This window comes from Phocoena sinus, chromosome 9 (assembly GCF_008692025.1).
Source record: "Phocoena sinus isolate mPhoSin1 chromosome 9, mPhoSin1.pri, whole genome shotgun sequence".
Classification (NCBI taxonomy): domain Eukaryota; kingdom Metazoa; phylum Chordata; class Mammalia; order Artiodactyla; family Phocoenidae; genus Phocoena; species Phocoena sinus.
Window position 1 is genome coordinate 49,972,915 of NC_045771.1, and position 144,179 is coordinate 50,117,093.

Sequence of the window (144,179 nt, forward strand, 5' to 3'; positions counted from 1 at the left end):
CTGATTTCCTCACTTCATTGCATTTATCACAGCCCCCAGTGCTGGGCTCTCACCATAAAGCTGTACAGAGAACACCATGGGAAAATTCAGTCACACACATTAGAAGTGTCTCCCATGAAAAAACTATGCGTTGACCTGGAGTGGGGAAATAGGCACACATACTGCTAGTTGCAGTATAAAGCAGTACAATCATTCTGGTTATTGACTTGGCGATATTTATCACCATTTTAAATGTACATCTCTTAGTCCCAGCATTTCCGCTGCTAAAAATTTATCCCGTGAACACGTTTGCACAAATCTGCAAATGTATGAGGATATTCACTGCAGTGATGGTTGAAGTAGCATAAATTTTTTGTTACATCCATATACTGGAATTCCATGCAATCATTACAAAGGATGCAACAGATCTAAATACACTGAGAAGGAGAGATGTTCAATATATTAGTTCAAAACAAGGCACTGGAGAGTTAAGGTTTGGTAATACCCCACTTGTGTAAACAAAGAATAGATACACTTATTCGTATATGTATAAAAATTACTAAAAATATACAAAAAATATTAACAGAGATTGTAACAGTGGATGGTATAGAAGAAAGAAAGGGACGGGAGGACGATATTTTTATTTGATACACTTCTGCAGTGTTTGAATTATTTTTCTATTGAATATATTTTATGATTTCTTCCATCGTCTTATCACCTCCTTGTTTTATCTATTTCAGTTTAAGCAACTAGGTTTTCTCAAGACTAGGTTATTTATTCCATATTAACCCTCTCAAACTCATACACATCTCCCAAACTTATTCTCTCTAAACCACTTTTTCTGCTTTAAATATGACCTTTCCAAGATCTTTAGCTTATGATTAACCAGATGAAACCATCAGTACATGGACCCCCAATCCAGGTACCGAATCAGTTAAAACATCCGCAAACATTAGCAATGTCACAGTGTCATGACGCAGGAGGTCAAAGGTCCATGCACCCCACACAGGGAGTCACAGCAGGGCTTAACTGGGGCAGTTCTGGTTCTGCCATTAGGACCACGCACACTCCAATCTCAGTGAAAGTACATAACACACCGCAATTATCCCCGGATCATCGGCATGGTAGCCCCAAACAACTCCAGTCTACCACGTCAATGTATATTCCGGGAGTCTTTAATGCACGGATCATTTGCAAGCTGCGCCATAAAAGCCCTGGAGGAGCCGTGGCCGTGTGTGGAGTCGATGCACACTGAAGGACTCCCCCAGGCCCACATCACTGGCAGCGAGTGCATCGTGTCAATACATACTTCCGGAGCCCTGTGCGTGCTGAGGAACAATGTACACCAAAAATACCTATGAAATAGTTGTTACAATGCATACACAGTATTCACTCTTCTAAATGGAATGTCAGCAAGTTCAGTGTGCGACAAATAACTCCTAAAAGGCACAAAGCACTCCTAGAGGCCCAACTTTGCACACGGATGGTTAGTCCAGGGAATCACGGTTAGTCCAGGGAATCACGGTTAGTCCAGGGAATCGTGGCAAGACTGTGGCGAGAGCGTGGGTCTTTCTTTACAGTGAACAAAGGGAAAGGAACGGCCAGTTCATGCAACCTAAGTCACTGCTTCTACTCTTGTGTTGTCAAGGTTTTCAATAATCTGATTACTTCCTAATTATCTGCCTGGGCATTTGATGCTTAAGATCTAAGAACCTTCTCTTTCTCCATGCTCTGTTCCAAAGAACGTGCAGAGTAAGGTGAGAGGGAAGGGTCTTGGGTCTTAATTAAGCCTCTAGGCCAGCACTGTCCAATAGAAATATAATGTGAGCCACGTATGTCATTTTAAATGTTCTTTGTGGCCACATTTTTTAAACGGTATAAAGAAACAGACAATAGATTTTTAATAATATATCTTATTTCACCCATTATATCCAAAACATTATCATTTCAATAACCCATCAATACTTTAAAATGATTAATGAGACGGTTCACATTCTTTTTTTCAGTCTTCGCAATCCAGCCTGTATTTCACACTTACAGCACATCTCCATTTGGATCAGCCAAATTTCAAGTGCTCAAGAGCCACACGCGTCCAGTGGCTGCCCCAGGGGACCGCACAGCTGCAGAGGCCTAGGGAAACGAATCCCAGCAGCTTAAACATTCACTGTGCCCCGTCAACTACCTGTCTCAAAGCAGGTGTGTGTCTAGCTTGCCGTCTCATCTCCTGACAGCGCTGCACCTGCCGAACCGCCTTTTCTCAGCCGCCTCAGCGGGTAGGTCTGTTTGGGGCTTTGTAATCCTAAAAAGGACCACAAAGAAGCCTTCAGAAAGGGAAGAGAACTTTAGGCCAAAGTGATACTGTCAGTGTCAAGTCCTCTTTCTTGGAGATGGAGCTGAAGAGGAGAGCGAGGGGCTGCTGGGGGGAGGGAAAAGGAGCGGGGACGGCGCCCAGTGTGAGGGTGACGGCCTCCCTGCCACTAACCCCCCCAAACGTGCCGTCAGCCGGGCTTGCGGGGTCACGGGGGTCAGCCCAGGTGGGGTGGCTGGGGTCTGAGGCTGAGTCTTCCCAGGGGCACAAAGGGGGCGGGGGTGCAAGGAGAGGGAGAAGACAGGGAGAGCGGGAGCGGGCGCGGGTGCGTGCCGAGCCACAGACAAAGCCTGCGGCTAGCAGCGGAGACGCGGCGCCGCGCTCATTCGGGTACTCGCGGGACGCAGGGGGCGGGGGAAGGGCGAAGGCCGGGGCCCGGCAGGCCTATTTGAATATAAGGCTCTGCCACGCTCGGGGCGCTGCTGACAACTTCATTACCTCCGCGGGTAAAAATGACTGCGGGCGAATGCAAACGGCGCGTCCGTCTCGCCGCCTGCCTCATCTGCAGCCGGCTTCAGGCGGGGCCCCGCACAGCACCGCCTCCTCCGCACACCCCGTGCAGCGCCCCCCTTCCCCCAGGGCACCGCGCAGTGCCGCCCCCTCTCCGCGCCGCCGGCGGCGCCCCACCGGCGAGCCCGGCTAGGGACGCCACGGGGTGTGGGTGACTGGGAATTGCTAATCTACTAAGATTTGCTCGTGAATGTTAAGAAAATGCCCTGCCTCTTAACTGTCATCGAATTAACGTATGGAAATGCCAGAAAAAGAGAGTACTCTGTGCGTAGGATTCCTAATCTTGAACCCTGATAGAAGAGGTTGGACCCCACTGGTTCCCGACCACCACTTCCATGGTGATTAAGTTGGACGAAAGCATCCCCAGCACCCCATCTTCACCCACTGAGCAAGCAGGTGAGGGGGTGTGCTACTCCCTGTTCTTCAGACCTTAGGGTCCTGCCGCCACCAGGACGTTGCTGCGTCACCGCGCAGAACCCCTTCCCAAACCCCCAGCCTAGTTGAGCAGTCCATATGGGAATGGGGGCAAGTCGTGTGCAGAAGGAAAGGCTGTTTCCAGAGCCTCTCTCCTTCCTTTGGCATAGAGAAAAAGGGGAGGACCGACTCCTGGCAAGAAGTCACCTCCTGCCTTGCGACAGACAGCTGCGGTTATTCCGTGTGGACTCCTTGTGAACTTCTGGGAAGCAGGAGCGAGGTCATTTTTATTAATAATAAAAATAGCAGCAATAATAATAAACATCTACTGAAGGTTTATTATGCACAAAACATTATGCCCACTGCTTTACCGAGATTATTTTATTTTTGCCACAATGACCCTAGTGCTGTCCTGGAAACTGGGGTTTAGCCAAGCCTTGCAAGGAGCCCAGGGTAACCCAGCTAGGAAGGCGTGGAGCACAGGTGAGAAAGCAGGCCTCCCTCCCTCCAGAGCCTGTGCTCTCAACCACTCCGCAATTTTCAGGGCTTTTCTTGCAGCTCAGGCTGCTGTCCCATGCCCTCTTCCTTCTCCCCTATGTCCCCCAGCCCCCCAAGCCATTCATCCCTTGCGACTGAAGGGTGAATCCTAAATAGTATAAATCAATCAGATCAACCCCTTCTTTTGTCCAGGCCTTGGTACAGAAAAGAGCACGTGACCAGTCCTGGCCAACGCCAGGTATGGGGGACATCTGCGGGGGGGGTTCTGGGAAATGCTTCCTTGCCATATGGTATCTTAGCCCTGTGCCTATTTGGGCGGTGTCCACTACCTGGTAACCAGCAGCAAAGGTACTCTACGGAGACAGATTTGCAAGATTTAGTACGATTCATGCGAGGGCTGAAGTTTAGGAAAGTGGCTTTCTAGTCCCATCTCTACCAGCAGTGAAATCATGCTGCTTCATGATTATTCAGGACTATATTTAAGGTTGATTCCTTTTTGGAACAAGAGAAAATGTAAAGAAGTTAACAAATGAAAACTTGAGAAATTTCGTCATGTCTGTTCCCCACTCTGTTTCCGTTTCTTCATCAGTAAAATGACTGAAGAGCTTCTGCTCCTGGGCAAAGGGAACCTCACAATTCCAACTTCTTTTACTGGGCACCAACCTCATTCAGTCTCAAGGCTCTAAGCAGCTTTTCCTCGACTCCCTTTTCCGTCAAGACATCTCTTTGCCTACACAGGCAAGGCATCCCTTCCCTCCCAGGGCATCAGACCCTCTAACTGTCCTGCATGCGCACATCCAGTTGTCTGAACTTAACTGCCTTTGAAATGTTGTTTACTGGCCTCCAAGTAGTCTCTCTGGAGAACTTGCGTCTGGTTTTGAACGTTTGGAAAACAATGGCTACTTAACCAGTCACTTACTTGTTTCCCTTGGCAATTGCTTTAAAACATAGAATCCAAATTAGAATATGGAAAATTGATTTTTATTGTTTCATTAAAGTCACACACACTTATTAAAATATGCCAAAAAACCTATGTAAAATATTAATATGTGCTTTAACAATTCATCCAGAATCAATAAGTGATGACCAGCTCAAACATCGCTAATGTTTCCCACCACCGAGGAAAGGAAACCCAAACTCCTTAGCAAGACATTCAGGACAACCCACAATCTGTACCTAACCAGCTCCAGCCGTATCTGTCTACCGTTATATACCCCCAAATCATACTGTCGCACTTCCTCTCCCATGACATACAGTTCAGCAGGTTGGGGGCCCACATTGTCTAGAATGCCCTTGAACCTCACCTCCAAATTTTCCAAGTCCAGATTAAATACCACCTTTTGCAAGAAGCCTTTCCCATTCCTCACATTTAGCGACACAAAATATTGAGTTGTCTAGTATTTGTTCTCAGTAATACTTGGCATATGTTTTGTGTTTATTGACACCCAGTATTCTAGAAATAATGCACATGTCCAAATAGCAGAGGACTTAAATATTATTATGCAAACAAGTAAAATGGGTTATAAATATTATCAGCAGAATGTATATACAGCTCCCAGCTTAAGGATGAGCTGTTCTCTTAAAGACGATAAAATAAAGCTTCTTTCACCTCTCATTTTTGACGAAATAACTTTGATATAAATAAAATAGGAAACCTGTCTCTACTAGCTTAAACAACAAGGAAAATGTAATATCTCCTGTAGGAAGTCTCAGGTAGCAGGTGCTGAGGTTGATTAATTCATGTTTAGTGTTGTCAAGGACCCAGGTTCTTCTCATCTTTCCACTCCTCCATCCTCAGATTATTGACCTTGTCCTTAGCTAGTTCTCCTCAGGGTCTTAAAATGGCTGCCATAGTTCCAGGCATCACTTGAAGAAATGGTAAAGTCCAGCCAAAATAGTGGGCCTAGTCTTACTTTAAATTTCTTCTTAAGAGTGGGGAAGTTGGGGGCAGGGCGGTGGCAGGAGTAGGAGCAGCCAGGAGCCTAGGTCGGGCAGAGGATGAGGGCAAGTGCAGGGCTCAGTGCTGCCCCAGCCCCTGCACCACACTCCTGCCCACCCTGCGGCCCGCAGCAGGCAGAGTCCACGAGAGTTTGCCCCTGAGCTCGGGGAAGTTTCCCACAGAAACTCCAGTCCCACGAAAGCAGTACCTGCCGGTGCCCTCCACTCCCCTGGCCACTGGCGAGAAGGTATTGTGGAGAGGGACCTTCAAGATGGTGAAAGAGTAAGACGTGGAGATCACCTTCCTTCCCACAAATACATCAAAAATACATCTACGTGTGGAACAACTCCTACAGAACACCTACTGAAGGCTGGCAGAAGACCTCAGACTTCCCTAAAGACACTCTCAGGCGACCTACACACAGTGTGTGTGTGGGGGGGGGGTAGCAAATCCAAAGCTAAATCCCAGGAGCTGTGCGAACAAAGAAGAGAAAGGGAAATCTCTCCCAGCAGCCTCAGGAGCAGCGGATTAAATCTCCACAATCAACTTGATGTACCCTGCATCTGTGGAATACCTGAATAGACAATGAATCATCCCAAAATTGAGGTGGTGGACTATGGGAGCAACTGTAGACTTGGGGTTTGCTTTCTGCATCTAATTTGTTTCTGGTTTTATGTTTATCTTAGTTTAGTATTTAGAGGTTATTATCATTGGTAGATTTGTTTATTGATTTGGTTGCTCTCTTCCTCTCTCTCTCTCTCTCTCTCTATATATATATATATATATATGTGTGTGTGTGTGTGTGTGTGTGTGTGTTTTCCTTTTTCTCTTTTTGTGAGTGTGTATGAATATGCTTCATTGTGTGATTTTGTCTGTATAGCTTTCCTTTTACCATTTGTCCTAGGATTTTCTCTGTCTGGTTTTTTTGGGTTTTTTTTTTTGATAGTTTTTAGTGCTTGTTTTCATTGGTGGATTTGTATTTTGGTTTGGTTGTTCTTTCTTTCCTTTTTTATTACTTTTTTATTTTTAATAATATTTTTATTTTAATAGCTTTTTATTTTATTTATTATTTTCTTTCTTTCTTTCTTTTTCTCCCTTTTCTTCTGAGCCGAGTGGCTGACAGGGTCTTGGTGCTCTGCCAGTGTCTGGCCCGGCCTCTGAGGTGGGAGAGCCGAGTTCAGGACACTAGTCTACCACAGACCTCCCGGCCCCACATAATATCAAACTGTGAAAGCTCTCCCAGAGATCTCCATCTCAACGCTAAGACCCAGCTCCACTCAACGAACAGCAAGCTACAGGGCTGGACACCCTATACCAAACAAGTAGCAAGACAGGAACACAAACCCACCCATTAGCAGAGAGGCTGCCTAAAATCATAATAAGGTCACAGACACCCCAAAACACACCACCGGACGCAGTCCTGCCCACCAGAAAGACAAGATCCAGTCTCATCCACCAGAACACAGGAACCAGTCCCCTCCACCAGGAAGGCTACACAACCCACTGAACCAACTTTCCCCACTGGGGCAGACACCAAAAACAATGGGAACCTGCAGCCTGCGAAAAGGAGACCCCAAACAAAGTTAAACAAACTGAGAAGACAGAGAAATACACAGCAAATGAGGAGCAAGGTAAAAACCCACCAGACCAAACAAATAAAGAGGAAATAGGAAGGCTACCTGAAAAAGAATTCAGAGTAATGATAGTAAAGATGATCCAAAATCTTGGAAATAGAACGCAGAAAATACAAGAAAGTTTTAACAAGGACCTAGAACTAAAGAGCAAACAAATAATGATGAACAACCCAATAAATGAAATTAAAAATTCTCCAGAAGGAATCAATGGCAGAATAACTGAGGCAGAAGAACGGATAAGTGACCTGGAAGATAAAATAGTGGAAATAACTACCACAGAGCAGAATAAAGAAAAAAGAATGAAAAGAATTGAGGACAGTCTCAGAGACCTCTGGGACAACATTAAGCACACCAACATTCAAATTATAGGGGTCCCAGAAGAAGAAGAGAAAAAAAAGGGACTGAGAAAATATTTGAAGAGATTATAGTTGAACACATCCCTAATATGGGAAAGGAAATAGTCAATCAAGTCCAGAAAGCACAGAGAGTCCCATACAGGGTAAATCCAAGGAGAACCACACCAAGACACATATTAATCAAACTATCAAAAATTAAATACAAAGGGAAAATATTGAAAACAAGGGAAGAGCAACAAATAACATACAAGGGAATCCCCATAAGGTTAACAGCTGATCTTTCAATAGAAACTCTGAAAGCCAGAAGGGAGTGGCAGGACATATTTAAAGTGATGAAAGGGAAAAACCTACAACCAAGATTACTCTACCCAGGAAGGATCTCATTCAGATTCAATGGAGAAATTAAAACATTTACAGGCAAGCAAAAGCTAAGAGAATTCAGCACCACCAAACTAACTTTACAACAAATGCTAAAGGAACTTCTTCAGGCAGGAAACACAAGAGAAGGAGAAGACCTACAATAACAAACCCAAAACAATTAAGAAAATGGTATTAGGAACATGCATATCTATAACGACCTTAAACGTAAATGCATTAAATGCTCCAACCAAAAGACATCAACTGGCTGAATGGATACAAAAACAAGACCCGTATATATGCTGTCTAAAAGAGACCCAAGTCAGACCTAGGGACACATCAGACTGAAAGTGAGGTTATGAAAAAAGATACTCCATGCAAATGGAAATCAAAAGAAAGCTGGTATAGCAATTCTCATATCAGACAAAATGGACTTTAAAATAAAGACCATTACAAGAGACAAAGAAGGACACTACATAATGATCAAGGGATCAATCCAAGAAGAAGACATAACAATTGTAAATATTTATGCACCCAACATAGGAGCATCTAAACATATAAGGCAAATGCTAACAATCATAAAAGGGGAAATCGACAGTAACACAATAATAGTAGGGGTCTTTAACACCCCACCTTCACCAATGGACAGATCATCCAAAATGAAAGTAAATAAGTAAACACAAACTTAAATGATACATTAAGTAAGATGGACTTAAATGATATTTATAGGACACTCCAGCCAAACACAACAGAATACACTTTCTTCTCAAGTGCTCATGGAATGTTCTCCAGTATAGATCATATCTTGGGCCACAAATCAAGCCTTGGTAAATTTAAGAAAATTGAAATCGTATCAAGTATCTTTTCTGACCACAATGCGATGGGACTAGATATCAATTACAGGAAAAAATCTGTAAAAAATATGGAGGCTAAACAATACACTACTAAATAACCAAGAGATCACTGAAGAAATCAAAGAGGAAATCAAAACATACCTAGAAACAAATGACAATGAAAACACGATGACCCAAACCTATGGGATGCAGCAAAAGCAGTTCTAAGAGGGAACTTTATAGCAATACAATCCTACCGCAAGAACAAGAAACATCTCAGACAAACAACCTAACCTTACACCTAAAGCAATTAGAGAAAGAATAACAAAAAATCCCCAAAGTTAGCCGAAGGAAAGAAATCATAAAGATCAGATCAGAAATAAATGAAAAACAAATGAAGGAAACAATAGCAAAGATCAATAAAACTAAAAGCTGGTTCTTTGAAAAGGTAAACAAAATTGATAAACCATTAGCCAGACTCATCAAGAAAAAAAGGGAGAAGACTCAAATCAATAGAATTAGAAATGAAAAAGGAGAAGGAAAAACCGACACTTCAGAAATACAAAGGATCATGAGAGATTACTACAAGCAACTATATGCCAATAAAATGGACAACCTGGAAGAAATGGACAAATTCTTAGAAAAGCACAACCTTCCAAGACTGAGCCAGGAAGAAATAGAAAATATAAACAGACCAATCACAAACACTGAATTTGAGACTGTGATTAAAAATCTTCCAACAAACAAAAGCCCAGGACCAGATGACTTCACAGGCGAATTCTATCAAACATTTAGAGAAGAGCTAACACCTATCCTTCTCAAACTCTTCCAAAATATAGCAGAGGGAGGAACACTCCCCAACTCATTCTATGAGGCCACCATCACCCTGATAACAAAACCAGACAAGGATGTCACGAAAAAAGAAAACTACAGGCCAATATCACTGATGAACATAGATGCAAAAATCCTTAACAAAATACAAGCAAACAGAATCCAAAAGCACATTAAAGGGATCATACACCATGATCAAGTGGGGTTTATCCCAGGAATGCAAGGATTCTTCAATGTATGCAAATCAAGCAATGTGATACAGCATATTAACAAAGTGGAGGATAAAAACCATATGATCATCTCAATAGATGCAGAAAACGCTTTCAACAAAATTCAACACTGATTTATGATAAAAATTCTCCAGAAAGTAGGCATGGAGGGAACTTACCTCAACATAATAAAGGCCATATATGACAAATCCACAGCCAACATCATTCTCAATGGTGAAAAACTGAAAGCATTTCCACAACGATCAGGAACAAGACAAGGTTGCCCACTCTCACCACTATTATTCAACATAGTTTTAGAAGTTTTAGCCACAGCAATCAGAGAAGAAAAAGTAATAAGAGGAATCCAAATTGGAAAAGAAAAAGTAAAACTGTCACTCTTTGCAGATGATATGATACTATACACAGAGAATCCTAAAGATGCTACCAGAAAACTACTAGAGCTAATCAATGAATTTGGTAAAGTAACAGGATACAAAATTAATGCACAGAAATCACTTGCATTCCTATACACTAATGATGAAAAATCTGAAAGAGAAATTAAGGAAACACTCCCATTTACCACTGCAACAAAAGAATAAAATACCTAGGAATAAACCTATCTAAGGAGACAAAAGACCTGTATGCAGAAAACTATAAGACACTGATGAAAGAAATTAAAGATGATACAAACAGATGGAGAGACATACCATGTTCTTGGATTGGAAGAATCAATATTGTGAAAATGACTCTACTACCCAAAGCAATCTACAGATTCAGTGCAATCCCTATCAAACTAGCAATGGCATTTTTCACACAACTAGAACAAAAAATTTCACAGTTTGTATAGAAACACAAAAGACCGCAAATAGCCAAAGCAATCTTGAGAAAGAAAAATGGAGCTGGAGGAATCAGGCTCCCTGACTTCAGACTATACTACAAAGCTACAGTATTCAAGACAGAATGGTACTGGCACAAAAACAGAAATATAGATCAATGGAACAGGATAGAAAGCCCAGAGGTAAACCCACGCATATATGGTCACTTTATCTTTGATAAAGTAGGCAAGAATATACACTGGAGAAAAGACAGCCTCTTCAATAAGTGGTGCTGGGAAAACTGGACAGCTACCTGTAAAAGAATGAAATTAGAACACTCCCTAACACCATACACAAAAATAAACTCAAAATGGATTAAAGACCTAAATGTAAGGCCAGACACTATCAAACTCTTAGAGGACAACATAGGCAGAACACTGTGACATAAATCACAGCAAGATCCTTTTGGACCCACCGCCTAGAGAAATGGAAATAAAAACAAAAATAAACAAACGGAACCTAATGAAACTTAAAAGCTTTTGCACAGCAAAGGAAAATATAAACAAGACGAAAAGACAACCCTCAGAATGGGAGAAAATATTTGCAAATGAAGCTACTGACAAAGGATTAATCTCCAAAATATACAAGTAGCTCATGCAGCTCAATATCAAAAAAACAAACAACCCAATCCAAAAATGGGCAGAAGACCTAAATAGACATTTCTCCAGAGAAGACATAGAGATGGCCAAAAAACACATGAAAGGATTCTCAACATCACTAATCATTAGAGAAATGCAAATCAAAACTACAGTGAGGTATCACCTCACAACAGTCAGAATGGCCATCATCAAAAAATCTACAAACAATAAATGCTGGAGAGGGTATGGAGAAAAGGGAACCCTCTTGCACTGTTGGTGGGCATGTAAGTTGATACAGCCACTACGGAGAACCATATGAGGTTCCTTTAAAAACTAAAAATAGAACTACCATATGACTCAGCAATCCCACTACTGGGCATATACCCTGAGAAAACCATAATTCAAAAAGAGTCATGTACCACAATGTTCATTGCAGCACTATTTACAGTAGCCAGGACATGGGAGCAACCTAAGTGTCCATCAACAGATGAATGGATAAAGAAGATGTGGCACATATATACAATGGAATATATTACGCAGCCATAAAAAGAAACGAAACTGAGTTATTTGCAGTGAGGTGGATGGACCTAGAGACTGTCATACAGAGTGAAGTCAGTCAGAAAGAGAAAAGCAAGTACCATATGCTAACACATATATATGGAATCAAAAAATAAATGGTTCTGAAGAACCTAGGGGTAGGACAGGAATAAAGACGCAGACATAGAAAATGGACTTGGGGACACGGGGAGGGGGAAGAGTATGCTGGGATGAAGTGAGAGAGTAGCATTGACATATATACACTACCAAATATAAAATAGCTAGTGGGAATCAGCCGCATAGCACAGGGAGATCAGCTCGGTGCTTTTTGACCACCTAGTGGGGTGAGATAGGGAGGGTGGGAGGGAGATGCAAGAGGGAGGGGATATGGGAATATATGTATACATATAGCTGATTCACTTTATTATACAGCAGAAACTAACACACCATTGTAAAGCAATTATACTCCAATAAAGATGTTATAAAAAAAAAAAAAAAGCATGGGGAAGTTATACCAAAAGCCCCCTCGGAAGATCTTTGCTCATATTTCTTTGGCCAGAACTGGGTCACATGCCTATCTCTAAACTTTCACTAGCAAGGGAGATGAGATTATCATCAATGATAATTAATCAAATAAGACAGGCAATATTAAAACGAAAGCTGAATTTTAGTGTGTCTCCCAGCCACCTATTCCTGCATACAAACTATTGCAAAGCTTGTTGGCTTAAAAAAATTATCTATCTTTCTCAAGAATCTGTGCTGGGGAGACGGAAGTGATTACCAAGGAAGAAAGGAAGATTATTGGGTTGGTAACTAAAAGTGTCTCTCTGCAACTTATGATGGTTTATCATCTGAAAGTCAAAGATAGTCATATTTAGATTATTCTTGTATTGGTCTTTTCCACAAAATGTGTTCTAAAAATGGTGTATATTGATTTAGCCAGTAGTAAATTGGCTGAATTCCACTGGTAATTTTCTTAGAGGGTGGTAAAATCAGTTTTACTCTTTTGCTTTGCTTTTTTTCCAAAATAACTAGCCATATAATGGACTCCACATAGGAGTTTTCCTTTTCAATAATAATGCTTGACTGAACTAAATCATTTTTGCCCTAAATTCTTTAGTTTGCAGACATCTTAGAATTTAGATCAGGAGGATAGCAAATAATTCATTTGACTTAGCAAATAATTTGATAACTGAATTGCTCACCATCAGAATATTACCCTTTTGAAAATCAGTAAATCACAGAAGCTTTTGAAGATTAAATTATTAAATAACCATCTCCCTCTTTCATCAGGGCAGGTAGGAAAATTGCAACATACATTCTTTGTTTTGTAGTGTCACTTCCTTATCCTAAATAGGCCTTCTAGTTCTCTTTTTTTATAAACTTATTTATTTATTTATTTTTGGCTGCATTGGGTCTTCGTTGCCGTGCACCGGCTTTCAGTAGTTGCTGCGAGTGGGGGCTACTCTTCGTTGCATTGCGTGGGCTTCTTATTGCAGTGGCTTCTCTTGTTGCAGAGCACGGGCTCTAGGCACGCGGGCTTCAGTAGTTGTGGCAGGCAGGCTTCAGTAGTTGTGGCTCATGGGCTCTAGAGTGCAGGCTCAGTAGTTGTGGCGCACGGGCTTAGCTGCTTCGCGGCATGTGAGATCTTCCTGGACCAGGGCTCAAACCCGTGTCCCCTGCATTGGCAGACGGATTCTTAACCACTGCACCACCAGGGAAGCCCCTAGTTCTCTTTTAACTTTTACATACCTGAGGTTAAAAAAAAGTTTAAGTGGTGGCTATAGTTAGATTTGTATCATTTACTAAAACAATACATGGACTTCCTTTTGTGATTATATCTTCCATCTTCTTATAAATGTATAGCTGCCTCTATAACAATACGTAGTCAGATGATGAATGTTCATATATTAATGCTACCTCTCACCCCTTTTTTCCCAAGAAGCTCATGGCACTGCTTGCACAAAATTGGATGTATTTCAACATCACCTCTGTGAATCGTAGACCATTAAAGCCAGAATTACAGCCCTCTCATTTGATGAGTGAAGAAAGAGCCTAAAGAATTTTCTGGAAGTCTCCAGGCTAGTTAGTGGTAGTGTGAGATCTCATTATCTTCTTTCCTGGTTGACTGCCCTTTACACCACATAATACTATTCATGATTAACCTTTAGTACAGAACTAAGTTTAACCAGGTTATCAAGTCAAATTCCTTATTATGGAGTTGGTGGCAGCCACTCAGCCTAGTCCCTGCAGGGTCAGGGTTCCCATTATATCCTCAGGGGCAGAGAGCTTGTCGTCTACCTCCAGCCCATCATATCCAGAGATCCCACCTAGCACTACGTACCATCAAGCCCCACTCACAGGTAAGATCTCCTCAAGGTCTCCTCAAATCCCTGTTTTATTACATGTCCCAGCAGCCCAGGCAAAACCAGGGTACAAGAAGCGTACTTGATAAGGTGCTTCTCTCTTCCACGCCTGTTTAGCTAGTGAGGAAAGGGGAAAATGGAAGAATGCAGTTGATGATGCATTGCTCTCCATCTTCTCACCATCGCAGTGAATTTTAAGATTAGAATCTGACAGCTCAATCATATAAGTAGGTTTTTCGTTCTCAAATGTTAGCTGAATTTTCCCCCTTAAATAATTATCTGGATTTAGAAACCCTGGGGCCCGTATTTTTCCAATATGGAATTATTCCATTTGCATCATTTATTTAAGCCCACAACTCATTTGTTCAAATCGTATACTTCTAAACAGGAGAAAGGAAAACGCGCTCTAACCCTCTAATATCTTTAACAATTAAAGCACAACTAGAAAATGAAGCCTCTTCCTCCGCCTCTTCTTCTTTGAGCAGCAATTGCTAAAATCCACAGTAATGAGGTAGACTGTGCTAAGAATTTTCTTCACTTAACATTTCTCATTATTAATAAATTTTACACTGACAACTATAAAGTGAACACTTAGGATTTATGCACCTAACCTAATTACATATGCTACATGTACGCATTTCATTATTTACTTGACAGATTCATTCCTTGATATCATAAATAATTGAACAAGAATCAAATATTAACAATCAGATACATGTTAATTCTCCTCAAATCTGTAGAAATAAACTATATTTTTATTTTCAGTTCAACAAGCACTGATTAAAATGTCTTCATTAGGCAAATTTCACAAGCAAAGTTCTTGATCTACTTTTCGTACTTTCACTGAAAATTAAACCTGGACCAAATTATTCCAGGATTACTTCATGAAAAACAATGAATACAATAGTATTTCTAACAAGCCACTGGATCCATAATCTTTCTCAAGCCCTGCTGTATCTTATATACGAAACATTAATCTGTGTGTTTTAAAAGAATTTGAAAAGGAATTTTCAAATATAGCTTTTATTATAAACTAGGAACCAGCACCATACTGGTTCTTAGTAGTATATTACCAGAGCTTCTTGTCTTATGGGATGATGGGTTTAATCACACAATAATTATATAACTTGTTTAAAGAAAAATTTCTAGGCATTCTGGATAATAGTAGAACTAAATTTATTGCGGCTGAAAATTTACCCTGAGATCAAAGTATAGCTGTTACTTTTTCTGCTTTAATGAGCTAGGTTTAAATTTTTTAATTCATGTATATCAACATCTTCACTGATCAAACTATTCTCACATTTTATCAGATTTGCTTTGGTAGAGCATACCATACAATTTCATCATTTAAAAAATATTAAAGATTCATAGATAGCCACATTATTCATAATACAAGATTAATGTCAGGCTGACAGGTTTTTGTAAAGATCTGACTCTTTTTTTCTAAGTGCATATACCATATCTGTGTGCAATGTACCTCTGATGTTGCATATTGATTACTCCCTTCTCTTCTCTTCTAATGCTAAAGAGAGAATATTATAGAATGATTGTCAGGGTTAGTGTGTCTCTGACCTACACATGTACTATTAATAATTTATGAGCTGACTTGAAATACAGCACCAAGAAACCAACTGAGGACCACTGCCGCTGCCTGGAATGATATATACTCGGTTTTGACAGCACGTGCACCCGGATTTTGAGGTTCTGTTGTTAAAATACGTAGAGAGACACAAGTGCTCTAAGTGCCAGAGCTAAGTGAATGGAAGGAAGCCATGCTTCTTTGTTAGAAATCTCAAGTAGCTACATTTATCTCTTTTCATTCTATCCTTTACATGTCATGAAATTTCCTTTTTAAATTATCTAATCAGATTTCCAAGTGAACTCATGGTGTCTATAAACATTAGAGAATCTACATTCAAGCAATATGGAGGTGTAGAAAGCAAAAGGTCAGGTCTTCTTACTTCCCACATTCCTTCACACCCAAGAGTTTGTCTGGTGTGGATCCTTTCAGACTGTGTTCTATGCTCACACAAAGATCGTGGAGGTAGGGATAGAGTTTCCCCTACCCTCAAAAATGGTATCACACTCTACATACTGCGCTGCAATTTGCTTTTTTCACTCAACAATATATCAAAGACATTCCCCATATCAGCACATACATTTGTAGTTCAGTTTTTAAACAACAATATAGTGTTCTATTTTATAGAGGTACCATGGCTCATTTATCCATCACTTTATTAATAGATTGTTAAGCTGTCTCAGGTTTTTCACAATTAAAGAACAATGCCACATACACTGAACATACTATGCACTTGCTTAACTGTTTCACTAAGACAGCGTCCTGGAAGTGGAATTGCTAGGTCAGTAACTGATTGTTTAAATCCCCTTAACCGGTCAGTTAGGTGAGAATCAATAAATATTACCATTTAGGATTTAAATATTATAACATTTCATTAATAGATGTGCTCATAATATTTAAGTGTATTTTTTAAAAACATACTTTTAAAACTTTAAGAATAGGGAGAAATTTAGGAAAAAGATTATGTAAGGTTTTAGTTACATTAATTTCATATGTGAGTAGCTTTCTGCAAAAGCAGACTAACGCCGAAGTTGTTTCTAACGGTTTAGCAATATGTCATCAAGCCACCTGTCTGTATATACTATTTTTAACATCCATGTCCAAAGCAGCCAGTCTTCATTCTAGCAGTGCTACCCATAACTAAGGATGTTGATAGAGATTGACAACTGTTAAACCACTGAATGTTTTTCAAAATATATTCAAAGCATTTTATGTTTGAAAACATTTCATCTAGGAAATCTAATTAAAAACAAGGTTATATTTATTTGAAACCACCACAAGTAAGTATAATTTATACAATTTTCTGCTTTTCACCTAAATTGTTTGAAGCCTTCTACAAACTTCAGTGTAATGGTTACCTAGTGTGTCTGTCAAGTTCTATTATGTGAACTAGAATATGCTTTCAGAAAGATGCCTTGCATCCAATGACAGGCACTTCCTATCTGCTAGGATTCAGAAAAATTGGAACATTGATCATTTCATGTAGAGATTTTCCTTAGCAAGAAGATAAAGGGAAACCTTATTATGCTAAATGACTTACTAGTCAAAAGTAGCCAGGACACTGAAACCTAGAAACTAGTTAATGGTTTGTAACAAGTCAGAAATATAAAGATGTTCAACCAAGAAAATGACATCAAGCAGCACCGGCTACAAGAGAAAAGAGCAGCCTGTCAGAATCACGCGAGAAGACTGTGGTGACAGGTAGACAATAAGATGGGATGACACCGGTTCCTCTCACCGGGGGTGTTTTCAACAGCTTTCTCTTGGGAGTTTCCATGCACTTCCTTTGTAGGAAAGCTTCCCTCTAAAAATGGCAGCAGACCCCTTGGAGGTCTTGTTAAAATTCTTGTTCTGTGTTACGAAGTGTGTTGTTTAAGGCAGATGGCAGTATGCGAACAGTTCATTCTTTGTTGTATAAAGGAAAGTGGGAACAACAGTCACACCAGTAAGGTAGCTCATGGCTGACATATCCCTGTAATATTGCACAGTAGGCATCGTGAAACAGGAAATGAGTCAAAGGGGAAAATCGGCCCACAATCCCACCCAAGATGGCAGACAGCATGAATCCTAACAGAAATAATATGGTACATAATGAATATTTCATATGCAGATTGGTATCCATTATATCTGCAAACAAATTTCATACACCAGCTGAAACCTCCACATCACCATTAGAATGAACACTGTTTTTAGTTTTAAGAGAAATTTTCTTTCATTCACTCTCCGCTACAAAACTGCAGCTATAACAGTGTACCTCTACCTACCTCACTATGGACTATAAAGGCTATGCCATGAAAGAATTGAAAGAAAGCAAGGAGCCCAACTATTGCCCAATGACTTCTTTAATACCAGTAATTTTAAGGAATCCATCTACTTTATCTAAAATAATGCATCTCTGTTTTTTACTTAACCCTGTTCTAATGTAAAGTTATATCATTTCCTATATGTCTACTTAAAGTGTTATAATACCATTAAACTATTTCCAATAGGGTAATAGCTGTTAAAACAGTCTTCTAAACTATTTCTCTCTTTTTTTATCTTATTCCCAACATATTTTAAGGTGTATGACAAAATAAACATTTCATAACCTTTTTCAGCTAAATTTTTTCCTATTAATGTCATTTCAACCAGTGGGAGATCTATATTTTCCACACTGCAGTTCTACATCTAAAATTATTTCTGATATAGATTAGCTGTCCCTTAGTGAGCCATGAAAGACAAAATCTTAGCCTCTTTAAGCCCGTCTTGTTTGACAGCATGCAAGCATTTACATGAAATATAAAGCAAATATTTGTTCTTTTCATACAAGCTGTCAGCACAAACTTGGGTTGTTTAGAAACCTGTTCAGACAAACAGAATTGGCATTTACTACATGACATACGGTAAAAGGTCAACAATAGGTAAAATCAAAGATTACTGAAAAAGAAATAAAGAGTTGACATGCATTTATGGAACCAAAGTTGATCACATTATGCCATAACTTATATAGTAAACTGACAATTAAAACTTCATTGTTTATTCATTTGGTTGTTTAAGAAAATGTGGGGCTTGATTTTAGTTGCTTACTTACCAGATATTAACTTTTCGTTCACTGCAGGGATAGGTATAAGAAAATTCTTATTACCCTGAAAAGTTCCCAATTAAAGTTGCTTTTCAGCTTCTTTCTCCACGGAACTTTCTAATAGCTAATAGGAATGTATTCCGGAGAGTTCTTGATATTACTGCCACCTAATCAGGGCCACTGAGCCACTACCTACAATTGCCCAGCAAAGTCAGGCTTCTGCTTTAAGGAACTTGTGATTCCTGAGTGTGCAGGAGCAGTGGTTTACCAAATGATGCAAATTTGCTTTCCTCCGTGCCTCTAGGATTTGCACTATAATGGCTTCCCTGGGGAGTACCTCCATCATGGAGGCACATTTCATCTGCTCCTAGACCCGCTCTGTTCTGGAGCCACAAGCATGGAACTTGTCCTGCTTCCTGTGGACAGCGTCCCATCTGCTGAACACACATTTTAATAAGGAAACTCTATTTCCAGGGAAATACCTATTGGTATTAACAAGAAAATAGCCTCTCTACAAGATTCTCTGAAAAGAAACCGTGTCAGTGCCACTCATTCTGCTTTCAAAGACAAGTCCCTGTAATTACTTTCTCCCCTTCGTTTCCTTGTCTGGATAAAGCAAAAAGATCAAGAGAATCTATCCATTTTCCCCAGATACCTTCCAAAATGTGCATCCATTTTGCAAGCTGGGATCAGAAATTTCATCATCTGTATTTGTATTAGTAATTCACTGCACGAAGAGAACAGGGGGCAGAGGAGGAGAGCAAGCATGCAAGCAAACATCAGACAGACAATTGTATATATGCAAATGATTGCAAATTTCTGCCAGCATCTCCCTATCTATAACCAAGCAACATGGAAGCCTATTCATCCCTCAGCTTCTTCACTGCCAAATATGGTTGTGGATCTGGAGGAAGATACTAGGAGACATTGAACTTTCAGCCACTGGGACTAAATCTAACTCAAAACCTACTATATAAAAAGCCAATGCATAAATAGAATCAATGATTTTCTAGAAAGACACAAGATATGCAACCTCCTGGCTACAGAGGACAGAAGAACAAGATGCCCTGCGAGCAGGCAAGGGAAGGGAACGGTTGCAAGCGGATCTCCAGCCCAACTGACAGAGGACTGAAGGGTTGCCTCCTGGCTTCAGGGCGGTGCATGTGCATAAACGGCCTGGGCAAGAAGGGGCATGGGAAACCAGAAAGAGGCAGGATGCAGAAAATGCCCCAAATTCAAATTCGTAAATACGAAGTGTTCACTTTCAAATGAATGTATACATGGTGTTTGAAAATCATCCTGTATTTTGGTTTGTCTTGAAATCAATTATTCCCAAACAATATTGGTAGTAGAAAATGTCATGACTTTCTTTATTCTTATATATTTATTTTACTCACTGCAAATCAGAAATAATGGTAATAACTCATATATACATGCTTTTCACAGACAGTAATTCCATTCATCCTCAAAATTATGCTTCGAGGTAGGGTCAGTATACCCATTTTACAGGGTAAAGAAACCTGGACGTGGAGGTTGAATCAGCTCCACTGTGAACTTAGAGTGAAAGGGGCAGCCCAAAGAAAACCAAGCGACTTGTGAGAAGAGAAGGGACAGTGGGCAGGTGAAACGATGGATGTTTACTATGTCTACTAGTTGTCCCTCAGCTACCGCCTCTGATTCATTCTGTCTGGCATTATGGTTAGATGTTTTCATGTGTATCTGCCCTCGGATTGAGAGCCCCTGAGAACTATGTATCTGGACTATGTATTTGTTATCACTGTATCTCCTGGAGGACCCAGGACAATCCTCCGAATATAGTATATGCTCAGTAAATATTTCTAGACATTATTGTTTCATTAAACTAGTTTAAACCAGCTCATCTTTTGCTCATTTTAAGTTCTGTGGTGCCTTGTTCTTTTTACTACATGGATATACATAAAATCTCACACACACATAAACCTTTCAACACCATCAGAGACAGGATTTCAACAGCAGAAGCAAATATCCTATGTTCATAATTTACACATATATTGACTGTCCTGTAAAATCATTCCCTCAGCTAACTTTACACAGGTGAGAAAAAGCAAGCTTCTGCGGTGCCTTTCTAAATCATTTCATTTTGCTGTTCTGTTTTTGTTCAGCAAATGCTGTATTTGCTGAAAATTCAAGTGTCTACAACTCTGTGTCCTTTCACAAGGTGTTAGTATGCAGTTGTCATCATTTGGATTTTACTGTGGTGTAGAAATGTCCTTACTCTTTCCTTGAGTCATTTAATTTCCATTTCTGGCCTTTCTCAAGGACTCCCCTCAAAACCTATAATCTCAAGTACGGCCTTCATTCCTTCTTCCTGGGTTTACAGCTGCCCAGCTAGAGACTCTGCCCAGCCTTGCTTGTAGCTAGACGTGGCCATGTGACTGAGTTCCTACCAAGTGATGTAGCGATGTGTACAACTTCCAGATCATCTGCTTAAAGATGTCTGGGATTTGATTTCAAATAATCTAGCAAAGGAGGACATATCTGGGGGATATAACAGTACAAGTCCGACCATGTGAAGATAACTTGAAGCTGAGTGATGGGCACATGGGGATGTATTATACTACATTATCCCTACCTTTATATGGATATGTTTGGAATTTTCTATTGAAAAATAAATTAAAAGGTGCTTGCGCCAGATGTGTTGTCCCCTTTCCTTCTTACTGGCTGGAAATAGAAATGACTGGAGTGACCTTGGAAAGCACCTGTGGAGGATGGCAGAGCCACCCCACCAGACTGGGTCCCTGACTGACTTCCTGGAGCAGGGCTTACCCACCTGCCTTGGAGACTTACTGAAAGAGAAATTGATTTCTCGCTCATTTGAGCCATTGCATTGTGGGGTCTCTTTGTTACAGCTACAGAGTTCTCTACATAACCCAGCTCCCTATTTACTTACATTCTGTTTCCAAAGTCTCCTTTACTCTAACAGAAAGTAGAGTCTCACCTGCTTTCCCCATTCCTTTACTTTTCTCTGGCTCTCTTATAGGTTGGCAGAGTGTTAGAACTCAATCAACCTTTATTATGGTTACAGTTTTTGTTCCTCTGGAGATCAGGCAGAACCACAAGCCACACAAACACCTAGATTGCACTAAGACCAACTTAAATTGCTCACAATCCAACTCACTGTCAAAACCCTTACAAAAGTGTCACTTTTGAGTTTGAAAGTCTACTATTTAATATAGCTATTGACGAACTTTATTCAAAAAAAGAACCCTACATTATTACAGCAAAACTTAGTACGAAATAGTAATGTTGAAAACATTTCAACTAGACAATAAAAGGTTAAGAAAAAATTTAAGTTTCTCCACACAAAATATGGTTGTATTCTAAACCACCATTTAGGCTGCATCTGGCCCATCAGTGTTTGTCTCTCCCTCTCCAGGGCTGGCACAGCCCAGCACAGTGCTTTTAGGACTTTTAAATTTCAGTGTGTGTACAGGGAAGATGCTCTCCAGTCCAGAAGAGTTTCTGCCCTTCCCTGTGGCCTCACAGCAGCCTCTTCCACACTGACCCTGACCATAGATTGGGCTTAACATGTAGCATGAGGCGTGTGAGTTAAAATAATTTTCCAAAAGGAGTCGTTAATCCTTGTAATAAATTGCCTAAGAAGGTCACAGACTCTTTCTCCAATAGTCCTTAGAAATAAGGTAGATTTTCACACAATGGCTTTTAGGGGAGGTCCTGTGAAGGTCAGAGGGTGAACTTGGTAGGTAAACCAACAAAGAGGAAAGCAAAAATGAGATGCAAACTAATGTTTGTTATTCACTGAAACCAAACAAAATGAGGAGTTTCGGGAAGTTCTCTTTGCAGGGTTAGACTGCAGGTTTCACTTTGCCCACTTTCGCTCACAGGGAAAAAAAATAATCGGCTGTGAGTATAGCCGACCTGTTCCCACCCTCTGCCCCCCAGCACACTCCACACTCCACTCCCAGCCCTCCTGCCCCCACCCTTCAGGAGAATTCTGTCTTTGCCAGACTAGTTCCTGAGCTATGGCTGCACAGGTTGGAATTAGTGTGGGCAGGAATCGAGAGGATTGGGTTTACACCAAGAGCTACTGGGAGAAGTGCAAAGGAGTTTAGAGAAAAAGAGGAGAAAGACAAGAGCCAGTGTGGGCTGGGATCTGGAAGTTTGAAAAGAGGCTACAGTTGTCAGGAGTTTGAAAAAAGCTGACAAGGAATGTGAGGTGTACACAGATAGATAGACCTATATCTATCTAGAGATAGAGAGGGAAGCGGGACTGGGGCTTTTAAGAAAGTTTTGGATGTTAATATTAGAATCCTTCAGTGTTTTTTAAGGAGAACTTAGTAAACTTTAAATTATTTTTCAATTGCTTTTTGAAAGCCAGACTGGGTTTCAGCTTTATGGGGTTATATGACATAGCAGCATACATTTGGAGAACATGCTAGTCTGTCCATATAGTCAAGTATTTCAACTTAATCATCAACCATTTATTGAACGTCAATCTAGTATGTACACACTGCGCTAGGCACAATGCCTTAGAAATGAGGCGACCAAATGAAATATTTCACCAAAGTATTTCATCAAATGGTCTCTTTGATCAAAGAAAAGAGGAATCTTGAGCAGAGCATTGATTGACTGCCACGTAGACCTCACGAATGGACAACTACATCACCATTTCAAGGTCTACTGCTGGAGAGAAATGGGAAATGAGGCACTGTAACAGAGGGTTCTCCTACACCCTCAGGACGACCAACATTTTCAAGTTCAAGGAGGCAGACATCTCTGAATTACCTACTACCATTCCTGAAGTTCTTCTTCTACTACTTTTGCTGGTTCTGCCACAGGAAAGGGGCTTTAAGAAGGGTCCTACGTAGAGGAGACCTTCAAGATGGCGGAGGAGTAAGACGTGGAGATCACCTTCCTCCTGACAAATACATCAGAAATACATCATTAATAAATGTGGAACAACTCCTACAGAACACCTACTGAATGCTGGCAGAAGACCTCAGACTTCCCAAAAGGCAAGAAACTCCCCACGTACCTGCACAGGGCAAAAGAAAAAAGAAAAAACAGAGACAAAAGAATAGGGACGGGACCTGCACCAGTGGGAGGGAGCTGTGAAGGAGGAAAGGTTTCCACACACTAGGAAGCCCCTTCGAGGGCGGAGACTGGGGGTGGCGGAGGGGGGAAGCTTCGGAGCCGCGTAGGAGAGCGCAGCAACAGGGGTGCGGAGGGCAAAGCGGAGAAATTCCCGCACAGAGGATAGGTGTCGACCGGCACTCACAAACACGAGAGGCTTGTCTGCTCACCCGCCGGGGTGGGCGGGGCTGCGAGCTGAGGCTCGCGCTTCGGAGGTCAGATCCCAGGGAGAGGACTGGGGTTGGCTTCATGAACACAGCCTGAAGGGGCTAGTGCGCCACAGCTAGCCGGGAGGGAGTCCGGGAAAAAGTCTGGAACTGCCTAAGAGGCAAGAGACCATTGTTTTGGGGTGCACGAGGAGAGGGGATTCAGAGCACTGCCTAAACAAGCTCCAGAGACGGGCGTGAGCCGTGGCTATCAGCAGGGACCCCAAAGACGGGCATGAGATGCTAAGGCTGCTGCTGCCACCACCAAGAAGCCTGTGTGCAAGCACAGGTCACCATCCACACCTACCCTCCTGGGAGCCTGTGCAGCCAGCCACTGCCAGGGTCCCGTGGTCCAGGGACAACTTCCCTGGAAGAACATACGGCGCGCCTCAGGCTGGTGCAACGTCACGCCGGCCTCTGCCGCCGCAGGCTCGCCCTGCATTCCGTACCCTGCCCTCCACCCAGCCTGAGTGAGCCAGAGGCCCCTAATAAGCCGCTCCTTTAACCCCGTGCTGTCTGAGCGAAGAACAGACGCCCTCCTGCGACCTACACGCAGAGGTGGGGCCAAATGCAAAGATGAACCCCGGGAGCTGTGCGAACAAAGAAGAGAAAGGGAAATCTCTCCCAGCAGCCTCAGGAGCAGCGGATTAAATCTCCACAATCAACTTGATGTACCCTGCATCTGTGGAATACCTGAACAGACAACAAATCATCCCAAATTGAGGTGGTGGACTTTGGGAGCAATTGTAGACTTGGGGTTTGCTTTCTGCATCTAATTTGTTTCTGGTCTTATGTTTATCTTAGTTTAGTATGTAGAGTTTATCATTAGATTTGTTTATTGATTTGGTTGCTCTCTTCCTTTTTTATTTTTATATATATAGATGTATATATATTTTTCCTTTTTCTCTTTTTGTGAGTGTGTATGTGTATGCTTCTTTGTGTGATTTTGTCTGTATGGCTTTGCTTTTACCATTTGTTCTAGGGTTCTGTCTGCCCTTTTTTTTTTTTTTTTTTAGTATAGTTTTTAGCGCTTGTTATCATTGGTGCATTTGTTTTTCAGTTTGGTTGATATTTCTTTCTTTTTTCTTTTAGTATAGGTTTTAGCACTTGTTATCATTGGTGGATTTGTTTTTTGGTTTGGTTGCTCTCTAGTTTTTTTATTACTTTTTTATTTTAATAACTTTATTTCCTTCCTTCCTTTCTTTATTGCTTTTTTTCTCGCTTTTCTTCGGAAATGGGTGGCTGACAGTGTCTTTGTGCTCCGACCAGGTGTCAGGCCTGTACCTCTGAGGTGGGAGACCCAAGTTCAGGATATTGGGCCACCAGAGACCTCCTGGCTCCATGTAATATCAAATGGTAAAAATCTCCCAGAGATCTCCATCTCAATGCTAAGACCCAGCTCCACTCAGCGACCAGCAAACTATAGTGCTGGACACCCTATGCCAAACAACTAGCAAAACAGGAACACAAACCCACCCATTAGCAGAGAGGCTGCCTAAAATCATAAGGTCACAGACACCCCAAAACACACCACCGGACGCAGTCCTGCCCACCAGAAAGACAAGATCCAGTGTCATCCACCAGAACACAGGCACCAGTCCCCTCTACCAGGAAGCCTACACAGTCCACTGAAACAACCTTAGCCACTGGGGGCAGACACCAAAAACAATGGGAACTACCAACCTGCAGGCTGTGAAAAGGAGACCCCAAACACAGTAAGATAAGCAAAATGAGAAGACAGAAAAACACACAGCAGATGAAGGAGCAAGGTAAAAACCCACCAGGCCTAACAAATGAAGAGGAAATAGGCAGTCTACCTGAAAAAGAATTCAGAGTAATGATAGTAAAGGTGATCCAAAATCTTGGAAACAGAATGGAGAAAATACAAGAAACGTTTAACAAGGACCTAGGAGAACTAAAGAGCAAACAAATGATGAACAACCCAATAAATGAAATTAAAAATTCTTTAGAAAGAATCAATAGCAGAATAACTAAGGCAGAAAAATAAGTGACCTGGAAGATAAAATAGTGGAAATAACTACCACAGAGCAGAATAAAGAAAAAAGAATGAAAAGAATTGAGGACAGTCTCAGAGAGCTCTGGGACAACATTAAGCACACCAACATTCGAATTATAGGGGTCCCAGAAGAAGAAGAGAAAAAAGAAAAAAGGACTGAGAAACTACTTGAAGAGATTATAGTTGAACACTTCCCTAATATGGGAAAGGAAATAGTCAATCAAGTCCACGAAGCACAGAGAGCCCCATACAGGATAAATCCAAGGAGAAACATGCCAAGACACATATTAATCAAACTATCAAAAATTAAAAACAAAGAAAAAATATTAAAAGCAGCAAGGGAAAAACGACAAATAACATGCAAGGGAATCCCCATAAGGTTAACAGCTGATCTTTCAGTAGAAACTCTGAAAGCCAGAAGGGAGTGGCAGGACATATTTAAAGTGATGAAAGGGAAAAACCTACAACCAAGATTACTCTACCCAGCAAGGATCTCATTCAGATTCCACAGAGAAATTAAAACGTTTACAGACAAGCAAAAGCTAAGAGAGTTCAGCAGCACCAAACCAGCTTTACAACAAATGCTAAAGGAACTTCTTTAGGCAGGAAACACAAGAGAAGGAAAAGACCTACAATAACAAACCCAAAACAATTAAGAAAATGGTAATAGGAACATACATATCAATTATGACCTTAAATGTAAATGGATTAAATACTCCAACCAAAAGACATTGACTGGCTGAATGGATGCAAAAACAAGATCTGTATATATGTTGTCTACAAGAGACCCACTTCAGACATAGGGACACATACAGACTGAAAGTGAGGGGATGGAAAAAGATATTCCATGCAAATGGAAATCAAAAGAAAGCTGGAATAGCAATTCTCATATCAGACAAAGTAGACTTTAAAATAAAGACTATTACAAGAGACAAAGAAGGACACTACATAATGATCAAGGGATCAATCCAAGAAGAAGACATAACAATTGTAAATATTTATGCACCCAACATAGGAGCATCTAAACATATAAGGCAAATGCTAACAATCATAAAAGGGGAAGTCGACAGTAACACATTCATAGTAGGGGACTTTAACACCCCACTTTCACCAATGGACAGATCATCCAAAATGAAAATAAATAAGGAAACACAAGCTTTAAATGATACATTAAGCAGGATGGACTTAAATGATATTTATAGCACATTCCAGCCAAACACAACAGAATACACTTTCTTCTCAAGTGCTCATGGAAAATTCTCCAGGATAGACCATATCTTGGGTCACAAATCAAGCCTTGGTAAATTTAAGAAAATTGAAATCGTATCAAGTATCTTTTCCGACCACAATGCTATGAGACTAAATATCAATTACAGGAAAAGATCTGTAAAAACTACATATACATGGAGGCTAAACAATACACTACTAAATAACCATGAGATCACTGAAGAAATCAAAAGAGGAAATCAAACAATGCGTAGAAACAAATGACAATGAAGACACGATGACCAAAAACCTATGGGATGCAGCAAGAGCAGTTCTAAGAGGGAAGTTTATAGCAATACAGTCCTACCTCAAGAAACAAGAAACATCTCAAATAAACAACCTAAACTTACACCTAAGGCAGAGAAAGAAGAATTTAATAAAACCCCAAAGTTAGCACAAGGAAAGGAATCATAAAGATTACATTAGCTATAAATGAAAGAGAAATGAAGGAAACAATAGCAAAGATCAATAAACCTAAAAGTTAGTTCTTTGAGAAGATAAACAAAATTGATAAACCATTAGCCAGACTCATCAAGAAAAAAAGGGAGACGACTCAAATCAATAGAATTAGAAATGAAAAAGAAGTAACAACTGACACGGCAGAAATACAAAGGATCGTGAGAGATTACCACAAGCAACTATATGCCAATAAAATGGACAACCTGGAAGAAATGGACAAATTCTTACAAAAGCACCACCTTCCAAGACTGAACCAGGAAGAAATAGAAAATATAAACAGACCAATCACAAGCACTGAAATTGAAACTGTGATTAAAAATATTCCAACAAACAAAAAACCAGGACCAGATGGCTTCACAGGCAAATTCTATCAAACATTTAGAGAAGAGCTAACACCCATCCTTCTCAAACTCTTCCAAAATATAGCAGAGGGAGGAACATTGCCCAACTCATTCTATGAGGCCACCATCACCCTGATACCAAACCAGACAAAGATGTCACAAAGAAAGAAAACTACAGGCCAATATCACTGATGAACATAGATGCAAAAATCCTCAACAAAATACTAACAAACAGAATCCAACAACACATTAAACGGATCATACACCATGATCAAGGGGGGTTTATTCCAGGAATGCAAGGATTCTTCAATATACGCAAATCAATCAACGTGACACACCATATTAACAAATTGAAGGCGAAAAACCATACGATCATCTCAGTAGATGCAGAGAAAGCTTTCGACAAAATTCAACACCCATTTATGATGAAAACCTTCCAGAAAGTAGGCATGGAGGGAACTTACCTCAACATAATAAAGGCCATATATGACAAACCCACAGCCAACTTTGTTCTCAATGGTGAAAAACTGAAACCATTTCCTCTAAGGTCAGGAACAAGACAAGGCTGTCCACTCTCACCTCTATTATTCAACATAGTTTTGGAAGTTTTAGCCACAGCAATCAGAGAAGAAAAAGGAATCCGAATCAGAAAAGAGAAAGTAAAACTGTCACTGTTTGCAGATGACATGATACCATATATAGAGAATCCTAAAGATGCTACCAGAAAACTACTAGAGCTAATCAATGAATTTGATAGAGTAGCAGGATACAAAATTTATGCACAGAAATCTCTTGCATTCCTATACACTAATGATGAAAACTCTGCAAGAGAAATTAAGGAAACACTCCCATTTACCACTGCAACAAAAAGAATAACATACCTAGGAATAAACCTACCTTAGGAGACAAAAGACCTGTATGCAGAAAACTATAAAACACTGATGAAAGAAATTAAAGATGATACTAACAGATGGAGAGATATACCATGTTCTTGGATTGGAAGAATCAACATTGTGAAAATGACTATACTACGCAAAGCAATCTACAGATTCAGTGCAATCCCTATCAAACTACCAATGGCATTTTTCACAGATCTAGAAAAAAATTTCAATTTGTATGGAAGCACAAAAGACCTCGAATAGCCAAAGCAGTATTGAGAAAGAAAAACGGAGCTGGAGGAATCAGGCTCCGGACTTCAGACTATACTACAAAGCTACAGTAATCAAGATACTATGGTACTGGCACAAAAACAGAAATACAGATCAATGGAACAGGACAGAAAGCCCAGAGATAAACCCACGCACATATAGTCATCTTATTTTTGATAAAGGAAGCAAGAATATACGGTGGAGAAAAGACAGCCTCTTCAACAAGTGGTGCTAGGAAAACTGGACAGCTACATGTAAAAGAATGAAATTAGAACACTCCCTAACGCCATACACAAAAGTAAGCTCAAAATGGATTAAACACCTAAATGTAAGGCCAGACACTATAAAACTCTTAGAGGAAAACACAGGCAGAACACTCTATGACATAAATCACAGCCAGATCCTTTTTACCCACCTGCTAAAGAAATGGAAATAAAAACAAAAACAAACAAATGGGACCTAATGAAACTTCAAAGCTTTTGCACAGCAAAGGAAAACATAAACAAGACGGAAAGACAACCCTCAGAATGGGAGAAAATATTTGCAAATGAAGCAACTGACAAAGGATTAATCTCTAAAATTTACAAGCAGCTCATGAAGCTCAATATCAAAAAAAACCAAACAACCCAATCCAAAAATGGGCAGAAGACCTAAATACACATTTCTCCAATGAAGATATACAGATTGCCAACAAACACATGAAAGGATGCTCAACATCACTAATCATTAGAGAAATGCAAATCAAAACTACAATGAGGTATCACCTCACACCAGTCAGAATGGCCATCATCAAAAAATCTAGAAACAATAAATGCTGGAGACGGTGTGGAGAAAAGGGAACCCTCTTGCACTGTTGGTGGGAATGTAAATCGATACAGCCACTATGGAGAACAGTATGGAGGTTCCTTAAAAAACTAAAAACAGAACTACCATATGACCCAGCAATCCCACTACTGGGCATATACCCTGAGACAACCATAATTCAAAAAGAGTCATGTACCACAATGTTCATTTCAGCTCTATTTACAATAGCCAGGACATGGAAGCAACCTAAGTGTCCATCAACAGATGAATGGATAAAGAAGATGTGGCACATATATACAATGGAATATTGCTCAACCAGAAAAAGAAACAGAATTGAATTACTGTAGTGAGGTGGATGGTGGACCTAGAAACTGTCATACAGAGTGAAGTAAGTCATAAAGAGAAAAACAAATACTGTATGCAAAAAAAAAATGATTCTGAAGAACCTAGGGGCAGGACAGGTATAAAGACGCAGAAGCAGAGAATGGACTTGAGGACATGGGGAGGGGGAAGGGTAAGCTGGGACGAAGTAAGACAGTGGCATGGACATATATACACTACCTAAAGTAAAATAGACAGCTAGTGGGAAGCAGCTGCATGGCACAGGGAGATCAGCTCGGTCCTTTGTAACCACCTAGAGGGGTGGGATAGGGAGGATGGGAGGGAGACACAAGAGGGAGGAGATATGGGGATATATGTATATGTATAGCTGATTCACTTTGTTATAAAGCAGAAACTAACACACCATTGTAAAGGCATTATACTCCAATAAAGATGTAACAAACAAATAAATAAATAAAATTAATTAAAAAAAAAAAAGAAGGGGCCTACGTAGGACAGTAATTCATCCCTGACTCTGGAACGTGCTCCTTATTAAACTGTGGCTGGTGCTGGGAGGGCGGGGTGGGTCAGAGATAAAATGCAGTCCTCGCCCTCCGGGGACTACTGCCTGAAGAGAAGATGGGTGGACAACGATGCAGCACAGGGGGATGGGTGCTTCCAGAAAGGCATGTGCGAATATGAGGCAGGTCCTGCCCAGAAAACACTGCAAGTGTCCCTGCCCTGTAGAGGGTGTTGTCAGAGTGGACATCTGCACCGGGAGGCATTTCATCAGAGTCCTGAAAAGGAGAAATTAGCCAAGCAAGAAGGCATAGGAGGGGAAATGAAAAGACCCTTCCAAGTACCGGGAACACACAGTGATTTCATCAGCACCTCACACCTGCCCTCAGGTTGTATTATTATCTTCATGTGGTAAATGAAGAAACAAACTCCAAAAGTTAAGGGACCTGCCCCAAGTCACTCATCTTTAAGCAGTGAGCCTAAGATTTAAACTTAGCACCATACTCCCTGACTCTTTACAGAACCTAGTCTCAGAAGGGGATTCCTTCTCATTTGGTGATGTCCACACATCCCTCACACCTTGGCCTCAGGAACACTTAGGATGAACACAAGTGTCCCTTAACCATTCTGGGAAGGAATCCAAAGTATTATAGATTCAAAAGATCATAAAATTTTTATTGTCTTCTTGGATATGGTTTTGAAAAACAGTATCTCACACACACACACACACTCTCTCTCTCTCTCTCTCTCTCTCTCTCTCTCTCTCTCTCTCTCTCTCACTCACTGTATATCAACATATGAAAGGCACTGAGAAGTCCTGCAGAAATAATGTAATAGACCATGAAAACCTCCGCCCTCTCTTTCTTCCTTCCTTCCTTCTTCCTTCCTTTCTTTCTTTCTTTCTTTTTCTTTCTTTTTCTTTCTTTCTTACTTTCCTTTCTTTCTTTCTTTCTATAACCCTTATTAACACAGAATATTAAAGACATTCTGTATTGTCTTCTTATTGTAGTGATGAGGAAACTGCAGTCTACAGAGGGTGGGAGCTGCCTTTGGGTATATGTTAGTGGCAGAGCCAGAACCCCGTTCACTAGACTTCCTTCCTGTCAACACCCTCTAGGCTAAATCACACTTCAAAGTGTCCATTCCATACCTCCAATATATAAACAGTACATACAGCACATAAGCTGATAACCTTGTAATTGTCAACTTACAAATTACCCTTTTTAAAAAATACAAAGAAATCCCTAGGTGAGAGCTGAGATAGTGTATACAAATTTGAAGTGTGTTTATACACACTATTAATCGCCCTTGTCAAGGTTTATACTAGTTATCCAAGTCTTGCTGATATCAATTGTTTATCTTCACAGACTTCCCACTGAAATAATAATACCAATAACAACTACTAGCTCTTTTTTTGCTCTCAACGTGAAGGATAACATTAATATACTGATGCAAATTTCCAGTGTTTATGCATGCACTTAAATGAAACCAAAGCTGAAGAAATCACACCTTAACAAGATAATCACAAAACAAATCTTTGTACCAAGCACTTCATTGCTAGATCATATTCCATTATCACAAAAAAAAATCTTTACTTTGGAATTTGGTTGGAATCAAGACAGCAAAAAAAGTGGGAGAGGAAATTGGAAATCCTTTCGTTTTTGCAAAGATTCACATTGTAACAATATTTCTTATATTAAAATTAAAGTTGTTTGGAAAATTTTTAAAGTAATATACAAATTTAAAAACACATTTCAAGAGCAGTCAGTATCCAACTTTGAATAGTATTTATGAATATTCTAGTATGAATAACATACTAGAAAAGGTCAACTGGGCTTTATGTCTAAAAAGTTAAATATGCAGTGCTTGTATTCTGCATTAGCAGAAGGAGGAAAATGATACCCTGAAAATATTTTAAACGTGCAACTTTGCTTATCTTCCTGTATTAATGATCCTTATGGCAGTTGTTATATTAACCTTATCACGTTGCACAGTAATTGGGGAAAGCTATTATGAAAGAAAGGAAAAGAAAAAGCATTTAGCTTAATCTTGGAACTTTTTTCCAACCTAGCATTTTTTTGATTATCAAAGAGGGTGAAAACGAAAGTTAGATTTTTACTGGATTTTCTTAAAATCTCAAAGAAGAAACTAGAGAGTTCCAAACGGGTGATTCATTAAACATTGTATTCTGTGAAAAGGACACAAATCAGATTATCGACGAACTGCTCATTATGTGAATTCTGGGTTTCATGAGGTCCACGAAGGAGCTCTGACTAGGAGACAGTCAGTGGCTCCTGAGAAAGCCAGTTTCTCCTTCGGGGCTCTGAATCGCTCATTTGTGGATATGATATTCAGAAAATGCCATTTGCCCCTCATAAGACTTCTATGTCCTTCATACATTTCTGTGTGCACATAGAGGAAATTCAAAGGCTCCATCTTTTAATCCCTTCTAACTTGGACAACTATACTAAACCTGACCCTGAGACCTTTCTACCTTCACGTGCTCTCAAGGTGCTTGAGAAACCAGCTAACTTTATGATTGAAATTAATGTTTTCATTCAACCGCCGATGCTTGCGCTCAATACACATACCAGCAGTGTGAGCACCAGCCCCTTCCGCTCCTTCAGCCAGGTAATATGCTTTTTCCTTTTTTTTTTTTTTTCTTACTTTTTTTTTTTTTTCCCATTATCCTTTTAATACAGAGCAGGGCTACTGATTACAAAGAGGCAGTTTGACTCCAGCAATAGGTCTTCTTCACTAATCCTCACTGTCATGGAAATTCCAGCTGCTACAAGAATAAGAGGCTCAATCCATATTTGCCAGCTCTAATATGAAATCTGTCAGAACGCAAATTAATGAGTTCCAAATTCCTTACATCACGATAACAGGTTAAGACTGGTCAATTAATTACATAAATCCTTCCCGATTCATTGTGCATTTGCAGCCCAGATTGTGTCTTACATTACTCCATGACACAAGGCCTTTTGGCTCCTGTTGTTCTGCAGAAAGGCCCCATTTAAGTGGAGGCTGCCTGCCACAGCAAAATGTTAAATGTCACACGTTAAATTTGCACTTTTCTGTAATTGCTTTTGTTAAAAAAAAAAAAAAAATTAAACTACAGCACAGGGCTCCCAGTACACCACTATGCAGAGGGCTGGGATTGCTGAATGGATCCCAGGGCAGGCAAGCTATCTTTTACAATTTATACAGGTCTGAGAGTTTACAGTCTCCTTTGTACCTGGTGCCCAGTAGGCAGCGGAGCCCAGAACGTGCACGTTTGTGCAAATAAACCAAAGCTTCCCTAAGATCTGCGGCAACAAAAGCATATATTCAGAAGATTCTTTTCCTTATGAAAGGATTACAATAGGATTCTTTGGCCAGTTTCCCTTTTGTTTACCAGTAAAAGTATTAGATATATAAAACACTGTTGATCTACTCACCTTTTCAGGACCATATTTTGTACAAATATATGTTATACTTGTGCAGGTCTTTGTGTAGGCTTTGCTATTTGTATTTGTAACTGGCACACACCTACAGAGGGAGAATAATTGAGGATTAAGATCTCAAAGGACTTCAAAAATTATCCGGGCCTTATCCTTCTTAAAACATCAAAATGCACCTGGAATCACAACTAGCTAGATTTAGACCTAGAACTATAGGCGTCCAGTGCCATCTCTCTTCACCACACTACATTTCCTGATGGAGTGGACTTTTTAAGTACCTAGGTACTCTGTATCCAATGGAACCTGTTCCGGTTGTGTTTCCTGCATCATCCTTTTGAGGGCTGGGTGTTCGGCGAATACACAAGCGAGCAGATGATGCTCCCAAGCACCGACGGAAAGCTGTGTGAGGCGTGGGTTCTTTCCACTTAGGAGCCCTAACACCACGCCACCACACAGACAGCTAGCCAGACCCCAGGCGGCGCGTTCTGCCGCGGACCGCCGGGCCACCGCGCTGGCCCAGCAGCGCCCCCCTCTGTCCTCCCGCAGCCTTGCATCGGGTCGCCACTGGCCGCGCGCTTTTTTCCAGGGTAAAGGAAGCTCGGCCTCTGGGCTCCAGGCCTGATGGGGTGAGGGACTTGCCCCTCCCTATACGTCCCCCACCCTCCCACATACATACATTAAACCCTGACCTAGGGCCGGTTCTGAACCCAGAGGCAAGCGCTTCTTCCCCGGCGAGCAAGTCCCGACACCAAGCGTCGTCGGTCCCCTCCCTTCCCAGACAGATTAACGGGTTAACGCGACGGCGCGCCCACCCGCAGGTTTTATTTAGGGTTCTGGGGAGACTAGAGGAGAAAGAGGTCGACTAATGTGTGCGGTGCGTGCTCAGATAAAACTTTCGCAACGCGTGGGCTTGGCCCCAGCCCCGCCGCGACCCCGGGACGCTCCGGGGCCGCTCTAGGCCTGAACCACACCCGCGCCGGCGGCGCGTCGTCGCCCCTTCTCGGGCCGGGCGGCGGGGCGGAGGCCGGAGTGCCGCGCGAGCATCTGCAGAACAAAGACTCGGGTCCAGCCCTAGACTGAGAACGGCCGCCGCCGTCTCCCCGGCCCGGCCGCCCTGACCCAGCCAGGCCCGAAACCCACCCGAGCGGCGGGGGCCGGCTCCACGCGCGCTGCCAAACCAGCGGGGACCCGGAGACGACTGAACCCGGAGGCCCCAGGGGGTCATCGGTATTCAAAGCTCCCTCCTGCATCAAACCCACCACCCCAGGCCCCTCTGCATTATTTTATTTATTTTTTTCAAGCCGCCAAGCTGTCACTCTAACCCTGGGAAGGGGGCCTTGCGGTGCCCACGTTCGAGGCAGGTGGGCAGGGGAGGGAGCGCTGCAGGTCGGTGCTGTAAATCCTGTCTCTTCGCGGTTGTTGTTCCCACTCACCACCCGCTGCCCCCCTCCACCCGGGTTCCCCCCCACCTTTCTTTCCGCCGCGCAGTTGCTATGGGTTACCAGGGCGGTTGCCATGGGTTACCGGACCGAGGCCGACCGGCTCGCTACCTGCCACGCAGTCGCCGCCGCCGCCGGAGGCTGAGCGGCCAGGGCGGGAGGCAGCGGGAGCGCGCGTGTGCTGGCCGCATCGCGGGGAGTGTGCGCGAGCCGGCCGGGCGCTGCAGCCAACAGGCGGCCCGGGTGCAGCCGCGGGAGCGCCGCCGCCGGTGGGGTGGGGGGCAGAGCTATAAAGAAGGCCCAGAGGTAAGAAACAAGCAAAAACAACCGCAAGTTATGCCCGTGCTGTGCCTCTAGCGGCAAAAACAAGCGGTGTGGGGCTTTGGATGCGTCTGCACTTCTCGTCGGGGGAGAAAGGGTATTTTCCTCTTTGGCATAAACCATTTGCATAGTCTCTTTAGACCAGAGTTTAAATTCCTTAGAAAACTGTAGCTTAATTTTTTTTCTCGTTTCCTATCTTTTGAAAACAAGTCTTTGAAATTTTGGAGAAAGAGAAAAGGGTCACTACCAGAGTTTGCGCAGCTAAAATAGTGTCCGATGCACTGTTCATAACAATGATCTAGAAGAGTTTCCAGCAAGAGTGAAGAGCAATTGTGCCTGACTTAAAGGAACAACGGTGACTCGTTTGTGAGCTGCATATGTCAAAGAATAGAGCCAAAATCCTTTGTAAATACTTCAAACTTAAAGAAATTGTTGCTTATTTACGTCCTAAACTTTTTGAACTCCATTCTACTAAAATGTATTCATTTCTTATGACCTTTATGTGCAAAGGAAATTGTATCTATGCTTTGACTGTCAAACTGCAATAACTAATTTCAGACAGCTTTGTGTATTTGAAAATATGTGTATATAAAGGTCTGTATTCCAAACAAAAGCAGAAAATTGTATTGAAATAAATTGTTCCTACATTGAAAAGATGCTGCATTGTATTCATAGGATACCAACTAAGTGATTTAAATATTAAGAGGAAAACTATTTAGAAATAGAATAAACTTTTGTTTTTTTTTTTTTAACTTTTGTTATTTTTATCTTAAAATTTTAGAGGCCTTTCATGGAAAAGGGTCTTCCTTTATAGCTGAAATACTGAAAACCTTATTTGTACCACAGTAGCTCAATAATGATGACTCCTTAAGGCACCAAAAAACATAAACTGAGTTCAAAAAAACATTCAGTTTACTGTTGGGATATAATGGTAATTGTGGCTAGGATAAATGAATTTGTTTAAATTCTTAATAGCCATGAAAGAAATTTTATTTTTTTTACCAGACTATAGTAAAGTTATTGCGTATCACTTGTTTGTATTTAATTACTTAGTAAAATGTGAACTAGGCTTAAAAAGCTCCTGCAAGATATTTAATATCTTAAGGGACATAACTAAAGATTAACATTTCTGTTTTTCCTTAGTAATTTTTAAAACTTGAAATTTTAACTAGAATTTAAATCACTTTCTTCCAAGTGAGACTTTAAAAGAAGCCCTAAGTAACAGGTATTGACTTTCATTGTTGACACCTTTGGGTTATATATAAAACCAGTTCTCAAACAGAACACATAAACTATCTTTATAGGTGAATAAGTGTGCCCTTTAAGAATTAGCCAGGGAAATACAGTTTTTTGTATGTAAATCATAAAGCAACCAGGATTAGAATTCTTTAAATTTGTTACATTTAAAATAGTTTTAAATAAACATCTATGCTATTTAGTTATTTAAGTAATTGTTTTCTTTTTCTAAAGAAAGCTTTATAAAAATATGGCGGTGAAAAATAAGAGACTTGAACAAAACAAGAAAGCCATTGGGGGCTGAAGTTCATTTAAATATTTCAGCTGCAGGAAATCAGTTTAAAGAAGCCAGTGCTTAGATATCAAAACAACCAAACCAAGGCTAAACCTTAAATGTACACAACTACAGTGAATATGAAACCAAATTTGACCAAAATTATTCATTAAAAATTACTAATCATTCAAGACACACTGAATTTAGATCTAAGACAGAAGAAATATATTCTCTTGTATAAAATAAGCGATCCAACAAACTGAAGTTGATTTTTTCATGTTTAATGTGAAAATGAAGATCTCATGAAGTTTACTTATCACAGTATTAGGCATTACTTAATATCAATTTTGATAGCTATAGTTACATCATCTGAAAATCACATGACGATTGGTGGCACGTTATATGCTTTTCAAAACTGCAGTAAAACAGAAATAACGTGAATGCAAATACGTATTGCCAAGGACCTAGGGATCACACTCAAATGACTGGATGGCAAACTTTACATGTTAGCAAGATAAAAAGAAATTGCTAAATCTTTTTTTCCCCCGTATTAAAATAATGAGTCTTAGATGACAAAGTAACAAGATCCAAGATACCTTAAATCAAAATATTTACGAAAAGTTCAATAATGTTTTAGAGCAAACAAAAAGGCGAAATTAAGGAGATCATTCGTATTCTAAATTTAATTTTTTCTGTTGGTTCTTAGTTACAAGCATTTCAAAGACTCTTTAAATAATACTTTTAAACCCCTAGTTAAAATAAAATGAGGTGAGGTAATATTTAATTAAAGCAACAAGTTATACCAGCTATGTAAAAATATCTTCCTGTTAATTTCAGAGATATTTTGTACCATTCAACCAGGAAGAAACTTGAACAATTATCTCAAGAAAATGCTGCTTTATCTGAAATTTGAAGTTCAATGTACTTTATCTAAGACATTTAACCTTTGGGCCACTAAAAAAAGAAAAAAAAGACATTTAATTACTGCTTCATAAAATAAGCATTTATAGATGCTCAGGCAAATGCCTTAAAAGAAAGGACTTCTTAAAAATGAATAATTAATTCTGAAATTAGCAAGTTCATATCCTTTTCTAAATTATGGGAATATTTATTGGCAAAATTTATTAATTTTTATAAGATCCTACTTTTAACTTAAAAAAGTAACAAGCAACTGTCACTGACACTGAAAGGTATCTAGTGATAAGAAGTTGCACATTAAGTCAGAAAATAAATCATGAACCTATAATTCTAATTACACACAGATAATGAAAACAAATGGTTTGTTTCCAGAAACCATGTGTTAAAGCTGATTTTTGGACAATGAAAATGTATTTCTGAATCTATATATTGCAAATATAAGCAAAATGACTAGTGCTATTTCTGGGCTTTTTCTCTAAGATGTAAACATAATTTTAACGTCTCTCTATTCATAAGATACATTTTCCATTTACGTGTGAAATAGAATACTGGAAAGGTTAAACACTCTTAAAACATTTCAATCAACCACCCCAAAAGTAAGTGTTTTCCCAGTGCAGGGGAGGTACCCACAGAATTCCAGCCGCCTGTCTGAGAGAGGCATTCTGGTCTGTGCTGAAAGTCTTCCTAGCGGCTAAGACCATACCTGCTGTGTTTATGCTAACACTGCCCCAGTGATACAAGAAGGAATGCTCTATCTGGATTTCAAATGCTACCTATTTACCTATCTTTTAAAATACAATAAAGCCAACTAGGTTTTTTTAAACATATAAATCATTTCATTTGAGGGCAGGATCTTGTTTTACCAATAGCGTGCGCCTATCAAGGAGAATACTGCATTCACTGGCTTTTAGCTTTTTACAGAAGCTTAGCCAAAATAGGACAACATAAAAATACCACTAATAAACAACACAACATCTTTACGAATTTAAATACTTAATATGACAGTGAGCTTTAGTTAAGAATATATCATTAGCAAGCTTTCTGCTCTACGACCGGACACAGTTTGCTATTCCTAAAATGGTAACATTAGAATTATTTTTCAGGATTCCTGCAGAGCTGTGCTCATTTTACATCCGTGTGAACTGCTGTCATCACTACTATGTCCAACCCCGGAGGATGAACTGGAAAAGAAGAGAGGGGGAAAATAATAAAAAGAGGAAATTGGTTTTCACAACACACTCAAAGCCTGAGTAACAGAGGAGAACTTTAATTATCTCCAGTCACAGAGAGAGACAGGAAATTTGGACTTTTAATTAGCCATTTGGAGTGCAGTTGGATATTTTTTTAGCTAGATAATTTAAACGCGAATAATTCAAGTCTGACTAAATGAAAGTCACATAATCAGAATGCAGATAATTGAATTTCTACTGCATTCATTAATTCAGTGTGGAGGTGTGTGTGAAGACTACTATGATGAGCTGTCACAGCTCAATAAAATCTCAGTCAATTAATTTTTTCATTATCTTAGTATTACATCAACAAAAAAGTGGAGTGTCCGTATATATCTATACACACGCATATGTGCTATATAAATACGTAGACATTAAATCAAAATGCAAGGAAATACCTTTCTGAATCATAATCTATATCATTTTCTTTTTTTCCTTCTTCTTCTTCTTCAGGGAAACGTCTGTTCATCAAGGCAAACTTGTGAATTGCTTCTTCTACGGAGTACTTAGTCTGCCCGGAAACACATGCCTCGATGTCTTCTGAATTCAGATGGCTTTGCAGGAAGAGGTGAAGGCTGCTATCTGAAAGCAGAAGTGCATTCTGTAGGACCCTATGTAAAAGAAAAAAGGAGACATGACCAGTGGACGGGGATGGACAATTATAGGGTGGGAAAGAGAAAAACATTAGAAATGTGCCACTGAAGTAATTTCTCTACTATGGCAAACGTGGCATCAATTACGACTCTGCCTATTAAAGGGATGAAAGCATATGTTAACTTTTATTCGATGATTTGGAAATTTAGGTGAGTAAAAACATGAAGCTAATAGTTAAGAACATCTGTTAAAAGAATAACTTCAAGGACATTTCTTCAATTTAACCATCTGTTATGACCATGTGGATTAATTATGGAAATATTTTGCTTAGATAGTCACAGAAATTTATTCTGCTTTTAAAAAATTTACTGCCAACCAGCATGTCAATTCTGTGATCTTTATTGGCTAGGCTGTCATAAAACATCAAAACTTTCAGCAACTATTAAAAACTATATTGAAAAGTCAATAGGTTTCTCAGCATGTCTTACATTTTCAAACTTTACAAGGATGCTTAAATACACGTTCACAAGGGCTCAGTTGAGAGGTGGCTTTTTTGAATACTTAAGATTGACTAGAAATTTCTACAAAATCTTCAGCAGCACTACGTATCTATTTTAAAATGAGTCCCTAAATAAAATCGCTCCCAGCCAATTTTACTATATATGTAATTAAAGTATGATAATTTTGTAATAAGTACATACTAGCCTTCTCACACGCAAGATCGAAGTTTACAAAGAGAATACAAATTTCAGCAGGTGCATCAGAACTGCATGGAGGATGAAAAACTGCCCTGTAGCAGAATCTGCACACGCTCCAATTCATATTAGCAGTGAATGTGTCTTTTTCTGAAATGCATGTCAAAGAATACCCTTATATTTAAATAAAAACTGGTTTTCTCTTTTTAGCAAAGATTTTGATATAGGATAATTTAGTCTCTATTAATAGCTCGATAATGATATAACACAGACACTAAGACCAGACATAGGAGACAAAACTGAAACACTGAAACCCAAGTATAATTCTGTCCAACATGGGATTTTTTTCATATAGAGATCTATGAAAAACAGAGTATGTATTTCATACCAAACGAAACTTACTTTATATTCTGCATTTTTTAAACAAGTAATTAGATAAGTAAATCTCTTTTGGCCATTCATATTAATTGACTTAAAATCCAAGGTCACTGGAATATTTCCTTCTCTTCCATATAAAACAGAATTATTTCTTCAAGAAGGCAAGCATCTAAAAATGCACAGGATCAAAACCGAAATCTAGCTGTCCTCTTTGCTTCAAATAGGCTTACAAATGTAGTTTGAGAAATACTCTTTACTGACCTACTAAAAGGAAAAGGAAAACCTTCGTACCTTTTTGAAAGGCAAAGTCTCAAGCAAAGCAGTTAAATATTTACACTCCCTCCATGTCCTCTGCCCTGGGTGCCCTCAGAAGATGACCATATCACATGATAAAGATTAATTTACCAAGTATAAGGAGTAAAGTAATAAATCCCTTTTACTACTCTTTGAGATTTATTTTCTACCTTTATAAATGTTTACCACTCTTGTTTTGAATGCTTCAAATCAAGAGAAGATTTATATAGCAACGAGCCATTAATATTACCTTGCATTTGCTGTGAAGTTTGAACGGAGTGTTTCCTGTGTCCTTTGTCAGTGGTTTCCTGCCAGCAGTGTTACAAGTAACTGTTCATAGGATTATACTTACTGCTTTGTTTCTGCTGGAAATGTATTTCCTTTATAAAATAATGGGTAATCTTTAAAACTGATTTTAGATGGTTTGAGGCATTACACCACAAAAGTAATGAGCACTAATGCCAATGATATTGGACACAAATTCATTTTAGCTTTATTTCATGTCTAAAGCAATTCTACTGAGCCTTGAACTGGTCACACACTGTTATTAACTTGCTAGTAACCTAACACATGGGTACAGCAAACAAAAGTGATCGGAGTCCAGGTTGATCTGCACCTCAAGGCTACTGTCCTTTTTCTTGAGCTATAATTCAATTTCCAATTTTACTGTGCATTAGACTCATTTCCCAGTGTTTTCTTTTCTGCTTAATACTGCCATCTGGAGGACACACAGGTGAACAGCCAGAGGGAGCCCGGCACACCCAGCTCACAATCCTGAACTGGGAGAAGGATGTTCAGGGAACATCTGAACACCCACACAGGCCCTGAGTTCAAAAACATGTGCCAGGCACAGTCTAGGTTTTTTGAATTGCTTCTGTCTGATTGGCTAAATTTATGTCACCGTACTCCATGGGTATGAGTTTTAAATAAGCAAAAATACTTTTTTATTGTATTTAGGATTTTTATTTTCAGTCCAGTATTTCATTCCAAAATTAAAAATACAAAATTTTTAGAGTGTTTTCCCATCTGGTTCAGTGAGCATAATTAGTTCATTTTAAGTAATATCTGGTTTAGTATATATCAGAGAGTGCTGTGACTGCCATCATAATATTAAACCTTATTTTACCTTAGTCATACTTGTGCCACATTTTCCACCAACAAATCTAACAGCAGAAAATCAACTTCAAACTTAATATAAAGAGTATTTAGTAAAACAGTCAATAAAATGTCATCTTTATAAGCCTCCATAAAAATAAATGTATACAATTTTCAAGCCTTTATAAAAGGAACAATAAATAGCCTCTAGAATTTTAAAGGAATTTCTGAAAGGATATTTACAACACAAGTCAAAAGTTATTCCTTTCTCCATACCAACTTTTAAATTAAACGAAGCAAAACCTGTTTTTCCTTGAATTAAACACAGCTGAAAATCTGGTTTTCCTCAACGTGATTTTATTAGGTGTATTATATATTGGTTCAGCTGAGAATATATATAGCTATGCAAAACCTAACTAAGGATGCCCTGAGTCTACTGAACCCAATATAATGATATGTATACACATCTGTATAGCGTGTGGAAGGTTATCCGTTTGATGTAGGAAAAAAAAATTCAGCCTGTTTACCTCTTACCATGAGAAAAAAATAAAACCTACAAATCTTCACTGAAGACACTCATGATCTGTGCTGTGGTGCCCTCTATTGAACACAAAGACTTATAAAAATTGTGTGTGTGTGTGTGTGTGTGTGTGTGTGTGTGTGTGTAAAACTAGCTGTAATGTTTCCATGGTATCCTTTTGCAAAAAAAATTTTTTTATTCAATTCCTTAATTTTTTAAGAAATACAAAACTGTAATACAAAAGTCTACATTGTAAGGTACATGTAGTTATATTAATGGGGTGGATTCAGTAAAGAAGGAAAGCTGGCTCCCATTTGTGGTAGCAATCAAATGTAAAAAGTTAGTAGGAATGCCAATTTCATAGTTAGAAACTTACCAACAGAATTTATCATTTAGTCTATAACTTCTTTTTTCATAACTATTAGTAAAAGTGACTTACAATTTAAAAGTAACCGGGGGGCGGGGGGAGACCCAAAAGGGAGAGCATAGCCAAGATTGAGGAAAAATGAATATATCTGAAAAATCTCACAATCATACTGACCAAATTTAGCTAGCATTTAAGAGTTCTAATTATAAACCTGCCAGTTCCTGGGGTTAATATAGTGCCTCTACCTTTCTTATAGTTTCCTTGTCTATAAAACTGAGATGAAGCCTGACTCCTAACGTGGTAAGTATTGAGAGAAAATATGTAAAAAGCTAAACACAGCCAGTGTTCAATAAAATAGTATAAATTACTCTTATTTGATATCCTGGCAAAGAAACAACTTTCTAATTCCTCTATGAAGAGTGGCCTGGATATGTACTTTGCTATTAATGATGCATTACTTCACAAATGACCTTAAAATGGAAAAAATATACATTTGTATTACAGACATACACCTACGCACAGAGACAGCAGCATTTTGGTTTCAAAGGGTTTGAACATATATAGCGCTCTTAGTTCATAACTTCAAAACTTACCTAAAAACCAAGTTTTAAAAGTACCTGCTAAAAATCTACAACACAGGCATGTTTCACATTTTAATGCTGTGGTGTTTCCCTCTCAAGTTCCGAAAGTGCTCTACAAACAAGGTACAGGCTACTAACGGTGGCCCTACTTAATGGGTAACCATCAGGGCCTCAGAGGACAGCAAGGTGGGGTCAGGACACAGATGGCTGGCTGAGGTGCACGTCACATCCCGTTTGCCAAAGTGGGCTTAGGCTGGGGTGACAGAGGGGGTGTACCCGGGGCAAAGACATGCGAGGTTGCTATTTCTACACAAACTAGACAAAGAACATGAATCAGAATCCGAGGGGCACAGAAAAGAAGGTGGCGAGGACTGGAAGGGTCACAGTATTCAGGGCATTTAGGTCAGGACTGAATCCAACCGTGTGGTATTAGACTCCTTACTTCCTTCAGGTTCAAACCACGTGGAAGCACCAGCTTTCATTTTTAACGTGAAACTCATCACTTGGAGACTAATGTTCACAGACCATAATGGAACAAATAACATCACAAGAGAACTTGGTGTCCGTTTCATGATTTGACTTCCGCATGGTAATCCAGATCCAATTTTAATGAATCTAGCCATCCCTGCTATGTATATAGTCGCTTCCCACTAGAATGGAAGCTTCAAGAGGTCAAGGATATGTGTCCCTCTTGTGCAGTCCTATATCCCCAGTACCCAGCCTGGTCCAAAGTAGTCACTTAATAAATAGGTTTGCAGAGTCCTTTCCAAGCCATTCTCTGAATGAATTAACTACCCACGAGGTCGGCAATACATGTGTTACATTATTGCATTCTTTCTAGCAAACCAAGGCTCACAGGAATGAGGTGACTTTTCCAAGGTCGAAGAGTCAGAAAACACTCAGGAGCCAAGATTCACAGGAGACCTGGAACCCAGTTCCTCAAGCCCCTGACCCACGACACTTTCCATTATGACCTCTGCATCAGATTCCACCAGCAAACTGCCAAATGACACGGCACGCCCAAACAACCTAGAGTAACTAAGCGCAGCCCCTCTGCAGCCCAGTGAGTCTCACTCTGGCATGAATCTGGTTGACCAATTGTGCAAGGAAAGGTCATGTTTAAAACAATGAAGTGATTCCTGGTCGAAAAACGCATGCCCTGCACTTAACCAGCAACATAAATATAGAGACACGGACTGGCCTTTGATCTCAAATAAGGAGATTTCTCTACCAAAAACATGTAGCTCCCCAACACTTCTGGGGACTGCAGGATTTGACTAGCTCTGTCCAGGTCTCACTGGCGATGGCCAGTCTGCAGCTTCCCTGAGCAGCATCTGGAGCGACAAGCCACTCTGCAAACCTGGCTGCGGGGACCACGTCTTAAGGGAGAGGCCATTAGCCACCTGGGTCCCATACAGACAATTAAAATTGGAGCTATCCCCAAAGGGAAAGGGCAGAAGACATTTGACTTGGTTTTTGCCATGCCTATGATACCCCAAAGAACACCAGTGTGAGGTTTTCTGAGAACTTGGCTCGGTTAATCAATTCTTCTGGTCTCTTGTCATTTTTATTCCTCTGCCTTCTTTTTCTCTTCCGACCCTCCCTCAATTTATAATCTTGGATGTTTCTGTATGTCTCCATGACCCCCTCAAAGGAAAAGCATGATATCAATCTAATAGAAATAAATGTTAATATTCATGTGGATACTTAATACCCAAACCCTTGATGAGTGAGCCATATGGGGAGAGGGCAGTATATTATTTCAGGCTAGCTCAAAGTTACTGTGTAGGAAACTCAAAAGGAGACGGCTTCAGATCCTGAAGCTAGTAGAAAAAGACAGTTCAGGAGACTGGGCCCCGCCACTAACTAGTGGTCATAGGACTCATCCTATTTCCTTATCTACAAAATAGCAAAATAGAAAAATTAGCTCAAAGCTATTTCATTTAAGTACATTAAAATAATGGCCAATACTTGGATACCACACATTATATGTCAGTGTGTTGTGAGTGCTTTACATTCATTCACTGATTGAATCCTCTCGACAACCTTATGAAGTAGATACTATTATTACCCCATTTTATAGATGGGCAAACACAGGCACAGAGGAGGTAAAAGACTTGCCCAAGTCCCCAGCTAATAAGTAGGAGAAGCAGGATTTGAACTCAGGCAGTCTGGCCATAGGGTCTGTGTGCAAACCACTGTGTTGTCCCGTGGGATAGGTAGGTATTCCAGCATTCCAGAGTGGAAAAAAAGGGGAATTATAGCAGTGTGAATTCAAGTCACTTTCACTGCAGTACCAACCATCACCAAGTACCCCAGAGTTAATAACCCACTGAGACTATTCAAACACCAATTAATACTCCCTTATAAACATTCTCTCCAAAGAGTATCATTAAGCTATTCATTTAGAGGCGCTCAGAAGGGTATTAGCAGCCCATCGTACAGCTGATTTCAGTCTGTTGATCCTAAATGTTGTAAATAAAGAGAATTTCTAAGAAGTGCCTTTTTAATAAGGCACATTTGTTTCCTGGCAAATTTTACTCTTGTCAGCTAAACTCCCAAGCAATTTGGCTCTGCTTTATAGCTTAAGGGAGTATATATTTATTATCTGATTCAATTATTGTTTTCTTTCTGGAAAGTTTGGCCCCGGATATGCACTGTGTGATGTGAGCCACAAGATGGTGCTCTAATATAGGAAATGAACTACTGAGAGTCCCACCAGAGCAGATCACCAGCATTTTAGAAACAGAAACATCGTCCCCGACTTGATCGCAGGACACTCAACTCTTGCAAAGCACTGTGCTCATATCTCCCGTCTGGCTGCAAACGTTTCTGCACACTTACTTTCGGAGGAAATCTTCCAAACCCTGACGGCGTTGATCTACATGCTGGCGATTGTTCATGTTGAAAAATAGGTTTTTAGATGGAAGTTCTGGCAGTTGTCTTAGGAGAAAGGAAAAAAAAATGCTTTTAATCATCCAATTAAGGTGGTTTCGTTACAGAAATCCCTCAAGATGAAAGCAAATTGTGCATGATAATTATCACACAACTATTATATACATGTTATATGGTTACATGATATAATAAGGGTGTGAGAAAATCAATTAACCTAAACAAAAAAAAACATTTTTGAGGCCTTCCGTGGGCAATACGCATACAAGTCGGTATAATTCAAGTGATAAATTTTGAATTCAGATGCAGTAGTCAAAAAAAAACTAACTAAAGCTATATATTGCGATCAAGAAGAAAGCCTAAGAAATCCTTCATATTTTATATATCTTAATACATGTCAATTTTTTAATTGAAGTATAGTTGATTTACAATACTGTGTTAGTTTCAGGTGTTTTCCATTGTTTTTCAGATTCTTTTCCATTATAGGTTATTACAAGATATTGAATATAGTTCCCTGTGCTATACAGTAAAGCACTGTTGTTTATTTTATATATAGTGGCATGTCAAATTTTAAAACACTGAATATAATAATAAGGTCTCCTCAATATACTCTTTAAATCACTTACACCAGTAATGCATTACTTTGGAGTCTCTGCCTCAGCCACACAAATTCTCTATATCTTCTTCGTACACAGGATGTTTTCATTGTAAAACACATGCTATTGGTCTGTTTAAAGAAAACAAAAAATATAAGCCTCACTTGAGGAAAAAATGCTTTTCTTATATCTATAACTCCCTATATGCCCCCCAATATTCATCTAAAGTAGGATTTTAAAAATCAAAAATACATTTGCATTTATGCAAGACTCAAATAGTGCACATAACCCACCAATATAGCATCCATGAAGACAGCTGGGGTGACATAAATGAGCAGTGTTGTCCTGGGGCAAGGCATGACCCTGCCCTTCCCTGAGTCCTGAAGTAGCTTCCTGCTCACCTATTAGCACTCCCTTCAGAGACAAATCATAAACATTAAACAAATCCTGAAGAATAAATGACCAATGAGAGCTCAGGGTCATCCACTGCATTCAGCCCCATCCATCCATCCGTGGAGAAGCCTTTGGGGATTAGAAACACCTTCTCTTGGTCCTTCACATGACATCGCAGAAGCTGTTGTGTCCTTGATATGGTCATCGCCACAGATCACACAAATTACCCAGAATCCTGAAATCACTTTTAAACAAGAGATCAGCATTTCTCTTCTCTACTTAGATGTTCAAGGAAGCGTGATCAAGTAAAAAGAGACATGTGGTGCACAGGACGAGTATGTGCATGGAGGACCCAAATTCCAGTCCTGGCTCTGCTATAAGGCAAGTCACTTCAACTCCAGTTCCCTGAATGGTAAAATGGGGATGAAATAGTACATCCCAATTTCACAGGGTTGTTGTAATATGCACATGGCAAATGTTATCTCTTAATAGTATTATTAGTTACTGGACATTGGTTTCCTTCCAGCTACCTTAAGGCAAACTTAGAAAAAGCCACCCTCAGAGTCCCTACCCAAAGCAAAACAGCAATGCTTCTCCTTTGGGTAAACACAAGGCTGGTAAATATGTGTGTTTCTCCTTTCTGTAAAACCAGAGACTGGCTTATTTGTCTGTTGGTTTTGTAAGAAGATCTCTATTCTACCTATTAATTTCAAAATTCTATTTTATAATCTTTACACTGCCAAATGGGAATTTTTTTTGCCCCCAAGATTTATATCATCTCAAAAACTGTTATCAACCTACCACTTAATGAGCACCCAGCCGCTGTTTTTCCTTGGAAAGTGTCAGGGATGGTGTACATTAGTTCCTAACCGTTCCCATGAAATGTATGGCACAGTTCCTGGTATTCCCGAACTTCCTAAAATTCAAAGAACCTCAGGATGCAGAGAGGTCAAGAGACTTGCCCCCAAAATACTTATTGGCCTAAATCCTGCCATGGATGATATGGCAGCAAACGCACTGGATGGAGTCTGTGGCACAACACTAACATTGTGGGACTTCCCTGGTGGCGCAGTGGTTGAGAATCCGCCTGCCAGTGCAGGGGACACGGGTTCGAGCCCTGGTCCGGGAAGATCCCACATGCCGCAGAGCAACTAAGCCCGTGTGCCACAACTACTGAGCCTGTGCTCTAGAGCCCACGAGCCACAACTACTGGGCCCACGTGCCACAACTACCAAAGCCCGTGTGCCTAGAGCCTGTGCTCCGCAACAAGAGAAGCCACCGCAATGAGAAGCCTGCACACTACAACGAAGAGTAGGCCCTGCTCCCCACAACCAGAGAAAGCCTGCACACAGCAACGAACCCAACGCAGCCATAAATAAATAAGTAAAATAAATTTATAAAAAAAAAATAATAATGTTGTGTGTGTGGATTTCAAAGCACACCAGGGCCTCCCTCTAACGTGACCCTTAGGGACTCAGGCAGCAGGCCGTTTACGCCAGAATTCGTGCCCTAACAAGGCCTGGGTGAGTATCCTCTCAGTGCTCTCTCCCCAGAGAGGACCAGGCCACTGCAGGGCCTCTTGAACCTCAGGCAGAGGTGGAGTTCAGTTCAACTGCCTTTCATTTCTCTGCTCAGAATCACTGTGCATGCAATAACTGGAGATCCGTCTGGTGCTCACACCAGACAGAGGTCTATCTATAAGTTCTTCATTTGCAGGACAAGCTCAGGAGAGGATATATGAAGGACTACCCACCTCGACAGTCCACTAGTGTAAAATTCCAAGTAAATGCTACAACTTCGGAGTTGCCTGGTACCATTTCCCTTGAGGTTAATTTAAGTGCGTTAAACACCAGCTTCTCTACCTGCAAAGCTCTATGGGTACAGCATCTAAATGAGGGTAACAAGAACTCTCCAGTCTCCCCACCCATTCCTAATCGTACAACAATAGGTAGAAGCCTCTTCAGGATCAGGCTACACTGAGATCACTGATTTATCAAGTTCCTCTAAATCTAGTTGCTTGCTTCTGCTATCTATCAAGCCAAGAACATTTATTCATCGTCAGTTTATAAGCATCTCAGAGAAACACCAGAGCCGCCACCAAATAACATGCGTGGAACCCACTATTTCTGGTTTTAGATGGACATTTCTGAATTCACATCATGTTATTTATGTAGAAGAGAAGGATCTATACTTTCATTAACTCCCTGAAGATAATTAAATTTCATGCCTACTTATAAAGTGTGTCATAAGGACCCACAAATCTTTTAGAGGGAGTCAAAAGGCAACTAAAGAATTTCATTTCGTTTTCAAATGCTTAGTCTTACATACTTGTGTTATAATTTTCCACACAGAATGCATATCTGGTGTGACCTCATGAGTAAAACGAAAACAAAATCAAAATACAAGGCATGGGCTTCCCTGGTGGTGCAGTGGTTGGGAGTCCGCCTGCCGATGCAGGGGACACGGGTTCGTGCCCCGGTCCGGGAGGGTCCCACATGCCGCGGCATGGCTGGGCCCGTGAGCCATGGCCGCTGGGCCTGCGCGTCCGGAGCCTGTGCTTCGCAGCGGGAGAGGCCACAGCGGTGAGAGGCCCGCGTACCGCAAAAAAAAAAAAAAAAAAAAAAAATACAAGGCATACCCTGGCAATGGGCTTCAACACAATCATCAAAGAAAGCAGTTCTGAATTTTTACTTTATTTTCCAAGTTGGGGAACTTTGAAAGAAAAAAGGGAAGAAAGGAGAAAAAAGAGAAGTTTTGTGGGTGGTATCTGGTTACCCAATATACCAATGTAGCTATTAACAATGTGAAGATCAAAGGATGGTTAAATTTTATCTCACCTGTTCTATACAGTCACAGATAAAATCTGAGCCCGTTTCTATGCTCTCAAGAAAAGTCTGGACTAAATTAGGCAAAAGAAGTGACTATCTTCATGATCAAGGGCCAATAAACTATACGCACCTGCGGGCCAAATCCAGCCGCCACCTGTCTTCACTAATAAATTTTTATTGGAACACAATTACACTCTCATTTATGTATTGTTGATGGCTACTTTCACCCTACAACAACAGAGCTGAGTAATTTTGAGAGTCTGTATGGCCCACAAAGCCAAAGATATTTACTACCTGGCCTTTTCCAGAAAAAGATTGCGGACCCTCATTCAAGATAATCAGAGGAGGCGACACACCACTGTTCAAGAGATTGTGATACAGTACTATTTCCAAGTAAAGTAAACCATTTCTAGTCATTTACTGAATTACTCAGAATTGAGACTAAGGCAAAATAATTCCATATATTCATTTCCTACTTTCCTGTTCTACATATAAAACACTGCACATCTCTTTTCCAGAGAACTTTACATCCTCTCAAAACCTAAGATTTATCAGGCAATATAGTCTCCAGAAATATGCTATAACAGATCATAAAGAAATACCATTAATGAGCTATAAAAACTTTCTGCATTTTAGATGTATTCACATCTTCATACATGAAGGCAATAAACATTAAAATATTAACAAAGGTACACTAAGGAATTCAAATAAAGAACTTTAGGAACCATCGTACTACTTCATTTAAGAGACAAGCACTAATTGTAATCATTCAAATTCAGTTCTTTGAATTAGAAAAATGTTTATAGATTTCAATTATAAGTATATCATAGTATCCCATCAAATGTATGCTACCTAAAAATTACTATGATTTCTATGGACTACTGACGGCATACTTACATGAATACATATCTCATAGTCAATATAAGAATGCCAGAAGTCTTCCTTCTGAATCCTAGGATCTCGAACCCAAACACTTACAAATTCCTGTAAGGGCATCACAAGCAAAGAAACAGGTTTCAGAATTGCAAGTAGGGCTAAGAAGGGCTGAGAGAAATGACTGTACAAGAACAAAACTGAAATAAACTTTAACCGATGTGGTTGTAATCCTTTAAAAAACAAGAAGTTAATGAATCAAGCAACACAGGAAGTCTAAAAAACGCTGTTGCCACAAATGGAATTTTTACAATAACGCAAAACCAAGCTGGGTGCACTTTTGGATAGTTTTACAGGTTATGTGAAGACAATGAGAACAGATACTCTAAAACTGATTTTTAATTTTGCATCATGAAAAATAGGTTCACGTTTTTATCAAGTTGTATAAGTGGTCATTTCTTACTTTCTTCATTTCTCTGAATTAAAACTATAGGCCCTGCCTGATAAATCACTTGCTAGAACACAAGAAAGAGTGACAAAGGTCGAGCTGAAAATGACGTTGTGTGTGCACCCCAACTTCCTGAGAATAAGCACTACTTAGTAACAGAAAGATGAGCACCTTTGACACCCTCTTCTATTTTTAAAATATACCTTCCCATGTAGTAAATCATTTCATCTTCATAACAACCTCATGTTACAGATAAGAGTTAGAAAAGTTAAAAAAAATACAAAGTAGATCATTTTGTTCCTTTTTAAAGATAGTGAGAACAGGAAATAGGGGGTAAAATTTTAAATACAATCTTTTTTTTAAAAAGTGCTCTTCATTAAATCAGCTTAATTTTAAAATATGAAAACGTACAACAAAAAGAGTGTTATGTTTGGCACAACAATTCATTGCTAACTGAATTTCATTTTAACTATTTTAACTTTTTGTTTTGAAAAAAGACTTCAGGGCTGAAATTTTAGGCATTCCTTACTGCTTTGCTTTGGCACATCTGAAAAGCAGGCCGTCAGTGCTCTAGAGCAGCAGAAGAAAAAAGATTATGAGGTTTTCTGGACAGAGCACCTCCATTCTGTTATGCAGATAATAAAATGAGAATTTTTCAGGACAGAGGATTAAGAGAGGAGAAAAATAGTCCACATTCCCTTAAATCGCTTTTGCCACCTATCAAGTTCACCTTCTAAAGTAATGCTTTGCTCTTGCATTGGACACTTCTGCCCCACTGCTTGCCCTCAGTATATATACAGGGATGATGAGTTAATGTTCCAAAAAGTCTTATTTTAAAATCTTTTCATTATGTTTTCTTAAAGTCATTTAGAAGACAGACAATAAAAACAAGACAACACTATAACAATACTCTAAACGTTTTGGCCATTTTTTCTTAAAAGCGTATTCTAAATTATAAGAGGGACTATAAAGACAATTGTTAGTAAGAAGCCCTCTTACATATAGTGTGATTGGGTCAGGGTAAAATAGATCCTGCCCAGAGGTGGACATGAAACAGAACCCAGGCACCCTGCCCTTAGTGCGTGTGTGTGTGTGTCTGTGTGTAACTCATTTTCCCAGAGTGCTTTTCACACATCCATAGTTCTTAGAAGGAGTGAATCAATCACCAATGAATCAATGAACAGAAGGACAAATAGGTCAGGAATAGGAGAGAAGACCAGAATCCAGGGTAGACGACATCTAACCCTCCAAATGCCCCCAACACACTCAGGGCAAGGGAGAATGTTGACAAGGGCTGACAAGGTTATCCTACCCCCGTTAAGTCAGCCTAAGGGAGAAGGCTGCTAGTCATCAGGTCACATGTAAGCCACACTCCCTCACAGGGTGCTGGCAGCTCCACTTTTCCACTGGAGAGGCAGAAGTTCTTGAATATCCCACAGGGGAAATTAAATATTTCCAACAGCTCAATGTTCCATATTAACAGTAGAAGATATGCACCTGTTACTGAAATAGTGGGCCTCCACTCAGGTTAAACAAAAATGAAAAGACAAAGAAATGCATTTGTCAATTTTCTACAAACCTGTCATTTAAAAAAAGGTTTCTGAACTAAAATTATAAAGTCCACAATTACCACAGCATCACAGACCCCTTGAACACTCAACATATTATTAATTGAAGATGGTAGTAATGACAAATAGTTCTCAAAAAAATCAGGACTCTTTCCCCTGTATTTGTTCGCTACTGTCTAACTACTGACATCTGCACTTTGAGTAACATGTCCCTTTTCATGGAAAGAGCACTGAAATTGTGGTCACAAGACCAGGGGTAAATTCTGATGCACTTACTTCCTAAATTATGAACTTATTCACTGAACCTCCACTTCTACATCAGGAAAATAGGAATGATGCCTGTCCGGCCCATCTCAACTGTTGGTTAGGAGGATCAAATTAAAAAATACCTGTGAGAGCACTGGGAAAACTTTCATTAAGTGCTACATGAAAGTCAACTATTATTACGTAGAAAGGAAGATGCTTATAAACCCAGAGCACAGAGGTCTTCCCATAGACCTTGGCAATAAGCGATTCAGAAAAGCTAATCCAGATGAATACCTTTTTTTAAGTAAAAATTTATTAATTTAAGAACCTAGTTGCAAACACTTTAATACTGTAATTTTTCAGTGAAAGGCAGAGTGACCTAAAGATTTCACAGAAATTGCTTGGAGCAGGCCCCTCGTGATATTTGTAAAAGGAATGAACATCATAATGAACACTGTAGATTCTACAGTAAAGAATCTACTGTCCTCATCTTAGTGGATTGTAATTCTTGGATTGTACCATTATTATTACTCATTATGACTAATCTTTATGCAGGAAAGATATGTTGAAAACATATTCTAAAGCCATGCTGGAAAAAGAATCTCCTAAGAACACAGCAATGCACTTTAAATGAACACTCAAAATTAACTGTGGTGCTAAGGCTCCAAATGCTTTTTCAATCCTGAAAATCTTTAACTTGGTTGAAGTGCTAAATGGCGAACTTTCTTCCTTCTCGTTCCCTTCAACGTTGCTGTTGCCCTGAGAGCCATCCCAGGCTGCTGTTCTTCACACCCTGTTAGGATTCTAGGATGACCTCATCCAAACATATGGTTTCAAGCGCTCAGAGTGAGCTGATGATTCTCTCTCCATCCCAGTCCAGGCATCTCCCCACGTATCCAACCTCCTGCCTAGACAGCTCACTGGGACATCCCACGAGCACAAAGAGTCCACACCCTTCCCACATCCTCCTCTTCATCTCATCCCCAGCAACCCCAGCCAGAAACCCAGAGTCCCCAGACTTCTCTATCTGACTCACTGACCACGTCCTCCAGATTCACCCTTCTTTGACCCACCCACAACTCTATTCCCTCTGTGCGTGCTTTGAGCCAAGGACTGCTTGCCCAACATTAATGCAGGGGCTGCTAATTGATCCCTGGGCCCGTAATTCATCCCCCACACCAAAACAAGAATGGCTCCAAAGCACACATCTGATGGTGTCATTTTCCTGCTGAAAATCCTACAAAACCTGCCCCATAACCTTCGAGATCAAGTTCAAACTCTGTAGTTAGCACAATATAGCCTTTCATGATTTTCACTCTCCTCATCTCCAAAGGCGAAGCTTACATCCCCATACACAGCATGCAATTTCACACCTGCATGCCTTTGAACATGCTGTTCTCTCTGCCTGCACTGCTGTCCTCACCCCAGTTTCTGCTTTTTCCTTCATCGCCATCATCTGGTTCTTTCTTTTATTTTCTGCTAACTCCAATCCATTTTCAAAAGGCAACTCAGTCTCTAGAAATCCTTCTGGAATTCCTCTGGAAATCCTCAGATTCACCCAGTCTGATTAATTTGACTCTACTCCAAGCCCCTACTGTCTCTGGGCAGACCTTGGGCCTCTTCCCTCTTCACCACGCCTTACTGCACTGTAATGACCTGCAGGCCTCCTCCACTAGATGCTAAGCTCCTTTAGGGTAGCTCAGGCTGCCCAGCATGACTTGAGCGCCTGGCACACCCAATGCAGTCCATTAATATCACTTAATGAATAAATGCATGTCTGCAGGAATAAATGAACTGGCTTCAGGAAAAAAAAAAAAAGATGAGATCAAACTTCAACTGAAATAAAAACCTCATCCACTTGGGTTCTTGGACTCCATGAATTAATGATGTTATTTAGCAGCTGGTCTAAAGTTTATCTTCATTTAACAAACCCCTTCCTCTAAGCGTGTGCCAGTTAACAGCGCGTGGCTACAAGAGCAGTGTTTAAGGTCTATGAGAATGAACTGTTTTCAAGCCCCTAACGAACTCCAGAAGCACCTATTTACATAGAAATAATTGAAAATCATTCTGAGAGCACCAATAACTTGAGTCCCCTAAGACTTGTACCACACAACGATTTGTTTGCATCGTTGGAGTTAAAATATGTACTTGAAAGTAATAAACGTACATTTATTTTAAAATATTCTATAATTCAGATGGGTCCCCCTCCCCCAATCTGCAATTAGTAGGAATTAGTGAAGTTTCACGATACTTCCAGCTACGGATAGCACACCCAGGAAGCCAAGGTTCACCTGTAATCTCTTAATTAGACGCATCCCTCATGATGCTGCCCACCATCCTTCAAAGGAATGTTGACAGCCTGTCAGCCACAAAGGACAGCTCCAGGTTCCATAACTAGGATCATATGGATTTCCTATGAAAATTGCTTCAGTAGCAGCAGTTAGTCAATTTAATAACCTTATTAAACACTTTAATGACTTCTTGGGCCTAATGATTATATCTAGTATGAAGGAAGAAATCAGGCAGGGTAGAATTAAAAACTTAAGCTAACTGATCCCTACGGTTCTCCATGTGAAAACAAACTTCTGAAGAAAGAGAACTGCACTCTTTGAAAGTCTAATTCCTGTGTTGTCTTGTAATAATCACTCTTCAATTTCAGTGTACCCCCTTCCCTCCCCAACTCCCACCCCAGGTTCAACCTTTATCCATTTATCCATCTACCTCGTCTTTTTTTCCTTAGCCCTGATATATGAGAATAAATCAACAATAAAAATAACCATACTGAACAAGGCACGTGCATGTGCCAGGCACTGTGGTAAGTGCTTTATACATGTTTTGCTTTAATCTTTATGACAATCCTAAGAGGTCAGTAATATTATCACCTCCCTTTTTACAGATAAGAAAAATAAGGCTTCTTAAGCTTAAGCAACTGGCCCAAAGTCAAATGGCCAACAGGCTGAGCTGGGTTTCAAACTCTGGTCTGCCTTGCTCCAAAGCCTGTGCCCTCAAATGTGTTCTACTGGGTGCTTCTTTAACAATAAATAATAAATCTCCGATTTCACTATATTTCCAATTTCACCAAAGTGCATTATTTTGGAGGGGAAAAAATTATTTTCTTTGCTATTAGCTAAAACATCAATTCAAACAACATGTTCTTCTGAAACTCTGTCCCACTAGCTTCTCAAAGGCCTTGTATTTCATCTTTATATCTCTAGCACCAAGCACAGTATTGGCACTCATTAGTAAGTGCTCATGAAATGTCTGAGAATTAACCAACTGATTATAAAGAAGATTCAAAACCAAAGGATGTACAGGTTCTGTATGCTGAAAACTATAAGATGCTATTGAAAGAAATCGAAGAAGTATAGACTTCTTTGTATATATCTGTGTAAGTATATTCTATACTGTGTTCATGTATTGGAAGAGTCAACATAGTAAAGAGATAAATTCTCCCCAAATTGATCTATAAGTTTAATGCAATTCCTGTAAAAATCCCAGCCAGATTTTTGAAGACACAGCTGACCTTATTCTAAAATTTACATGGAAAGGAAAAGACCCTAGAATAGTCAAAATAATTCTGAAAGAGAATAAAGTGGGAGGAATCCTTCTTCCTGATGTTAAGGCTTACTATACAGTTATAGTAATCAGGATAGTGTGGTACGGGTAGAGGGGCACAGGTCAATGGAACAGAATAGAAAACCCAGAAATGGACTTATGCAAGTATGCCCAACTGATTTTAGACAAGGGTGTAAAAATAATTCAATGGAGGAGAGATAGCCTTTTCAACAAGTGGCTCTGGACCAACTGGACATCCCCAGGCCAAAAGATGAACCTTGACCTGAACTTTGCCCCTTACATAAAAATTAACTCAAAATGGACCGTAGATTTAAATGGAAACATAAAACCATAAAACTTTTAGAAAAAAACATAGGAGAAAATCTTTGCGACCTATGATTAGAGAGAGTTCTTAGACTTGACACCGAAATGATAATCCACGTAAGGAAAGAGAGCTAAATTAGACCTCGCCAAACCTAAAAACCTTTGCTCTGCACCTCCTGTGAAGAGGTTGAAAAGAAAAATTACAGGCTGGAAAATATCTGCAAATCACTCATCCCTCAAAGGACTTGTAGCTAGAATACATAAAGAACTCTTAAAACTCAACATGTAAAAAAAACAAAGAATTCAATTAGAAAATAGGCAAAACATATGAAAAGGCATTTCACCAAGGAAGACATACAGATAGCAAACAAGCGCATGAAAAGATGTTCAAAATCATTAGCCACTAGGGGAAATGCAAATTAACACCACAATGATATGTCACTACATACCTATCACAGTTTCTACTATTTTTATAGTACAGTAAACATAACTGTGTGCTAACTGTAAAAATATTTATTCTTATTACAAAAAGATGAGTACAGACAAAAGCTAACAAACAAAGAATCTCTAGGTGTTAGTATTAGTTTTTCATAGCCTTGATGAGAATCTTCTACCATAAAAATGAAAACTTGTTTCATTTTATGCTCACTTTCTCAGGCCGTTTTTATCCTACTCCAAAGTATATACCCATTTTATATGTTTATGTATTTGAACTGGAGACTCATTCATTCAATTAAAATGCATTGAGTCCTGGTTCTGAGCGAGGCACTGACATTTAACCAATGTCTTATTCACCAGGGTTCTATCCAGGGCTCCCCCATAACAATCTCAAAACTAAAATTTAGCCCCTTTCACACACACTACATTCTCTACAAATAACATGCTTGAAAGGCAGAAGGAATGTATCAAGCAACCTTCCTTTATTTCCTAATAATATTTATGACAAATAACCTAAAAGACATCCTCCAAGGAATGTTACTTGTCACTTTATAGCTTGGAGTGTGTTTAAATGCCGTTCCCTGGCAGTTTTGAACGATGACTTTTAAGAAAGCTTTTATTACGTCGGGATAAATAGCTGTGAGTGAAATTCAACTAGACCTGCCTTTTACATGACTTATAATAATTCATGATGTTATGAGTTTCTTTACACAAGCAGTGTCCAGAATTAAGGAGAGTTACCCCTTTGTATTTCATGATACATTAGTGGAAAAAACTCATCTTTTACAACAAGAAATAATTACCAACCTGTGTTAAACTACACCACAAGGACACGATCAGCAAAATCCAGAATGTGAAATCATCTGTAGGTCAAAAGACGCAGTTTCTTCAACAAATAAATTGCACAAGGGGGAAAATGGGCAGAATGAGAGGTTTTAAGCAATATATTAACCAAATGCAATGTGTAGTTCCTATTTGGATCATGATTAGAACAACCAAATATACAATTTTTTTTTCAACGTAATCAGGGAGACTTGAACACTGACTATTTGATGATACGAAGGAATTAATGTTAATTATTTAAGGTATGATAATGTGGTTTGTTTCTAAGAAGGGTCATTTGTTATAAAAGCATACTAAAATATTGACAGATGAAATTACACTATGCCTAAAATTCGTTTCAGATAATTCACTGTGCGGTAGCAGGAGGGAATGGGTGGCGGTGGGGCGATAGCTTGGTCATGAATTAATAACGTGTTAACTCTTGAACCCCCAGGTACATAAGGGCTCATTATATTAGTCTCTCTACTTTGTGTATGTTTAAAATTTATGATGAAAAGTTAAAACCAGTAAAGGAAGAGAAGGAAGGGAGGAAGGGAAGAAGGGAAGAGGTCATCTCAAGGGGACTGCTCTATGAAAAGAGACACGTGGCACTTGAAAGCGAAAGTAAGTCAGAAACATGAATCTGAAAGCATTAACCATGAGTTCAACAGGTACTGACACCGTTAACATAATGACATCCCAATACTTATCTACCTTTGAAAAATAAGATTTTTTCATTATTATAAAAATAAAATACGTATGTGGTTAAAGAAAGAGTGAGAGATCATTTCAAGTACAGATGAGAACACCATGAAAATGAAGTCCCCCTCCTACTGGACTTCCAGTTTCTTGCCAGCCTATCTAGGACTTTTATATACTTCTTCTGTTATACACATAATCGGCACATATATGTATATATATGTGTGTGTATATACATGTATATATAATTTTTAATGCAAATGGGAGCACACTGTAAATACTGTTTTGTACCTTGATTTATTCATTGCAGTCTTTTAGAAATCTTTATGTGTGAGCACATATAATTCAATGTTATCTGTTTTAAAATTAACTGTTTTAGAGCAGTTTTAAATATACAGAAAAATTGTTCAAAAACAGTAGAGAATTCCCATATATCCCATACCCAGTTTTCCCCATTATTACATCACGTCACATAGGCAGGGAGGAAAGGAGGAAGGAAGAACAAATTGAGTTTTGGGGATTAGGAAAGGGTCTTGTCTTGTCACTTCCCTTCAAAGTCCCCAGCATCGCAGGACACCAGGTGGAGGCGTTGCTTATGGGATACCCTTTGATGTTACTCACGGGTCCCAGCTCAGTCAGTTTCCAATCAGAAATCAATATTAAAACCATGCTTTCCTAGAGCAAGCCCAAAATGTTACCATCAATCAGTGTAAGTGTATCTTGAACACTTAAATGTTAAGCTTAGAGCCAACATGTCCAAAACAGCAACACATCCTTCCCATCTCTCCCTGTAGGGCCCTGTGTGGCAGGGTCCTCACGGTGCCTGGAACTGTCCTGGGCCCACTTGGTTCTGCTCCACTCAAGGTATCTCCTGCCACGGAGCTGTAGATTTACTGTCACTCAAGTGTCAATAAATGCTAATTGCCATTATATCCAATATAAAGTATGTACATTTTGAAGGAGAAAAAACTCTTATACAAAAGGTATGAATCTCTAAAGGTAGAATTCAGCCATCATGATCCAGGAGAGCTGGGGAGATACACACACACACACACACACACACACACACACACACACACACACACACAGAGAGAGAGAAGAGAGGTTTCAGCCCACCCTTCCAGTCACATCACATATGTAGGACTATCCCACTTACACCATGCCAGCCCTGGGCAGAGACACAAACACAGTTCCTTGGAGGGGCCAGAATGTCAGACTCCATGAAAGAGCATAAACTGCTTATTTACATATCACATAAGATGAGCTCAATGTGGCTGAAGCCAAAGGTCCTTAGTGATGCAGGAAGATCAACCTGTTCATTCTGGGTGTTAGAATATAAAGAGAATGAAAACGCCTGGCTCCACACAAGATGCCGTCTGAAACGCGTTTCCTGTCACAGCCACCTGCCTTTTCATTAGGGTTCCGGGTTCTGTCTCATTAAACAGAAGAGTTGATTCAGTTGGGCCCACCTAATTATTCTTATTAAAATATGTAACCATAATATTTTAATTGTAAATTAAAGCTGCATGCACGAATGAATCTGAATTCATTTTAATTTTACAATGGCCTGATGCCAAGGCCTTTTTACAGGGAAGATCCATCAGCACAGATACTGCTCTCGTGGGAATTCAAACCAATGTGCAAATGGAACATGTTTAGCTAACAAGGGAGCCTCTCCCTCCCTGTTCTCCTCTCTCTAGATTTATTGCGGTAATAAAGCTATTTTAACAAGAGAGACTGCAATCGACTCCCCACTCTACCCCCCCATCTTAAAAAAATTTTTTTTACCAAACTTCTAAACTGGCTCTACCAGCTTAGGTAGAACCAAGATGTCAGTCCTGGGCCATTTGCATCTTGAACAAGGATGGTAACTGGGTGTCAATTCACATGTCAACCTTACGATTAATTAGTAATGTCTCCTGTGGGCACCAAGTGCAAAGGGCTTACACACACACACTGCCCCCCTGGTCTAGATTCTAGAACAATCAGTGATATTGCATTCAGCCCTTATATATGCAGTTAGGTGGGACTTGAATTCTTTTCCACTAAACCACCACCAGCCACTAGGATATTTAAAGGCTTAACCAAAACCTCCTCCACTTCTAACTGGCATTAACTACAGGGTGCTGATGGGGTAGCTGCTGAGATAAAAATATCTTGATAATTGAGGCTTTAGGAAAGCCTCTCCTTGACTTCTAAGCTGAGGCCTGAAAGATAAGGAGTCGTCAGCCTGTCAAGGTGGTGTGAAGGCTGGGGAGAGAGATTATTCCAGGCAGTAGGAAAAACATCTGTGAAAGCCCAGGGGCCCAGGGCACACAGAGCAATCAAGTTTCCAGAATAAGGCGTGAGAAGGGCACTGGGTGGAGGGAGAAGCAGGAGACGAGCCTGGAGAAAGAAGCAGGGTCGGATCACACAGGGCCTTGGAAACCACACTGAGGAGTGTGGACTTTGTTCTAAGAGCAACGTGAGAGAAACCAAGAAATTCTGGCCACACATAGAAAATGAATTGATATGTGGTGGACAGTAGTATGTTACAGCACATCCAGAATCTGGTCTTGCTGTGCTTATTTCTTGCTGACAGAGACTCAAGTATATTTCTGGGCATTATACCCCTTTCTCAACTTAACGGTATTTTCCTTTTCAATTGAAGGACTTTCCAGTTTAAAACTGCTTAATGTTATAATATTATTATATAATTAGTTATAATAAAGGACTTTGTAAGGTCAATATAATGCTTTCTTTATGCAGTTGGTTAAAGTCTGTGTCTCGTTTTTATTAACTGAAATGAACTTTAAAAATCGTGATTAAACCAGCCAAGCAAAAAAAAAAAAAAAAAAGGCTTCTCATTGGAAAAACGTCTTTGTTGCTTTCATGGGGAGCTTTCTCCCCCCAAGAACAATTTTTAAAATGTGCCTCTGGACTAGTGCCGGCTGTCAGCACAGCTCCGCTCTCAGGCCAATACAGGTGTGTAGTGAAGCATTCAGCTTACCTGAAAGGAGGTCTGTCCTCTGCCCTTGGCTTCTGGGAGGTGACCTCTACGCCCCTGGAATGTCTTGCCTGACAAGAGTATCTTTGTTTGCCTGGGTTTGGCCACTGGACAGTCTAACAATGTGAATATGATGGAGGCTTAGGGCCACGCTGTATCAGCTGTGACCTCTGGAGGAACTAGAGACTAAAGGTATTAGCCTGATCCCAGGAGGAGCAGACAAAAAGGTCGGCCATGCAGGCAGGATGAGCCCCAATAAAAACTCTGGACACCAAAGGCACAGGGGAGCTTCCCTGTGGAAATTATCACACACTGACTTCTTGTGGAGAGAATAAGCAGTAACTCTGCATTTGGGCCCCTTCCCAACCTGGCCCTCTGCATCTCTCCCTTCAGCTGGTTCTAACTGGTATCCTTTCCCTGTAATAAACCATAACAGTGAGTATAACTGCTCTCAGTGAGTTCTGTGAGTCTTTCTTGTGAATTTTCAAAACTGAAGATGGTCTGGGGAACCTCCAAATTTGAAATTGGTATCAGAAGTGAGGGCAGTGTGGAGGCTTGCAGTTTGGCCACCTTCACAGAGAAGGCATTTCCTGAAGCAAGCACCTTGGTCCCAGTACTGTTTAACACAGGGACAAGGAGGAAGCATGCCTGGTCTTCGTACTGGGTAGGGCCAAGAAGACTGCACGGATGCTGGGGAGTGGGGGTCAGGAGGTTCAGGAGGGCAGCTGTTTTGTTCTTTCATTAGCCCCCTTCTATGACGTCCTGTGGTATCTTGACTCTCCTCTGCAGATTTATGGTCAGAGAATGAAGAACTAACCTGTAGTGAGTTAAAGCATGTGGATTATCTATTGGGGGATTTCTGATGACATACCTCTTTCTGCTGTTCTGGAAACATCTTCAACACAGGACACGATCGATCTGAAAAATAAGATACCAACACTCAGTGATTTGGAACCTACATACAGGAGCAGATATGCCTCTCAGGGCCTCCCACCCAGATCCCCCCTGAGAGCCTGCCCTCCCACAGTTCTGAAAAGTATACCTGTGCTTCTCCCCTAACCCTGTCTCCTGCTGACCCAACCAAGGGGAACATCGGTCCACCTGGGAATTGGGAGTTTAGGATACAGCAAGGCCAAGACAGCCAGATGATGACCGGCCCTCAAACTGAAGGCCAGGCAGGGTCAGGCTGGAGTTGGAGCTTGGGGAAATCAGAGGAGGCTGGAGATGTTGGGGAGCAGAGGGCCATGAGGGGCAGCAGGGGATGCTGGTTGGCAGTGAGGTGAGGAGAATGGAAAAGGTGCCCAGAGATCCACCACTGAGAACAGCCCTGACGGTTTCACCAGCAACCCAAGCTTTCAAGGGACAAGTCACTCCTGTGACATTTAAACTACTCCAGAGTTCAGATAAGAGATGGTGTGGCCCCAAGAGGGATGAAGGTGGGAAACTTGATTCTGAGCCTCCAGTCAGTGCAGTCAGCCACTCGGCTGATTCCAGGCCCTGCATGTTCCTAAGACTGTCTATTGTTCCTTAAAACCCCACTTAGTTAGTTGGACTTAACACCTACTCCATGCCAAAAAAAAAAAAAAAAAAAAAAAATTAATCCCCTCACTATATGCATGCACATGTATTTTACAACAGAAAGGTGGCTATGGCTGCATGGTCACGATTTGCCTTTATTTTGATAATGTAAGTCTGACCCCACTTTCCAGATGATTATTATCATCCACAAGTATTTCCTGAGTCTCCACGAACATCCCTGGCACTGTAGGGAATACGAGGAAGTACGTGGGTGCTCCCCACATGGTGGGTGTCGGGGAGAACCCAGAGCAGGCAGAGGAAAGAGCTCCCGAAGGAGGTGAGCGAGCCGCACCGTGAGCAGTGGCTGTGCTTCCAAGGGGAAGGAAGGTCCTTTCAGCCAGAGTGAGTGAGCGAGCAAGAGGACCCACAGGGGAATTTCAACGTTCACGGAAAGAGGAGGAAGAGGTGTGACAGTGGCATACACAGAGGATGGGGGAAAAGCATGATGGACAATCCAGAGATGGGGACCAGGCCAGTTCAGCTGAGGGAAAGGCTTCATGGGAGGTGGGAAGCTGCCAAAAAGGTAGGTCTGGAACCTGTGAAGGTGATCTTATTTGGAAAAGGTGTCTTTGCAGGTGGGTGGGCCCCAAACCCAATGACAAGTGTCCTTCTTATAAGAGACAGAAGAGAAGAAATCATCCACACACAGAGGAGAAGGCCATGTGAAGATGGAGGCAGAGACTGGAGTGATGCAGCCACAAGCCAAGGACACCTGGAGTCACCAGAAGCTGGAAGAACAAGAAAACCTTCTCTCCTAGAGCCTACGGAGGCAGCACAGTCCTGCCAACACCTTGATTTCAAATTTCTGGCCTCAGGAATGGCGAAGAGAATAAATTTCTGTTGTTTTAAGCCACAAAGTTTGTGGTAAGTTCTTATGGCAGCCACAGGAAACTAATACGGAGAGGCTCTCTGGGGATTAGACTAGAAAGGTAGGCTGGGAACGTAGCTGGGGAAGGGGGAATTCATTCATTCACTCACTCACTCGCTCGGTATTTATGTGCCACGTGCTGGAGTAGGAGTGGGACACACAGTGGAGGGCAGAGCAGACTCAGAGCTTATGAGATGACTTCATAAATATAGTATAGGAATGATAGGAAAGGAAAGGAAAGGACAGCCTCTTGAAAGAACGGAAAGAATAAATGGGGAGGTGGGGGAGTGTCGCCTGGGAAGGCTGTACTGAGAAAGTGGCACTTAGGCTGAGGCCTAAAGGGTGGTGTCATTTAGCCAGGAAGGCTACAGGAGAAAGGCATTTTAAGCAGAGGGACTGGCGTGTGCAAAGGGGCGGATGCTGGAAGGAGGAGCAGCTCGAGAGTTCAGGTTATTGAAGGAATCCCTGCATCGGCTGAAGGCTAGGCCATGGGTGACATCCATCTTGGGATTCTGCCGAAACACTGATCGGGTGGGTCCTTGACCCCAAGCCTCCACCCCTTCCAGATCGTCCTGCCAACTCCCACCCCCTTCCCCGCTCCTGCCCCGGCTCTTCACCCCCATTACACAGCGTGTTGTGCACGTCCCTGCTGGCATGAACCTCACTTGCATCATAGTATTTGTATATTCTCTTTCTCCCAGATGACTGAATGTCTCCAACAAAGCACATCTGCGTTTTCTTGTGTAAACTTCACAACTATTCTGTGAGGGAGATTTCAGTGTCCTCACTTTACAGGTAAGAAAACAGAAGGCTGGAGGGAGCAGGTTGCCCCAGGTCACACAGGGAGGGAGAGAGCTCAATTAGTCCAGTGTGAACTCAAGTCAGTCTGCTTCCCAGCCCAGGTCTTCCCATTGCCTGAGGCTGCCTCCATGACTGTGTGTCTGGACAAATGGTTCACATTTGGGGTCTTTAATTCTCCCCAAAGGACTTGAGATTTTCACCCACCCCCACCCAAGGCAGGAGGATTCAACAGTTCTCACAGGGCATTGGCCACCTGAGATGCTAGAGACCAAGTCAAATTGTACAAATAGGAAGCTGAAAGTTTAAACTGGCTCCAAAACATCACAGAGAACACAGTCAAGCTTTAATATTTTAAAGCGGGATAGAGGGATGGGGGTGGGGTTAGAGGGGAGAAGACTTTCATTTTCCACTCCATCCACTTCCACATTGTTTGAATTTTTCCAGTGAACACAAATTAATTTTACACTTTTTCAGGTAACTATCATTTAAAAATAAACACAATAATTCTATCAGAATTATTAAAAAAGAAATGACAGGCCCAAAATGGAGACACCTATGCCAAAACCAAGACTTAATACCTAACCAAACTGCCATTACAACCTTCCCCAGGAATGTAATCCCAACTAGAAAATGTGAAATTTTCAAGTCAGCACCAATTAGGTCACTCTTTTGATCCCCCCAAAGGAAGATGAGGTAACTCCTTCTGTCCCCCATAGGGAGGTTACTTAAGCCAGAAATAATCTTTTTGTTTGTTTACGGCTTGTCTTGCCTTTGAAAACCTCCCCCTCTCTGCAGCCCTCTGGAGCTCCCCTCTACTTGCTAGATGGGATGCTGCCCAATTCATGAATCGTTCAATAATGTTAATTAGATCTTTAAATCTACTTGGTTGAATTTTTGTTATTCAACAGAAGAAATAATGACTCAAACATAAATTATGGAAGATTTTTACTTCATGTAAAATAAACAGCAGATTCAAACATATGAAAAGATGCTACCTTTATAACCCAATAGAAAATGTCATCAGGTACTGGACCTTGCCATGGCATTTACTGATGGGGGGAAGGAAATTAAATGATAGCACCATAGAATGGTTTGAGAGAAAAGGTTAGATGTCTATAATTTAGCAAACAGAAGCCGCTAGTCAGAAACTGCCCCCTGATAAACTATGCCCTCCTGGTGGGTTGTAAAATTTTTCATTTGTTTAGATTTCCAAATTCCCCAGGCTAGCCCCTATGCCTGTCAAAATAATGGATATGGAGAATTCTTGCCTCACTGAAAGACTTACAGGAACCAGTGTGGAGAGCTGACCCCAGCTAACCTTGAAACAGAAAGTAGAACGGTGGTTGCCAGGGCTGGGAGAAAGGGGAAATGGCGAGTTCTTGTTTAATGAGTATAGGGTTTCAGTTTTGCCAGATGAGAAAGATCTGGAGACTTGTTACACAACAATGTGAATATACTCAACACTGTTGAATTGTATGCTTAAAACAGGCAAAATGGTAAACTTTATGTTTCTTACCACAATTAAAAGTAACATTTTTTTTATAAAAAGGTCAATAATCTATTTCGAATGTTTAACCTTGCTGTAAGTGCAAATAAAAATGAGATGCCATATTTCTGTCTATCAAATTAGAATGTTTCTTCAATGATATCCATTGCTGGCAAGCATCATGGGAAATGAGACTGAATGCTGCTGGTAGGAATGTGAGCTATTTCAATATTTCTCAAAGACAATTTGGCCATATGTTTCAAAAGCATTATTTATTTATTTATTTATTTTTGCAGTACGCGGGCCTCTCACTGTTGTGGCCTCTCCCGTTGCGGAGCACAGGCTCCGGACGCGCAGGCTCAGCGGCCATGGCTCACGGGCCCAGCCGCTCCGTGCGTGGCATGTGGGGTCTTCCCGGACCGGGGCACGAACCCGTGTGCCCTGCATCGGCAGGCGGACTCTCAGCCACTGCGCCACCAGGGAAGCCCCGAAAGCATTTTTAAATTACTTATGTTCTTTGACTCAAATATTCCACATCTGGAATCTCAACGTAAAAAAACTGGTCAGACATGTGCAAATAATTTTTATATGAATGTTCACAATGCAGTATTTTTCATTTAAAAAATCAAATAAAATAGAAACCTAAATGTCCATAAGTAGTACACTAGGAAAAGTGAATTATGGTAGGGCTGCATAAGAGACCACCTCGTAGCCATTCCAAATTATGTTACAGAAGAATACTAAATGATAGGGACTGTTCAAGAAGTATTAAGTGATCTTTTTACATATGTTTTTATTTCTTTACTTATTTATTTAAGAACCGAAGCCTACATGTGACAAGTCAACAGTGGTCATTTCTGTTTTATTTCCTTCTTTTCTGTATTTTTCCAAAAGTTTACAATGCATTTGTTAAAGTAATAAAACCATGATGATATCACTTATATTCAGAATCTTAAAAGATGATACAAACGAACTTATTTACAAAACAGAAATAGACTCACAGACATAGAAAGCAAACTTACAGTTACCAAAGCTGGGGGAGGGATAAATTGGGAATTTGGTATTAACAGATACACACTACTATATATGAAATAGGTAGACAACAAGGATATTGTATAGCACAGGAAACTATATCAATATCTTGTAATAACCCATAATGGAAAAGAATCTGAAAATGTCTCTGTGTGTGTGTGTGTGTGTGTGTGTGTGTGTGTGTGTGTGTGTGTGTGTGTATATATATATATATATGACTGAATCACTTTGTACACCTGAAATATTATAAATCAACTACATCCCAATAAGAAAGTGGGAAAAGAAAAAGGAAACTATATATATATGGGTTTTTTGCCATATGGCTCGGCATGCAGGATCTTAGTTCCCCAACCAGGCCTACGGCAGTGGAAGCACCAAGTCCTAACCACTGGACCACCAGGGAACTCCCAGAAAACCATATATTTTTAAAAAGATAGTAAACAATGTATTCAATTACTTTTATTATTCCCCCCCCAACAAAAACAATAGTTAATTTCACTTTCAGTGTTTGTTTCACTTCCTCCTAAATGTTCAGCAATTTTTCTACCTAAATTTAAAAAATCACTGGCTTCTTACTTTCATCTGTACAAGGATATGACATCAGTGGGGTTATTTAAAATTCAAAGTTTAATTTACTGCCAGTTTTTCCCAGACCTGCTCTCGGTGCTACCTATGTCCTTTGCAGGTCTGTAGTGGGGATAGGGGCGGGGCAGGGGGGGCCAGTATAGCCCTCCCAAATCTCCCCTAGGGGGAAGTTCTTGGCCAGGGTCTTGCTGGAGGGGTAGTTCTACAGGTAGCCCTGTTTTCTAGCACCTGGGGGGCCCTCCTCGGACACAGGAAACAGCATCAGTGATGGGCATCAGACTCCAGGGAGGCCCATGCACAGGTTAGCCAGGTGCCTGAGGCATGGCCTGGCATGGAAAGCAGGGAGGGCTGGGCACCAGCTCCCTCCCAGCATTTAGGCTAGGAAGCACCAAGACTAGACAGTTCTCTGGGTCCTGAAGCTAGGAAATGATGATGAGAAAAGGGAGAGATAACGATGTCTTAACTGGAGTTCTAAGGGACCAGAGCGTATACTTAAACAGAAGCCATGACGTAAATAAAAGATCTCTTGAGATACTAAAGAAACTGGCCACCAGAAAAGTTGAATTACAGAAGCCCGCTTCAGCTGCTGATGTCCGCAGGGCTGCCTGGTACCAGCGCCGTAACCCAGAGTTCTTACTTCCCCAGTGGCTTAAGTGCCCAGAGTCTCCTGGGTTCCCATGCACAGTGTCCTTACAATAAGCAACCCCGTACTCGAGGTAGCTTGAGGGAGATCCCAATTTGTGCAATCAAAAGAGCTCAACCAAAAAGAAAAAGAAAAAAAGAGCTACACCAAAACATGAGAATGGATTGAAGTGGGGCAGCCATGCACTTTTGAGGAGGGCCGGCAAGGTGTGCAGAACCATGAGTAAATCAGGCCCAAGCTGTTCTTCCTCAGTCTGATCTTAGAACTTTAAAAAGGTAAAACCAAAATGGAAAAAAAAAGCAGAAATCTGAAAATCAGTTAATGTTGGAAAGACAAATAAAATTACCATTAAATTTTTCCAGCATTTATCACACATACACAAAAATATATTAAAGAGGGTTAGCAGTCTAAAACAATACTGGTTCATAACACATAAAATAATGAAACCACTAACTTGCTAATCTCTATGATATAATCTCTACAATGGGTTCCATTTATGGTCATGAATATGATGCTAGGACAAATTTAGGGTTTGAAATCCAGAGACAAGAAAAAGAAAAAAAAAGTGTACATGTATATATATATATATATATATATATATATATATATATATAATTTTAGCATCACAACCATTTTGGTGGCATTTAGGAAAAATGCTACCTTAGATTTACAGATGCTCCAGACACAGGCATGTGCATGTTGGGCCTGACTTCCACCTCCCTTCATACACATGCTAAGGAGAGCCACTGAGGGGAGAGCAAAACACAACTAGGATAAACAGAGCAAGGAAAAAGCCATAAAAAGCAGATGTAGGAGAGAGGAGCAGACAGCTAGAGCAGACAGGCAGGTAACAATGGACTTCCCAACTTGTGCTGTGACATCCTCTTTCCTCACAAGAACCTTAACCTCCCAGATCAAATCCAAAAATATTTTTCACACTTCCCAAACGTTCTCCTTCCTTTTTTTATGCTACTAAGTTTCTCCTATTACTGATGCGTCTGGGTTACTCATTTTCCCCTTTTAGAAAAGCAGACAAATCTCAGAAGTTGGGGGATGGGTATTAGTAACTTAAATATTAATGTGAATTAGTCCAAACGGATTGCATTCCTATTGACCAAGAGTGATCAATCTTCAGCTACTCACTCTCCTCGCCCACCACACAAAACCATCGGCTTTTGGGTTTATGGAGTTCTTTGCAGGCTGATGTATCCCTCAGTGCCCTGCCACAGGACCGTGAAAGACCTAAACACACAGCCTCCTAAAGAATGACAGAAAATGCCCTGCTCCTCTCTCCAGCCAACAGTTGGAGAGACATTTTTTTTTAACTCTCCACTCACCCTACCCCTTCACCTGATAAGAAGACTTTGCAAAAGTATTACCACAAAAGTTCCCATCAAAACACTACCTGAAGAATAGCATCAAAAGAATAAAATACCTAGGATTAAATTTACCAAAAGTGCAAAACGTATACTCTGAAAACTACAAAACACTGTTGAAAGAAATTAAAGAAGATCTAAATAAATGGAAAAACATCCCCTGTTCATGGATTGGAAAACTTAACATTATTAAGATGGCAATTCTCCCCAAAATAATCTATAGATTCAGTGCAATCGATCAGAATCCCAGCTGAATTGTTTGTACAAATTGATAAACAGATTCTAAAATTCACATCTAATTGCAAGGGACCCAAAATAGCCAAAACAACCCTGAAAAAGAAGAACAAAGTAGGAGGACTCTCACTTCCTGATTTTAAAACTCACTACAAAGCAACAGTACTCAAGACAGTGTGGGACCGGCACAAGGATAAACAAATAGACCAACAGAATAGAAATGACAGACCAGAAATAAACCCATATTTCTATGATCAACTGTTTTCATCAAGGGTACCAAAACCATTCAATGGGGAAAGAACAGTCTTTTTAATAAATGGTGCTGGATTTGATAAAGGAGGCTGGAATGTACAGTGGAGAAAGGACAGCCTCGTCAATAAGTGGTGCTGGGAAAACTGGACAGCTACATGTAGAAGAATGAAATTAGAACACTCCCTAACGCCATACACAAAAATAAGCTCAAAATGGATTAAAGATCTAAATGTAAGGCCAGAAACTATCAAACTCTTAGAGGAAAACAGAGGCAGAACACTCATGACATAAATCACAGCAAGATCCTTTTTGACCCCGCTCCTAGAGAAATGGAAATAAAAACAAAAATAAACAAATGGGACCTAATGAAACTTCAAAGCCTTTGCACAGCAAAGGAAACCATAAACAAGAGCAAAAGACAACCCTCAGAATGGGAGAAAATATTTGCAAATGAAGCAACTGACAAAGGGTTCATCTCCAAAATTTATAAGCAGCTCATGCAGCTCAATATCAAAAAAACAAACAACCCAATCCAAAAATGGGCAGAAGACCTAAATAGACATTTCTCCAAAGAAGATATACAGACTGCCAACAAATACATGAAAGAATGCTCAACATCATTAATCATTAGAGAAATGCAAATCTAAACTACAATGAGATATCATCTCACACCAGTCAGAATGGCCATCATCAAAAAATCTAGAAACAATAAATGCTGGAGAGGGTGTGGAGAAAAGGGAACACTCTTGCACTGCTGGTGGGAATGTGAATTGGTACAGCCACTATGGAGAACAGTGTGGAGGTTCCTTAAAAAACTAAAAATAGAACTACCATACGACCCAGCAATCCCACTACTGGGCATATACCCTGAGAAAACCATAACTCAAAAAGAGTCATGTACCAAAATGTTCATTGCAGCTCTATTTACAATAGCCCGGAGATGGAAACAACCTAAGTGTCCATCATCAGATGAATGGATAAAGAAGATGTGGCACATATATACAATGGAATATTACTCAGCCATAAAAAGAAACGAAATTGAGCTATTTGTAATGAGGTGGATGGACCTAGAGTCTGTCATACAGAGTGAAGTAAGTCAGAAAGAGAAAGACAAATACTGTATGCTAACACATATATATATGGAATTTAAGGGAAAAAAATGTCATGAAGAACCTCGGGGTAAGACGGGAATAAAGACAGACCTACTAGAGAATGGACTTGAGATTATGGGGAGGGGGAAGGGTAAGCTGTGACAAAGCAAGAGAGTAGCATGGACATATATACACTACCAAACATAAAATAGATAGCTAGTGGGAAGCAGTTGCATAGCACAGGGAGATCAGCTCGGTGCTTTGTGACCGAGGGAGCACCTCGGAGGGAGACGCAAGAGGGAAGAGATATGGGAACATATGCATATGTATAACTGATACACTTTGTTATAAAGCAGAAACTAACACACCATTGTAAAGCAATTATACTCCAATAAAGATGTAAAAAAAATAAAAAATAAATGGTGCTGGGACAAGAGGATAGCCAAGAATTAAGTTGGACCCCTACTTTATGCCATATATAAAAATCAACTCAAAATGGATCAAAGACCTAAATGTTAAGAGCAAAAACTATTAAGACTTAGGAGAAAACAGGTAAATCTTCATGGCCTTGGATTTAGCAAAGGATTCTTAGAGATAATAAAAGCATGAGCAATAAAAGAAAAAATAGATAAATTTGACTACACAAAAATTAAAAACTTTTGAGCTTCAAAGGATACCATCAAGAAAGTGAAAAGTCAACGCACAGAATGGGAGAAAATATCTGCAAATCATTTATCTAATAAGGAACTTGTACTATCCAAAATATATAAAGAAATCTTACAACTCAGTAATAAAAAGAGTTAAGGATCTAATGTATAACATGGTGACTATGGTTGATAACACTGTATTGTATAACTGAAATTTTCTAAGAGAGTAGAATTTAAATGTTCTTACCAAAAAAAAAAAAAAAAAAGGTAAATAAGTGAGGTGGTGGATGTGTTAATCAACTCAGTGGGGGAATCCTTTCACAACGTATACACATATTATCATGTTGTACACTTTAAATATCTCACAGATTTGTCAACTGTACCTCAATAAAGCTGGAAAAAATAATAAAAAGACTAACAATTCAAAAATGGGCAAAGGATCCTGAATAGACATTCTTCCAAGGAAGATATACAAATGGACAATAGGCACATAAAAAGATGCTTGATATCATTAGCTATTGGGGAAAGCAAATCAAAACCACAATGAGATACCACTTCACTTCCACTAGGCTGGCTAGAATCAAAAAGTCAGATAATAACAAATGTTGGCAAGAATGTAGAGAAATTGGAACTGTCACATATTGCTGGTGGATATATAAAATGGTGCGGCCACTTTGGAAAACACTCACATTTTCTCAAACAATTCAACATAGTTTACCATTTGACCCGGCAATTCTATCTTAGGTATATACACATATGTCCACAGAGGAACTGGTATATAAATAGCAGCATTATTCATAATAGTCAAAAAGTGGAAACAACCCAAATGTCCAGTAATGGGCGAATGGATAGACAAAGTGTGGTATATCTATACAATGGAGTATTATCCGACAATAAAGAAGAATGAAATACTGACACATCCTACAACAAGAATGAAATACTGACACATCCTACAACAAACCTTGAAAACACCATGGTAAGTGAGAGAAGCCAGTCACAAAAGTCCACGTATTATATGACTTCCATTCACATGAAAAGTCCAGAATAGGGAACTCTATAGAGACAGAAAAGAGATTCGGGTTGTTTGGGGCTTGGGTGGGGTGGGTGGAAAGGTGGAGATTGGGGGTACAGAGGGTGATAGCTAAAGGACAGTGAAATGAGGTAATGAAATATTCTAAAATTGGCTGTGATGACGGTTGCACGTATCTGTGAATATGCTAAAAACCACTGAATTGTACACTGCAATTGGGAAATTGTATAGTATGCAGATATCACAACAAAGCCACTTTAAAAAAAAAAAGTAAAGTACTATCTGAAACCTTTCATTCGTGGCCCTAGTGTCACTCATCCTGCAAACGACAACATCTGCCAAGCTGAAGGCCCTCCAGGCATCATCCCTCCCCTGGGGTTCTCTCATCCCTACCTGGTTCCTGTCCCTCTGCCATCTCTACTAACCCTGCCTTCCAATATGCCCCTGGAACCCTCAGTCTAGAGCCAGCAAATGTTCCACATTTGCACTTATCTCAGCAGCTTTATCTTAGCTGGGTCCTGGTTCTTCCACCCTCCCCTTCCATGATAACCCTCCCAAGTCAAAGCTGCTCATTTCCTCAACACTCCTGTTTTTCAGGACCAGGAGAAACCAAATTTCCCTGGTCACTGTTATCTCCAGACAATAACCTACCAAGAAGTACCCAGAACCTAGGCATGGGACCAATTAACTCCCTTCTCCTCACTTCCTAGCATCAATTCCTTCTCTCCAGGCTCCTGCTCTTCATTTCTACATTTTTAGGGACATCCTCTGTGTGTTCCTCCCCACTTTCTCCTGATCCCTCCAAGGAGGACCTCATTCACAGAATGACCTAACATTCCCTGGTCTCACCTTAGCCTGTTCTCCTTCATTCCTGTGACCTAACACTTTGTTTACCAACAATGTATTTACCACGTGGCTACATCCCAACCAGGAACTGTTCTTTGAAATGGAAAACTAAAAGGTCCCCTCTGACCACCACCTGCCCACCCTTCCTTTTCTCACTTCCTCATTCTCACCCAATTTGCTCTCCCACTTGAATGAAAAGCCACCAGAACTTTTGATCCTACCCTTCTTATTCTCCCTCTGGACTTCACTTCCTTCTTCCATTCAAATATCCTTCCACCTCCAGCATCCTTTTTTTCCTGCTTCATTGACACATAGCTCCTTCTACCTGCCAGTCCCCCAAACATGGATCAACATAGCCTCTGCCTCCTCCACTTTCTCTCTTGTCCTGTCCAATACTGAAGAAAAATCCAGTCGTTCTGTGACAGGCTACATCACCAGGTTCTGAGTTCCAGCCTAAGGGCGGCCCTCCAGGGTTCAGGGGTCTTTCCACTCATCCAGCAGCTTCAGACCATTATCTCTCATACCCAGCCTCCTTCCTCCTCCCAGCCTACTCCTCTATCTGATAACTGTATCTCCCACTTCATCGGATAGTAAGACCATCAGGTTTACAATCTTCATCTTGATCCTCTGCCTCCTTGAAATCTACCCATATATTCACCCACTTCCCTTAGTCTCAAAGAAAAGCATCAAGCTCTCTCCTGTCTTCATGATCCTATCTCCCTGACTCCCTCCAAGACCTCAGCCCATCAATTATTCCACCCCCTTAATAACCACAGCTTCTTTCTTTTCATTAGTCCCTTCTCCTTCCCCAACAAGCAAGCTCAGGTTCTTCTCATGCCAGTGTAGATGGGCAGCCCTGCCTAATTCATCAACCTATGAAAGACCAGGCGCTGCCGCAGACATTGGAGATGGGGCAACAAACAAGACAACCCCAGGTCCCGGGTTTCACTTACATCAGAGTGGGAGGAGAAGGAAAGTTCTCCAATAAATGTACAACTCAGCCATAAAAAAAGAATGAAATTTTGCCATTTGTAATAACATGGATGGATTCAGAAGGTATTATCCTTAGTGAAATAAGTCAGACAGAGAGACAAATACTATATGATATCACTTATATGTGGAATCGAAAAATACAACAAAACTAGTGAATATAACAAAAAAGAAACAGAATCACAGATATAAAGAACAAATTAGTGGTTACCATTAGGGAGAGGGAAGGGAGAGGGGCAATATAGGGGTAGGGGATTAAGAGGTACAAAGTATTAGGTATAAAATAAATAAGGTACAAGGATATATTGTATAACACGGGCAATGTAATCAATGTTTTATAATAACTAAAAATGGAGCATGACCTTTAAAAATTGTGAATCACTATATTGTACACCTGTAACATACAATATTGTACATCAACAGTACTTCAATTTTTAAAAAGATAATAAACAAGCTTAATGACGAAAATGGAATAGGATGATGTGATCGAGAGTCATTATGGGGACTTGGTGGGGACGACTTCACATTCAGGTCATCAGGGAAGGCTTCTCTGAGGAGGTGACATTTGAGCCGAAACCTGAAAGGCAGGAGGGAGCCAGTGCAAGGCAGTCTGGGGAAAGAGCACTCCAGGAGGAGCGATCACCTCGCGCCAAAGCCCCAAGGCGGAACAAGCTTGGCCTACCTGGGGAGCCAAGGAAGCCATGTGGTCAGATGGAGTGTGGTTGATGAGACAGAGGAGCTCAGAGAGGGAAGCAGGTGCCCTGTGGACCACAGTGAAGAATCTGGAAGCCATGGGAGCATCTCTAGCAGATGAGTGACATAGTCTGACTTATGCGTTAGCAGGATCCCTCTGGCTGCTGGGTGGGGAATAGATTATCAGGGGCCAGAGCCGAAGCAGGGAGGCCCGTTGGGAGGCTACTGACATGGTGCAGACCAGAGGTGATGGTGGCTCAGACACAGGAATAGCAGCAGAGGTGTTAGTAGTAGCTATGAGGGGAAGTAGCTATTGGTGTGCTTCCTCATCTGTGCATATCCAATTGGACAAGAGAGAAAGTGATGTGCCACAGTTGCTAAGAGATAGGGACCACAGCATCTATTCAAGAAGGGCTCTGTGAGACATGCTGCAGGGGAAGGAGACAGACACTCACTGCAGCTTAGGGCCTGCAGGTGATACAGTGAGGCCCCGTGGGGAAGAGAGCATTCTCCCCACCTCCGCACTGACACCCCAAAGGCTGGTCTTGACCGGCAGACAGTGAGCGGTGTGTGGTTGGAGGAGGACATGAGCAGTTTCTGTGGTGAGGAACCACACATGGCTTCCCAGGAGAAGCCACAGACTCACTGTCACCTTCCACTTTAATCAGGGCAATGCCCCAAAGGGCCACTGGCAGCCCTCTTCTCTTCCACTCTACACTTGTCCTCCGTCTAGGCCACCACCCCCATCTCACATGCAAAGGAGTCCACAATCAGAACCTCCTAGTGGACATCCTTCAGGCACCTCAAACTGACTGTGTCCAATCCAGGCTGGTTGTCACATGACACCTCTTCCTGGCCCTTCCCAAACCAGCCAATTTACCACCTCCTATGCCATCCATTTTAGTTAGTGGTGTCAGTATCCACACGTTGACTCAAGTGAGATCCCAGAGGCTGTCCTCGATTGCTTCCTTTCCCTTACTTTCCAAATCCAGCTGGTCAGCAAGCCCTGACCATCCTCTCTCTAACTGCCTGCTCAGTCCATTCCCTTCTCACAGCCCCCAATGTCACTGGCCTAATTCAGGCTCTTGTCATTTTTCTCTTGGACCCGAGCTGGAACCATGGTAGATTCCTGGGCCCAACACACTTAGCAACTGCTCATAAATGATTTTTGAACAAATGAGAGAGAATGCATGGATAAAGAAAATGACTGAGTGGACAGATGAATGAGGAAATCAAACAAAAGAATCAATGAATGCTGTGCAGAATATATAGTCTAATGGAGGAGATGCAACCAAGCAGGTACAAGGCATCAGGTGATAAACAGAGTGCTATGGGGGGCGGGGAACGGAAAATAACACATACAGATTGTCTTCCAGTTGTCAAGTACTAAGCCAGGCACTTCACACATGGTTCACACATGACTCACCCAGAAACCATGTGATATATTGTGCTCCAGATGGGGAAACCGACATTCAAAGAAGTTAAGTAACCATCCAAGGCCACCCAACACATAAGGGGCAGTGTTCAGACTCGAACTTAGGTCCGCAGTCCCTAAATCCCACGTTGGTTAGTGGACACAGGCTTATAGGACAGGCCAGACTTCAAAAGGTAATAATAATAACCAACACCCAGAGAGTCCTTCTGACCAACAGTCACCGTGCTAAGCGCTTTACATATATCCTCATAAAAATCCTATGAAGCAGATATGAATATTATCCCCCTTTTAGAGTTAAGAAAACAGAAGTACCAAGAAGGTAACAATTCATTTGTCAAAGGTCATGCAGCTACTAAGCGACAGAACTGAGATTTGAGCCCAGGCGGTCTTGCTGCAGTGCCCATGCTGGTCATCCCTTTAAGCTTCCGTTGTGTTGCCCTAAGGATGGAGGTAAGATGGCAGAGGTGGGTTCAAGGTGAAGGGGACAGTCTGCTTACCCCCAGGGTGGCAAGAAGTTGCAAGCCACTTTGGGGAATAGGAAGTGGCTCGCTGTGGCTGGGCTCCAGGGAGTGGTGGAAAGTGAGACTCCAGGCAAAGCTGGGATGGGACATGCGGCTTCCTGTCACCTGGCCCAGGTCCTTGGCCTGTCTTGTTTGATATATAAAGTTCCTCCCTCTTTCACAAGGTAGTGAACAGTTGGAGGAGCACGTTCGCTCTGTTTTCTTAACCAAAGTATTTCATTCTCTTGCATCTGAAGGTGGAAAAGCTAAAAGGCAAAGGAATCACTGATTTGTTGGTCTTACCGTTAACTAGACGATACGACCTTCTCCCCCACAGTCCATGCAGATAAATATCAGTGCCATGATCCCTTGGCATTGATCCTTTTTTTTTTTTGGCTGCGTTGGGTCTTCATTGCTGCACGCGGGCTTCTCATTGCGGTGGCTTCTCTTGTGGCAGAGCATGGGCTCTAGGCACGCAGGCTTCAGTAGCTGTGGCACGCGGGCTCAGTAGTTGTGGCTCGCAGACTCTAGAGCACAGGCTCAGTAGTTGTGGCTCACGGGCTTACTTGCTCCGCGGCATGTGGGAACTTCCCGGACCAGGGCTTGAACCCGTGTCCCCTGCATTGGCGGGTGGACTCCTATCCACTATGCCACCAGGGAAGTCCCAGCACTGGTTCTTGATACAGATTTAGTTTGAAAAGATTACACATACTTTAAAAAGCTGTCTCTGATTTTATTTCCTGGTACTGTAAGTGTGAGCCGATACACTGCCATCTTTACAGCTCACTACTACGAGGTTATATAAAAGTCAGTGAAATATATATTTATATAAATTTTAGGAGAAGCAATTAAAAGGCAGATCCCCAAAACTAACATTTAATCTGCCAAGTAATCTAAGCAAGCCCTTGGGTCATTTTGAACATACTGGGGTCATAATCTCATCAGTCACAGGAAAAGGTCATCTTGGAATCTGCAAGTGCTATTCTAGTTCCTTCCTGCATGAAAATCTAGGGGGAAAAAATGATCACAACTGGGAAGCCTCCCAGCTTGAAGGAGACCAACATAGTCATTCCACATGGTCAGGAGGACAGACTAAGTAAAAGAGCCCAAAGAAATATTCTCTGACCTCCGAGAGTAAATATTCTAAAGCAAAATAATTATTTTTACATAATTTAGTTCAAAGTAAATTTAAAGTAGTATAATTCAGGGAGTTTGAAAAACAGAGGAGTAAAATTACCACCCATAATTAGGGTGACCACATACCCTGGGTTAGTCAGGACAGTCCTGGTTTATACTCATCACACTGTAATTATTAATAGCACACACACACATACACACACATTTTAAGAGTGCTCAAAAGTACTGTGGTTTAAATGGTAAGTTATTTCTGGTCACCCTAGCATAATCCACTGCTATAAACAATCGTCACCACAGTTTTGGTATATTTCTTTGCTGTCTTTTTCTCACATGCATATTTTTTATCATCATAATCAAGTGTTTTCACAAACCGATATATTCTTTTCTTCAATTTTCATTACAACAAAAATAGCATTCTATGTTCCTAGATAATAAGTCATAGCATTCCACTGGGTAGATGCTACCTTTCCTCTATTGTTGAACATTTAGGTGGCTTCAAGATAGTTTTAAAGGAAATGAATTTGTGGGGTACTTCCAGGACCAGTGTATAGGTGAGGAAGAGTCAAAAAAATAGTAATTAGGGGGAAATTTCACAAATTCTATTTTTTATGAACAAGGGAGTCCCCTGTTCCCTTCTAGACCAACGAATTTCTTCATTCTTCCCTGATCAAGGGTTCCCAGACCCATTCCAGTATGTGTGTGGCCTTTGCATTCTTGTCTGTACAATCCATGTGCCACACATGCAGTGATCCTCTCAATACAAAATTCAGATCAAACGTCTCTCCTGCCTGAAGTCCCCCCACGGCTGCCCACTGCAATAAGGATAAACTCCAAAGCCCTTGCCATGTCTTATACGCCCCACGTGGTCTGATCCCAGCCTACATTCCTGCTTCACCTGCTTCCCCTCTCTTCTTTACCCTCTGCCCCTCTGGCCTTCTCTCCATCTCTCATATATACCAACTTCATTCCATCCCAGGGCCTCTGCACTTACTAGTCCCTCTTTCTAGAATGTTATTCTCTATACCTTCTCTGACTATGTCCTCAACTCAGATGTCACCAGAGTCATCTTGGCTGCAATACCTTAACTAAAATTTCCTCCCAAAGTCATTCTCTTTCCAGTTACACTACTTTATTTTCCTTATGGCACTCAACACAATCTGAATCTATATTATTTGTTTATATGTATTTTTTTTCCCCCTGTGATGTGGACTCCAAGAGGGCAGAGACTCTGCCCAGTTCACTGCTGCACCCCAGTGCCCAGCCCGTAATAGCAGATGGAAAGCAAGTAACTAGAATGAGTGAACGACTCTGGACAGGAGAGTTGCCATGAGAACAGATCCTTATTCAATCAGCAAAGTACTACAAACCCCTTTTTGTTATTCTGCAAAATGATCAACCAGTACTATTATGTGGAAATAATGAAATTAATGAAACAAAATATTCATCCAAGAACACATCATCAACACCAATAAACAATATCACCTGGATTAAAGGAATTAAATTTTTGCTTTGTAGGACCCCCCCACCCCACCAAAATATAAAGAAAAAACTTCTAGCAGTCTGAAATATATAACAGGGATCCCTATATGGCATTTAGGTCCATGACCAAGTTTTTAACGGTCCACAGTAAAATGGGGAAAAGAAGACAATGCATTGAATTTTTAGAAAGCTAAAATCTTCCAATTTAAAGGACTCTCCATTATTCTTAGATTATGCCTTTCCTACTTTTGGGGTATCAAAATATTCTTTTATACAACAACAGGGATTGCATCCAATAGGTTGTGAGGAGGTTTTTATGCCCTTTATATGGAAAGCAAAAGGTAAGCAATCCTGGGGCTTCCCTGATGGCTCAGTGGTTAAGAATCTGCCTGCCAATGCAGGGGACACAGGTTCGAGCCCTTGTCTGGGAAGATCCCACATGCCACGGAGCAACTAAGCCCGTGAGCCACAGCTACTGAGCCTGCACTCTAGAGCCCGCGAACCACAACTACTGAGCCTGCGTGCCACAACTACTGAAGCCCACGTGCCTAGAGCCCATGCTCCGCAACAAAAGAAGCCACTGCAATGAGAAGCGCGTGTACCGCAACGGAGTAGCTCCCACTTACCGCAACTAGAGAAAGCCCTCGTGCAGCTATGAAGACCCAAAGTAGCCAAAAATAAAATAAATAAATTTATTTAAAAAAAAAAAAAAGGTTAGTGATCCTGTGCTAGGCCTCAACCTTCTTTTATCATTTTTTTTTTTTTTTTTTTTTATCATTTTAAAAATCCAAGAATTCCACAGATCTGGGTACCATTCATCTCTGCATTCCCCTCACTCCTTCTTCTCAGCTGTGGCCCTTGGAGGTTTTACTAAGCCCACAGTTGTACCAACTCTAATCCTAGAGTGCCAGGCCCTCTGGCTCTATGGGAAAGAGGCAGGATCAATCAATGATTCAATCAATTAGTGATGCCTGCCATGATGAGGAGGAGGGTGGGCAGGAGATGGGAGATGCAGTGGAAGGAGAGTGCCATGAGCAATACGTCTAGAAAAATAACCCCTCCCCTAAGACATGTCAGAGCCCAATATTAAAACCACTTGGAAAATTATGTGAGAAATCTAAGTGACTTGTTCAGCCCCTTACCATAAGTCGTTGCTGAACACAGAGAAGTGAGGACAATGAAGTCACGAGGGTGCACAGCGGTCAGCCAGCCTCCCTCGCTACCTCCTGGTGCGTGACTCATTGCCTGCCTCACCGAAACCGTGGGAAGCTGTCGGTGCGGAACCCATGAGCTCACCGGGCTGCGGTGCACCTGGGAAGGAGCCTTGGCCAAGGTAGTCTGGCCAGGAAAGGGCTCAGGGGGAAAGAGGTCACAAAACTGACCAAATTAAACTAAGCCAGTGGGAGTCATTTTCAAAGAAGGCTAATCTTGTGATCTTGTCAGCAATTTTAAAGTCCAACGGTTAACAAAATACCAAGAAGGAAAACAAATGCAGGTGGCTGGGGAGTGGGAAAGAAAACCAAGACCAGCCTTGTTCTAGGAGCAGACCTGGCATACTGGAGTTCTCTGTGAATTTATCTGGAGTGAAGCAAAAGTCAAGATTTGAAACTTGTCACCTTCGTAAATTGGAAAAGGGTGAAACAGCTGGGACAAGCATCACGCCCATTAACTAGCTCTGTCCAGGCCCAGGGCTCCGGGTGCCGCTGCTTTGCCCGCCTCATGGAAACCAAGACAGGATTCCATCCAAGTCAAGCCAGAGCTCGCACCTCCACCCTGACAGGAACACAGGGTCACTGGCTCCGAAGTCTAGAGCTCACATACCCTTCGACCTGGCAGCCCCACCTCTGGGAAGGGACCCTAGAGAAAGACCAGCACCCAGGCGCCAAGCCACACATGTGAGGCTGCTCACTGTGGCCATGTTTATAACTAAAAAGGTTGAGACAACCAAATGCCCATTCCTAAGGGAGTGATTAAATAAAGGGAGCCGCATTCACGGAAGACCTTGCCGTTGTTCAAAAAAGAGGGAAATCTGGAAGTGCTGAGGTGGGGGGATGCCCATGATGCATTAAGTGGAAACAACAAATTGCAGAACAACATGCAGTGTGATCCCATTGTTTCAGTTTGTACGTACACTCGTATACACTGATATGCTTGGAGATGCAGAGAAAAATATTCCAGAAGAATTAAAAAAGACACATGCACCCCAATGTTCACTGCAGCACTATTTACAATAGCCAGCTCATGGAAGCAACCTAAATGCCCATCGACAGACGAATGGATAAAGAAGATGTGGTACGTGTATACAACGGAATATTACTCAGCCATAAAACGGAATGAAACTGGGTCATTTGTAGAGATGTGGATGAATCTAGAGACTGTCATACAGAGTGAAGTAAGTCAGAAAGAGAAAAACAAATATCACATGTTAACGCATATATGTGAAACCTAGAAAAATGGTACAGATGAACTGGTTTGCAGGACAGAAATTGAGACACAGATGTAGAGGACAAACATATGGACACTAAGGGGGGAAAGTGGCGGGGGGGTGGTGGTAGTGGTGTGATGAATTGGGCAACTGGGATTGACATGTATACACTGATGTGTATGAAATTGATGACTAGTAAGAACCTGCTGTAAAAAAAAATAAAATTAAATTCAAAAAATAAAGTATTTTAGAATTTAAATTCAAAAACATAAAAGATATGGTACATATATACAATGGAATATTACTCAGTCATAAAAAGGAACGAAATTGGGTCATTTGTAGAGACATGGATGGACCTAGAGACTGCCGTACAGAGTGAAGTAAGTCAGAAAGAGAAAAACAAATATCGTATATTAACACATATATGTGAAACTTAGAAAAATGGTACAGATGAACCAGTTTGCAGGGCAGAAATAGAGACACAGATGTAGAGAACAAACATATGGACACTAAGAGGGGAAAGCGGCGGGGTGGTGGTGGTGGGATGAATTGGGAGATTGGGATTGATGTATATACACTAATATGTATAAAATGGATAACTGGACTTCCCTGGTGGCACAGTGGTTAAGAATCCACCTGCCAATGCAGGGGACATGGGTTTGAGCCCTGGTCTGGGAAGATCCCACATGCCATGGAGCAACTAAGCCTGTGTGCCACAACTACTGAGCCTGCACTCTAGAGCCCTTGAGCCACAACTACTGAGCCCGTGTGCCGCAACTACTGAAGCTCACGTGCCTAGAGCCCGTGCTCCACAACAAGAGAAGCCACCGCAATGAGAAGCCTGTGCACCGCAACAAAGAATAGCCCCCGCTCACCGCAACTAGGGAAAGCCCCCACGCAGCAACAAAGACCCAACACAGCCAAAAATAAATGAATAAAATTTGAAAAATAAAAAAATTTTTAAATTAAAAAAATAAAATAAAATGGATAACTAATAAGAACCTGCTGTATAAAAAATAAATAAAATAAAATTCAAAAAAACAAAAGATGTGGTACATATATACAATGGAATATTACTCAGCCATAAAAAGGAACGAAATTGGGTCATTTGTAGAGACATGGATGGACCTAGAGACTGCCATACAGAGTGAAGTAAGTCAGAAAGAGAAAAACAAATATCATATAATAACACACATATGTGGAATCTGAAAACACTGGTATAGACGACCTTATTTATAAAGCAGAAATAGAGACACAGACGTAGAGAACAAACGTGTGGATACCAAGGGGGAAAGTGGGGGGTGGGATAAATTGGGAGATTGGGATTGACACATATACGCTATTGATACTATTTATAAAATAGATAACTAATGAGAACCTACTGTATGGCACAGGGAACTCTACTCAATGCTCTGTGGTGACCTAAATGGGAAGGAAATCCAAAAAAGAGGGAATATATGTATACATATGTATACGTATAGCTGATTTGACTTTGTCGTACAGTATAAATTAACACAATATTGTAAAGCAACTATACTCCAATAAAAAAAAATCTTTAACTTAAAAAAAAATGAACGCAATTGGAGCAGGGAAGGGGGACTTTCTTTTTTTTTTTTTTTTTTTACTTTATACACTCCTGGTTTGTTAACTTCTTTTTCTTTTAATATATTACCTTTGTGATTTGAAAATACAGATCAAATAAATATGTAAGTACATATAACATATATAAAATAAACAAGAGCCCCCCCCACCAAGTCATCTTTAATCCTCTTGCTGAATCAGGAAAAACCAATTACTAGGACAGAAAGCAAGGCTGGAGAAGGGACCACTCAAGCCCTCTCTCCAGCAGCTGTTTGATATTTCTCCCTCCCTTAGCTGACATGTCAGGTTGGATTTTTATTTAGTTCTGATCAGGAACACTTACTTTTTGAAGCAGGATTTGAATTAGCAGAAAAGAAAACAAGAAGTGCAGAGCACATCGGTTTAGAAGTGAGCTCTGCCAGTCTGCCGCAGTATCAGGCACTGACAGCCAACAGCTCTTTTGGCCGAAGGTCTCATTGATATACCTTTCCAACTCCACCCACAGAGCCTGCACCCATCTCTGAATATACTATTTATTTGTAATGCATCCTCCCCTTGCTTCCAAATGAATGTGAAGTAGTTCCCCAATAGATTCAAGGCAGCGAACAATGGTTGACCTGAAGATGGTTAAAGCTATTAATATAGGAATTGAGGTAAGAATAAGGAAAAAACTAAAATGTTATTTTACGTTTAAACCCTTAACACACATAAGCATATTTAATTTTTGCTTGATATACACTAATGTTCCTTAAGGTCTGTACTGCAAAACCAAGGTTTATGACAATCAGGAAAATCATCTAGAAGACATTGCTACAGTGTCCACTTCTGATTCACTGAATAAATCTAAATTCCATAAGCTTCCTCATGCTCTTCAGAGGCACCAACATTTTTCATAAGCCTTTCTCGTGACCATATAAAAGTATAATAAATCTTTGGACACATACCTACCTTGCTGACACAGGGGTTTGATAATCTTCAAAAACTAGCTTGAAAGGCAGCAGCAGAGTGTTTGGAGCTCAGGTTTGGAGCGACTCACATCGGGGTTCAATCCCAACTATGCCACTCATGGCTGTGTGACCTTGAACAAGTTATTTAACCTCTCTGAGCTTCCATTTTCTTGTAGGGGGGGAAGCATCCTTAATAGTGCCTATTTCATAAGGTTACTGTGAGAACTAAATCAGGTAAGTAATTAAAGCACTTAGCAAGCATGCAATAAAAATCAAGTTTGACCACTGGTACCTTTCTTTTCAAAATGTAAGGACAATGGAAAATGCATAAAATTACATATCCAATCCAGTAAAAAGCTGGACTGGATATATGCATATACATGTATATCTCCACAGATCAAAGAGAGAAAAGCAAGACTTGCCTTTCCCAAAGGATGCACAGGGACCCCTGCACATTTAGCTATAAGAAATATCCATACATAACTACAAACACTGCAGCAAAAATCACTGGGCAAATAGAATATGGTGTTAGAACAGAAAATATACATTAGCCTAGCTACGTATGATTGACTGCCATGAGAAATGTAGGAGATGTGATCTAATAATACTCGTGTCTTAAAATCCTAGTATATTCCAATTGCTTCCAAAGCAGCCCCATCATGAATGTGACTTCACACCAAAGGCTCTATAAGAACCTTTCCCACATCTTAGATGCTGAGGACACTTGGTCTATTTGAAGACCATCATTAAATCTCCCTTTAGCTTCCATTTTCCAAGTAAACTATTCTCAGTTATTTAGTGACTCCTGCTACCAGAACAAGGAAAGATTTAAGTAAGTATCTTTTCAAAGTTTCCAGCAAAATAAACAGAAAGCACAGACAGTAATAAAAACAGCTACCATTTACAAGCGTCAACTGTATGCTGGCACCATGCTGAGCATATGCTGTGCACTGTGTCATTTAATTCTCACAACCATCCAGTTCACAGATGAAGACACTAAGGCTTAGAGAGGGGAAGTAACTTGCTCAAGGTCACCACCACAAGGTCACCAACTTGCTCAAGGGCAATGCTGGAATTCAGACCCATCTGTCACTAGATAACTGCTACTTACTTTTCAGATCTCGGTTCCATTCTCACTAACTCAGGGGGGCTTGCCCTAACTTCCTCCAGCACAGGCAAATCCCCTTCGTTACACTTCCGCTGTACCATGGGTCTAACTCTGTAGTTCTGATCTCAGCGATAGTCTTACCCTTATTCATTTAAGTATTGAATTAATGTCTGTCTCCCCACGAAACTGCAGGCTTGGGGACAACACAACTCTCACTGTTCTTTATTTAGGGCCTCTGGCCTTTATCACAGCACCAGGTACTTAATGGGTCCTCTGCACACATTTACACGGATTGAACAAATAAATGGGAAAAAACAGTGCTCAGAAATCACCCAGCCACTTGGGCAACGCACTAAGGAAGCACAGGCAGCCCAGTGTTCGTCAGTGTGCAGGCACCACACGCCAGCTGCTCACTCGGAGGGTCAGGATGACGCTGAGGCAGAGGTCTTTTTCGGAACGGGAAAAGGATCTCAGGTACAAAGCGCTGCAGTGGTGAGACGGACACAGCAGCATCTTCGCATTTGAAGGAGGGCAGTGCGAGGTATGGACTCTTCATCAATCCAATTAATACACTGTTAACAATAAATCGCTTTTCTGATTCATTTTGGTTGATTCTTTTCACTACGTATGGCTCATTTCTGTTTTGATTACTTTTCCCGCTATTGTAATCTGCTTTCTAGTCCCTTCCTTGAATACCTTTTTTCTTAAAATATTTTAAGCAGAATCACATGCCATTCACAGGCTAGGTTCTTAACACGCAACTAGAAAACTGAAATCAACTGAAATAAAGGAAGCTATATACACAACAAAAAACAGTTATCAAGGGGACTTCCCTGGTGGTGCAGTGGTTAGGAATAAGCCTGCCAATGTAGGGGACACAGGTTCGATCCCTGGTCCAGGAAGATCCCACGTGCTGTGGAGCAACTAAGCCCGTGTGCCACAACTACTGAGCCAATCTGCTGCAACTACTGAAGCCCGCGTGCCTAGAGCCCATGCTCCACAAGAGAAGCCACTGCAATGAGAAGCCCGCGCACCACAAGGAAGAGCCAACGCAGCAAAAACAAAAACAAAAACCATTATCAAATCAGTGCTTCTTCACAAGTCACTATCATAAGGAAAGCCCAAGGGTTTTAGAACACTGTATTTTAAGCAAGTCACATAGCACCATCCCACATTATACTCACTCCTAGTATAAAAATATTAAACCAGAAGAAGGATTAAGTCCTTTATGAGAATAGACTACCCTTTGAAAACACATCCACAGGCAACATATTTTAGTATAAAAAGATTTTTTTAAAAAAAGGAAAAAGGGGGCTTCCCTGGTGGCGCAGTGGTTGAGAGTCCGCCTGCCGATGCAGGGGACGCGGGTTCATGCCCCGGTCTGGGAAGATCCCACATGCCGCGGAGCGGCTGGGCCCGTGAGCTCTGGCCGCTGAGCCTGCGCCGTCCAGAGCCTGTGCTCCGCAACGGGAGAGGCCACAACAGTGAGAGGCCCGCGTACCACAAAAAAAAAAAAAAAGGAAAAAGAAAATTATATGTGTTGCCTGTCAAAAAGTGAGGTTCTTAGGGTCTCAGGATTTGATTATCACGATGACAGGCTCGATTTCATAATGTTTTTATTTTTATGCCACAAGTGAACAGCGAACTTTAAGAGGAGAGAGAAAGTAGAGACAAGTAGGAGGTGGGGCTTTGCCACATGAATGTTCAGGAAAAACAGGGAAATAACAAACTTAGCCGCACTGGTTTGGCAGAGCCTCAAACTCACGTAAGGCCTAAACTATTTGCCCCTTTTTAATAGGTAGATAATTCCTCTGCATAGTCTTTTCAGAGAGTTACGGATAAAGCAGGTCCCACCAGACAAGCAAAACCATCTTGAAAAGCCCAGTTAAGCAACTTCCTGACCAAGAAAAGTGCCTCAGGTGAATGAAACCTTGGGGAGGCCTTGGGGAGGAAAGAATTCCATTTATGGGTTCCAACAAGATCAAGTATCTGCTAGATGAATACATTCTAGAGATCTGCTATACAACCTTGTACCTATTGTTAATGATACTGTATTGTTCACTTAAAATTTTACTAAGAGGGTAGATCTCGTGCTAAATGTTCTTACCACAATAAAATTATTATTTTTTTTTAATAATCAGGTATCTGCTAAGTGGTTTTCTAGTGAGCCCTTCAGGAAGGACTAAGGGAGAGAAACACCAATATCCCTAAAATGCCGCTGACACAAACACCCCTTCATACCTCTTTGACACACACACACACACACACACACACACACACACACACACACACCCCCTAGCTTCTCTCTCCTTTTCCTTGCTAACTTCACATTTTTGTTTCATGTGACCCCTCGGTTCTTTCCTGAGAGGCAGCACGGTGCAGGATGTACCATGTGATACCTTGTGCTCCAGGTGGGGAAACCGGCTGAGGGAAAGGAAAAGCACAGCGCTCTCAGCCGTCTCCCCACCACCGCCCAGGACCAAGGAGACCACCAGCCAGGCCGCTGCTTCACGGGGAGGCCTAGGTCCTGGTCAACCAAAGGCCACCATTTCAAATCACAACTCGGCCCTGTCATAGACATTACTGTGTACCTGTAAGCTGACATCACATAACGCTTTTATTTGCCGTTTGTTATCTGTCCCCACAAGAGCAGGGCAGGCGCTGTGTCTGTCTCATCACTAGCTGTAACCAGCTGCTTGGCACAGAACCGGCCACTAGGTAGGTGCCCTATTTCGGGACGGATCCCTGACCTCTGGGCCCTGGGCAGCCCAGAGTCAGCAAGAGAAATCTGAGCAGCTGTGGCAGAAGAGGAATTTCCACAAGGCAGAGGGAGAACACACAGGGAAGAGGCCCTGGGTCTGGGAAATCCAGATTCGCATTTCTGCTTAAAGTGTCCCTCCCCCAGGGCCATTCTCTCCAAGAACCCCGAAGAGCCTGGTGGCTCAGCAGCTCTACATGCTGAGAGGCAAAGCCCAGAATGGCCGAGGCCGGAAGGAAGCCAGCTTCTGAAAGACAACACGGCAGGCCCAGCCGTCAGCCCCTGGGGACCTGCCAAAGCCACAGGGCTGGGGTTTCTGCTCCTCTCTCTGCGGGGACACAGCAGAGGCAGAAAACTGGCTTTGAAGAAGCAGGTAACCGTGAGTGTCCATGCAGGAGAGCCATTATAGACCCCAGAGTGTTCTCTCTCTAGAGACACTGAGCCCTGGGGTCTAGTACCAGGTACTAGGTGGTGGCCCCTGATCCAGACATACCTCCAGGGTGGCTCGGGGAGCAGAGAGGGAGGATGAGATGTGATCATCTTGGTTAGAGGTCAGGCCACTCAGGGTAAAGAGACAGAGAAGACAAGGGGAGGGGGAAGCAGATTCTGGAGGCAGGGCTCAGAAACTAAGCCTGCCTCCCCACTTAAAGAAACCTGATCAGCACCCTAACTGCACTCATTGTCATCCTACCTGCTGAACCCCCCCCAGGCACTAAGTGGACGCGCCTCAGCCCAGTTTCCAAGGCCACCATCATCTGGCTCCATGTTCCTCACCAGCGCTCCCACCACTGAGGTGAGCGCCCCCCTCCTCCTCTCCCCAGCAGGAGGCCTGGCATCCCTGGATGCTCCCCTTCCCCCCTCTGCCTGCCCCTGCCTTACCCACCCCAGTTGAGGGCAAAACATCAACTGCAAACACTCCCACATCCCTTAGGGAGGCCAAGAACTACTCCAAGCACTTTACACACATCCACTCCTTTCCTCTGCACAACAGCCCCTTCAGGAGGCATCATTAGTATCCCCACTTTACAGATTAGAAAACTGAGGCACAGAGAGATTACGTGACTGTCTCAAGGCCCCAGAGCTAGCAGGAGGCAGAGCCAGCAGGCAGCACCAGAGTCCCTGCCCCCAAGCAGGGAGCTGCAGTACCTCTCACAGCACAACTCAACTGCCACCTTCTCCCCAGGCCTTCCCTGACCCCTTGCAAATCTCCATGCCACTTTCCACACTGGCTGGGCGTGAGGACTGGCTAGGTTCTTGTCTTCTCTCCCCTTCTAGATTAGAAAGCTCACAAGTAAAGCTTCGGGGTATTTCTACATCATCTTCGTATTAATTTCCTGTTGCTGCTGTTACAAATTGCCATTGACTTAGTGGCTTAAAACCACACAAATTTATGATCTTACAGTTTCGTGGGTCAGAAATCCAACACAGATCTCTTTTGGTCAAAATCAAGGCATCTGCAGCGTTGTGTTCTTTCTGGCAACTTTAAGGGACAACCTGTTTCCTGGCTTTTTCTAGGTTCCAGAGGCTTGGCTCATGGCCCCTTCCTCCATCTTCAAAGCCAGCAACACATCATCTCTTTGACCCTTCTGTGGTCACATCTCCCTGAGCACAGCCAGGAAAGATTCTCTGCTTTTAAGGACTCTCGTGATCAGATTGGGCTCACCTGCATAACCCAGAATAATCTCCCCATTAATCGAGGTCCTTAACTTAATTACACCTACAAAGTTTCTTTTGCCATGCAAGGAAAAATATTCACAGGTTCCAGGGGTTAGGATGTGAACATCTTTGGAGGCCGTTATTCTACCTACCACAGTTGTTGTACATAAACCTGAACACCATGGTCCCCATCATACTTCAGCTGCACCAGCCCCTGAAGGCTTGATTATATGGTCCTCTCATTGAGGTGGACATTAGTTCTGTGCCCCCAAGTCAACTGAGAATTCTTTGGATGAGTATCCCCAAACAGTGATAGTGATGGTACATGGCGGACACATAAAGATGTTTGATAATCTGAGGATCAGATACAGTGCTAACGAATACACTGCATTCGGTTCAATTCGTACCTCATCACTACTTTCTGTTTTTTTGCTTTGTATTTTACTTTTATTATTTTTGAAAACAGCCTTTGTTTCAAAATGGAAAAAAAATGCAAAAGGGTCAAGAATAAACATTCTCACTCTCTCTCTTCTGCCTCTTAGTCATCGTTGGTATCCTTCCAGGGAAATTTTATGCATCTGCAAGTAGAATATACTCCTATTTATTGCCTGCCCCGCCTTCTTTTCTGTAAATGGTAGCATCACATACAGTCCTTCCCGTGCCTCCCTCTTTACTTAACAGCATAGACTGCTCCACAGCTATCCACAGAGCACCCTGGTTCTCTTTTTGTGTACTATTCCACTGTGCAGCCACAGCATAATTCATTTCACCAGCCCCCACGGATAGATACTCTTTTGCTATTAGAAACAGTGCTCAGCAAACACCTGTGAATTTGTCTGAGGGATACATTTCTATAAGTGGAATGTCTGAGTCAAGCAAGGCCATGTGAATTATTAACTCTGATACTGGCAACATGCCCTCTGTGGGGAACTAATACACATTCGCCAAGTGTGTATACATGAGTTCTGTTTTCCCACATCTTCCCTAACACGGATGGTTATCAAAATCCTTTATTTTTGCCAACCCCAGATAGGTGAAATGTAGTATATTTCAATGCACTTCAATTGGTATTTTTTAAATTGTGTGTGAGGTCAAGCATTCTTCATGTGTTTAGGAGCCACTAATTTATTTTATATGGATTATTTGTTCATATCCTTTGACCATTTTCCTATAGAGTTCTGTTCTTTTCCTTATTGATTTGTAATTCTTTACGTATTAGGGAAATTAATCCCTAAATGCATAACATGAAGCGCAAATATATTCTTCCATTTGTAATCTGTCTTTTGTTTTGCTTACAGGGGTTTTGCTATGCCAACTGTTTTGAAGCAATGAATTTTATCAATCTTTTCCTTATGTCTTCTAAGTTTTGTACCATACTTAGAAAGCCCATTCCTACTGCAAAGTTATAAATTATGCTCCTTTAGATTATTCTAGAGACCAGTCAACTATGAGCAGTGAAAAGTTATTTTCTATGGTCTTGGATTACATCCTGGTTATAATGTGCTACTGGCCATAACATATGCAAACAAATTTTAATTTTTATACAGAAACTTTTCTTTTCTGATACTTTGCAGTTTCTAAAACATTGTCCCATGACAATCAGTGAGACAGGTAGCACAGGACTTATCTGTCTTATTTTGCAGAAGAGAACTTCCCAAGCCAATACCCAGAGAGGGTAAACGACCACCCAAAGCCACACTGTGTGGTCCAGACTCACACTGAGGACTCCTGAAGCTGTTCTCTCCTCTCTGCTCCACTGCCTCTCTCCACAAAAGGACAGCATCCACATGCATTAAAATCTTAAAGGACATCTCCAAAGGCATTTCCGAATAATGTCCAAAGAACGTGAATAACTTTTCTTTTCAAAAAACAGTATTTATTTAAATGGGTCACACAGTGATCCAATTAAACAGTGACTCATCCTCAAACGTCCGTGCCAATGTTCTCAGCAACAGACAGAATTCCGTGTTTCTACAGTGTGCCTATATAACCCTGCAAAATTTAATTGAAAAGTAAGAGATGTAAATGTCCCCAGATCCCAAGGCTTCTGAGTGGGTCATCAAGAGCAGTGCTTCTCAATTTATGGAGGGGGAGAAGGTAAGTTATATTTAAATTATGGAGGGCTCTTTTCAAATCACACATACCCCAGCATTCCCCATCACCCACCCCCCAACAGTGCCACCCCAGGAGTGCATAGCATGCCCCTTCAAGTGTATTGATGGTAGAAAATTTTTGAAAATCACTGTCCAGAGGACAGGGTCTGTGTCTGCACAATCCCTATACACCACACACTTTGGTTCTCCAACCAACCCCAGCTCTTCTGCACCATCACACGTTGAATTCACCCTAACCAGGTAATTTCTGAAACTCCCCCCTCAGGCCCTTTGTACCTCTTGTTCCCTCTGACATCCCCCCCACCTCCCCGGCCCAACCCACCAAGGTGGCTACTTGGTTTAAATGACACCTCCTCAGAGGAGCCTTGCCTGACCACCCACTAAAGCAAATTTCCCCAGTAATGCCCTATCCTTTTATTTTTTTTCCCTAGAATGTATCATAGTCTGTATAATTTTTATCAATTAATTTACCTTCTTGTTTATTGCCTGTCCTCTCAGAAGTGCCATGAGGTCAGGGACTTGTCTAAATAATTCACACTTTATAACCTTAGCACTAAGCAGAACGATTGGCATATAGTAAGAGCCCAATAAAAAATGGGTCAATTGAGAATCACAACTAGCTGCTGGACAATCACCGACAGGAAGACACTGGAACTCACCAAAAAAGATACCCCACATCCAAAGACAAAGGAGAAACCACAATGAGATGGTACGAGGGGCGCAATCACAGTAAAATCAAATCCCATAACTGCTGGGTGGGTGACTCACAATCTGGAGAACACTTATACCACAGAAGTCCACCTGCTGGAGTGAAGGTTCTGAGCCCCACGTCAGGCTTCCCAACCTGGGGGTCCAGCAACAGGAGGAGGAATTCCTAGAGAGTCAGAACTTGAAGGCTAGTGGGATTTGATTGCAGGACTTCAACAGGACTGGGGGAAACAGAGACTCCACTCTTGGAGGGCACACACAAAGTAGGGTGCACACCAGGACCCAGGGGGAAGGAGCAGTGATACCATAAGAGACTGAACCAGGCCTACCTGCTAGTGTTGGAGGGTCTCCTGCAGAGGCGGGGGGTGACTGTGTCTCGCCGTGGGGACAAGGACACTGGCAGCAGAATTTCTGGGAAGTACTCCTTGGCATGAGCCCCCCCAGAGTCCGCCATTAGCCCTACCAAAGAGCCCAGGTAGGCTCCACTGTTGCGTTGCCTCAGGCCAAACAACCAGCAGGGAGGGAACCCAGCCCTTCCCATCAGCAGTCAAGTGGATTAAAGTTTTACTGAGCCCTGCCCACCAGAGCAACAGTCACCTCTACCCACCACCAGTCCCTCCCATCAGGAAACTTGCACAAGCCTCTTAGGTAGCCTCATCCACCAGAGGGCACAGAGCAGAAGCAAAAAGAACTACAATCCTGCAGCCTGTGGAACAAAAACCGCATTCACAGAAAGATAGACAAGATGAAAAGGCAGAGGGCTATGTACCAGATAAAGGAACAAGATAAAGCCCCAGAAAAACAACTAAATGAAGTGGAGATAGGCAACCTTCCAGAAAAGAATTCAGAATAATGATAGTGAAGATGATCCAGGACCTCGGAAAAAGAATGGAGGCAAAGATCGAGAAGATGCAAGAAATCTTTAACAAGACCTACAAGAATTAAAGAACAAACAAACAGAGATGAACAATACAATAACTGAAATGAAAACTCCACTAGAAGGAATCAATAGCAGAATAACTGAGGCAGAAGACCAGATAAGTGACCTGGAAGACAGAATGGTGAAATTCACTGCTGCAGAAAAGAATAAAGAAAAAAGAATGAAAAGAAACGAAGACAGCCCTAAGAGACCTCTGGGACAACATTAAACACGACAACATTCACATTATAGGGGTCCCAGAAGGAAAAGAGAGAGAGAAAGGACCCAAGAAAATATTTGAAGAAATTATAGTTGAAAACTTCCCTAACATGGGAAAGGAAATAGCCACCCAAGTCCAGGAAGAGCAGAGAGTCCCATACAGGATAAACCCAACAAGAAACATGCCAAGACACATAGTAATCAAATTGGCAAAAATTAACGACAAAGAAAAATTATTAAAAGCAGCAAGGGAAAAACGACAAATACAAGGGAACTCCCATAAGGTTAACAGCTGATTTCTCAGCAGAAACTCTACAAGCCAGAAGGGAGTGGTATGATATACTTAAAGTGATGAAAGGGAAGAAAGTACAACCAACATTACTCTATCCGTCAAGGATTTCATTCAGATTCGATGGAGGAATCAAAAGCTTTACAGACAAGTAAAACCTAAGAGAATCCAGCACCACCAAACCAGCTCTACAACAAATGTTAAAGGAACTTCTCTAAGTGGGAAACACAAGAGAAGAAAAGGACCTACAAAAACAAACCCAAAACAATTAAGAAAATAGTCATAGGAACATACATATCGATAATTACCTTAAACGTGAATGGATTAAATGCTCCAAGCAAAAGACACAGGCTTGCTGAATGGATACAAAAACAAGACCCATATATATGCTGTCTACAAGAGACCCACTTCAGACCTAGGGACACACTCAGATTGAAAGTGAGGGGATGGAAAAAGATATTCCATGCAAATGGAACTCAAAAGAAAGCTGGAGCAGAAATACTCATATCAGATAAAATAGACTTTAAAATAAAGAATGTTACAAGAGACAAGGAAGGACACTACATAACGATCAAGGGATCAATCCAAGAAGAAGATATAACAATTATAAATATATAGGCACCCAACACAGGAGCACCTCAATACATAAGGCAACTGCTAACAGCTGTAAAAGAGGAAATCGACAGTAACACAATAATAGTGGGGGACTTTAACACCTCACTTATACCAATGGACAGATCATCCAAAACGAAAATAAATAAGGAAACAGAAGCTATAAATGACACAATAAACCAGATAGATTTACTTGATATTTATAGGACATTCCATCCAAAAACAGCAGATTACACTTTCTTCTCAAGTGTGCATGGAACATTCTCCAGGATAGATCCCATCTTGGGTCACAAATCAAGCCTCAGTAAATTTAAGAAAGTTGAAATCATATCAAGCATCTTTTCTGACCACAATGCTATGAGATTAGAAATGAATTACAGGGGAAAAAATGTAAAAAGCACAAACACTTGGAGGCTAAACACTACATTACTAAATAACCAAGAGATCACTGAAGAAATCAAAGAGGAAATAAAAAAATACCTAGAGACAAATGACAAAACACGACAATCCAAAACGTGTGGGATGCAGCAAAAGCAGTTCTAAGAGGGAAGTTTAAAGCTATACAAGCCAACCTCAAGAAATAAGAAAAATCTCAAATAAACAATCTAACCTTACACCTAAAGGAACTAAAGAAAAAAGAACAAACAAAACCCAAAGTTAGCAGAAGGAAAGAAATCATAAAGATCAGAGCAGAAATAAATGAAATACAAACAAAGAAAACAATAGCAAAGATCAATAAAACTAAAAGCTGGTTCTTTGAGAAGATAAACAAAATTGATAAAGCATTAACCAGACTCATCAAGAAAAAGAGGGACAGGACTCAAATCAATAAAATTAGAAATGAAAAAGGAGAAGTTACAACAGACGCTGCAGAAATACAAAGCATCCTAAGAGACTACTACAAGCAACTCTATGCCAATAAAATCGACAACCTGGAAGAAATGGACAAATTCTTAGAAAGGTATAACCATCCAAGACTGAACCAGGAAGAAACAGAAATATGAACACTAATCACAAGTAATGAATTTGAAATCGTGATTAAAAATCTTTCAAGAGGGCTTCCTTGGTGGCGCAGTGGTTGAGAGTCCGCCTGCCGATGCAGGGGACACGGGTTCGTGCCCTGGTCCGGGAAGATCCCACATGCTGTGGAGCGGCTGGGCCCATGAGCCATGGACGCTGGGCCTGCACGTCCGGAGCCTATGCTCCGCAACAGTAGAGGCCACAACAGTGAGAGGGCCACGTACCGCTAAAAAACAAACAAACAAATAAACAAAATCTTCCAAGAAACAAAAGTCCAGGACCCGATGGCTTCACAGGTGAATTCTATCAAACTTTTAGAAAACAGCTAAACCCATCACTCTCAAACTCTTCCAAAAAATTGCGGAGGAAGGAACACTCCCAAACTCATTCTATAAGGCCACCATCACCTGATACCAAAACCAGACAAACATACTACAAAAAAAAGAAAATTACAGAGCAATATCACTGATGAATATAGATGCAAAAATCCTCAACAAAATACTTGCAAACAGAATCCAACAACACGTTAAAAGCATCATACACCATGATCAAGTGGGATTTATCCCAGGGATGCAAGGATTCTTCAATATATGCAAATCAATCAATGTGATAAACCATATTAACAAATTGAAGAATAAAAACCATATGATCATCTCAATAGATGCAGAAAAAGCTTTCAACAAAATTCAACACCCATTTATGATAAAAACTCTCCAGAAAGTGGGCATAGGGGGAACCTACCTCAACATAATAAAGTCCATATACGACAAACCATAGCAAACATCATTCTAAATGGTGAAAAACTAAAAGCATTTCCTCTAAGATCAGGAACAAGATAAGGATGCCCACTCTCACCACTATTATTCAGCAGTTTTGGAAGTCCTAGCCACGGCAATCAGAGAAGAAAAAGAAATTAAAGGAGTACAAATTGGAAAAGAAGAAGTAAAACTGTCACTGTTTGCAGATGACATGATACTATACATAGAGAATCCTAAAAATGCCACCAGAAAACTACTAGAGCTAATCAATGAATTTAGTAAAGTTGTAGGATACAAAATTAATGCACAGAAATATCTTGCATTCCTTTACACTAATAATGAAAAATCTGCAAGAGAAATTAAGGAAACACTCCCATTTACCATTGCAACAAAAAGAATAAAATACCTAGGAATAAACCTACCTAGGGAGACAAAAGACCTGTATGCAGAAAACTATAAGACACTGATGAAAGAAATTAAAGATGATACCAATAGATGGAGAGATATACCACGTTCTTGGATTGGAAGAATCAATATTGTGAAAATGACTATACTACCCAAGGCAATCTACAGATTCAATGCAATCCCTATCAAATTACCAATGGCATTTTTTACGGAACTAGAACGAAAAATCTTAAAATTTGAAGGGAGACACAAAAGACCCCGAATAGGCAAAGCAGTCTTGAGGGAAAAAAACGGAGCTGGAGGAATCAGACTCCCTGACTTCAGACTATACTATAAAACTACAGTAATCAAGACAATATGGTACTGGCACAAAAACAGAAACATAGATCAATGGAACAAGATAGAAAGCCCAGAGAGAAACCCACACACCTATGGTCAAGTAATCTATGACAAAGGAGGCAAGGATATATAATGGAGAAAAGACAGTCTCTTCGATAAGTGGTGCTGGGAAAACTAGACAGCTACATGTAAAAGAATGAAATTAGGGGCTTCCCTGGTGACACAGTAGTTGCAAGTCCGCCTGCTGATGCAGGGGACACAGGTTCGTGCCCCGGTCCAGGAAGACCCCACATGCCATGGAGCAGCTAGGCCCGTGAGCCATGGCTGCTGAGCCTGTGCATCTGGAGCCTGTGCTCCGCAACAGGAGAGGCCACAATAGTGAGAGGCCCGCATACTGCAAAAAAAAAAAAAAAAAAAAGAATGAAATTAGAACACTCCCTAACACCATACACAAAAATAAACTCAAAATGGATTAGAGATCTAAATGTAAGACTGGACACTATAAAACCCTTAGAGGAAAACATAGGAAGAACACTCTTTGACATAAATCACAGCAAGATCTTTTTTGATCCACCTCCTAGAGTCATGGAAATAAAAACAAAAATAAACAAATGGGACCTAATGAAACTTCAAAGCTTTTGCACAGCAAAGGAGACTATAAACAAGATGAAAAGACAACTCTCAGAATGGGAAAAAATATTTGCAAACAAATCAGCGGACAAAGGATTAATCTCCAAAATATATAAACAGCTCATACAGCTCAATATTAAAAAAACAAACAACCCAATCCAAAAATGGGCAGAAGACCTAAATAGACATTTCTCCAAAGAAGACATACAGATGGCCAAGAAGCACATGAAAAGCTGCTCAACATCACTAATTATTAGAGAAATGCAAATCAGAACTACAATGAGGTATCACCTCACACCAGTTAGAATGGGCATCATTGGAAAATCTACAACCAACAAATGCTGGAGAGGGTGTGGAGAAAAGGGAACCCTCTTGCACTGTTGGTGGGAATGTAAATTCTTACAGCCACTGTGGAGAACAGTATGGAGGTTCCTTAAAAAACTAACAATAGAATTACCATATGATCCAGCAATCCCACTACTGGGCATATACCCAGAGAAAACCATAATTCAAAAAGACACATGCACCCCAATGTTCATTGCAGCACTATTTACAATAGCCAGCTCATGGAAGCAACCTAAATGCCCATCGACAGACGAATGGATAAAGAAGATGTTGTACATATATACAATGGAATATTACTCAGTCATAAAAAGGAACGAAATTGGGTCATTTGCTGAGACATGGATGGATCCAAAGACTGTCATACAGAGTGAAGTAAGTCAGAAAGAGAAAAACAAATATCATACATTAACGCATATATGTGGAATCTAGAAAAATGGTACAGATGAACCAGTTTGCAGGGCAGAAATAGAGACACAGATGTAGAGAACAAACGTATGGACACTAAGGGGGGAAAGCGGCGGAGTGGTGGGGGTCGTGGTGGGATGAATTGGGAGATTGGGATTGACATGTATACACTGATGTGTATTAAATTGATAACGAATAAGAACCTGCTGTATGAAAAAATTAAATTAAAAAATTTTTTAAAACTAGGGTCAATTAAGTTTGATTGAATTAGTCCCAGCTAATTCTCTTCCTTTCTGCATCACCATCAAGTTTCTGAGCAGTCCAACCACGTGGGCTGGGAGGATGGACAGAGAACACGTTCCCGGCCCCTCCTGCAGCCCACTTCTGCTCATGGTTACTCATTCACCTTGGGAGAAAAGAAAGCATTTATCCAGCAACAGTCCAGGATGGAATGTCTTGAAGGCCATGTGCCGTCCTCTATTGTTTTCTCTCTTTCCTCCTGACCTAACTCCACTAGGCTGTGGAGGATGAGACTGGAGAATGATGGTAAAGATACGCCATTCATAATCAAAAACAGCAACCCAACAAAAAATAACTGATTGTTAACTATGGCACCAGACACTGTACAAAGACTATAACATGAAAGATCTCATCTCATCCTAAAGATAGCCCCAATATGGAAATAGCGTCCAAGGTCACGCAGCTAGTAAGTGAAGGAGCCAGGGTCCAAACCCAGCTAGGTACCACACGGTACCTGCCTACATCTAACACGGCATCCAAGTTACATGCTTAGAGATAAATGCTTAAAAGATAGCAATGGGGCTTCCCTGGTGGCGCAGTGGTTGAGAGTCCGCCTGCCGATGCAGGGGACGCGGGTTCGTGCCCCGGTCTGGGAGGATCCCACATGCCGCGGAGCGGCTGGGCCCGTGAGCCGTGGCCGCTGAGCCTGCGCGTCCGGAGCCTGTCCTCCGCAACGGGAGAGGCCACAACAGTGAGAGGCCCGCGTAACGCAAAAAAAAAAAAAAAAAAAAAAAAAAAAAAAAAAAAAAGATAGCAATGAGTGGAGAATATCAACCAACACATTGAGTTATTAATGTCTCAAATGCTTTAGGGATGTCAGGTTGGGGGCAGGGTTCTGTCTATACATGAACTGGGAAAGTCAACAACCAAACATCTGGAAATGACTTTTTCATCCTCAGAAAGGAGGTAATGTTGAGAGAAGTGTAGTGCCTTCATATGACCTCTTTAAGGTCATTAGCTATAAAGGAGGACCCCCAGGAATAACTAGAGGACAACAAAAATCCAATTCAGTGAGCAATCACTGAGAGCCCACTGTGTGATGGTTCTAGGATTGGTCCTGGCGAGGGTTAAGTCACACTCCCTGAGTTCTAAGACCTAAAGATGTCCAGACACAGATATGAAACAGCTTGCTTCTAATGCAAAGTTCACTGTATGTGCCCAAAAAAATAGCACTGGTAACAGGATTACAGGAAGGAGGACAGTGGAGAGAGAGAAGCTTCACGAAGAACGTAGCACTTGATGAGGCCTCGATGCTTGCATGAGGACAAGAAGAGAAAACAGGACCAGCCTGGGGTGATTAAGAAGCAGCACCACATGGGACTTCCCTGGCGGTCCGGTGGTTAGGACGCCGAGCTTCCATTGCAGGGGGCACGGGTTCGATCCCCGGTTGGGGAACTAAGATCCCGCAAGCCACATGGCATGTCCAAAAATTTAAAAAAGCAGCAGCACCACCACTTTCAGTATACCTAGGGGTCCAGTCAACCAAGAGTGAAGGGACTGTGTTGGCAGAATATCACAAGGAGGTAAGTCTGGAAGAGCTTCAGTGGGCATCCTAGGATGGGGAAGTCCTGAATGATGAGAGGAGGAATGCTGACTTCTGTTAGAAGGCAGGGGTGTAGTACACGGAAGCCTGCCACGATGGTGATGACTCATCTAGGGATGGGGTGGAAGATGGATTGATAGGCCGTGAGCTTCATCACAGGGCTGCTGGAATGCACCGGCCAGCAGAAGAGATCATGAACTCAAGGTGGGAGGGGTGATGGCCAAGTGCATTTGAAAATAACAAGAAGCAGAGCCCAGAGGATTTGGGGGGCAGTGAAATCATTCTGTGTGATACTATAATGGTGGACACATCATATACTTGTCAAAATCCAGAGTGTACAACACTATGAGTTAAATGAACCTCAATGTAAAGTGTGGACTTTGGGTGACCATGATGTGTCAGTACAGGTTCATTGACTGTAATGACATATGTACACTCCGATGCTGAAGTTGATAATGGGAGAGGGGAGGCAGGCAGGACATAGGATGTCTCTGTATTTTCCCTCAGTTTTGCTGTGAACCTAAAACTGCTCTCAAAAATCAAGTCTAGGGACTTCCCTGGTGGCGCAGTGGTTAAGAATCCGCCTGCCAATGCAACGGACTTGGGTTCGAGCCCTGGTCCAGGAAGATCCCACATGCCGCATAACAGCTAAGCCCGTGCGCCACAACTACTAACCCTGTGCTCTAGAGCCCACGGGCCGCAACTACTGAGCCCACATGCCACAACTACTGAAGCCCGTGCGCCTAGAGCCCATGCTCCGTAACAAGAGAAGCCACCGCAATGAGAAGCCCGTGCACTACAACGAAGAGTAGCTTCCTCTCGCAGCAACTAGAGGAAGCCCGCGCGCAGCAACGAAGACCCAACGCAGCCATAAATAAATAAATAAATAAATACGAAATGGTCATCTAAAAAAAATAAATAAATAACAACCAAAAAAAAAAAATCAAGTCTATTAGGAACTTCCCTGGTGGTCCAGTGGTTAGGACTCTGTGCTTCCACTGCAGGGGGCCCCAGTTCAATCCCTGGTCGGGGAACTAAGATCCCACAAGCTGTGCAGCCAAAAAAAAAAAATCAAGTTTATTGAAAAAGATGTACGTAACAAGAATAACTTGAAGACAGAGCATGATGGAAGAAAGGGAGTCAAGGATGACTCACTAGCCAGGTGACTGGAAGAAGGCTGGGGTCATAGGCAATGGGGAAGTTGGAAAGGAGGTCTGTTTTTAGAGGTAAGAGAGAAAGAAGCTGAGTTCAGTTGGGAACAAGCTAGGATGATGATGGACATCCACATGGAACAGTCTTCAGGCTCCTGGAGAACAGTTTGGGGCTGAGATAAGAAAAGGGTACAGGCATGCAAATTGGAGACAAAAGTCGGCATTAAATGTTCCCCTTTTAAACTGAGTGATAAATTCTCTTTCAAAAAGGAAATCACTGCAACACACTGGAAATAGTCTTCCCACCAAGCTCGCCACCTCTGTCACAAAGAACTGCCACTGGGGAGGCAAGTTCAATTACATGGGAAGACAGCAGCACCAGGGGTAGTGATCTACTGGTCAAGTCAACTCTGCCCAACGTGACATCAGTCCAGATAGGAAGAACTGGCAAGTCATCTGAGGGGCCAGCAAGAAGGGAGATTTCACTTTTGAGCAAGGAGTGTTCCCCTAACAGGAGTAGGAAGGGCACAGTGAATGCCAAAAAGCCTGGCTGCGAATTCTTGTTCTGCCTCTTGCCCAGGGAAATTCTTTCACGTCTCTGTGCCTTAGCTTCCTCATCTGTAAAATGAGGATAAGAGCCTGCGTCATGGATCCACTGTAAAGATAGATCACATGAGCGAATGTGGAGGTACGCACCTAGAGCTCACTGTGTCAGCTACTGTCACTGCTCATTATTGTCTAGATTCTTCCAAGACCCTTGAAGGGGGAAATGCTGAGGTCTCTTCCTGATGATCACAGAGCACTGTGCCTTTTTAAAAATGTCCCCTTCAAGTATCTGATTTGTCAGGTGGGAGAGTAATATTTACAGGAGCAGAATATTTTAAATCTATATGCTCTGAAACAGCCCACACAGTGAAGCACACACCTTGGCCATTCCCTGCGGCACACACTTACCCAGGGGTGTCCAATGCCTGGCCTTGACCCAAGAAGGCTGAGATAAGACATAGAGAAAGTCCTTTTAAAAGTGAGTAAAATGCCAAACTTATTATTCCTTAAACTATCTGCCCGAAGCACTGACTGCAATCCTAGGCATCTGATTCATATCTGTCCACAGACTCAGTTTGGCAAAGTTCTCAAAACAGAGCTCAGAAATGAGCTGGCATCTGATTCATATCTGTCCACAGACTCAGTTTGGCAAAGTTCTCAAAACACAGCTCAGAAATGAGCTGGCTACAAAAAGCCAGCGACCAGTCTGTGCCTCCCTGTAAAAGGTTAAGTTGATTTCCTGGTGTAGGAATTTTCACGTGCACCTGGGCAGAAGGAGTCCCGATTCTCGGGGTCTGATCACCCAGGGATAGCCCACAGAAAGGCTCCACGTCTCCTGCCCTGACACACCAGAACCCAGGGCTGTGGAAACACCTGCATTCTCCTCAGTTGTCCCAAATGCCACTCTACAGCAAACAGAGCCACTGTGTCAGTGAGAAAGGGGAGGATAATTATCAGTAATAGAAACCTCCTTCCTGTGTATTGTGTTTATCATTTCTAAGAAGCATAGTTTCCCTACATACAATGCCCCCTGCTCTGTTCCGCACTTGGAACCATTTGGGTTTGTAAGTCTGAGAGGAACTGGGGAGCATCCATAGTCATCAAAATAAAGAGAAAAGACCCTGGAGCTCATGGGAAAGGGAGGAGGGGGAGGGGCAGGGCTGAGAGACCGAGAGAGGGACCCAGGAGAAAGTGGAAGGTCAGGAGCCCCGCAAGGTGACTGCTCCACTAGCTTAGCAAAGTCCTCTGAACCAGCAAAGCACGTGGTGGGGTGGATTTCTCCATCAACATGTCAGGGCTGTCACCAAGGTAAACCAGAAAGAACACGTGAGCCCTCCCCCAACACACAGCCCAGGGAATTAGCAGCAAACCTGGGAGGCCTTTGGAATTCCCTGGGCCATGGGCTCGTGGGTTCTCACCAAGGTTAATTGGTTCTCTAAGGAACAAGGACTGGCAGGACCTCAGATGACACCTAGGTTAGAAGAGAATGTGTCTTTCTTCTCCAAAACTAAAGATAGTCTAATTTTACTATTTAACATCTAAGCACCAGAGGAATGCACTGAAAAGACTGAAGGGACATCCACCCCAGCTTGCTTGGTTCAGCAGGGACAGGTGCCCTACACTGATGACAGCCCTTTAAGGTTCTGGGCCCCTGAGGCTTGAGTTGCATGCGTCCTTCCATGTTTTCTCTGATGTCCAGGGAACTTTGGCCAAATGCTGCAGGAGCCTCAGTGGAATCAGGGAAGCATAAAAAGGCCAAAAAAAAAAAAAATTTATTACTTTTGGTCATTGTTCTGTAAGGTTAAAATCATTTCAAAATTAGGAGTTTTTTTTTGGCGGTACACGGGCCTCTCACTGTTGTGGCCTCTCCCGTTGTGGAGCACAGGCTCCGGACGCGCAGGCTCAGAGGCCATGGCTCACAGGCCCAGCCGCTCCGCGGCACGTGGGATCTTCCCAGACCGGGGCACGAACCCGTGTCCCCTGCATCGGCAGGCGGACTCTCAACTGCGCCACCAGGGAAGCCCCAAAATTTAGATTTTTAAAAATAGGAATCTACTGATGAAATCCTCCATACTACTAACCCCTTTCAATTCCACTGCCCAAACATAATCACTGTCTACAGATTAGGGGCATATCCTTATAGACTATTTTTTCCCCAAAAAAATGAGATCATAATATACCTACTGCTCTGTACTTTGCTTTCATTACTTAATATATAATAGACACTCTCCATATCAGCTCATTTATAGCAATTTCCTCCTTTGTTCAAGGAGGCAAGTATTTCTGAGGGATAAAGTCCTAGAAGGGGAACTGACACATCAGAAAGTATGCAAAGTTTTAAATGTTATAAATACTACCAAAGTGCCTTTCCAAAAAGTTGTACCAATTTACACTCCCCAGAGAAGTATATAGTGACAATCTATTTTCCCATACCCTCACCATGGTTGCTTTTTTCTTTCTTTTTTTTTTTTAATTTTTAAAATTTATTTGGCTGAGCCAGATCTTAGTTGCAGCACACGGGATCTTCATTGCCACGTGCGGGATCTTTAGTTGTGGCATGCAGGATCTAGTTCCCTAACCAGGGATCGAACCCAGGCCGCTGCACTGAAAGTGCGGAGTCTTAACTTCTGCGCCACCAGGGAAGTCCCACCACGGCTGCTTTTAATCCACACTTACCTGATATTAATGAGGTTTAGGACTAAACCTTTCTAATAAGACTAAATATTAGTCCTATTTAGTCACTGGGGCATCAAGCTTTGGCTAAGAGGTGGCCTGGCTTCCCAGTGATTCACACCCTCCCCTTAATCTCAGACTTACTGGAATTTTGCTTGAATTTACAAATCTCTCAGCAAAAACTTTCCAACACTACAATTCTACCAAGAGGCCTAAACGGCCTCCTTGTGCCTCAACCAATGCATGTTCTGACTCTTTCCAAGTCTTTTCCCCAAATTTTATCCTCTTGGCTTGTGTTTTTCAGCATTGTAGATTCCCATCCTAAATCACCGTAGAGTGGTTCAGCTAACAAGATGGCACGCCAAGGATGATATATTTTGATGGCGCTTCCAGGAAGCTTTGCTGGTCTCTCCCACAGTGGGGAAGCCTAGTGGGAGAGTTGGGCGTCTTTTGGCATTTCGTAATTTATTCACCTGCCACCACTCATTCCAAAAGGAGATATTGGGGTGTGATGGAAAGAATATGAGACTGGAAGTCAGGAGACCTGAGTTTTAGTCCCCTTCCTACTTCTAATTAGCTGCGTAGTTCAGATTAAACTGTGCTGCCTCTCCACTGGGCCTCATTTGTAAAACGAGATTATTGGACTAGAATAGTCATTATTAACCTTTCTTTCTACCATGGGTGACCCTTTAAGAATCTAAAGTAAGTTGTGCATTCTCACCCCCAGAATAATACATGCTTGCACAAGAGTATGAAATCATACATTTTCAGGGAGTTCACAGACTCCCGAAAGCCTATCTCTGTATTCCCAGGGTCAAGATCACTGAGACCTACCATAAGCTTTTAAAAAATAACAGAGAATACAACAGAAATGTATGCAGAATCACAAAACCTTAAGTGAAGTTGAATCATTTCCAGAACTAAAAGCGTCTCCTCCGCAGAGACTGGGAGGAGGAAGTGGCTACTTAGGGAAAAATAAATGAAAATGCCAATTAAGAGCTGCCCTTGATTGAGGTCTGGCTAAGCCCTTTACCTACATTCACAGAGGAGTGGCTAAGGGAGAGTACCCATTCCAGAGCCAGGCTGCCTCATTCAAATCATGGCTCCATCATTTACTAATTGACTTAGGCTCTGTGCCTGTTCCTTCTTCTGTTATTTAAAAAAAAAAAAAAAAAAAAAGGAAAGAAAAGAAAAGAAAAAAGGAGGTGAGGATTAAAACAATACCTATCTGAAGGATTGTTAATATACATATGGTATTTTAAACCAGGCCTGGCACACACTAAGCCCTAAATAACTATTCCATATTATAGAAATCTGGGACGCACTTGCTGAGTGGTTAAGATTGTGAGCTGAAGAGTTTAGGAAAGCCATAGATATCTTGATAACTCATTTTCTCCCAGATGTAAACAGAATCTGCTTCAGAAGTTTGTTGTAAGGATTCAAATGTATAGACACCAAGGGGGGAGAGCGGCGGGGGGATGAATTGGGAGATTTGGATTCACATGTATACACTAATATGTATAAAATAGATAACTAATAAGAACCTGCTGTATAAAAAAATAAATAAATTTCACACACACACAAAAGAAGTTTGTTGTAAGGATTAATGAGCCTGCCACATAAAAACTCTTTTCACAATGCCTAGCACATAATCAGTGCTCATTAAATGTCAACTAATGTTATGAACAATTCTGGGAGGCAAGGATTATCAGTTCCTTTTTTTTAATCTCTGAATAAAGGATAAATCAGACTTTGAGAGTTAAGTGCCCTGCTGACAGTACCTCAGTTAGCAAATGATTATCCCAGATTTCAACACTAATGAGTCTGAAACCAGAAGCTGTAACCACTACCACATATAACCTCTTAGTTTGAACAGGGCTTAGAGAACATAAAAGCTGATTCATACCTACTAGATTCTAAGAGAGAAAAAAAAAAGATGTTGGTGATAACAGTTCAAAATGCAGGGTATTCTCCATGGAGGTCAACCGTGACTTTGGCCAAAAGCCCTCCTTTGCCACTCTTAAAAATGGAAGACTGCAAAGGCTGGACCCTGGTCTCAGTCAATTCTAAACCCCTCGCAAGTGGTTCTTAAACCACAACCCTGACACCAAAAGAGGAAAAAGAAGCCATTTCCCATAAGAGCTGAACTAACAAACTGAGCCCTCTAAAATGAAAGTAGAGACCCTAAGGCTGAGAGGAGCTATTATTAAGAATGTTCCAAGGGAGGGTGGGAGGGAGACGCAAGAGGGAGGAGATATGGGGATATATGTATACGTATAGCTGATTCACTTTGTTATAAAGCAGAAACTAACACACCATTGTAAAGCAATGATACTCCAATAAAGATGTTAAAAAAAAAAAGAAAAAAGAATGCTCCAAAATCAAGTAGAAATGCTGCAGTAGAACACAACATTAGTCTTTAAACAACAAACTTCTATGTGGGAAAAAATGAAGGTGTTTATTTCTATGTTTGGATACCAAGATCCGGGAGGCCTTCCCTTAAGTAAAACAAGAGGAAGTTACCACAGCCCTGTATGGTGGGGGGAGAAGCAGAATGCCAGTCAGTCAAGAGACATCTGGTGAGAAGCAGTGTCACCTGAGCAAGAAGTCCCCACTCTCAACACCAATTTCCTCCCTAGTGCAATAGTCACCTCGGAAATGAGAATAAAATAGACCGGCAGGCGAAACGGTGATCCAGTGAAATACAGGTCAGTGCTAATCACCTTACTTCACATCTCATATATATTTACTTCTGGATGTATTTTATTTTGTATCTTTATTCAAAACAGTCCCATTAGGCAACCTTAAATCTCCCATGCCTTAAAAAAAAAAAAAAAGGGCCTTAGGACTAGGCATCACTGGAAGGGATGGTAGAAGCAGGAGAAGCACCTCACTCACCTCCATTCTCAGACTGAGGCACCCCAGCTGAGTTTGGTCCAAGGATGCAGCGGCCAGTTCTCCCCAGTGGCTTCACTCACCCAGCCCACTCCCAGGGGAGAAGAGGTTGTTTATGTATTCCAAGCCTACACCCACCTCAGGCCCCCAGGGGTTGGGAGGACGCTGGAGTCAGAAGTCCGCCAGAATCTAGGCCTGTTTGTTCTCCCACCCGGCTGAACAGCTGAACGACTCTCCTCCCTGAGGCCTTAGTTTCCCATCCCTCAAATGAAAGGTTTGAAGGAGATCACATGAAAGCCTCCTTCCTGCTTTCTAATTCCATTATTCTCACACGTAAACGTGCCTTGCAGAAATAGAAGCCCTTCCTTTCAAGCAGGACGTGTGGCTCTACGTCCCCGTGACCATTCCCCTCAATCACCTGCAGACCGTCTTACAGAAGTATAATGCATCAGAGAACAAACGTATGGACACCAAGGGGGGAAAGCGGCGGGGTGGGGTGGTGGGATGAACTGGGAGATTTTGATTGACATTTATACAGTAATATGTATAAAATAGATAATGAACAAGGATCTGCTGTATAAAAATTAATTAAATTAAATTTTTTAAAAAAAGAAGTATGATGCATCAGAACTGAAAAACAGGCTGTTGCTTTCCCGTGGCACCAGACCTAGTAATCAGTCAACGTGGATTTTCTCTCGGGCCTTTTCCCGCAATCCCACAATCCCACGAAAACCCTCTGCGTACCCCTCCCAATTTCTAAACTCAAAGCTACCCTTTCGTGAATTAAAAAATACCCACCCACAACCCGGCCTGGCGTAAGGTGCCTCAGCACTTTTCCTAGCATCCAGGATTCCACCTCTGCCCCACCCTCTCCCCGGGGTGCCTTTTTAGCCGGATCGATCCGATCCTTGCCCTCCCCTGGCAAACAGGCCGACCAATTTCTCCTCCCCGGCTGGAAAGAAGGCAGCGCCCGGCTCCAATCCCAGGAGACCCAAACCTCTTCCCAGCCCGCAGGGAGTGGCACCTGGTCGCAGCAGGAAGGGCCCCACGCCTCGGGAAAGGAAGGGAAAGGGCGGCCGGCTCGCTCCCAGCAGCGATCCTCCCCCCGGCGGCGCAGGGGAGGCCTCCCCAGCAGGTCTCCTGTCACTTACGGGCTGCACCTCCGGGCAGAGCCTGGCACAGCAGGACCGGCGGGCCGGCGGGCAGGCGGGCGGCGGAGTTTGCTGACTCAAAGGCGCGTCGGAGGCGGCGGCGAGCGCACAGAGCGCAGCCCCGCGCTCCCAGCGCACGTAGCGGCCCCGCGCCCGCGCCCGCGCTCCGCGCCCGCCTCCCGCTTCCCTGGCCACCGCACCGCCCAGCCCAGGTGCTACCGGGCGCCGGCCCGCCCCGCCCCCTGCCGCGGACCTGGAGGCGGCCCCCCGGCCCCAGGGGCTAGGGAGAGCCGAGCGGCCGCCGGGGGGCGCAGCGCGCTCGGAGCCCGCTTCCCCTTACCGCGTCCGCGAAACGGGGCTGCGGAGGAGGCACCCGTGTTTGGCCCCAAGCTGAGGCTGAAGGGGTGCGAGTCGCGCCCTTGGAATCGCCACTGGAAAGCCACCTTCAGCTTGCTAACCCCGCCCCGCCCCCTTAGTTAAGGGAAGGATTGATGAATGAGGAAGAGGGATGGTAGATGACGGTAGACTGTCAATGATAGAATGTAGGTGGTGGGCGTATGGATGTTTACTGAAAAATTCTTTCAACTTTTCAGTATGTTTGAAATTTTTCACAAGGAAACTTTGGGGGGGAAGAAATGAGGTCTGGCAAGGAGCCTGGATCAGTAAACCATTTTCCAGGTGGCACCTTGGGCTGCATCTGACCCACCTGTTTGCATGGAAAACCGCAATAATCACTTAAACCGCTAATGGGTGACTACATGGCAGAAAAATGTAGTGTTTAAAAAAAAATTCCACTGAGTACATTTTAAAGATTTTTTTGGCTTTATTCAGTGATTCATGATAGGGCAGCATCCAATCCAGCAGATAGGAGGGAGCTCTAAGGAGCTATACAAAATGAAAGACTTTTACAGACATAAGGAGGCAAGACAAGGAAGTTAGCACAGCAAAAAGCAGATTGGTCATGGCAAGGTCATGTCTTTTCTCTAGGAAAAGACAGGGGTCTATCAAGGAGATTCACCTTGCCAGTGCTGACCAGGGAATTGCAGATTGACTGCATTCCTTTACTGGGAGAGGCTGAAACTACTATTAAGTTAGGTACTAAGTTCCCATTCGGTGATGTCTCCGCATAAGTGCTTAGCATAAGTGACTCCATTTGGGGCCTATTGTCTCTTTTTTTAACAGGAGCCTAACATTTCATTATTTAAGCATGAATTTTCCCATTAGACACAGCCAGCTCTGATGCCCATTCAGGGCCATTACAGGCCCACCTGAAAATGTACATGTCTATTCTCCATACCCCAATTGGCTTAACAACAAAACTTCTAAATCTACAACGTTGTGTCTTAATATCTTGGATCCTGACATTGCATCGCTGAATCTTGAATCACCTGTGTTTAATTTCCTAAAATTGCACCCCAGTTATAACACACAAGTGACTGTAAACATGATCACTTCTGAAAATCGAATTAAAGTGTATTTTTCAAATTCTTTTCCCTATGCTCCACAAAGAAAAGCATTGACTGGAAAACAAAATGCAATATGTGTCTAAGATCCTAAGAGCTTCTGCAAAATTAAAATCTTTCTGGATTACTATCATCAAGGGCACACCCTTACAAATGTGGGCAGAGCAGCAAAAAAAAAAAAACCTTTAGAGAGTCTATAGGAGGTCATTTAAATATCTGTTAGAATTATGGCCCTAGAAGAAAGGAAGAATATGAAAAGAATTCAGAATAGAATGACGCAATGGATTTTAATCCACTCCATCAGGGTAGCTGCTAGGTGGTGTTTTTAGTTTAAGAATTGTACTGTGCAACCTGAATCCAGGGGACTGAGCTAAGCGACCACCAATTTTTTTAGGTTGTGACTTTTTGTTATACTATCAGTGGGCAGGTAAAAAACTGGGACTCTCTTGTGCTTAAGAAATCCTAGCATGCTAATAAAACCACCATAAAATTGCTTTTAAGAAGAAATTCCCTTACCTGCCCCAATCCTGCCTCTGCAGTAGCTCCTAGGGTCAGGTTAACTGATTCAAACCCCAGCTTTACTACCTCTCACTATGTGATCCTGGGGAAATAACTCTGTGGGCCTCATTTTATCATCTGAAAAGGGGAGATAATAATAATAATAGATGATAATAAAGGGGAGATTATAATAATGATGATAATAGAACCACCCTCATAGGGTTGTTGTGAGGGTTGAGTGAAATAATCCGGTAAAACTCCTGAACTGTGCTAGATACATTGTAAGTGCTCGATAAATTTTATTTATTATTATTGAAACCAAGCGGGGCCCTATGGGGCTCCCAGGTACGGAGGCCTTTTTGTCCCCCATTTCTTGTAGGCAAGACTCCAGCCTCCATGATCTTCCCTGAGGTCCAAAGGGCAGATTCAACAGTTGTAAATCAAGGGAGGAGCAGCTAGGAAACCACCTGAGACAAGATTAAAGGGACCAGAGAAGCTCATCAAGATTAGGAGACTGGGGGCTTCCCTGGTGGCACAGTGCTTAAGAATCCACCTGTCAATGCAGGAGACATGGGTTCGAGTCCTAGTCCCCTGGTCCGGGAAGATCCCACGTACCGTGGAGCAACTAAGCCTGTGTGCCACAACTACTGAAGCCCGCGCCCCTAGAGCCCGTGCTCCGCAACAAGAGAAGCCACCACAATGAGAAGTCCACACACTGCATGGAAGAGTAGCCACCGCTCGCTGCAACTAGAGAAAGCCCGCACACAGCAACAAAGACCCAATGCAGCCAAAAATAATTAATTAATTAATTTTTAAAAAAAGATTAGGAGACCACCTGAGACCCTGCACACCCCCTAATCTTGTTAGCAACCCCACCCTTTTGAAACTGCAGAAGAAAGAAGAATGCAGGACTGTTACTGCCTTGAGCCTTATCCCATACCCCTGACCACAAGCCCTGACTATAAGACCTCTCCCTATTCCCCAGGGAGGGGAGCACAGTTCTTGACATGCCAGCCTGCTGCATTCCCCTCTTTGCCTGGCAAATATTGAAGCCACCCTTTCTTTCTCCTCCAAAACTCTGTCTCCATATCTCATTTTGGCATCTGTGTACAGGGAGCCAAGATTCTGACAGCATTATAATCCTGTTATTATAACGTCATCCTCTTCTTGAATCTCTTCCATCTCCAGGTAAAGTGCCCTTAGTTAGACCTATTAGGGAAAGCCAGCTTTGTGCCCTGCCTCTAACTCAAGAATCAATAAAAAGACATTGAGTTCTTCATCCATCTCCTGGGAAAACTGCAAAATCCACAGACAATAAAAATGGAAGCTGCCTGAACTTGGTGTTCAGAAGTTATAATTAACTGATACTATACTATCTAAAACTCTATCTTTAAATTTACATGAATTGTCCCACCTTCTTGAGAAACACTGTCATGGTACATACGCATACTGTACAAAAGATGGTTTTATCGTCAAACAACTAATAATGGGATGGGAGCAAAAATTTTAAACAAATAATTTGGATTTTGATTTCTCATTTTACATCATAATCTTTTTTCAATAGTATGAAGACATGTAGATTAATGTGAATAAAAATAATCACTCGACTATTGTTGATGAAAAATTAATCAATGTAAGAAAGAAATGGAAAATTGTATTCACGCCAAATTGACGATTATAACCCAGGAACAGCCTCTCAGAAAGCTCAGAGAACTGTTCTGCCCATTAGAGGTCAAAGCACTGTTATATAGGTTTTTGAGACAGAGGGCTGTATATTAAATGACATAGTTTTCACCATCCGGATCTGCAGGTACACAGTGGTGGGTCACTGTGACTCCTTACGAAATCAAGAAGGAATGTTATCTTTAAGGAGTTGTCTTGTTGGTGCTAGGAGAATGTTGTTCTTTATGGCAGAGCAGGCATTTCTGCTGGTGGGTAGGTCTGGTAGATGCATAATGCAGATTAGGGCAGGGAGAGGAGGCCAAGGGGCAGACAAAGATTTTTATGTTTAAATTTTCCTTGACTTACCTTAGAATATGAATGTTATGCATGTCATCATATGCTTCCTCTCCTGCTCCAACAATCCCATATTACTGTCCACTGCCCATAAATCTACTTCAAGGAATTTCCCCTTGGTTGCTGTGATGGAGGCAAATTGGGAGAAAAACTTTGTCTCTTTCCTCTCGTGTGAACTTCAGCCCTGACCCTGCCCAGATGTTCTCCCACATTGCTCTCCAGTGCGTGAGACACACCGCCCCAATCAAGTCCACCTATTGCTATGTCGCTGCGCAGGGGAAGACATTTAGCTCTTTCCTCAAGGCAAGGCAGCTTTGAGGAGCATTTCAGGGACTCAGACAACCTGACAACTTCAGAATGGTTTCCTGCCAGCTATGGTTTCCCTTCCTACCCTGGCTGGCACTGGCTCTACTTTACAAGCCTCCCAGCAGCAGCTGGTCTCTGTCTCCATGGCAACAGACAGGCCTGAAGGAGCACACTCTCCAGCTTCCCTCCACAGGACAAAATTAGGGTGCCCACAAGTAGTTCATTAACGAAACAAACACAGTGGATTAAGAGAAAATGGGAGAAATAAAGGAGCAACAGAACAATGATCTGAACAATGAACAAAATAAAAGAATAGAAAGAATAAAATGAACCTATGGACCTAGAGATTACCATACTAAGTGAAGTAAGTCAGACAGAGAAAGACAAATACCATATGATATCAGTATATGTGAAATCTAAACAAATGGTACAAATAAGCTTTGTTACAAAACAGAAACAGATTCACAGACATAGGAAACAAATTTATGGTTGCCAAAGGGGAAAGTCAGGGGAGGGGTAAATTAGGAGTTTGGGATTAGCAGATACAAACTACTATATATAAAATAGATAAACATCAAGGACCCACTGTATAACACAAAGAACTATATTCAATATCTTGTAATAACCTATAATGGAAAAGAATCTGAAAAAGAATATATATATCTGAGTTGCTTTGCTATACACCAGAAACTAACACAACATTGTAAGTCAACTATATTTCAATTTTAAAAAGTTAACAAAAGCAAGAGAAAATATGTAAGGATGGAAAGAAGCAGTGGAAAATGGCAGGTTATAAAAGGTGTGTAAATTACCCTTTCATTTTTGTTTTCTTAGAGAAGGCACATATAGTAAGTACAAAGTGGTAACCATAATCTAATTTTTTCAGCATATGACCCATTCCTCTATTTTGTTTATGAAAATAAATCAGACTCTAAACCCTACTGCACTGGATTAGTGGGAAAGTCAATCTTAGGCGTTACTAAAGGCCTCTTAATGCCTTCCCCACAATCCAATTCCTGCTTCCGTGCCCTGCTAAAAAAGGAGCCAGAGGGCTTCCCTGGTGGCGCAGTGGTTGGGAGTCCGCCTGCCGATGCAGGGGACACGGGTTCGTGCCCCGGTCTGGGAGGATCCCACATGCCGCGGAGCGGCTGGGCCCGTGAGCCATGGCCGCTGAGCCTGCGCGTCCGGAGCCTGTCCTCCGCAGCGGGAGAGGCCACAACAGTGAGAGGCCCGCGTAACGCATAAAAAAAAAAAAAAAAAAAAAAGGAGCCAGAGATTTTGCTCAGAGCTAAATATATGAGGAAGTTTCAGATCTCTAGTCTCCACTGGTTCTCACTGAGATACCCATTGTCCAAAGTCTCATGGTCCTTTTATGTTATTTTTGTGCCATGGAATTTGATGAAGCTGCATGGAAAAAAAACACTGAATGTTCTAAGGATGTTAAAAGAGACAAACAAATGAGCAATTCCATTAAAGAAAAAAGAAATTATAAATCCATAATAGGCAGAAGAAAAACAAGAATCATTGGATATAAAAAATTGCCAACTAAAACTGAGGAAAACTGTAGTCAATGAAATTTAGAAGTCAATGCATGAGATAAACTCTAGGCTAGACACAGGTGAAGAAAGAATTATTAAACTGGAAAACATAACTGCAGCATTTGCCTAGAATGTATCACAGAGACAGTTAAGAGATGTGGATAATAACATTGAGAGAATCCAAAATAAATACAAGTAGTGCTCAAAAAGAAGACATTGGATTAAATGGTAGTGAAGTGATGTTTAAGGTGATGACAGTTGAGAATTATCCAGAATTGTTAAAAGGCATGATTCTTCAGATAGAAAATTCACTCTAAAATCCAAGAAGGAAAAATAAGAATAAAACTACACTTAGAGCAGTAAAAGTGCTATTCTAGAACATCAGGGATAAACGGGTATCCATGAAGCTACCAGAGAGAAAAAGCAGATGATAAAAATTATTTAGGGCTTCCCTGGTGGCGCAGTGGTTGGGAGTCCGCCTGCCGATGCAGGGGACACGGGTTCGCGCCCCAGTCCGGGAAGATCCCACATGCCGCGGAGCGGCTGGGCCCGTGAGCCATGGCCGCTGAGCCTGCGCGTCCGGAGCCTGTGCTCCACAACGCGAGAGGCCACAACAGCGAGAAGCCCGCATACCGCAAAAAAAAAAAAAAAAAAAAAATTATTTACACTGGCCATAGAATTCTCAGCGGTAGCAAGATATCAGAAATGCTTAGCAAAAGCAACTGACAACCTAGAAATTTTTATCCAGCTAAGTGATCATGCAAGAGTGAAATCAAAATTTGAGATACACATAGATAAAGGGAATTTCCTACCGACAAACAAACAAAATCAGGGCTCTTGAAGCAGCCACAGCTCTGGCCCACAGTGAGATCAGGTGTTGCCAAGAAAATGCACTGGCTCTGAAAACAGTTGCCATGAATTGGTGTCCCATGTGCCAGGCATTCTTATGCACCATCTTTATCCTTCAATGCCCCTGCCACAGGAGTGGTCAAAGTACATAAATGTCAAATGGGGGAAATACAGGTATTCCCTGCTATGCGTTACTCTGTCTCTGCCATAACTCATTTGTTTGACATCCTTGGGGAATAGTGTTACACATTTTCCAGATGAGATGAAATAGAAAATAATACCTCCACTCACTAGAGAATTCTGGCCAGAACAACTGCTTGCAACAAAACTCCACAATTATTGCAAAGAAGGTACAAGCCCCATTCCTAAGGCCCAACATCTCACAGGTAGGAGACCCTTAAAACTCAGCTAGACCTCTTTTCCTTTTATTTACTGCAGTTCTTCACTATCAGGTAGCCCAGAAAGCAGAAGTGGACAGGAAATGTTAGAGGTAGATATGACAACACCAGCAAAGAGGGAGAAAAACTTTTTGAAAGCAAGTCTGAAAAGATTCTTGAAGTTCCAACCCTACCACAAGGCTGATGTCCACCCTCCCCACAAGACTATGAGCTTCCTGAGGGCAAGAACTGTGCCTGCAGACATCTGTAGCTCCAGACACAGTGCCTGACACACAGATAGTAGGGCCTCAATAAATAGTCACTAGGATGGAATGGGGAGGAGATGAGGGAAGGAAAGGAAAGGAAAAAGGAAGCGAGCTAAAAGGAATGCTCTGAAAAAAAAAACCAAACAAACCCGCTGAGAAAGCCTCAGTCAGCTTATCCTAAGGTGTATTGATTTGTTTTCTCTATATTTGATGCTCTGCTATTTGGGGTCTTTATCCTGGAGAGACTGTTCCCCACCCCATCCCCAGGGCCAGCCAATTCCTAGAAAAAACAAACGACTCCCCTGCAAGTACGCTTTTGATATACAAACAAACAAACCAATCCAGACAATCCAGCGGTCTCACCCCAGCCCTCTCCTTATCAAACTGTCACACATCAAGCCAGTATTCTCCCTGCCCTAAAATGTCCCAGGGCCAGGTGCTGGCAAGTAGGGACCACCCAAATAGCCCAGGACCTGCTGAAATTATTCAAACCATCCAGTCCTAAATCTCTTCAGTGTACCTACTCTGCCTGGCCATTCCTTTCCAAAAGAATCTCGATAAGGCTCTGGGCCATGCTCTGCCCTCTCCCACTCTTGTGCCTCCTGACTGTCACTGGTCCTTCCCCATGTGGCCCTGTGTGGATGGTGTGGTATGCCTCCTGTATCTAGGGTTTAGGGAGGATAAACATCTTCCTTCATGACAATCATGTCCACGTCTGTGGTCTTACCACATCTGATTAAAACAAATTCTAGGTGCATTTTTAACACATAAAGGTAACCTTTCTTTCCTTAGAAATACATTTCCTGCTAAATAACAGAATTGTGTGGAGAATAGAGAAAGCATTTGTGAATTTTTCCTGTAATATCTATTTCATAAAGCAAAGGGAACCTTGAAAAAAAACCCACAAATTTTCTGAGAAGAAAACAAACAGCCCATATCTTTTCATCAAGCCAAAGATATGAGTTATTGAAAGAGAAGGTCTCTTCTAACTCAGGTTACACCTTGGTCAAGCCCTAAAAAGATTATAGCTTAGTTCTGGAATTTTTCTAAGTGTTACTATCTAGAAAGCCTATTTCAATTTCCAGTTGAGAGAAAATGAAATTAACAAGAGAAATGTTCAGCTCCTTTTGTAATCAGTACAAGTAGCATCGAATTGAGTGAGGCAGCATTGAGACAGAGCTAATCACAGTCTGTCCTTTTCCAGTGCCTTATTTGGAATATTTCTCTTTCTTCAGTTTCACTGTGATTCACTTTTCCTGGAAATTAGTGTGGACCAGATGAAGCCAGTCACACGCTGTTCTGGAGTATTTTTCCTGTACAGAAATTAATATACTTCAGCTGTATATCAATGCCCTAGTTAGAAAACATCACCTCCATACCTACTTATTTTTTTAAAAATATTGAGGGGGCTTCCCGGGTGGCGCAGTGGTTGAGAGTCTGCCGCTAATGCAGGGGACACGGGTTCGAGCCCTGGTCTGGGAAGATCCCACATGCCGCGGAGCAAGTAGGCCCGTGAGCCACAATTGCTGAGCCTGCGCGTCTGGAGCCTGTGCTCCGCAACGGGAGAGCCCGCGATGGTGAGAGGCCTGCGCACCGTGATGAAGAGTGGCCCCCGCTTGCCACAACTGGAGAAAGCCCTCGCACAGAAACAGCAAACATAAATTAAATAAATTAATAAACTCCTAACCCCAACATTTAAAAAAAAAAAAAAAAAAAAAAAAAATTGAAATCTCTGTTCTCCACAATTCCCTCTGTGTAAGAAAGGCCATCAAAGTAAACTCAGAACCATAGATGATTCCCACCCTTTCCTTTGCCCCTGCTTTGGTTTCTATTTATCTTCTTAAAGTTTATTCATTCATTCAATATGTATTTACTGAGCACCCACTAGGTGTCAGTCCACAAGCTAGTTGGCCCACTAGATATTGTCCCTCTCCTCATGGAGCTAACAGTCTAATAAGAGAGACAGATGTTAATCTAATAACCAAAAAGTTAATAAGTATCATCTGTATTAAGTGCTGTGAAGAAAAGGTATTGAATGTTATGAAGGTAAAACCCAAAAGACCTGACCTGGGGGAATCAAGTGAAGTTTCACTGAGAAAATGGGATTTGACACAAGATCTCGAAGGATAGGGAAAGAACACAGGAGAGTGAAGCATTTGGAACAGCATGTGCAAAGGTCCTGTGGCTGAAGCACAGAGCTGGGGGATGACAGCAGGAGATGAAGCTGCTAAGGTGGTTATAGGATAGATAATCGCCAGGTTAGAGATTTGGGGCTAAATTCTAAAGCATCATGAAGCCGGTGAAGCATTTTACATAGGACAGGAATATGATCAGCTTTCTTTTGGAGGAAGATCACTCCGGATTGTGTGGAAATGCGGAAGGGAGTGGGATGGAGAAGAGTGAATACAAGGAGACTAGTTAGGAAGCTATTACAAATGTGTAGGTAGGAGATGATGGCCTAGGGTGTTGGCAATGAATGTGGAGAACATGAAAAGTTTTGAGAAACATTCAGAAAGCAAAACTGAAAGGCTTGATTAACTACAAGTGGTTTGGTTGGCAGTAATTTCAGAAAAGAATGCCATTCTCATAATGCCTGAGAGGTAGCAAGTTAGAATGGGAAAAGCCTGGATTGTGGAAGGAAAAGTACATTCAATTTTTAACTCTGCTGCTTATTAGCTGTGTAGTCTGGGATGTGTTATTTAAACTCTCTGAGCTTTAATTTCTTTGTTTATAAGTAACCCATGTTCATGTCACTCTATAAATTCAGGTGTGCAAGAAACACCTTGACTTTCTTTATATCAACCACCTGGCTCTGGTTCCCCATTTCACTTGACCTGTGAGAAATTCAATCTTAGTTATTCTTGGTGCTACCTCTGCTGTGGTTGGGCAAATGTCTTGGGGTCTTACACAGTTCCAAGGGACCAAGGAGCCCTTGGATCATCAGATAACAACCTATGCTAGTTACCATCAAGTCACCCACAGTTTTAGAGCCCAGGCTCTGCCTCTTTCATGCCTGGCAGGAGGAAAGGATCTGGGGTAAAACCCAGAGGTCATTTGTCAGAGGTCAGACTTCTAAATGTACCACCAAGCCCATAGGCCTCCCAGGGCCCTGGACCTGCCAGAAAATGAAATGCAGCTACCCAGTCCTTCCAGGCAGGGTTCAGACAGAGGCATTGTGTGTAGTTAAGACAAACTACCCAGCCTGAAGTCTGGAAGAGGGTCTAGGACCCAAATATAAACTCATGTAAAGATTTTAGTCTGGGGCACCCTTGCAGGAGGGCCTCCAGTTTTTTCTACCAGGCAGAACAAACTTTTGGTTGTCCTTCTTGGAGAACTTACATACCTTCCATCCAGGGAATCTTTCCATCACATGATATCTCAAAGGCACCCCCTTCTTTCAATTCTTCTGGGACACCTTGAAAAATGTCTCCATCAATGATCTCACAATGGGTAGAACAACACCTTGTCAGGGTGGTAGGGAGAGTAGCATATGAGTAAATCTAGCTAAAGTTCTGACATGTTGTCATTCCCCTTCCCTTAAGATTCTGGAAAGGTGATAAGTTTGGGGGAAAAAAAACATGAAAAAAAATGTTCAGGACAGAATAATACACTGAAGATAGTATCTAGACGGGTAGAAGGCAGGTATAAATCTGCCAGCCTCGGCTGAACACGGTGGCCATATGGACACAGTACTGTGGGACAGAACCACAAGAAGCAAGGGAATAGGATCCTGTTAAGGCTGAGGTTAATTTCTACCAGTCACTGAAGGAGCAGCTTTTAAAAGAGGAAGTTCAGCCACCGAATGCAGGCAACCATAAGGTTAATCCTGACAGAGAAACACAAGAGGCCAAGATAGCCTAAGGAAGAAGAGTAAGAAGAGTAATTTCTCCCCAGAAAGTATCACTCTTTCCTTGTGACTCTAAGTAGTCTCTTTCCACACTCCAATATCTGGTCAGATTTTTCTCCACATCAGTTTAAATCCAACATGTATGGTCAGGGAAACAAATTACATACTTAGGTTGTTCTCAGACTTTTTCAGAATTGTTTTGAATTCTTGATGTTCTAGTCAGTTCTCAGGTCTCTACCTGAGAGTGGTACAAAGAATTGCAAGGGACAAGAGGACTACACACTGAGGTGAGAGCTGGGCCTGGGGTGTTAACCTAGATGCAGGTCTGGCCTCCACACGCTAAGCTCTAGCCATCATGAACCACTGTGGCAGGATAATATTTTAAAGACATTATCTCATATTCTTCCTTCTCCTCTCCCCACCTCTTGCTCATCCACAGTGCTTTCCTTTTTTTTTTCTCTCCATTCAAGCAAAAACCAGAAATATCATTAAGTCTCCTGGCTGGTTTCCAAAATCCTAACCCCACTGAGATTAACCTAAGTGTCCCTGCGTGACACATCAAGAAAAATCAATATGACTATTAAGAATGTATTTAATCCAACAAACAGTGGTTTAATAAAGAGGATTTTCTTTTTTCCTTATACAACAGATAGTCCTGAGGTAGGGCTTTGCTCTTTGGGTTCAGAAACTCTTCCATACCAGAGTTCTGAGTCCGCATCTTTTGAGTTCTATCTACCTTCCCATCATGGCTGCAAGATGGCTGCAGTGGCTCTCACAACCATTTCAACAGGGCAAGCAAGGTGTGTGTAGCAGATGCGATCACCCCATATTCCTATGGCCTGTTCCATTTTCAGGGGTGCTGGCCCAGCTTCCAACTGCCAGCATCCCTCACCCTGCTGAGGTCTCTCTCTGGCCGCCAAAACCTCCTTGAGCAGCACTCAAGCAAGAGTTGACGAGAGTTGGTGAGTAAACCCTGCTCCTTCGCCCCTGGAAGGGGGATCACATTAAAGTTATGTTCTACATTGCTCCCCCCAGGGGGAATATGTCTCAGTTAGCCACACTGGGTGACTTGCCCTGATAACTCATCTTTTACTGGCTTCACGACCTTCCTGGTCTCTTTTCCCCACTTCCCTACCAATGTTTCCTGGGAACATCTTCCAAATAAACCCCTGATGCTCAAATCCTTGCTTCAGAGTTTGCTTATAAGGGGACAGGAAGTGAGTGACAGCAGCACCAGAAGCCCTATTACCCTAGTGCTCTCCCCTTTGGGGGGAGGGGGAATTTCCCAGAAGCCCTCGGGGGACTCCTCTTACAGCCTATTGGTCAAACTGGGTCACGTGGGCTCCCTCAGCTGTTGAGAGGCTGGGAGAACAGCTCTGGTGGAAGATGGAGGAGAGAGCAGGGCTCGGTCATGGCGCTTGAGTTGGCCAGTATATTAGTTAGGATAAAGCTCAGGGGTAAGGGACGGAAAACCCCAAACAAGGGAGACTTAAGATAGAAGTGTATTTCTAACATAAGAACTGAGAGGCCGGTACACATTGGTTAGGGAATACGCCTGGCTTCGACCCCAAGTTCACCATGTGTTCTGGAAGTTTTCCTACGTGACAGGTACTGTTCTAAACCTCTCATATGCATTACTACATGTAATCCTCTTAACCTTATGACGTAAGTGCTATTATTACGGAGATACGGAGGGCTTAAGTAACTTGCCTGCTGCAAAGTGTCAAAGCCAAAGGCACTCTGCATCTTGAGCCGCGTTTTAAAGATAATATCTTCCTGTCCAGGGACATGGATATATCTGCGTTTAAGTGTTCTTTAATGTCTTGTATACTTTTACCAAATTTATTACCAAGTCCAAGACCTGGGTTCTTGGACTCTTTAATCAATAGCAATTGATAGGGCTTCCCTGGTGGCGCAGTGGTTGAGAGTCCGCCTGCCGATTCAGGGGACGCGGGTTCGTGCTTCGGTCTGGGAAGATCCCACATGCCGCGGAGCGGCTGGGCCCGTGAGCCATGGCCGCTGAGCCTGCGCGTCCGGAGCCTGCGCGTCCGGAGCCTGCGCTCCGCAACTGGAGAGGCCACAGCAGTGAGAGGCCCGCGTGGCGCAAAAAAAAAAAAGCAATTGTTAAGAGGCGGGATGAGGAATTCAGGCAAGGCTTTATTGGGACTGGTGGAGCAGGAGTGAGTGGGAGAGAGAACAAGTAACAGGCGCCCTTGCTTGTTCCCTGAGGGGGAGGCGGGGGTGGGGAGCTGGTCCTTTAAATGCAACAAGGGTTGAGGGCGGACCTGTGGGTTGGGCGGGAGGGGCGGCGTAGGTGGTCTGCCCACCCCCTTGGTGGTGCTGTGTGCAGGGATCATGTGGTAGTACCTTGCTTTTGCTCCCTGCACCTCAGAAGTGTGGCAGTTGGGTTTTGGCTTTTGTGTATCTCTTTCATAATGTGCCCCAACTGTGCATGCCTGCAGTTATTTTTATTAATTAATTAAATAATTTTTGCTGTGTTGGGTCTTCGTTTCTGTGCGAGGGCTTTCTCTAGTTGCGGCAAGCGGGGGCCACTCTTCATCGCGGTGCGCGGGCCTCTCACTATCGCGGCCTCTCTTGTTGCAGAGCACAGGCTCCAGACGCGCAGGCTCAGTAGTTGTGGCTCACGGGCCTAGTTGCTCCGCGGCATGTGGGATCCTCCCAGACCAGGGAACCCGTGTCCCCTACATTAGCAGGCAGATTCTCAACCACTGCGCCACCAGGGAAGCCCTGCAGTTATTTTTAGTCTCTTATAATTTCATCAGTATTCTGATGCTGGAGGAGACGTGTGTCCACGTGCAAGCATGACACTAAAAGGCCCCAGGTCCCAGCCTGTCTCATTACTAGGGTCTTTATTTTGCTATTGTTAATGGTATTTTGGAAATTAAGTTATCTTGTGGCTGGTGAATCTAAATATAATGGATTTTTTGTATATTGGCTTTATATCCAGCCATCTTACTAAATGTATTCATTTGTCTGAATAATCTTGGGTTTTCTGTGCAGGTATTTATCATCTGTGAATAAAATCAATTTTGTTTCTTCATTTCTGACCCTAATGTTTGCCTGCCTTTCTTCCCTCCTTCCTTCCTACCTTCGCTTCCTCCCTCCTTCTTCCCTCTTTCCCTTCCTTAATGCACTGGCTAAAACTCTAGTACAGTGTAGAATAGAAGTGATAATAGTGAGCATCTTTTTCTTGTTCCTGGTTTTTAAGGAGAAAGTTTCTAATGTTTTATTACTAAGAATTATTTTGATTGTAGGTTTTTTGTAGATACTCTTTATCTGGCTAAAGAAATTTCACTCTATTTCCTGGTTTGCCAAGGTTTTTTCCACAAATGCTTTCTCAACTATTGAGAATATAAGGGTTTTTCTTCTTTAACCTATTAATGCAATGAATTGCATTTATAAAACGTATAATGCTAGATTAGACTTGTATTCCAGGAATACGGTGAATTTGGTATAGGTGTATTATCTTTTCTGCACATTGCTGGGTTCAGTTTACCAATATTTTGTTTAGGGTTTCTCAGCTATGTTCGTGCATGAGATAGGTCTGTAATTTCCCCTTCTTCCAGAATGAATTGAGGAGTGTTTCTTCCTTTTGCTTTTTTGGTTTGGTTTGGTTTGGTTTGGTTTCTGGCCACACCTCTCGGCTTGTGGTATCTTAGTTCCCTGACCAGGTACCGAATCCGTGCCCCCTGCAGTGGAAGTGCATATTCTTAACCACCGGGGACTGCCAAGAAAGTCCCCCTTTTGTATTCTTTGGAAGGCTTTTATTAAATTGGAAATGGTCTATTCCTTGAAAGCTCAGCAGAATTTTCTTGTAGGTGTGGTGATTTGTTTTATTTTTTGAACATTGTCTTAACGTTTTGTTTTTGAGTAATTTCAGCTTACTGAAAAGTTGCAAGTACACTACAAAGAATTCCCGTTTATCCTTTACCCAGATTCCCCCAATTGTTAACATTTGATCGTATTTGGCTTATTTTTATCTTTATGTTGCAAATGTATTTTTCTGAGAGATTTAAGAATAAGTTGCAGACATGAAGTCTCATTACGTCTTAATTCCTCAGGGTGTATTTCCTAAAAACAAAAATGCTCTTCTACATAACCACATACAACCAACAAAATTAACATAGATATTGTATGTCCATCTATCCACAGACCCCATTCAGATTTCACTGTTAGTTCCAATAATGTCCTTTAAGGTCTGAGATCCAGTCCAAGGTCAAAATTGCACTCATTGTTATGCTTCTGTAGTCTTTTCATTCTGGAACAGTTTGTCTTTCATGTCTTCCATGACCTTCACATGTTTTAAAAGAACAGTTCGGTTACTTTGTAGATCGCACTGAAATTTGGGTTTGCCCGATGATTCCTCGTGATTATGTTCAAGCTATGTACTGTCGGCAAAAAAAACCACACAAGTGATGCTGTGTTCTTCTCAGTGTAACATATCAGAAGGCACATCATGTCTATTTGTTCCACTACTGGTGATGTTAACTCTTATCACTTGGTTAAGTTAATGTCTCCCATGTTTTCCCACTGTAAAGTTAATTAGTAAGTATTTTGTACTATTAATAAGTAATCAATGACTATTTTTGTGAAGAGATACTTTATATAAATATCCTGTTTCTCATCCACCTTTCAACCATAAACTTTAGGATTTATTGATGATTCATTTATTCCTATTACAGTGGTTGCCAATTGGTGTTTTTCTAACTTTGTCATTCCTTCTACATTTATTTGTTGGCATATTACTAAAAGGTAGAAATTACTTTCTCCATTTGTTTATCCATTTATTTTTGTGACAACCGACTCAAGGATTCCTATTTTATTCAATAGGTTATAATCTGATGCAATGGCTTATATAAATCAAAATTATTTTTATAGCACAAATTATTATATATTGTACAGTGGGAGCCCCTCAGCACTGGTTTTATGTCCTTTTGACATGCCCCCATAATTCTTTGAGCACTTCCTTACATTTCAGCACAATAAGACGTTCCAGGCCCATTTGTAGTCTCTCTGCCCTGGCCCTGAATCAGTCATTTCTCAAGGAGCATTGATTCCTTTTCAGGGAGAATGATGTTTAGTTAATGTAGAAATGAAGACCTGGGTGCTAGGTGTGCTCATTGCTTCTGATATGTCTTGCTTCTAGTCCCTCTCAACGGACAGAGCTGGGAAATGTAAGTATGTATACACATATATACACTTATATCTATCTCAACTTCTAATATATGTATATGTATTCAAAATCATGAGATACATCAATGCCTCCAATTTGATACCACAAGGTTTATTCTTGTCTGCCTGCGTTTCCCCAAGGGAAATCAGAGAGGTTTAAAATAACTCACAAGGTATTGGGCATCTGGGAGATTCCCAAGAGACTTACAACTCGAGGCTTGATTAGGACTATTAGGGCAATAAATAGTAAGTGCTCGATAGCATATATTCTACCACATATATAATACCTGCTCAAGCAGTGGTCATGGATATTAATATACGCAGGGTTGAGGATGAGATAGTAGGAATTTTTCTTCCATGTTATTAGTCCCAGTAGCATAGTCTAACTGTCTTATGCATTTCTTGTAGATGAAATAGGCAATTCTGGCCCTAGTTCCAAACAACTGGCTGATAAATGAACTATTAGAAAATAGCCTCTTCTTCAGTTAAAGGCTGCTGCTGCTTTTTTACTTGTTATTGTCAATTTTGATTACCAGATACCTCAAATTTCAAGTGTACATATAGTCCAGATTGGTGAGAAATGGGAATTTTCTCTTCATTTTATAGCCAGAAACAGAATATAATTGTTCCTTTGTTAGCTCACCAGCACATAAGAATGACTGGAAGAGAACTTTGCTTCTCAATGACTGCCTGCTCTTCAGAGCCGTGCTCCATAAGGTGCATCCCAGAACCAAAAGAAGCCAACAGTAATTAAGCAAAATTTCAAAGAGATTGTGCCTTTGCATGACCAAGATATCTTTCCATTTTCACTCTAAGGCAGGTGCAAATAAGACTTGTTACTGTAGATTGAATTAAGCTGCCTTTAAATTCTCTGTACTGGATTTTAAATGACCTGAAGCCAGACCGGAGCTACCAACCTAAGCAGCGCTGTTTCTTCATAACAACAACAAGAACAATAATAAGTAATATGTAATATAGAATATGTGATAAATCGCAACAATAGTGATATAATATGTATATTGTAAATGTAAAATAGTAGTAAAATGTCATCTGTCAAGTCTTTTCACAGGTGCCCTAATACTCTTAAAATACAAACTAATTCTTCTGGACAGATTTTTTAAAAGACACCTCTCTGAGTTTCAGATGTCTTTTCTTTAAAATGGGAATCAGGGCTTCCCTGGTGGCGCAGTGGTTAAGAATCTGCCTGCCAATGCAGGGGACATGGGTTTGAGCCCTGGTCTGGGAAGATCCCACATGCCGTGGAGCAACTGAGCCCATGTGCCACGACTACTGACCCTGTGCTCTAGAGCCCACGGCCGCAACTACTGAGCGCACATGCCACAACTACTGAAGCCTGTGCACCTAGAGCCCATGCTCCACAACAAGAGAAGCCACAGCAATGAGAAGCCCGTGCACTGAAACGAAGAGTAGCCCCCCTCACAGCAACTAGAGAAAGCCCGCGCACAGCAACGAAGACCCAACGCAGCCAAAAATAAATAACTAAATTTATAAAAAAAAATAATAAATAAAATGGGAATCAGAAGTCCTTATCTGCCCATTGCAAAGGTTTGTTTAAAGAACCAAATGAAATCATGCATGCATAAGAAGTTTGTGAATAGTAACAGTTGTACAGATATAAAGCTTTGGTTTTGGCTTGAGAAATATTTCCAGATCCATCAGCATTCATCTCTATAGCCATGATGAGCTCCCACCAGCTATTTGTGTCAAGCCAAAAATTAATGTTTTGGTTATAATAAGAATTATAATGACTTAAATAGAGAATAATAATAGCAACAAACACTACATACAGACATTATTTTGAGTGCTTTGTATATATTAACTTATTTAATTTTTATAAAACTTTATAAGGTAGTACCATTATTTTCCCCATTTTATTAATGAGAATTTTGAATCATAGAGTGTTTAAGTAACTTGCTCAAGGTGACACAGCTAGACCCTTGTGTAAACAGAATTAAAATAAGGGGATCTTCTGATGTGATGCAATCAGAAATACACAATATCACCTATGCAGTGTTCTTTCTAAATGATTATGAACAAAGTATTGTCTTTCTTTATTTTCTCTAAATCAATCTAATTATTATCGAGTCTTCATCCCACCACACTGGTGAGAAATTCAATCTCAGTCATTATTGGGGCTCCCTTACCTTCCACACAAGAGACTGGAGGGCTCCAGGGCATCTAGAAAACAACAGAGGACCTCAGATTTCTAGGTCATATCCATTCCATCAGTCACCACTCATATAATCATTTCCAAGCCACATGGTCCCTGTTAAGTCTGGCCACCCTGCGAAGTGGGAGTGGGGGACCAGGAATCCCTGCAGAGGCTAGGATCCCTTTGTCTGGGTCTAGCTTGCCTGCCCCCTGCTGGGGACACTACCAAGTTTGCGGTCTGTTGCCCACCTCTCCCGGGATCTATTCCCGATCCACTGTCCTCCATGCCCATTCCTGGATTCCTAGCATAATCTCTTCACAAAAGGCAGGAATAGCCATTTTCAAGAAGTTTCTTTCTTCAAGTCCTGTAAAAAAGACATAAGACAAGGACATTTAAAGAGCCTAACTACCTCCTTGGAGCGCAGAAATCAAGGAGAACAAAGCATAGAAAGTATCCAACTGCAAATCTAAGTTGTCCTGCTGATACCTGAAGACCAGATCCTTGCTGGTCCTTACAGAACAGTGGTGAAATTCCCTGTAAGATGAGCACCGTCCCTATCTGCTTATGTGGAGCAGATCCAGCCACAGCCATGCCATATAACGTAAGCACCAAATCTCAAAGATGATACTGCATATTAAATCTTGATTGATTTATTTTCTGACTTGAAAGAACACCTAAGTAGAGGGCTTCTAAATGTGACACCAACTAACCAAGTTCTCACAAAACCCCTTTGGAGGACCAGTGAGAAAAGGATAATTCTACTGCATTTTTTTCCCCTTAAAGATCCTCCTCTGATGGCAATCCTTCAATAGTTTCCCACTACAGAGTAAAAGCCGAAGTCCTTTCAGTGATCTACGAGGTTCTACATGTTCTACCCCCTCTACCCCCAGTAATGTTAACTTTAAAACTTCTTATCGAGGGACTTCCTTGGTGTCACAGTGTTTAAGACTTCGCGCTCCCAATATAGGGGGTCCGGGTTCAGTCCCTGGTCCGGGAACTAGATCCTGTATGCCTACTGCAAATAAGAGTTTGCGTGCTACAACTAAGGAGCTGGTGAGCCGCAACTAAGGAGCCTGCTTACTGCAACTAAGACCCAATGCAGCCAAATAAATAAATAAATATTTTTTTAAAAAGACAACTGAGTCATATCTGACTTAAGAAAAACAAACAAACAAACTTATCATCGAAAGCATAAGGCCCCACCTGTGATGACCAGTGCCTTGATGTTGTCACAGCATTTTGGGGTCTCATGCATAGATTTGTGGCTCTAGAAATTTGATTTTGTCCATAAGCCAGAGTTAAGCAGACAGACTTAGGTTAACCATACCATGTCTAGTTGTTAATTATACAATGAAGAGCACATAAGTATCCAGTGAAGGGAATAGGCATGTCCTCTATCAACTGTATTCCTCTTCTGCCCAGGGGGCAGAAGTACTGACCAAAAGGCTTCCTGGAAGCATGGAATCAGTGTATGGATTTATGGAGGTGAGGGTGGGGACGGTCTGACAGAGGTATATTTACCTTGAACCACAAGGGTTTGAACTGTGCTGTCTACTTATACCAGATTTTTTTCCCACTAAATTCCTACTATAGTTCTACATGATCCACATTTCTTTGAATCCCAGGATGCAGAACCACTTATATGGGGGGGCCGACTGTAAAGTTATATGTGGATTTTGACTTCGTGGAAGTTGACGCCCCTAACCTCCGAGTTGTTCAAGAGTCAACTGTATTTAATCCACGAAGTGGATGCTCTCATACACTTTGATGGCAATGCAGATTGGTATACCTTGGGGGGCAATTAAGTACAATCTATTAAACTTTAAAATGCATATACCTTTTGGTATAATGATTTCACAACTAGGAATATAGTGTGGCTTTCACTTATGGAAAGGACTTCTACCCAGAGATATTCACTGCGGCATTGTTTAGAAACAATCTAAATATCTATTACCAGAGGACTGGTTAAATAAGGAAATGGAATATCAGTTGATAAAAAAGAATAAGTTAGGGGGCTTCCCTGGTGGCGCAGTGGTTGAGAGTCCGCCTGCCGATGCAGGGGACACGGGTTCGTATCCCGGTCCAGGAAGATCCCACATGCCGCAGAGCGGCTGGGCCCGTGAGCCATGGCCGCTGAGCCTGCGCATCCGGAGCCTGTGCTCCGCAACGTGAGAGGCCACAGCAGTGAGAGGCCTGCGTACCGCAAAAAAAAAAAAAAAGAGTAAGTTAGTTATGGATTGAAAAATAATGTCCAAGGTGAATTTGTAACCACTTTGTTAAAAGTTATGTAGAGACACTATCCCTATACTTATATAACCCAGGAAGGACAGATGAGAAATGGTAATAATGTGCAGCTATGGGCAAACCACTTGGGTCCACCCCTACCAGTCAGGGGGCCACACCAGCTTTGAAGTCAGGTAGATGAAATCTGCTTAGCATCCCTGTGATAGGAAATAATGTAAAGCCCTTTTAGTAGCCCTTGTCTCTTTGTGTCCAGAAACGTCCATCCCTCTATCTTGAAAAGAACTTTGGGCAGTGCGATTAGATTATAAGCAAACGGGCTGTGAAGCCAGACCATCTGGGTTTGAATTCCAGCTCCACGGCTCATAAATCCTGCGACCTTGCTCAAGTTACTGAACTCTCTGGGATACAGTGTTCTCAGCTGAAAAATGAGATCATAAATTGAACATATTCTGAGAGTTGGGGGGGAGTTGAATGAGTTAATATTTGTAGGAAGTTTAGTTTCTGGCACGTAGTAACCACTAAAAACAATGTGAGCTATTATCATTACTATACCTAGAGAGGGAAGGAAAGCAATGTCTAACTCTAGCAATCTTAAGACAAGGACACTTGCTTTTTGCTCTATAAATATTAGTAATGTTTGATATTTTTTCCTTTGTGAGCATAATTTCCTTCAGGAGAAAAAAATTATTCTGCTAAATTGAAAAAAAAATCCAGGTCATGGTAGGTTTGAATGAACTATCTAGCTCTCCCCCCAGGGTACCCTGGGGCAGGTCATTTATTCATTCATGAGCATTAGGGTCAGGTTCCCTCTCCCCTCCATACAACTGGCTAAATGCACCCAAATTTGTCATGCATATCGTCCTCTTTTTGTTAATTCTTTCTTAAAGGACAATATAAATGATTCAGTTTGATCTTTCTTAGTCATAACCACATCCGTCCACACTGTCCTGATATTTCATCCAGATGGTTTTAATTGGATTTTGACTACCCTGAAGTGCCAATCCCACCTTCACAGCCTGCTTCACACCTCAGTACTTCACATCAGGTCTCCCTGCCTCTAGGCCTCCTCCTGAAACTCCAGCCCTCACATTGATGAGCTAAGTCCTTCCTTCCCTGCTGAGAAGTTTCACTGGCTCTCTCAACTGCATATAGAAATAAGTACTAATTAAAACCGAGATAGAATAACAAGCTGAGGTTTTTATTTTGTTTGTTTGACTATCTGGTTGGCAAAAATTAAGAAGACAAGGAGTGCCCATTTTGGTAAAGATGTTGAGAAACAAGAATTCTCATACCCTACTGGTGAGGTTAACCATCTCTTGGGATAAATCTGGGAATATGTATTAACATTTTTAATGTGTATGTCCATTGCCTCAGCATTTCCCCTTCTGGAAATTTAATTTAAGAAAATAATCCGAAAATACAAAGGTGGTTGTACAAGAATTAAATGTAGCTTTAAATGATAATAGTAGAGAATTTGTTAATTACTTATGGTGTATTATAGCATGGAATACTTTGCTCCCATTGAAATGATTATACAGATTTATATTTATTGACATGGAAAAATAGTATATAAAACAATGTTTTATATACTATTGTAGATATTCAGTAATATTTATTACATGAATTCATTATAATATATTAGGTTTAAAAAGTTATAAAACAATATGTATGTTTCCATTTTTTGTTTTTTAAAAACATACATATCTCTGTGTTACATTATATTATATATATTATATATGTCTCTGTCTGTCTGTCTCTGTCTCTCTGACCCCCCACTTTCTCTATCTATCATCTGTGTATCTCTACCTTACTATCTGAAAAAATCCTGGAAAGATATTGATAAAACAGTGGAGAGTAGAGTTGGGAGAAGCAGGGTTTTCACTTTCTGCTGATTGGCCTTTGGTACTGCTTAATTTTTTAAATTAACATATATCAATTTTATGATTTATTTCAATTCTGAAAGATCAAAACCATATTGTGTGGAATGTACAAATAAATAGAAATTCATAGTATGATGGAACGGTAAATTCCTACAATCAAGGATAATCTGACATTTTGTTTCAAAATCCTTAAACATTAGCATATCACGTGATGCTGCAACCTCAGTTGAAGGAATTTGTGCTAAGGAAGCAAATAAAATTCCCACTAAAATGTCTAATACTAGAAGGTAGTTAAATAAATTACAATATCCATATGAGGGAGTAAGTTGCAGTTGAACAAAATGTAATTACGTTTGGGGGAGATTAAGAAAGGATCCCCCACATTTCCTAGAACCATTTGCTCTCTCCCCGTTCAATATGTGGTAGTCATCTCAGTGGAAGAGATGAAGATTTTTAAGATTCAAAAGTTGAGGAAGCCAGTGTAGATAGATGAAAATGAGCTCAGACCTGACATTAGCCTTCTCTTCCCTCCCCCCAGCCTTGGGCAGAGAAAGGGGAAGGATATTAACTCTACTGAGAGTCAATTTCTACTCCTAGATGGAAGGGGGCTTGAAAAAAATATTAAGTTCATTTATATAGAAGAGTTTCAAAAGTTACAGTCCTTGCACAGCTGAGTTTATATCTAATATGACTCTAAGATTTTTTAAAGTATGCATGAAAAAGATTGAAGAATATATATCAAAATACATAGTGAATTTTTCTCAATTTTAGCATTTCTTTTTTAGAATGAATAAGAATTACCTTTGGAATTGAAAAATAAAACAATGCTATTAGAAATGCTTCTAAGCACAACTTCTCCTGCTTTGCCTTTAATAATATACTGTAAATACTCAGTTTCCACTTTGCTCTTACCATCAAGGTGTTTTGCTAATAGTTCTTGCTTTGCCAAGCTCGCCTTTTTTACTTTGTATTAAATCCAGTTTTCTGGGGATTTTTCTCTCAATTATGCTTGTGTTTTTCCATGTTCCCATGGTGAAGGCAGAAGTAGGCACTGGAAGCTGTTGTCATGGATATAGATGACACCATGTTGGCTTAGAAGTATGTGATGATATGGAAGCAACGTAAATGCCCATTGACAGATGAATGGACAAAGAAGATGTGGTACATATATACAATGGATTATTATTCAGCCATAAAAAGGAACGAAATTGGGTCATTTGTTGAGACATGGATGGATCTAGAGACTGTCATACAGAGTTAAGTTAGTCAGAAATAGAAAAACAAGGATCATATATTAACGCATATATGTGGAACCTAGAAAAATGGTACAGATGAACCAGTTTGCAGGGCAGAAATAGAGACACAGATGTAGAGGACAAACATATGGTCACCAAGGAGGGAAAGCCGTGGGGGGGGTGGTGGTGTGATGAACTGGGAGATTGGGATTGACATGTATTCACTGTTGTGTATAAAATGGATAACTAATAAAAACCTGCTGTATAAAAAAATAAATAAAATAAAATTCAAAAAAAAAACCGCAAGAAAAGATGGTGAGCATAGAAAGTGATTGACTTTTAGGTAAATCCAAACAAATATTTCCTTATAAAAAGAATACTGTTTAGGGACAAGGGTACTACTTCTTCGCAGCTTTTTCAGTTTCATCACTGGAGATAAGAGATCATGGAGCTGTACATATTTTCTGTCAACCACCACCTCCCACACCAGCATGTATGCTCCCTGAGAATAGGGTCTCTGTCTGGTTTGTTCACTGCTTGTGTGCAGTGCCCAGAACAGTGCCTGGCACATAGAAGGACTCAATAAGCGTATGTGATGACAAGATAACAAAAAGTAATTATGTAGTCCCTGAGACAAAGTAGTCCTGTTTTAAAAAAAATTGTCAGTGAAAGAAAATTTGACTTGTTTCCCTAGAGTATTTTATGCTTTCATTGTTCTTTTTAAATTATATAGCTATGAAGAGAGATGTCTGGTGGTGTGAAGGTCAAACCTGGACATGACACAAAGCTGATCTTACTTCCGTCACTAATCCACTGTGTTCAAGGTCCTCTGAGCCCATTTCCAAAAGGGTTAAAAAAAATAACCTGGGAAAGCCTCGCAGTGTTCAGAATAGTGCCCTAGCTCCAGTTTTCAAAATCTTTTTGCGTGCAGATTTTTGTGCCTTTCTCTGTACGTTATATATTCTGAAAACAATAAGGTATTTAATTTACAGATGATGAAATTGCGAAAGAGATAGATTAAAAGTTGACCAAGGTCGCTCAGCTGGGTTGGGAGACAACAGAGATCCAAACCCAGGACTTCAGCCCCTGGAACATTAATCACTACAGGAAAAACACACAAGCAACAAACGTTTGTGAAGTGCATCCCGTGGGCAGGCACCGCAACAGGACTCACTCATGGTGCTTTAAATTTCCCCACAGCCACGAAGGCCACGGGAGAATTATCATTCCCATTAAACAGATGAGGAATGGGAGGCACAAGAAGCATTTGTGACTTCCCCATAGGAAAGGGCAGATCTCAGGCATGAACCCAGCACTTCAGGTTCCATGTCAAATGACCTTGAATGGATTTTTGAATAACCATTTCCCCGTGGCTTGTGGGATCTCAGTTCCCTGATCAGGGACTGAACCTGGACCCTCAGCAGTGAGAGCACAGAGTCCCTGGACTGCCAGGAAATTCCTGACCAACCTTTAAATATTAACATTATGGTTAAAATGAAGGTCAGATGACCTCTGGGGTGGGGATGAGGATTGGCTGGAGATGACCGTGAATGAACTCTGTGGGAAGAAGGAAACGTTCTCTACCTCGATCTGGGTGAGTGTTCAATAGTTGTAAACCTATGAAAAAGTCATTGAGCTGTATACTTAAGATTTAGGCATTTTATTGTATGTAAATTATGTCTCAATAAAATACTGTAAAAATATTACTCACTGTTCTACCGCAACACCTGTTTTATATCAGTGTCATCAGTGTGTATGTGCAAGGATGTGATATTTTCTTTTTCACTTATTTTGAAAACATTTTCCCACGTTGTTTCATAATGTCCATATTTGTCATTTTGAAATGATGATGTTGACATGTTTAGAAATATTTTCCTATTCTTTCACTTGATTCTTAAAGCCCCTCTGCAAGATAGGAGAGACCGGCATTATTTTCTCATTTGGTAAACAGAGAAATAAGACTCGGAATTTATTTTCAATCTGCTTTCAAAAAATATTAGAAGTGGCAGTTAAGGGACTTTTCCAAAGCGCTGAAGAAGTAGGGGTAGAACTAAGACTAACTCTGGGATTGCTACTCATTCTCCTGGACCACAGGTTCCCATAGCTGCTCCCATCTGTGCATCTGACAGGGGTGTGTACTAGGGCTCAACACAACTGTCCACATGCCACCTGGACATCAAACTGGCCTCTGATTGTTTCAGGCAAGAAGATAAGAAAGAATATGCAGCACAGCTGTATGCCTAAGTTTCTCCCCCTTTTTAAAATTACAGAAGAACGTACATTTTAATTGTAGAAGAATTGGAAATCCAGGTTAGGCAGAAATTCAAATAATCACCGAAACAGCAATGCTCGGACATAACCACTATTAATATTTCGGACTGCATCCTTTCAAACTTTGTGTTGGTACATGCATAGCTGTATTCTCTTTAGGTTAGCATCATATCAGCAACATTTATCCATATTTATAAACATAAATCTGCATCATCTCAGTAGCTATACAGGTCTCAGGATGTCACCACACAGTTCTCTTGATGTAACTGACCCTATTTTTAGCAGCATAGGTTACTTCTAATATTTCTCTATGATAAATAATGCTTATTTTGAATAATCTTAAATGTATATCTTTTCTATTTTACTTTTTTAGACTACATTTCTAGAAATAGAATTGCTGAGTCAAATTTCTAGGTTTAAAAATATTAATATATTTTAAAATTACTTACACAAGCATATTTTATCAATAAAGGCAATTCATGAAATAAAGTCATTTTAATTCTACCACCTGAACAAACTTTTCTGATCTTTTTGTTTTTCTTTTTATTTATTTATTTTTAACTTTAAAAATTTATTTATTTATCTATTTATTTTTGACGGCATTGGGTCTTCGTTGCTGTGCGCGGGCTTTCTCTAGTTGAGGCGAGCAGGGGCTACTCTTCGTTGTGGTGTGCGGGCTTCTCATTGTGGTGGCTTCTCTTGTTGTGGAGCATGAGCCTTAGGCGTGTGGGCTTCAGTAGTTGTGACGTGCGGGCTCAGTAGTTGTGGCTCGTGGGCTTTAGAGTGCAGGCTCAGTAGTTGTGGCATACGGACTTAGTTGCTCTCCGGCATGTGGGATCTTCCTGGACCAGGGCTCAAACCCATGTCCCCTGCATTGGCAGGTGGATTCTTAACCACTGAGCCACCAGGGAAACCATGTTTTTCTTTTTAAGCCTTGTCCATAAACATAAATGATTTGTATAGTTACAGTTTACTTACTTTTCTGTCTTTTTTTAATTATAACTTTACTATAAACTTATTAGCACCTACTTTTTCTAATTTTCATTTTTAATGACTGTATACTAGTTTATCAGCTTGAAACACTATATTTTTATTTAACAGTCCCTTATTGTTGGACATTCAGATTGTTTTCAAACTTTCAATTTTATGCTATTTTCGTTGCTGTGGATGCAGGCCTAATAACATTTTGGCTAGGTTTTGAAGTCCAGGATTAGCCTAAAAGGCATGTTCTTGGGTTAGTCCAGTGACCAACCACAGCTTCATGATGACATGGGACATACCAGATGACCTTGCAAAGCAGGGCCTTTAACACCTGGAGCTATAGCTGGTCCCAGTATCAGCACAATTAGGAGAGGCTAGCAAGGGCCTAGGTTGGGCTCACGTAGTCCCTGCATCTTTTGATTTACCTCTGCCACAAGAAATGGTCTTAAAACCCACTGCCTCTAAGACACTCTCTAAAGACTCCCCATCACGTAGAGTTACCTATTAATACCACCAACCCCAGCCCTACCCCACCATGCTTGGTTGTACAGATTCTGCTTTGCACAACCGTAGGGGGTGCCATACAATGGGATACTCCCTTCTTACCACAAATCCAATCCCAAAATAAAATATATAGTTATGAACTCAACTGTTAAATTATCTGTGTGGCCCCTACCTTGCAAGGAAATTAAAATCACTTAGAAATTTAAAAAAATGCAGTCATGAGTAGGGGTTATGTAATAGGTGTCATCTATTTACTAATACAGACGGTCTCCGACTTAACGGTGGTTTGACTTATAATTCTTCAACTTTAAGATGGTGCAAAAATGATACGATTCAGAAGAAACCATACTTTGAATTTTTTTTATTGAAGTATTGTTGATTTACAATGTTGTGTTAATTACTGCTGTACAGCAAAATGATTCAGTTATACACGTACATACATATTATACATTCTATTTTTTTAAGTTACTGAATTTTTAAAAAAATTAATTTATTTATTTTTGGCTGTGTTAGGTCTTCGTTGCTGTGTGCGGGCTTTCTCTAGTTGTGGCGAGCAGGGGCTACTCTTCATTGCGGTGCGCGGGCTTCTCATTGCAGTGGCTTCTCTTGTTGCAGAGCACGGGCTCTAGGCGTGCGGGCTTCAGTAGTTGTGGCATGTCGGGCTCTAGAGTGCAGGCTCAGTAGTTGTGGCGTGTGGACTTAGTTGCTTCGCGGCATGTGCGATCTTCCCGGACCAGGGCTCGAACCCGCGTCCCCTGCATTGGCAGGCGGATTCTTAACCACTGCACCACCAGGGAAGCCCTAAATGCATTTTTGATTTAAGATATGTTCAACTTATGATAGATTTATTAGGACATAACCCCATAAGTTGAAGATCGGTACTTTATATCTTTGGTGTGTCACAGACATCTTTCTGTCAGTTATCTGTGATTTGCCATGGTGATAGTTTAGTGGGCAAGGAAAGGTGTCTTACTTTGTTTCTTTTTATTATGAAAATGATATGTGTCATGCAGAAAACACAGCGAAGAGAATATGGTTGTTAACTCGTTGCTTGTTTAATATATAACACGCCCTTGTGCTAAATACATTGCCTGTATTTTTTCATTTAATCTTCACATCAATCTTATGAAGTAGGCACTGACATTATTAACATTATCCCCATTTCACAGATTAGGAAACTACAGCATAGAGAGGTAAAGATTAACTAGCAGGCCAAAAGTTATATAGTTGTTAAGTGGCACAGCTAGAATTTTTAACTCCAGACCTACTGGTTATATTATCCTATGAGGAAACACCTCCTGCTCTACATGCCCTACCAAAAAATTCTCCTATAATCTCACTCCCAGTGACAATCACAATTAAAACTTCATGCATACCCCTTTTCTTCTTTAATGTATATTACTTAGTATTACATTACGTATTCTATATATATATAGTGTAATACTCTATAGGTATAGTTCTATATTAGCAGTAGATCCATAACGTTTCTCAATTTCAATGTTCTTCATCGAAATTCTTTCAAATGGTTCTATTAAAAGTCCATAATATATCTGTGTCATAATTTACCATTCCTCTGGTGTTTGACATTTTGCTCTTCATGTGCCATTTGAATTTTATTTTTATACCTCATTTAATAGTTTTATAGAAGTAGAAGTTCAATGTACAATTATTGAGTGAGTCGCCAACCCCCTGAAGACAAATGAGGGGAAGTACATAAGTGTTTTCTCTCTCCTTTATCTCAGCAGACATGCTCAACCTAGCATAGTTTCATGGGTATAATGAAAAATTTTTGAAGATTATACAGATGTTAATACTTCATTAATAAAGAATAAACACTATAGGGGCCATCTAATGAGGTAGTATTCCTCCTTAAAGGATTATTCACTTGCTTGATTTTTTGTCCTAGGTTTATTTATTTTTTCCCATGCTGGTGTTCTGCTAGATTAGCAAAACTAACTTCATCCAGTTTTCTTAGAGTTCTCTCTGTGAAAGACAAGGAAGTCATCTGTATTAGTTATCTATTGCTGCATAACAAATTATTCCAAAACTTAGCAGTGTAAAACAGCAATCATTTATTATCTCATACTAGTTTCTGAGAGTCAAGGATCTGCGAATGGCTTAGCACAGTGGTTCTGAGAGTGTCTCCAGAAGGTTGCAGTAAAGGTGTTGGCTGGAGCTGCATTTATCTCCAGGCTCATCAGTCCAGTCAGAGAATCTGCTTCCAAGCTCACTCACGAGGTTGTTGGCAGCCCTCAATTCCTCACTGGCTGTCGGCTAGAAGCTTCAGCTCCTGGCCAGGAGGACCACTCCGTAGGACTGCTCACCACAGAGCAAGTGATCTGAGGGGGCAAGGAAGGGACAGGGGTAATTTGAGAGCACCCAGACAGAAGCTTCAATCTTTTATAACCTAATCTTGGAGGTGGCATACCATCTTTTCTGCTGTATGCTCTTGGTCACACAGACCAAGGTTGGTACAATTTGAGAGAGAACTACCTAAGGATGTGAATGCCAGGAGGCAGAGTCCTTGGGGGCCATCTTGGAGGCTGGCTACCACAGCACCTAACCAACGCTTCCTGTCTCTGCAGCCTGCCTATGCCTCATGAAGATCAGTAGAAACAGGGGAATATAATTTCACTTTTAAACAGTGAGCTTCCTACTCAGTCACCCTGGGAATTGTAAGCTTACCCATGGTTCACCAGGCCCTATCTGGTTTGTAGAGGCATATGTTGCTGGGAGTGGGAATTTCCTTGCTCTCTTGGTGGTATTTAATTGGCATTTTGTGCTTATCTGACACCCGGACGTTGTATACTATGTACTGTTGGTATTCGTTATTTTATCGTAGGTCTCTATTTCCTTACTGAAGAAACTAGCTTTATATAACATTTTACCAGTTCTTGACTTATAAGATTACTGGTGTTGTTTTTTTTTTTCCCAGAAGCTTTCCACCTTTATTTTAATAATTATGACATCTTTTCATAGAGTCTTTGTTTTACTGTGAGCTCAAATTCACATATTCCAGCATGTTTCAGAAAAGAAACACACATACCATTGTGGACATTGTGGGCATGCAGCTGTATAATTTACTCTTAAAGTTTCCTATACCTAAATAAAAGCTTCTATTAGTTAACCTACAATTTAACTTAAAAATCTGTGGATGAGGACTTCCCTGGTGGCGCAGTGGTTAAGACTCCGCCTGCCAATGCAGGGCACGTGGGTTCGAGCCCTGGTCCTGGAAGATCCCACATGCCGTGGAGCAACTAAACCTGGGCGCCACAACTACTGAGCCTGCGCTCTAGAGCCTGAGCGCCACAACTACTGAAGCCTGCGTGCCTAGAGCCCGTGCTCCGCAACAAAAGAAGCCACTGCAATGAGAAGCCTGCACACCGCAACAAAGAGTAGCCCCTGCTCACCGCAAGCAGAGAAAGCCCACACGCAGCGACGAAGACCCAATGCAGCCATAAATAAATAAATAAATAAATAAATGTTTTTTAAAATCTGTGGATGAAAGGTATTTACAACTAACATTCTACAAAAAGGGATGAGAGATCATGGAAAAAATACTAATACTTTTGCTTTCTCCTTGTGTCATAGGGTAATAGGCATTCTGTTTCTCAATAAAGGATACAAATGCCCAATGAAGGATATTAACTGTGATGGTAATGGTGTAATCTTAGGTAACTGCTCTTTACAGTTAAAAAGGAATTATAGATAGAAATCCACATTTTATTTGTTTTCAGGCTTAGTTTTCTTTTGCTTACTAGATTTTTGCACAATTCAAGTATTTCTGCACACTGTCCAAGGACGTACACCCACTGTTGCAGGACTGAGGGGATTCCTTTCTGGGCCGTTACGCAAATTGGAAGAATGACGACTTCTGACTTCTTTTCAAACAATAAGCTGTCCTCATTCCGGAGTCTGTCTCACAGCTAGGAGTGTGCTGCTTTCTGCACTGGGGTGCCGAGTAAGATAGCCCATTCCTCGGAAACAGCCACACTCATCGCTGACTTTTGGCCTTTCTGCCTCTCTCCCATTCCTACTTTGCCCAATAACATTAACAACTCCATCGCCCCTCTGCTCCACCGAATCCTCCAGCTGGGGGTGCCTGCTTTGGTCTTTTGCTTTGGTCTCCTTCGTCCTCCACATCCAGCCTCAGCAGGCCCCACCATCCTCACCCACCTGAGTCTAACTCGGATCTTCATTCCCTCTTCCCGAAGCCTGCACTGAAATGCAACTGCCTGCAATAGTGTTCTCACCAATATAACGTTCCTCTGACTCCAAACTCAGTCTGGCACCTTATTATGGCACAGCTGACACAGTTCATGCCTGTCTTCCTGCCACCACAGCGCTCATGTCCTCACTTACTATGATGGACACACAGCTTGGTGCTGTGTTTCTTGTATGTCCTCTCCTGTAAACTAAACCAGTCTCTTCAAAGCAAGAAGCATTAGGGAATAATGGTGGCCAGGGACTGTGGCAGACACTTTATATAACGCCAGTGGTCCTCAACCAGGGGTTGTTTGTGCCCCCCAGGGGAGAATTGACAACATCTGGAGACATTTTTGGCTGTCATAGCAGGAGGGGGTGTTACTGGCATCTAGTGGGTAGAGGCAAGGGATGTTATTTAACATCCTACAATGCACGGAACAGCACCCACAAGAAGAATTATCCAGCCCCAAATGTCAGTAGTGGCAAGGTTGAGAAACCGTGCTATACACTGTCTCGTTTAGTCTTCACAGAAGCCCCACAAGGATATTATCCTCTTCTTCCAGATAAGGAGGTTTTCCGCTCCTCAGTTTCCTTTTCCAAGAAACTGAGGCTGAGAAGTTTTTGCCCCAGTTTCACCCTGTGGTGGGAGGAGAATTTGCATTCACGTCTTAGAAAAGCTATGGTCTTTTTTCTACTACTTCCTGCCTGGAGCAGGGCTCTCCTGACTGCCAGTCAGGAACAGCTGGGCAGGACTGAGCATGATCTATGGCAGCATTGTTCAAACTGCAGGTTCCCATCTATCAGTGGGTTGTATGTGACATTAGTGGTGGTCTGGGACCAGCAAAATGATAATTATCATCATCATAATAAAAATTAGAAAACGTATTGTTTTGTGAAACTTTAATTTCAGGTATGTGTGTGGGTGGGTGTGTATACTTATGC

General features: G+C 41.5%; 1 protein-coding gene and 1 long non-coding RNA gene across 6 annotated transcripts; one reads left to right on the forward strand and one right to left on the reverse strand.

Annotated features, from left to right (window-relative positions):
* The first annotated feature begins 36,139 nt into the window (after positions 1-36,139).
* LOC116759624 lies at positions 36,140-40,411 on the forward strand. The gene is made up of 2 exons (XR_004351514.1): positions 36,140-36,326; positions 39,873-40,411. It is a non-coding gene; the product is annotated as an uncharacterized LOC116759624 (long non-coding RNA).
* On the reverse strand, positions 38,116-115,417 carry SNX10 (sorting nexin 10). 5 transcript variants are annotated; one of them, XM_032643614.1, is made up of 8 exons: positions 115,380-115,417; positions 64,062-64,108; positions 59,491-59,546; positions 52,129-52,215; positions 48,041-48,141; positions 47,367-47,465; positions 40,397-40,609; positions 38,116-39,950 (listed from the first exon to the last, which is right to left on the reverse strand). In XM_032643614.1, exons 1-8 carry the CDS (start codon positions 115,400-115,402, stop codon positions 39,869-39,871), a joined length of 708 nt encoding a protein of 235 aa, XP_032499505.1. In that variant the 5' UTR covers positions 115,403-115,417; the 3' UTR covers positions 38,116-39,868. The 5 variants fall into 5 exon arrangements, with proteins under 5 accessions (XP_032499505.1, XP_032499508.1, XP_032499506.1 ...); XM_032643617.1 differs by lacking the exons at positions 59,491-59,546; positions 115,380-115,417 and adding an exon at positions 111,731-111,850; XM_032643615.1 differs by lacking the exons at positions 59,491-59,546; positions 115,380-115,417 and adding an exon at positions 111,391-111,582.
* Between the last annotated feature and the right edge of the window lie 28,762 nt (positions 115,418-144,179).

What these genes read in the sequence shown, in the direction of transcription:
- SNX10 (XM_032643614.1), bottom strand. Translation starts at nt 115,402, where the DNA reads ATGCATAACATTCATATTCTAAG. An exon ending in CAAAGTAATGCATTACTGGT is followed by an intron (nt 47,466 to 48,040) that starts GTAAGTGATTTA and finishes CTTTCTCCTAAG; the next exon opens with ACAACTGCCAGAACTTCCAT. An exon ending in TTGGAAGATTTCCTCCGAAA is followed by an intron (nt 40,610 to 47,366) that starts GTAAGTGTGCAG and finishes TCTTTTACATAG; the next exon opens with GGTCCTACAGAATGCACTTC.